General features: G+C 42.3%; 1 protein-coding gene across 1 annotated transcript; it reads right to left on the minus strand.

The window, feature by feature from the left end:
• Positions 1-1,052: 1,052 nt before the first annotated feature.
• On the minus strand, positions 1,053-82,335 carry MAP1B (microtubule associated protein 1B). The gene is made up of 8 exons (XM_075726349.1): positions 82,158-82,335; positions 77,112-77,213; positions 24,687-24,769; positions 20,553-20,693; positions 11,065-16,208; positions 9,554-10,911; positions 1,922-2,160; positions 1,053-1,208 (listed from the first exon to the last, which is right to left on the minus strand). The coding sequence occupies exons 1-8, from the start codon at positions 82,333-82,335 to the stop codon at positions 1,053-1,055; spliced, it is 7,401 nt and encodes a 2,466-aa protein (XP_075582464.1).
• Positions 82,336-144,179: the final 61,844 nt, after the last annotated feature.

A 144,179-nucleotide genomic window follows, 5' to 3' on the forward strand; every position in this document is an offset into this window, starting at 1 on the left:
CAATGAAGCATTCATGTAACTAACATACATAATTCATAGCACCAAGCCGTTTGACCAGTCAGATAGGTTTCTAGTACCACACATGCGTACTCACACTTCTTTACTGGTGTAACTGTGATCCTACACAGATGTTTTATAAATTTGCTGTGTAAAATGCTCTCAACATTAAAAAATAAGTGCATCAAGTTTCTTTGTACATTCAAGTCACTTTCTAAGGCGAATTGTCTACTGTATGTACTCCCGACTGCTTTGGTATTTTGCTTCAGTTAATCGACAGTGGACATGGGTGTTCAAGCATGTGGACTGGTCAGTTCTGGCTGGAGTGAGTGGACTTTCACTGGGAGCATGCCTTAGACCAACAATTCTGCATGTTGAAAGAAAGGTTTTAGACTTCTGGATGGGGTGCAGACTACGTGCATATTTGGCCTGTGATTGTTATGGTATGTCAGGATGCAGAGTTCAAATTAAAGTAGAAAACTGATGATGAGTATTTAGGTTATACATCCCTTCCTAGCCACATTCTGTTTCTTTTTATTTTCCAGCTACCTTAATTCTGTAAAAAAGTATCCCCCTTGCGATAGCTCAGATTGATATAAATTTAAAACTTTCTTTTCATGTGAGAGCATAAACAGACTGCAGTAAGCGATACATCTATTGCCATGAGACTAATGCAGATATAATTATTTATTACTTTCTCCTCCTACCCCTCTCTCTCTTTCTCTCTCTTTGTGTTTCATTAGAGGGCAAATGCCTCTACCTGGCAGAAGTCAGTTGGGGTTGCTAGTGCATGGTTTCCAAACGTTCAGCAGAGATGAAACTGGATCTGTATTTTTGCAGTAATTTGAACCCTACTATGGGAATAGTGTTGTTTCCCTTAGCAATCAGCAAAGACTGAAAAATATTAGTGACTTGCATCACTGTGACACAGTATAGCATTTGGCAGGTATATAGTTCAGCAGTTGAAACAGATGGGTTGAATTTTTAGAAAAGGTGTTTTCAAAATGAAGAATTTCTGGAAACAAAGTTTAATCTTGTGGTGCATGGTCTCGTTCTTACAGTTCAATCTTGCATGCAGGAAAAGATTCATCTTGCATAACAACAGTGCTGCTGCTTGCCAAAACCATGATGTTGAGGTCCTGCTGTTTCTCATGGGTCTCTTGGTACCATTCCCTCATCACTTCTGAGTCATGGGTTGGGATTAAGGTCACCTGCAACACAAAACAGGAGAAATCCTAAGGAATGGACAACAGAAACAGCTGATAAGAAAAACATCTTTGTAAGAAGTCCCAGCCAACAAGTATGTTTCCCTTTTGGAAAGTGTGGGTCTTTAGGCAATAAATACTTGAATAACTGGATAGATAAAAGGAAATAAATAAACACATAGGTAAGGTAAAATGACTGCAAAGATGTAGTTTATCAAAATAAACTTTGTAAGGTGCTGAGATGCAGCTTTCCAGAGAAGTAGCAGTCTGTAGTCTGCACTAATAGCTCTTCATATTATGGCCAAATATTTTGTTTACTTATTGATCATGATGGAAAGGCACATGAAGTTTCCAAGTGTACGTGATTATCATATAAACCATGAAACATACACTTTTCTTTCCTACTTATGAACTGCAACATTACCAAACTTGGGTCATATATGGTATAGTAACAAGATGAAACAGCCCTGTAAACCAGCTCCTGACTGTTTTATTCACCAGGAACAGGTCAGAAGGGCCAGAAATGGGGGAGCGGCTGAGTGCGGTGCTGCTCTGTGCTTCACTCAGGTGTCCTCTCACATCATCAGTGAAATGAGGTGCCCAGCCTGGGAACCCCATTCCCCGTCAGCTGCTGTCCACTCCAGAGGCACTCTAGCTTCCAGTAGTTGTTTCCCAGAGAAGGTTAAATTTCCAGGTAGAGATACTAGTGAAGAGCCTACCTGCATGTTACTCTCCCACTGTGCCTTGCCCTCCAGCAGGGAGTCCAGAACAGCCCTGCTTGGCTCCTCAGCTGCAGAATCGTTCCCGCTCACCACGTAGTAGGATGACCGCACCCTCTTGAAAAACTCAACGTCAACGTTCTTGCTATTGCTGTGGTTGGGAATGTACACCAGATCCAAATACACCGGAGGTCCTGGGGGCACTGCTGTAGATTTTGCCGCCTTAGTATTTGCAGGTCCTTTGGAAATCAAACAACAAAAGAATATATCACAGGCTGGTTAAAAACATGCATTTATTAATTACTGTTATAATTGCTGAGGTGAGATGTGTCCAATTATGGCATTACACTCCTACATCTAATGACATGTTCCAGCTTTGTTGTATCCCAATTACAGTTGTAATGGGAGGAAAAACCTGTATAACTGTAACTATATAATACAATAAAAACTCACTACCATGTAACCAAAAAATTGACTGAACCTTTCCCAGTGATATACTATTATTATCCAACAATTACTACACAGGGCTGTGATTACTGAATTACCATTCAATAAATGGTGGTATTATTTTCCAGGTTAAGAAGTACAGCTTTTTGAAAGTCTCAGGTATGCACAGTTATAAAACCTAGGGTCACGCAGGGAGCCATGCAGATTTGAAGCAGTCCTGAGATTTGGGGAATTAGCACATAGCAAGACATGGCAGCTGTTGATGTGCTCAGACTGCCTTACAGGTGCATCAGGAAGCTACTACATGGGAGCAGAAAGAGGGTCAAAGAGGAACTTGGGAGGACAGAGAAACTTGTAAAGCAATTACTTCAGGGAACTGAGAACAAGTGTTTTTTTGCCTGCTGGTTCTTTATTTGCATACACAAATAAGCCACCATCACAGAAAGTAGGGGGGAGCATGTTTTTGCTGCTGTACATAGTATAGTACTTGTTCTAAGAAGAGCTTCAGTCAAAAGGAAGTTTAAAGTTTAAACACTCACATGAAAAATACTACCCCAAAAAAAGTGGCTTTTGCTATGCACTGGATCATGGTGTGAACTGAAAATCAGGATTCAACCAGTAATTTTATCCAGATGATCAACATATGTATTCTATTAGCCTTCTCATGTTGTTACAGAGGATGAAGTTTGGTAAACAATTATCTGAGCAATAGAGTCTATGTAGGGTCATATACCGTAAGGCCAGCAAAGTCCATTACATGCTAGCTGCCTAGCATGTCCTGCTGTTCATCATAGGGCAATACGCCAAATAAGCATCATGATATGATAAGGTTTCCTGAATTAGAGAGTTTTTACTATTGGTTATGTTACAAAATCTTTTGTTATCTTTTATCATAAAAAATCTGTGATATATCTCTCTGAATTGTGGATACCAACATGGGATAAAGTATCACACGTTACATTTTACACTTAAATGTTATTATCAAGTAGAGCCTTTTCTTCTACTCTAGCATATATTTGAGAAGTATGCTTTAAGGAAGAAGAATCTCATATAGAGCTAAAGTGCTGGAGAAATGTACAGCATAAGGAACTATACTGCTGCTTTGAAATGCATTAACAGAGACATGCAAACAATGGTGTAAGATAGGAACAGTGGACCACTTAAAATGGGAAAGCTGAAGTCAGTTGAATGTTGGTTTGTTTGTACTGAATCCTAGGCCTGATCCTTGTAAAAAAGCTTTTAACGGAACATCAGTCCTGACAACAGCAAAATCAAAGTATCCCCCAAACGCTCTCTAACAAGATCTGCCGGAAACAACAGATTAACACAATGCCTCCTTCAGTAATCTAATTCATATTTTATTACTACTCAGAATACACAACAGTCATTCAAAATGCCATTAACTTTCTGTATGTTTAGTCATCACTGATGGCATAAGCCTTTAACCGGATTATGTGATGTACATGCTTAGTTCACTGAAAGTGCTCTTACTACTGTTACAATTTTTTAAAATACTCCTTTTAAAATGAATCCAGCAAAGTTCAGAAAGTTCAGCTGGTGAGAGGGAGCCCAGGCATGGCCATGGTACCCACCCGGCGGAAGGCTGTATCCTCTGCACTACCCAGAAAGGATGTATCAACCCAGACTGAACTCCCAGGGAAACACACAGCTGTCCAGGTCTCCGGCTGCAGGGAGTGCCACCAGCTTGCACTGGAAACAGATGGCAGTGGAGGGAACAGCTGTGTACAGTGTGCCCAGGTGGACTATCTACTCGGCCTGGTGGCAGAGCTAAGGGAGGAAGTAGACAGGCTATGGAGCATCAGGGAGTCTGAGCAAGAGAGAGACTGGTCGGACCACACTCTGACCTCCCAGAAACCTGAACAGGGACAGCCACCAGAAAACACCCATGATCAAAGGGTTCCAGTATCCTTCCCCCACCAGGATGTAGGCAGGGTCTTAAAGGGAAGCAGCGAGTGGAAACAAGTCCACTATCAGGGCAGCAAGCGGACCTTTTCCTTGCCCACCATGACTCCGCAGGTGCCTCTGTGCAATAGGTATGAGGCTCTGGATATGGAGGACCAGTCAGTGGATGATGTGGGTGTCGATCCATCTACACCAGAGGAGTCGCCAAGACCAGAAAGACCTACCCCCCATATTACTACCACCTCCACAAGGAAGAAAAGACAGGTCATGGTTGTAGGAGACTCCCTCCTGAGGGGAACGGAGGGTCCAATATGCCAGGCAGACCCTCCTCATACGGAAATCTGCTGCCTCCAACACTACTGGACTACTACCCATTACTGCTCTTCCAAGTGGGTGGTGATGAAGTTGCAGTACGTAGCCCAGGGGTGATTAAAAGAGGCTTCAGGGCCTTGGGACAGTTAGTGAGGGAATCTGTGGCACAGGTTATTTTTTCTTCCCTCCTTCCAGTTGTGGGCAATGACATTGGAAGGAACAGGGAGACCCAATGTCTTAACACATGGCTCCATGGCTGGTGCCACCATCACAACTTTGGGATTTTTGACAATGGGACAGCCTACACAGCACCAGGCTTGCTGGCATCAAATGGGAGCCACCTTTCTCAAAGGGGAAAGAAGGTCTTTGCTTAGGAGCTTGCGAGGCTCATTGACAGGGCTTTAAACTAGATGTGAAGGGGGAGGGGGAACATTATCAGGCTTGCCTGTGACAAGCTGTGGGGTGGTACGCAATGGCTAGAGGGACAGGCTGCTGCTATGAGCCCTCAACCAGTTGCCCAGAGGTGTGATGGGGACACTGCAGCACAGTCAAAGTCTTGCAGAGATGAGCTGAGGGCTCCTGAGGCAGTAGGAGCCAACAAGGAAACCTCCATGAAACACCTCGAGGGAAACAAGGGATGTTCCACTAAGAAGGTGACACGGCCAACAGGTGACACTGCCAACAGCCCAGATGAAATGCCTCTACATGAATGCACCCAGCACGAGGAACAAACAGGAGAAGTTGGAAGCTACTGTGCTACTAGAAAGATGTGACCTGATTGCCATTACTGAAACTTGGTGGGACGAATCCCATGACTGGAATGTGGCTATCAATGGCTACAGGCTGTTCAGAAGGGACAGGTGAGGAAGGAGAGGCGGAGGCGTTGCCCTCTACATAAAGAAATCGATACAGTGTGAAGAGCTATCCCTGAAGAACAGCCACGAGCAGGTCGAAAGCTTATGGGTAAGAACAAGAGACAGAGGCAACAAGGGGAACCTTGTGCCTGGTGTCTACTACAGGCCACCTGATCAAGGGGAACCTAATGACAAAGCATTCTTCCTCCAGCTCCAGGAGGCTTTGTGCTCGCAGACTCTCGTCCTACTGGGGAACTTCAACCACCCTGACATTTGCTGGAGAAGTAATACGGTGAGCTGTAGGCAATCCAGGAGATTCCTAGAATGCATTGAGGATAACTTCCTAAGCCAGGTAATAGACACCCCTACCTGAGGGGATGCAATACTGGACCTGAGGGTCACCAGTGCAAGTGAGCTCATTGGTGACGTCAAGATTGGAGGCAGCCTGGGCTGCAGTGATCACGCGTTGGCGGAGTTCACACTCCTGAGGGATATGGGAAAAGCAAGGAGTACAGTCAGGACCCTAAATTTTAGGAGAGCAAACTTGCAGCTCTTCAGGGAGTTAGTCAGAAAGACCCCCTGGGAAATGGTCCTCAGGGACAGGGGAACGGAACAGAGCTGGCAGATCTTTAAGGACACCTTCCATAGAGCACAAGAGCTCTCAGTCCCCAGGTGTAAGAAATCAGGCAAGGAAGGGAAGAGACCAGCATGGCTGAGTTGAGACCTGCTGGTCAAACTAAAGAGTAAGAGGGAACTGCACAGGCAGTGGAAGCAGGGACAGCTGTCCTGCGAAGAGTACAGGGATGCTGCGTGATTGTGCAGGGATGGGGTCAGGAAGGCCAAGACACAGCTGGAGCTGAATTTGGCAAGGAATGCAAAGAATAACAAAAAGGGCTTCTACGGGTATGTCAACCAGAAAAGGAAGGTTAAAGAAAGCACACCCCCCAATGAACAAGAATGGTGACCTAGTATCAAAAGACGAGGGGAAGGCTGAGGTCCTCAACAACTTCTTTGCCTCAGTCTTCACCAGCAACCCTTCTCCTCACCCCTCCCAAATCAATGGACAGCAAGATGGGGACCAGGGGGATAAAGCCCCTCCCACTGTAAGGGAAGATCAGGTTCGAGACCACCTGAGGAACCTGAATGTACATAAGTCTATGGGATCTGACGAGATGCACCCCAGAGTCCTGAGGGAATTGGCTGACGTAGTTGCCAAGCCACTCTCCCTAACATTTGAAAAGTCACGGCAGTCAGGTGAAGTCCCTGCTGACTGGAAGAAGGGGAACGTTGTGCCCACTTTTAAAAAGGGAAGAAAGGAGGACCCTGGGAACTATCGACCTGTCAGCCTCACCTCTGTGCCTGGGAAGATCATGGAACATCTGTACCTCCTAGAAGCTATGCTCAAGCACATGGAGGACAGGGAGGTGGTTCGAGACAGCCAGCATGGCTTCACCAAGGGCAAGTCCTGCCTGACTAACTTAGTGGCTTTCTATGAAGGAGTGACCGCATCAGTGGACAAGGGAAAAGCAACAGATGTCATCTATGTGGACTTCTATGATTGGACTAATGATCTAATTAGTGGCTTCCACTGCAGCACAGTCAAAGTCTTGCGGAGATGAGCAGGGGGCTCCTGAGGCAGTAGGAGGCAACAAGGAAACCTCCATGAAACACCTCGAGGGAAACAAGGGATGTTCCACTAAGAAGGTGACACGGCCAACAGGTGACACTGCCAACAGCCCAGAACAACGTTCCCCTTGTTGCCTCTGTCTCTCATTCCTACCCATAAACTTTCAACCTGCTCGTGGCTGTTCTTCAGGGACAGCTCTTCACACTTTATCGATTTCTTTATGTAGAGGGCAACGCCTCTGCCCCTCTTTCCTCACCTGTCTCTTCTCAACAGTCTGTAGCCATTGATAGCCACTAATGGTTGGACTGGATGACTTCAAGGTCTTTTCCAGCCTAAACAATTCTATGATTCTATGATTCTGTAAAGCCTTTGACACAGTCCCCCAAAACATCCTTCTCTCTAAATTGGGGAGATATGGATTTGATGGGTGGACTGTTCGGTGGATAAGGAATTGGTTGGATGGTAGCATCCAGAGGGCAGTGGTCAACAGCTCGATGTCCACATGGAGACCAGTGAGAAGTGGAGTCCCTCAGGGGTCCGTGCTGGGACCAGTGCTATTTAATGTCTTCATTAATGACAGAGAGAGTGGGATTGAGTGCACCCTCAGCAAGTTTGCAGATGACACCAAGCTGAGTGGTGCGGTTGACACGCCTGAGGGACGAGATGTCATCCAGAGAGACCTGGACAAGCTGGAAAGGTGGGCCTCTGTGAACCTCATGAGGTTCAACAAGGCCACGTACAAGGTCCTGCACCTGGGACAGGGCAACTCCTGCTATCAATACAGGCTGGGGGATGAAGGGATTGAGAGCAGCCCTGCGGTGAAGGACTTCGGGGGAGACTGGTGAATGAAAAGCTGGACATGAGCCAACAATGTGTGCTTGCAGCCCAGAAAATCAACCGTATTCTAGGCTGCATCAAAAGAAGCATGGCCAGCAGGTCAAGGGAGGTGATTCTGCCCCTCTACTCTGCTCTGGTAAGACCCCACCTGGAGCACTGCGTCCAGCTCTGGGGTCCTCAGTACAGGAAAGGCATGGACCTGTTGGAGCAGGTCCAGAGGAGGGCCACCAAAATGATCGGAGGGCTGGAACACCTCTCCTACGAGGACAGGCTGAGGGAGTTGGCGTTGTTCAGCCTGGAGAAGAGAAGGCTGTGGGGAGACCTTATTGCGGCCTTTCAGTACTTAAAGTGGCTGTCCTAGTTTTGGCTGGGATAGAGTTAATTTTCTTCCTAGCAGCAGGCACAGTGCTGTGTTTTGGATTTAGTAGGAGAAGAATGCTGATAACACACTGATGTTTTAGTTGTTGCTGAGTACTGCTTATGCTAGTCAAGGTCTTTTCAGCTTCCCATGCTCTGCCAGGTGCACAAGAAACTGGGAGGGGGCACAGCCAGAATAGTTGATCCAAACTGGCCAAAGGGGTATTCCATACCATATGACGTCATGCTCAGTATATAAACTGGGGGGGGTTGGCCGGGGAGCAGCAATCGCTGCTCGGGAACTGTCTGGGTATCGGTCAGCGGGTGGTGAGCAATTGCACTGTGCATCACTTGCTTTGTATATTATTATTATTATCATCATTATTGTATTGTTATTATTATCGTTACTATTTTACTTTATTTCAATTATTAAACTGTTCTTATCTCATCCCAGGAGTGTTTCTCACTCTTACTCCTCCGATTCTCTCCCCCATCCCATCGGGGTAGGGGGAGTGAGCGAGCAGCTGTGTGGTGCTTAGTTGCTGGCTGGGGCTAAACCACGACAGGGGCCTATAGGAAGGATGGGGACAATCTTTTTAGCAAGGCCTGTTGTGACAGGACAAAGAGTAATGGTTTTAAACTAAAGGAGGATAGATTTAGACTGGGTATAAGGAAGAAATTTTTTACAATGAGGGTGGTGAAGCACTGGAAAAGGTTGCCCAGAGAGGTAGCGGGGGCCCCATCCCCAGAAACATTCAAGGTCAGGTTGGATGGGGCTCCAACCTGCTCTAGTTCAAGCTGTCCCTGCTCACTGCAGGGGGGTTGGGCTAGATGATCTCTAAAGGTCCCTTCCAACCCAAAGCATTTTACAATTCTATGAAAGTAATGAGCATCCAATTGCTGATAGTACCTTTGCCTACCTTTGCTTCCCACAATATTGAATTGCATTAATTTATATTAATAGAATTGTGCATACTTGTTTCTTCAATGAAAAGTGGGTCACTTTGCTACTGATTTCACTTCACCTACAAAAGTGGTACTTTTATTTCTATTAGTTGGTCAAGAGTTTAGACAGCTAGTATTACAGATTACAAAAGTTAAATCAGTGAATTTCATGCATTCAGATGTGGCTTTACATGCTGGATTTGTATTTAAAACCTAGACTTGCTTTGGGGATTTGCTACAAACCACATTCTCAGCTGATATAAAGGGAAACTAACTTCACTGCAACAACTAAGAAAATCTTAACACTAGGGAACTGCTAACTGTCTTTACCTGTGGTTGCAGTCTTTGCTGACTTGGATGTTGTTGTATTTGCTGCATTCTTGGTGTCCTTATCTTTCTCTTCCACTCGAGACTTTACTTCTGGAGTAGAGATATTTTTGGTTGCCTTCTCCACAGACTCCTTCTTTTTTGGAGAAGCTGTTTTGGAACTTTTCTCTAAAGATTCTTTTATAGCTGGCTTTGGTGAAGCCACTGGTTTTGATTTACCATCACTTTTTTTAACAGGAGAAGACGACTTGGTCTTAGTACCCTGCTTTTTTGTCTTTGTCTTTTCTTTGAGGTCCTTCTTCAAAGGTTTACCCAAATTCTGATCAACAGGCAGAGCCTCTGGATCAACCATGGAAACATCAGGGTGCCTAGGGGAAGGGCTGCGATCCTGCAATGGGACAGGAGGTGGGTCAATGTGTTTGTATGTAATTGTCTTGTCGGTCGGAATGGTTTCTGACTCATCTTCCGAGTCAATGTTAGCATCTGCAGTGATGGAAGGACATTCCTCAGTCTCTGGTGGAACATCTGAATCAGTCTGAGATGGGGCAGACTCGCTCACAGATGTGGGAGGGGTTTCATCACATTGACGCCCTTGCTGCTTTCCCCCAGAAGGTGGCTGAGCTCCCCCAGATTGAGTTAATGGCTTCTCTTGATCTTGAGACTGTTCTTCACTTGCAAACCACTCAAGGGGGTTTGGGTTGATAAATGAGGGTGAAAGTTCAGTTTTGGGATGTTTGTATTCACAAGAGGATACAAGGCACAAGTCAACATCCTGACGGGATTCTGCTAATGATTTTCCTGGAGTGAAATGTGCACTTGCTTCATAGGAATAGCTAGTAGCTTCAGGTGACCTGGTGGCTCTCCCAGTTGTCTCAAATGAGTAATCTGTGGCTTCAGGTGAACTAGAGACTTTCCCAGTTGTCTCATAGGAGTAAGCCATGTCCTCTGGTGACCTGGTGGTTCTCCCAGTTGTCTCATAGCAGTAGCTAATGGCTTCTGGTGACTCAGTGGTTTTCCCTGTTGTCTCATAGGGGTAATCCATAGTATCAGGTGACCTGGTAGCTTTCCCAGTTGTCTCATAGGAATAATCTGTGGCCTCAGGTGATCTGGTGGTTTTCCCAGTTGTCTCATAGGAATAATCGGTGGCCTCAGGTGATTTGGTGGTTTTCCCTGTTGTCTCATAGGAATAAGCTGTGTCCCCAGGTGACCTAGTGGTTTTCCCTGTTGTCTCGTAGGAATAATCTGTGTCCCCAGGTGACCTGGTGGTTTTCCCAGTTGTCTCAAAGGAATAATCCATGACCCCTGGTGACCTGGTGGTTTTCCTTGTCATCTCATAAGAATAATCTGTGGCCTCAGGTGACCTCATATTTTTCGCAATTATCTCATAGGAATAATCTGTGGCCTCAGGTGACCTAGTAGTTTTTCCAGTTATCTCATAGGAATAATCCATGGCCTGAGGTGATCCAGTAGATTTTCCAACTGCCTCATAGGAGAAGCTAGTATCCCCTGGCGACCTAGTAGTTTTCTCTGTGGCCTCATAAGAATAACTAAGTTCTTCTGGTGACCTGCTGCTTTTCTCTGAATCATCTTTTTCTGGGCTGAGTAAAGGTTCTGGACTGGGCTTTGTTAGGGGTTCCTGGTAACCAAATGCTTTGACAGAGGACATCTGCAGTGACAATGATGGTGTGTGACTAGCTGACACTGCTTCTGTGATTGCAGGAGGTGAATCTGGGAAACTAGGAGAGTACAGAGGAGAAGATTCCCTTGGAGTTAATGGAGATAGGTCAGACTTCGGTGACAGCTTTTCTCCTAGGCTCTGCACCTTTTCTGAGGTAAAAGAAGAATGTAGTGACATATCTCCGGGTGGAAGAGCACCTGAAAAAGTCTCCTCTGGCAGTGGTGAAGTTACCTGGGAAGGTGTATGAGATGATGAAGTTGAGGATGAAGCTTCAATTTGAGAAACTGAAATAATTTCTGAAATATCTTTCTCCTGAGAGTAAGATGGCTGCTCCACAGGGGAAATCTTCCGTGCAAAAGTAGGTTCCTGTATATCTGAAGGGCTATAATCCACTTCTGTTGGTCCATTTTCAGATATATGGTGTATACTAGTGCCTACAGTAGGATATTCTGGAGATTGCCTACTGAAGTCCATTGCTAAAGACTGCTCAGGGGACTCCTGACCGAATTCTACGGACATAGTTGACTGCTCAGGAGATCTGTGATCATGCACTGGTGTTCTTGATTTTGCGGTTTTAGGTGAGAAATCTGGTGGAGAAATTGACATGGGCCTTGGGCACTCTTCCTTAGACGGAGACATTTCTGTTTCCTGAAAAGTTGTTGGTGTTTGTACAACTGACACTGAAAGGGAATCATCAACTTCAGTAGAGTGGGGAGATCCAACCTCAGCATGCAAAGAAGGAGATACATCATCAGTAGTTGGTTCTGGAAATGAACTAGTAGCAACAGATGCCGTAGAGACAGAAGCTACTCCTTCTATATGGGAATAGGTGTCTTCTGCTACAACCTCATCAACAGGCGTTGCAGACTTGTCAGAAACAGTGCCTTCAGAAATTGACATTTTGGTATCTTCTTTTAAAGAACCGAACTGACTGATATCTATTTGAGTAGGTGAGAGATCACCTCCTAACTTCCGCTCATCCAAGACCAGTGAAGACTGGGAGCTGCTGGGTTCTGTATCCTCTGTTTTCCTTTCTAGGCTGAAGGTTTCCTTAATTACCATAAACTCCATGCTTTTTTCATCTTGTTTTTCTTGGAAAAGGCCCACAGAGCTGGCTTCAGAAGCTGGGCTCATCTGAACAGGTGATTTTTCTTTTTCAGATTTCCCTTCAGAAGGACTTTCATAATCTCTGGTGGGAGACTTTAAATCAGCACTCAAAAATGTATCATAAGTGGTCTCTGAACCTAGCAGTGGTGGACTGCGTAGAGGTGAGAGAACCTTTTCAATAGGAGATTCTGAATCTGGCACAGGCTCATCCATAGGGCTTATTCTGGGTTTTGCAGACTCATCTTTGACTTCACTGAATTCAAAGCTAACAGGAGCTTCTGTTGACTTTTCACTGGTTTCAGAGGGAAGCTGGCTGGACTTTTCATCAGTGGGAGACTGATAATAAGGTGTGTGGCCAGCACTACCAGCAGCAGACTGTGAGGGAGATGCCACTTCTAACGTTTTATCTTCAGGGCTTGCACAGTGCTCTTCAGCAACATCTTGATGTACATCAGGCAATGTAGCAATGGGGACAGGCTCAGGTGAGACCTTGATCTCATTGGGAGTGAGCGAAAAGTTCACACTACGTTCACTCAGTGGTGTTTTGGCAACAGGTGATGGAGGGGACAAACTGTCAGCTGGACTCTTGGCTGGACTACGTTTTCCACCAACATCTTCTTGATAGGGTTCTTTGATTTCTAATTTGGCAGTGGCTTGGATTTCACTTTCTTTTTGCCGGTATATATCTTGGAATGCAGATTTGCAGAATTTGTCTTCCTCTAACGAAGAAGGTGGTGAGATGGTGGAAGCTGAGGCATTATAGTCTTTCCCTTCTGTGGCCTCTGTTTTGGAACCTTCAGATAATCCATTAAAAGCATCCGGAAGTGGAGAAAGTTTAGGTCTGCCAAACTCTTGAGAGTACAGTGATGTCTCATACTTGGTAATGTTCACATACTCCTGAGAGGGTGACTCGCTTTCCTCATTGTTAGTTTCATCACTCATGACATCCCGGGGTGTCGACATTCCATCCATTGGAGTTGGTTCACTGGATATTTCAATGGTAGACTGTGTGTAACCTGAAGTAGCAGTGAATTCCTCAGGTTGATCTTCTCTATTTTCTTCATCAGAAACAGTGGCTTCACTTTCTGAGCCACCGGGTAATGTCTCATCATGGATAGAAGAGGCTGGTTCAACTGCTGGAGACTGAGGCTCTGAGCGTTTTGTTGGTGTAATTATGAGTAGGCCATATTTATCTTCAACTTCACCAGCTTCTGCAGCTTTGTCTACCACAGCCATCACGTAATCTTCTTCAGCTTCTATTTTTTCAGTTTCTTCTTCATCTCTGATGTCTTCTGCTTTGTCTTCCTCATCTTCTTCAGTCTCTTCAGTTTCTGCCTTTTCTATTGCTTCTTCCCTGTCTTCCTCAGCCCGTTCATCTGATGCCTCATAATCTGCCTTTTCAATATACTTTTCATCTTTAATGTTAGCATCTGCTTCAGCCATTATTTCTTCTGCAGTCTCTTCAATTTTTCTGGGTTCCTCTATATATGGTTTTGTGGTATCCAGTGGTGTCTTTTCTTCTTCATCTTCACCTTGTTCTTCAGCTTCTTCTGTCTCTGCCTTTTCCTCATAATCTCCTGCTTCTGATGATTCTTCCAAGCCAGTTCCCTCATCTTCAAACTTTTCATTGTCATCAACCCTGTGCTTTTCCACAGGTTCCAATTCTTCAGGTGTCTGTTCACACTCACCCTCAGCCTCTGTGGTAGTTATGCCTTCATCAGAGGACTCAGCAGGTCCTTCATTGTCTAATTTTTCTTTTTGTACTTCAAAGGCCTCTTTTTGTACTGTGCCAGTGAGTTTCAGTTCACCCTCTATAAGTGGAACTTGAGGTTTTGTTTCTTTTATTGTTTCAACTTCTTCAGCTTTTAATTCCTCAAAATCCTTTGTTAAATCCTCTGGTGAAGACATAAGGGATCTCTCTGCTTCAAGTTCCTTTCCACTGGCTGTAATTTCTGCAGCTGCTGCAGTTGTGGCAGCAGCTCCAACTACTGCAAGAGCAGCTTGTGCTCCACTGACTTTGATCTCCTTCTTCACAGTCTTAACTTTTCCTTTTTCCTTTGGCTTTCCAGCAGGTACTGCTTCTTTTTTAGCAGGTTCCTCCTTCTTTTGTGGTTTAGGCTTTGCTGCTGGCTTTTTGGCTTCAGCTGAAGGAGTAACTGTCTTCTTTGTTTCTTTAGGAACCTTTTTGATGTCCTTTTTGGCTTCTTTTTCTTCCTTCTTAATTTCCTTCTTCTCTTCTTTTTTAGCTTCTTTTTTAGCTTCCTTTGGTGGAGTTTCTTTCTTTACTTCCTTCTTAGTTTCCTTCTTCTCTTCCTTTTTCACCTCTTTTTTAACTTCTTTCTTGATCTCTTCTTTTTTGGGTTTTTCGTCTTTTTTGATGGGTGTTTTTTCTTCTTTTTTAGAAACCTCTTTCTTTGGTTTTTCTTTTTCCTCTTTCTTCTCTTCAGGTTTTGCTTTGACTTCCTTTTTCACTGGCTTCTCCTTTGACACTTTTGGTTTTACATCTGTAGTTTGTTTTTCAGGAGTTTCAGATTTTACTAATTGTTCTTCTTTACTGATTATCTCTTTTTCCACTGCTATAGGTTTGGTCTCCACTTTTGCTGGTTTTTCTTTTTTAACTGGAACTTTTTCTTTGCTTTCCAACTTCTGAGGCTTTTCTGGTGCCAGACTAGGCTTTGCAGGCTCTGGTGTTTCTTCTTTAGATTCTTTTCTGACAGGCTTGCTTGGTGGTGTCTTTGCAGCAGGCTTGAGACTCTCCTTGCTGTCTGTTCGTTGTTTCAACTTTGCTTGTTTCACAGCTGGACTAGCAATGTTCCCAGTTAGGTCTTTTTGTGTAACCATTGGTTGTTTAAGGAAGTCTAAGTGTTTGAGTTTTTCTAGTCCCTCTAGAATATTATATTGTGTGCTGTTTCCAGGAAACAGAACTCGGATTATTTTTTCTGCAGGATTAGCTGGATGCCACACAATCAGGGATGAGACAGAGGTGAAGTAGGATAACGGAATGTCTAGTTCTTGGCCATTTGGTAGCAGTAATTCAGCTTTATCTTTGTTGGTACCACTCCACTGCTGCATAAAATATTGCATCTCTTTGCTATTTTTGACAGGATTAAGCACATACATCTCAAGTTTGCCAACTCCCATTTTCTGAAATAAAATGATAGGGTCAATGGTATTTCCCATATTTCTGAAAAGAGGTTCTGGTTTCATAGACAATCTATTTAAATACTGGAGAGTAAAACAAGCTTCTTCTACACTCCTTTTTACTCTAAAGTTAGGATCCAGGTTCTTCAGGTTCTCAGGTACATTAAGGAATACAACTCCCAAATCAGGTGAGATCAGATTTTTCATCCAGTCACTGTTGGTAGTAGACCCTTGGGACTGTTCCTCTTCTAGTTCGGCTATCTTTCGCTGAAGCATGCTATTGATTCCTGGCAGGTTGTCATCTCCGATGTGAGTGAGCAGAATGGAATCTACCCTGTCCAAGTGCCGGATAAGTTTCCAAAAGCAAGATTTTCTTTCAGATCCTCCATTGATAAGCATGTTGAATCCATTCACTGCAAACAATGCAGAGTCCCCTCTTCCCCCTGGGAAAATGTAACAGCAGGGTTTGGAGAGTTTCAAGAAGCCTCCTGAAGTTGGAGGTTCCAAAATGTCAAAAGGGGATGGCACTTCTACTGATTCTGACAGATACTCTGTGAATTCAGAGAGTCCTTCCATTTCAGGCAATATGGAAGCTGAGTTGAGTTTAATGTTAATAAAATCTTGAAGGTTGTGTCTATCAAGGTTGGAATTCTTCCAGTCCCCTTCCTCAGGGCAGAAAAGAGTTAGGCTGGCTTTGTTGGCAGGGTGTGTGGTGCTCAATAATTCACCAATCTAGGGTTGTAAAACAAAAGCACAAGAAGACACATGTAAATTCATTTTTTAATGACAATTAATGCCAGAACATAATAATTCCAGATCAGATTGATAAAACCTTTTTCATTTGTTTCTGCACTGGTGAGTACCCATCCTAGATCTGTTACCACAATTAGATTACTACCGCATTTTTTAAAATACTAAGAAGGACCTTATTCCTGGTCCCTATTGCCCAAGGAACAGCAGTACCCCGAGGTTCCCCCTTCCCTCCTTCACCCCTTATAGGAGGATGGAGATTTATATTGAAAAGGTATGCGGACTATGAGGCTAATGCTTCCAGAGCTGCCACTATCTCTACAATTGGCTCATGAGTCTCCCTGCTGCCCCAGTCCATCCAGAAGAGCCAGCCAAATATCTAAGTTACAAAGCACATCCTCTTACACGGAGAGAGTAACTGCAACCCAGAAGAGGCCAGCATCCTCCCAGGGGCAGCCACCTTCCTCACCGCTTCTCTCATGGGATATATTCCACCACACCATTGTTACCACAGTTCTTTCTGCAGGCTGGCTCCTGAAAAGACAGCGCTGCTCCCAGATTAGCAGGACTGACTGCAGGAGAATTTTTCAGAACTCTAAGAAATGAGTTATTGCTTCAGAAATGCGAACAGCTACAAGTTTTATATTTCTGAGACTATGAGATACAGGGCTAAAGAAAGAGCCATAACAAAAGTGTTAGGGATAAAAACTCTCTTGTCATTATTTTGATTTTAAACTCATGGACCACAAACATAGAAATCTAGAATAACTCCATTAATTTTGACAGAATTTGATAACATGATAGTACCAAAACCAGCTGCTGAAATAAAGGCACAGAAAACAAGAAGTTCTATGCCATAGTATGAAGAGCTGTTGCTCTGTTCCCGTCTGAACTAAAAGACAATATTTGATGGTCCCAGATTAGTAGACAAACAAACATGAAAACATATGACTTATACCTTCTCCCAGTTCCACAGATACTTTAATTTGAGGTTTTTTTTAACTGACAATTAGGTTAAATGTTTTATTTGCTGTTAACAGAGACCACCAAATTATGTAAAGTTCTTCTTTAAAGAAGTAATTCAGACATAAAATGTCAGTGCAAAATATGCCACCACATCATCATGCACAATACCACAACCTTCTTTGCAGAGACTCAGTTGTCCATTCAAGCTGTAAGAACAGTTTTTGTAAAGATGATATAGATTAAGCTACAGCTGAGTAATTTGAAAGTCTTGGACCACAAGCTGAATCAGCAGAAGAAATGAATATATAAAAAATTAATGATGTTTGACTGCATTAGATCTCTTTGGGCCTCTCTGTGTATGTCTCACTTCCTTTCTTTGCGTTACATAATTTATTTCCAGCATTTACCAAAAATAAAACTCAACAAAGATGCAGTGGCTGTTATCCAAAGAAAAATAATCCAACCAATACCTAAATAAAGCAGAAAATAAGTATTTTCTACATCCCTTTGTTAGCCTAGGATAGTTACTTATTATCCAAACCATTTGACAGGAGTATAAATAAATCTTACCCATATGTCAGACATGGCTTTGTCTGAAAAGAAGCAAAGCAAAAACACAAAGCAAAACAAAAGAAAAGGAGAAAAGGCTGAAAAGGATGAAAGATAAGGAAAACAAGAGAACCATTCCTGTTGTTTATTGCAGAAATAAGAAAAGAGGGGAAGCACAGACCACAGGACTGAAATGGATTTAGGATCTCAAGTGTACTCCTTATGCTGTGTCTCTGATCAGGGTTGAAAACACGTTATTAGGGAGAGACAAAAGCAGTAAAAGATTACTTCCTCTGGATGAATAAATCTAAGTCTGTTGCACACATAAGGAGATAACATGAGTACAGACTGTTTCTCATGTAGGGCCAATTTTCTGGCTAGATAAAAAAATCATATGGTAATACACTGCGTTAATGAACATACTGAGCCAAGGTTTGGGGTTAGTCCTCTCCAGTTTATATTATATCATATCTGAATTTCTGCTTCATACTCCTAAATTATGACTTTCTTTGCTCCTAAAAGTTGGCATGCATAATGCAGACAGCGTTAAGCCACTGGTAGCACAAGCCAATGAGAAACTGGACAAAAATTATTCCAGACATAGATCATATCTGTTAGGAACAGCAAGTTCAGGAATGCCCCAGAAAAGGCCTCAATGGATTTGCATTTCAAATGGTAACTCAAGGATATTGACAGTTCCACTACTTATGTTATCTGATAAGAGAGAGATGTAACCACTCCTCTTCTCTGGATTCAAAGTCACTTCTGTGGATTCAAAGTCACTCTGGGAGCAAAGAAATGTGTCTGTGAACCTGATCATCTTTTCAAGCACTGAGAGACATCTGTTGAGGAATCCTCAAGTTTTAAAGGTGTCACAGCTGGTGAAGGCAAACAGCAAGTTGGCTACTCAGAGAAAACACAAGATTGTTTCATACCCTGGACCACAAAGGTAAAAAGAAAGGTTTTTCCCTGCTAGCTGTTGTTGCAGAGGCAGTGGAATAGGACATGTTCAATCTTCTAGCGTGGGAGAAGTTGAAAACACCACTTTTAGGCTTTGCCTGTGGGGAGTTCTGCAGGCTAGAGATCGATATCTGAGTTAGATTTCGTAAGAGCATCCCCCAAAGGGTATTTACTTCTTTGTAAGCACATTCCTTGACCATAGTTGAAGTTTGGTCCAATGAAGTAAAAATGGGCAGACGCCAGAAACACCAGCTCTACACAGTACTCATCGAACCTTACATGCTTATAGAATCATAGCATCATTTAGGTTGGAAAAGATCCTTAAGATCATTGAATCCAACTGTAAACATAACACTGCCAAGTCCACCAGTGTCAGGACAGCACAGGAATTCTTTCTTCTGATCACCACTTAGAAAACCACTAACCAGTTTTTTCTAGCCCTTTTTTCTAACCTTTTTTCCAATTTGTAGAGCTCTAAAAATTTCATGGTAATGGGACGCTTTAAAAAAACATTGCATACACAGACTGCAGTATGGCAAATGCAATCTTTTTTTGCTTTTTGTGAAATCTTGTAGGAGCAGTGAGAGACCAAGGCTTCAGAAACAATAAGCTGGAAGCAAACACTTTCAAAAAGCCATGCCAGCTGGCGGCTGAGCCTGCTGCCAGCTGCAGACACGAGCCAAGTGAGCCTTACTCACAGCCCACGGGAGTATGCTCTGCACACCCACCACTGCGGCAATCCCTCAGCAGCTGTAACTCACGGCCAATCACCACCCCTCCGCTTTCCAGCCAACAATTTCACTTCCTGATGGTAGTGGTAGGATTTGCCCCTAGTTTTGCATGTAGTCATAAAGTAATTATGTGTTGCTAATTAGCCAGAGATGCAAGGAGCTTGGGTTTGCAATTTCATAGAAAAGTAACTTAGCGAACTGCCAGTGAGTTTTAGGTGTCACTGGTGTTTCAGAGAGCAGGAATCCAGCTCTTTCCCCAACCCCACAACCATATGCTGGACAAAGAGGCTTTGAGAATAGGATCAAATGGATACAATAAGGTCATGCTGGAGCTCATACAAACTTTGCTTTTTCAGTGTTGATCTTTCAAATCTCATTCCACTGACATGCTCCTGTTTAGCTTTGGAAACTAAATTCCTAGGGATGCAGCCATATAGTTTCCTTAAATATATACTTTACACAGCAGCCAAATTAAGTATGACAGCTTGTTTACTGTGGGTTCCTGCCCTATGGGAGCTTTCAGACACAGTACATTAAGCAAGACAGCAAAATAACAAGTCATGAAACAAATGGCATTAAATACTGGTATACTTCATACTTATCTTTTTGGTACATAAAAATCACAAGATTTACAGATTTTGCTGGTCAAACTTTAAACACTACTATAAAGAAGCCAAGCAGGTAGGTGGTGCAAAAAACTACAGCTGTTCCAACAGATAGACTCTGTCTTATTTAATGTCACCTATTACTTAGCTGCCACCAGGCAAGAACCTGATGTCAAGTTCAATTTGACTGCTTTGTATGTGCACCTTAGATAAACAACCTGTGTATTTTAAATACAGCACTATCTCCTTCTACTGTCAAAAGTTCCCTTGATTTTCTGTTTCTGGAAGTTACAATTTAATCCCGCAAATTAAGATGTAATTATTTTGTTAAGCAATTGACATAAAATCTAAAGTAAATTAAATAAATGTTTTGAAAGAAAGCCTATAATGAAGAGTAAAGAGCATCAACATCAGGCTGCTGATGCTAACTCTAACAACACAGAGGGCTGTTTTTAGTCTTCTAGAAACCTCTGCCATCACATGACAAGGTAGGGAAGACACTTTTCTGAACACACCTCTTGATCCGTGAAGATCTCAATGAAGTTCTGGAAGGAGAAGGACCCTGATTGAAGAATGAGTTCTCCTGTGTTTTCAAAACACTGTCCAGTTAGTACAAGGAGCTTGTGTCTTGCAGCATCTGTGATCATTAAGCGCACCTGGAATGAAGGAGAGAAATGTATCAATAATGGGAGTTACCATGTGTTCCTATATTCTGCTGAGAACATACAGGTTATTTCTCCTAATTTAAAACATATTTTGCACCAGAGTCTCCCAGGACTGTCAAAACATTAGTGAGTTGTATTGCTGTCTACAAAAGACAATGAGAAAGGTGCAAAAGGGAAAAAAGGAGGGACAGAAGCAATTAGAAAGAAGGTCTGATGAATAAACCAAACTAATGACATGGAAAAAAAGAGAAAGGAGGAAAACAGAATAAAATATGAATGAAAAAATAATATTTTCAACAAACAAACATATTCCTTGCATAACTCTTGGTAAATTTTAATAGCACTGTATCAGAACAGCCTTGGCCAACTCTGTCTCATGTGCTAATGAGGGACAACTGCATGTGTCAGACTCAGTTTTTGGAAGGCTGCTCTTCTTTTCCCAGAGTACAGCATTATTTGCCATTCAGTTGCAAAAATGTCACTGAAATAACAGCCACAAATCACCCATAAAAGTGTCATGTTTAGACTGTCTTTCAGTTGTAACCTGAATCATCTATAAAGTTAAGGGACAATTCTGCTTCACCATAAACTTGAACTTCAAGCACTCCGATACAGCCACATGCACCATTTACATCTCATGATATCACTGTGAACTATGAACAGTGTAAGTTTTTAAAGTGTGCCAACCCAAGACCTTTTTCAATATACAGTAGTAAATTAAGTGGATGCCTGAAAGCACAAATGAGCTTGCTACTGAGAAATAACTTCTTCTGCATTTTTAAATAACTCTTAACTATTTTAAAGTAGATGCTCATTACTTTACTTGACCCTCACTACAGCAACTAATAATTCCTGTTTCCCCCCAGGGGGAGATTTACTTGCATGCTAAGAGAAATCCATATATTCAGCATACTTCTCTTGGCTGAATTCAACTTAAATTTAAGAACAAAACTAAAAAAAAATCTATGTAAGATTCTGTACTGTTGAGTAAAGTTTTTGCAAATACTTCAAAAGTCTTGTCCAACACTGAAAAAATCAATTCAACCTATGATAATGTATGAATTTCGAGTGCACTAATTCCTCTGTTTAAGGAGGAATTAAGTTAAACCAGAATAGTGATTCTAGAACAAGGCTGTCCACGTATTAAACTAAATGAGCAGAGTCCATCTGGAACAACTCCACATGATATTGCATCCAAGCTCCATCTCCATGGAGATGATATAATCACCTCAGCTCTCCTAGCAAGCTATTCTTTTAAATTTTTATATTGATTGTTAAGCAATCAGTTGTTCTAAATAATTCCTGCTCACGCCAGGGAGGCTGAGCCAGGAAAGCTCAGCACTGAACAACTCATGTTTTCAGTACAAGTAGAAAAGAGGCACTGAAGAGTATGCGTCTGAAAGAAGACCCCAACTCTACCACATTGTCACTGTTATTTTATTAAATAAGTGACCCTGATGCTGAGCAGCAGAAAGTTCCTTTAATTAAATGCAGGACTAATGCTGGTCTGTCACTAATTGCACTAAATAATTATAAATTTAGCAATATCCTTGCTGGATTGAGTGTATCTATTTCTATTTCAGACAAAAATATAGATAAGTGCAGCCAGGTCTCTGATGTGTGTTGCTCAAATCTTGTCTGTTTTAGCTGTATTAAAACCATAAAAGAACTGGCTTCCTCTACTATGTTTTCTTTTGTTGCTGGTAGCAGTGCTGGGCAGTCTGCCAACTTCTGTGTAAACTCACCAGGTTTTCCAACAGCAAAATTATTTCATGACTTGTGAATCACTGATATGTGACTGTCACATAATTCCCCTTCAACCTATTTTATTAATTGATGATGAAATACATTCTGCAGAGCTAGCAAACTATGGCAAGAAAAAAAGTAAATAATGCTTGCAGATTACAGAGCATAATGTATGATACACGTGGAAGACCTTCAAGAGACACATAAATTCTGTGTCTGGATATAACCAAGGCTTCCCAAAGGACTGCCAGAAATTTGTCTCCTGATTTCAGGACCATTCATCTCCATTTCAGAAGAAATACTGCAAGGTGATGATTCTGTTCAGCTTTACCCTTGGTTGAAATCCCGATTTTTTTGAAGGAAGTGAACAGCAAGATGTAGCCTCAGTCAAAATGGAGGTAAAGATGGGGTGCAAACTGAGACAGGAGCATCAGCAGATCAGTGGTCTCCCAGACTTACGGTACAGTCACGGGAGCATTAAAGCAACGGAGTGGGGTCTTCTTAAGAAGGAAGTAACTGTTCATGGGGGTTTCAGAAACCTGTTTTCTTTGGGAAACTAGTCTCTCTCTCTTTGGGCCTCTCCCTTCTGGGAGGTATTTTGGCATTTGACAGAACATGACAGGAGCTTTGGGCAGAACCATGCTCAGACTACGACCGGTATGGCTATTACCAGCCAGATTAGCAGGGATTTCTTTTAACATAATTTTCTTTTGTTTTTCCTGAATGGAAAGATTCAAGTTCCTCTTCTGGTGTAATCAGAGCTCTATGGTATATTACTTTTTCCCCAGAAGCAACCTGGAAATCTCTTGTTATATGAAACTAAGTTTTCTATTCGCCATAATGGGCAGAGTACGTCTATCCGAACCTCTGATTTAATTCTCCCGCCTATTTCTTACTGTCTTTTTCTGGCTTGGGTCCAGTCAGATTCTTGCTTAGCTAGCCAGGGTAAATCTCAGCCTGTAACTTCTGGCTGTGACCAGTTTGGCAGTATGAAAGTGAAGAAAAGATTGCCTCCCACAGTCTAGGGAGAGGAAATTAACAGTAACCTAGCCAAACATCTTCCAGAGCCAAAGGAGCAAAGCCAGGGTTCAGAAGTCATTAACAGGCCTCAGACCATGTTCTTCCATGTGGTCATCCATCAAAGGTATGATGAACAATAGCAACAGAAATGGCATTTCCCTACTTTTGGCAGTTCCTCCGGCTCTTCCCCCCGCTCCACACACACACACACTTTATAGCTTTTTACTCTGAATGTCTGAGTGTATTAAGAGCTGCTATGCAGCTAACCCCCTTGCTCCTTACCAACTGCCTCTAATGCCTTGTAAGGGATTTTCACGCATAGTTTTTTAGTGAATGAGCTGCCATTAACTAAGGTCACTTACTTATTTAAACTTTCATAACTTCAGAAATTTCATTTGTTTTGGAGTCCTTCCTCCTATCTGTGTTTAATGTCACTTAAGGTTCGTAACAAAATAGATTTTTAAGTGACACCCACTTCATTTCCCAACAGAAATGGTACTATGTCAGTGCTTCCCAGCACAGGCTAGCAGTACAATTATCCCTATTTTTTCAACCTTCAGTCTCACTAGCTAAATTTGTCTAGCTAAATCTGTCAATTTTATCTTCGAGCTACACACTCAGTTCTTTGACCCTACTGTAATGAGTTCATGAGGAACTGGCAGTCCTCTTCTGGGGCACTCTCCAGAGTCAATTGATCACGTCACATCCTTCAAGACAGATCTAGAGTCACCACCACATAGCTGGTAATTCTTCTCAAAGACCTAGATTTGTCTCAGGGAACCTTCAGGCACTTTTTTCATGTGTAAAATAGGCATCCAGAGCTACCAAACAATGGAGGAGCAGAAGAAAAGCAGATGCAGTTTCACCACAGCTGCCCCCGCTTCATCAAGAAGGGAATTTGGTGCATTATAAGAAAAGGAGTGCTGGGATCAGAGGTGTGTTTCTGTCCTATGCCTCTGATATTTTACCAGGGAGACTATCAAGGGATGGCTGATGTTTTTCATAATATTTGCTCCTAACATGTCCTTTCATCCACAGTTAGGAGCTGCTTTTAGTCTGCTAATACTCTGAAAGACAGTATTGGGGTTTGTCAGTCACTGTGCTGGAAGGCAGTAACTGATATTGAAGAATCATCTCAACTACATGTGTTTCACTGCTCTCATCCTGTTCACTTAAAGGATCTTTTATGACACATCCAGTGAAGTATTTCTGACTTACCTCAGTACTAACTGCTTCATCTGAGGGATTGATCAGGACTACAGTTTCTAAGACATCACTTCTGTGGTGAAGAATCTTCTGGCCTGCAAGCACAGACAGAAAAAAAAAAAGAAAAGAAATTAAATTCAACCAGCGTGGTTTAAACCGCACTTGCTATGAGCTTGTTGTACATCCTGCTGTGTGACAGCTCTCTGGTCACCCAGAGCAGCACACACTGGCCACAGCAACTGCTGTGCTGCTCATCTCTTCAGAAACACCCACAGCACATGCTCCTGTAGGACAGAAACACCGCCCCAGAAAATTCAATATAATGAAAACAAACTGGCAACAGCACCAGGTCCTGTCCCTTCTCCCTGGCCAGAAGAGTCCCTGTAGCTCACCTCAGTCTCACAGAGCTAGTGTGGATCAGGGACTGCTAACCATCACCAGCTGAGCATCTGGCCCTGTATTTTCATGGATGTATCTGCACCACTGAGATTACACAACTGAGATTACACAGTCCTGTAAGATGCCCAGGTGGTTTTAAATGAGCTTTTCCAGGAACTATTAGCTGCTTAGACACAGCAGCAGGAAAGTCAGCATGGGCTGCAAAGTTCCCCTGCAAGAAGCAAAGTGAATACTTGGACTGTACACCGGCGCTGCCCACCACGGCTAATGAACACAACTTGTGAGACAAGTGAAGGAGCCCAGGGGTGTCCCCATTGCCCACCACCACCAGCACCGTCCTGCATGGCACTCACATGCTCCCTGTCACACACCATGGGAGCACTGCTGAGCCAGGCAGCACCCAATGCAGACCGCAGGTCCCCAGCCACACCAGATGAACCAGGTGGAAGCAGGGACCCACCCTGCCAAAACTCCCCTTTCATGCTTCTGCTAATGTTGATTAACATTGGGACACTGCAAGAAATTCATAGAATCACAGAATCATTTAGGTTGGAAAAGACCTTTAAGATCATCAAGTCAAACAATTAACCCAGCACTGCAGAGTCCACCATTAAACCATGTCCCTAAGGTCCACATCTTTACATCTTTTAAATACCTCCAGGGACACCAAGTTCACAGGTTCAATCCCTGCTTACTGCAGAGGGGTTGGGCTCGATGATCTCTCAAGGTCCCTTCCAACCCAAAGCATTCTATGATTCTATGATTCTATGGGGACTCAACCACTTCCCTGGGCAGCCTGTTCCAATGCTTGACAACTGGGGACAATCACTTCCCTGCTCCTGCTGGCCACACTATTTCTGATACAAGCCAGGATGCTATTGGTCTTCTTGGCCACCTGGGCACACCTCTGGCTCATATTCAGCCAGCTGAATTCCCTATGGGGATGCTCAGACACTTGCCGCGCTGCCCTGCTTCATCTTCCTCCTGCTTACAAAAACCATAGCAATCAATGTTATGCACAAGAGTGAATGGGCATACAAATAACAGCTAGCTCCTGAATTAATAACGTCTGGGCAAGTTTGGAGCAGCCTCGCAGCCCACTGGCTTTCATGCTTAGTAGTTAGTCTGTCTCTGTATTTAATAGTGATATTCATCTGACTGGGAGTGGATGCCAGAAAAACACAACAGGACTCCTGACATTTTTTTTTCTTATGTTAATTGGCAAGCTCTTATCAGGGTCTCTTTCTGTGAGAACTGCAGAGAGATTAATTAGCAGCTGTATTGTCATTCAGAAATCCAGGCTGGTAATTAGTCCAAAAAAACCGGGAGAGCCGTGCCTTCCAAGCGAACCGCTCGGTGCGATATTAATCAATTAAAATAATTGCGCTTAAAAGGAAGTACGAGGGACACAGAACAAGCCACCTATTTGCCAACTTAGAAAAACTCCCCTGTAAAGAGACGTAAAATAAAGAGGCCGAGAAGGGCCAGGCTGAAAGGAGCTCCGCATTCCTGAGAGCCGCCGTCGGGGCGGGGGCAGCCTGGGAGGGTGGGCTGCCAGCCTTTCCCACACCGCCCGCGCCCCGGGGCAGGCTCGCTGCTGCCCTCGCACCTTCCCCGGGCAGGCCCCCGCCCCCCGGCAGCGCGCCCTGCCTGCGCCCCTCCTGCCCTCCTCCTGCCTGCGCCCCTCCTGCCCTCCTCCTGCCTGCGCCCCTCTTCCCCTCCTCCTGCCTGCGCCCCTCCTGCCCTCCTCCTGCCTGCGCCCCTCCTGCCCTCCTCCTGCCTGCGCCCCTCCTGCCCTCCTCCTGCCTGCGCCCCTCCTGCCTTCCTCCTCCCTGCGCCCCTCCTGCCCTCCTCCTGCCTGCGCCCCTCCTGCCTTCCTCCTCCCTGCGCCCCTCCTGCCCTCCTCCTGCCTGCGCCCCTCCTGCCCTCCTCCTGCCTGCGCCCATCCTGCCCTCCTCCTGCCTGCGCCCCTCCTGCCCTCCTCCTGCCTGCGCCCCTCCTGCCCTCCTCCTGCCTGCGCCCCTCCTGCCCTCCTCCTGCCTGCGCCCCTCCTGCCCTCCTCCTGCCTGCGCCCCTCCTGCCCTCCTCCTGCCTGCGCCCCTCTTGCCCTCCTCCTGCCTGCGCCCCTCCTGCCCTCCTCCTGCCTGCGCCCCTCCTGCCCTCCTCCTGCCTGCGCCCCTCCTGCCCTCCTCCTGCCTGCGCCCCTCCTGCCTTCCTCCTGCCTGCGCCCCTCCTGCCCTCCTCCTGCCTGCGCCCCTCCTGCCCTCCTCCTGCCTGCGCCCCTCCTGCCCTCCTGCCTGCGCCCCTCCTGCCCTCCTCCTGCCTGCGCCCCTCCTGCCCTCCTCCTGCCTGCGCCCCTCCTGCCCTCCTCCTGCCTGCGCCCCTCCTGCCCTCCTCCTGCCTGCGCCCCTCCTGCCCTCCTCCTGCCTGCGCCCCTCCTGCCCTCCTCCTGCCTGCGCCCCTCCTGCCTTCCTCCTGCCTGCGCCCCTCCTGCCCTCCTCCTGCCTGCGCCCCTCCTGCCTTCCTCCTGCCTGCGCCCCTCCTGCCCTCCTCCTGCCTGCGCCCCTCCTGCCTTCCTCCTCCCTGCGCCCCTCCTGCCTTCCTCCTCCCTGCGCCCCTCCTGCCCTCCTCCTGCCTGCGCCCCTCCTGCCTTCCTCCTCCCTGCGCCCCTCCTGCCCTCCTCCTGCCTGCGCCCCTCCTGCCCTCCTCCTGCCTGCGCCCCTCTTGCCCTCCTCCTGCCTGCGCCCCTCCTGCCCTCCTCCTGCCTGCGCCCCTCCTGCCCTCCTCCTCCCTGCGCCCCTCCTGCCCTCCTCCTGCCTGCGCCCCTCCTGCCCTCCTCCTGCCTGCGCCCCTCCTGCCCTCCTCCTGCCTGCGCCCCTCCTGCCCTCCTCCTGCCTGCGCCCCTCCTGCCTTCCTCCTCCCTGCGCCCCTCCTGCCCTCCTCCTGCCTGCGCCCCTCCTGCCCTCCTCCTGCCTGCGCCCCTCCTGCCCTCCTCCTGCCTGCGCCCCTCTTGCCCTCCTCCTGCCTGCGCCCCTCCTGCCCGCGCCCCTCCTGCCCTCCTCCGCCACGCCCACCGAGCTCGCAATATTCTTATGCTGCAGCTTTTGCTTTTGCTCTGGGGAAGTCCTGCGTTTATGAGCATAAAAGCTTATAATCAAATGTTAGAAAGTGGCTGAGAAGGAAAAAAAAAAAAAATGGTCCCAGAATGTGAGACAGGGCTGTAGTTTAGTCTCTTGTGCATGACAGCGCCTAGAGACTCGTGGATAATAATCTAATGCGTTTAAATAAACCTAGTTTTCTTAACACACGTTCTTTTTGCTGTATTTCCTTGAAAGAAAGAGACAGACTATATATTACAAAAGGGGAGGAGGGCAGGTGTCCCTCTGCAGCATCCATTTCTGGCATTGCCCTTTGTAATTAAATTTATTTTCCTAGCTCTGCTTCCTTGCCTAACAGGAACGCATATATAAGGCTATGTTCCATAAAACATCCAGTCTGTTACCACAGACTCCTTCAGAAGATGCTCTGTGATCTGATATTGTAGTCATTCTGCAGATTTCCCTCCAATTAAGAGATTAGGCAGTGTTTACTGAATCTAGTCTTTACCATTGGTAAGGAAACAAAAGAAATCATCACCCTTCAGTTGCCATAAAAATTTCTCGCTTAATAGTTGCTGACACAGAGCAAACACTGCTTCAGGCCAGACTAAGCCTCGTACATGGTTAGACATTAACACATTAAGCACAGGTAGAAAAGAAATGCAATTAGCCACATGCGAAGTTAGACAAAGATGCATAGTGTCTACCTGACTCAAAGCACCCACTTTGGATTTCACTGAAGCTGCTCCAAGTCACATATTTGTGTAGCTGGGAGGGATTTGACCTGAGGAGTCACAACTCCTGCTGACAAGCACCAATTACTTACATCCTATGCTCCCGTGGGCCAGACACCCAGCTCCAGTGGTTGCATGGTTTCATGCACCTTGAGACCGATTTCCAGAGGCCAGCGTAGAGTCTGCACCATGTACATGGTGCCTGTTCAGAGCTGCATGTGTGACTGCCTCCCTCTTCAACTCCTTGGCATCAATATATGTTACTGCTTATCATACGGGGCGGGGACCCAGCACTGGTAGGGTGTGAGTCACTACAAGGGCTCCCATCACATGTAAAACTTGGGAAGTTTGCAGCTACTTCCTGATATCAATAACTTGGTCCTGTGTCACTGCTTGAGAAATAAAAAAATACATCTTTTATTGAAACTATTTACAAATTTGTAAGAGCAACACAGGCTTACTGCCCAGGTTGATACCCTGAGATGCTCAGCTTGAATGAAGGAAAGTCTCCCACACGAACAGTTTTGTCAAACTCAAACTGTGAGAGCAGAAGACAGCAACAGCATTTCACAAGCCGGCAAGAGACTGTGACTTACTAAACTACAGCCGGAGTGGGAGAATTGGAGACTTGTGTAGAAGATCTGAGGTTGCTTTAAATTAACTCTACTGGATTTTTGCAACCCATCTCTACACATTTGACAGAACATTTCTGTGATGTGTCAGAGGAAGAAAGGAAGAAACTCCCAGGTTGCACAGAAGTGGCTGGGTGCATAGATTTTACCTGCTTATAATAATAACACTTTCAGAAATAAATATTAATTGTATTTGGAATAAATCTAAGTATCTGCTCATCCTTGATTTTATTAAGTAAAGCTTCAAATCAGGTATGAATATGGCAGCTGTTTGATTTGGAACCAGAACAAAGAAGTAAACAGCATGTGACAATTGCTTAAAGGGTGATTTCCACATATATCATCCCAGTTCCTATGGCCATAGGATCCTATTGCTCCCCTGCTTGGCCAAATATCAATGACTTTTGATGTAGCATTATGGAGATAGCAAAGGTGTCAGTAACATTTCCTAGAGAAGTGACTGAACAGATTTCTAACTTAGACAGTCAATCTTTTCAGGCCAATCAAGCAGCATGATCATGGGGCCCACTTTTAACAGTGATTATGTAAATTTTGTGCAAACATAAATGTAAATGAATGGCAAGGGAAAGAAAGCAAGCCCTTCTTCAAGTCGTATTTAATCAAGGATCACTATTGACACAATTCTTTTTACCAGGCTTGCCTGTGCAACACTAGCCCATGGGGTTGTATGCTGTAGGCAATGAGCTACTCAACAGAAAGGTTTCTATCAGTGCTTCCTGCTACCCCAGATGGACACCAGCACTCACTCGCTCCCCATCAGTGCCATTCCCACACAAAATAAACACAGAGGAAGCAGGCAAATCTTTCCTGTGGTGATTCTTGGCAGAAAGGGTGAAGGGATAATACCTTCTCCCTCAAGATGATGGCTGTTTGACACCTGAGCTGGCATTCAAACACAACCTTTTGGCAACTTTAAACATCTTTTCTTTTTCATTGTAAAGAACTCTGAAGTATCATTTCTCTGTCAGAAGACATGAATGCCATTGTTACACTAGTCATTGTGCCGGCTGGCATTAGCAGATGGCACAGCTTGCTAATGAAACTTCCGACAAGCCATGGCTAAGCAGTGAACTCTATGCAGCTGGAAACCTTCAGTGCTGTACACCTGCAAGTAGCTCCAATGCCCAGCCCTCCCCCCTCCTCCCTCCCAAGCTGCCCCTGTCTTGTATAAGAATTTCTGGACATTGAAGGGAGAAAAATGTTCCAAAATGAACCATAAAACATCTTTCTTCAGTTCTTTCTTCAACTCTGAGAAGATGTCTTTAAAAGAGTAATACAATCACTGAGGAAAAGATATTTTTCCAACGGGGCAACACTGCATTTGAGAAGCAGCAAACTTTTTCCTTGATATTTCTGGGTATAGATGGCAGGAAAGGCTTCGTGTATTTTAATTCCTACTCAGGAAAATACCCTGTTTATTGATATCCACACATAGTAGCATCTTAAAAGCTTTAGTCCTCGCTGCTTTTACATTCATGGTAAGCAAGAGCTGGATGACTGAAAAATATTACCAGCTAAGGATTTAATATATTTGAGTATACAGGGGGCTTGGAGGTGAGGTGGGGGAAGAAAGGAGAGGTTTTACACTCTGTTTCTATGTGTCGAAGCACTAAAGGTCAAGGCATGGGCAAATGACACTCTTTTACATTTAATTAATTTGGTAGAAGAAAATATGCTTTTAGCAAAACCAGAAGTAATAAATAGCCTGAGGAACACAACAAAGGTCTTCACCACTGAACAAGAGGTCAGATGGACCACGGTCTTTGAGCTGCTAAGACTCGGAAAGACAGCATTGGAGTTTGTCAGACACTATGCTGGAAAGCAATAACTGATGTTCAAGAATCGTCTCAGGTACATCTGTTTCAGATTTACCAAGCCTAATGAAGGTTATTGGAAGGTTATCATATCCCTTGGACATGATATATTTAAAACAATAAATTCCTTTGGAAAAAAGGAGCTTTTTGCCTAGCCAACAGTAATGTAATAACCCATACATTTTAAATAACTTCAAACTGCTCATTGTTTCACCTTTTTCTAGTGGGGACTTCAAATTTGTCAATTTTGTGTTCAGCATGGTTGTTCTATGTTATCAACAGAGTATTCAGAGTTCTGGATGACTGGTCATCTGATGGTTGCTATTTCTTATACTAACTGAATAAATCTATTTTTCCTCATTTTCAACACAAAAATCCATTGGCATACATTGCCAAATAATGCTGTAATTGTGACCAGCCCTCAAACCTCCCCACTGTCAACCTGGAGGCACTATCTTGCAACAATGATTCCAGACCAAGGAGAAAGGACCAAAATCCCCCTTTATAGCAGATTATCAATTCTCGGAAGAAATCTTGCAAAAATGTTACAGAGCACTTCATCTTCACCTTCTCCATTGAGACAGGGCCACCAGAGCATGTTAAGTTTCCTGCTGACCTAAATTGCAAGCTGGAGAAATAGGCAAGTGCACAGCATTAATCAAGGCAGTGGGTTTTACAGAGTTGTCAAAGCAAATTCTGATGTTGTAAAAATCCAGAGTTCTGTTTCTGCAAGTAAGAAGAAAATGATTTGCAGACTTGATGGAGAAATGGCTGTATAAGGTCCAGGCACTGGACTATGAGAGCAGAACTTAAGAAAACTCCTTCCAGGCACACTCTGAAAGCCCTGCAGGTGTCGCCAGGGGCTACAGAGGCTAATCAGTCAGTCTTCTAACTAGCTGAGATGATCGGGAGTGCCTAACACAGGCATAACTCCATTTACATCAGAGAAGATAGATTCACTGCCTCCAGGGCTCAATTCAGTCCAATGACTTCTTAAATTTAAGCTGGGTGCAAAGAAGGTATAGTCATTTTTTCCAGCAAGAACTCTTATATATGTACAAATATCCGAGTACTTTACACATTTCTCGGTGAAAATAAAATCCATACCTGCTAGGATGCTGAGTTGGTGTGACAGCTGTGAACAAAAAGTCAGCTCTACTAACATTGCTGAGCCCTCTGATGGTGACAAAGATTTGGAAGAGTGACACTGACTGCAAAATGTGACTGTTTTCCTTGTAGTTATTTAAATCTGCTTGCTCTGAACACAATGGTTATTGCAGATTCATATCTAATGTTATGAGTTTTATAGAGAATTATGCGTTGTCTCTGCAAAGTTAGGTTAATCTTTCTTGCATCTGATCTGCTGCAATACTGAACTGTGTTGTGACTCTGCAGGAAGCATAAATGACTGTTTTATCTTCTTCCTTTCCCTGCATAAATGGAATTCGCATTCAAGTTTCATACGGTTCAGCTGCAACCTGGTGATAGTTAAACATTTTTCCTACTTACACCTGACTTGCAACAATTATAAACTACAAGTCCTGTGAGGCAATGTCCTGCAGCATATTGTATTTTAGGATTTTTAAGCTGACATTTATTTAGTGAAATAAGGCTAGTTGCATTTAATTTCATTTTAGTTCTTGGGTAAGTCCTTATCTGTTAGATCTCATTTGGGTATATACTTCCAGGTAATAACAGAGCCCTGAAAGTAGAAGGCTAGGCAGAAGATGATGATGCAGCCTGAACGGTAACTGCAAGATTCAGCCTCCAGTTACTGTACACGAACCCAGTCCATCAATCCTTGCTCAGGACTCTTGAACAGCAGTTGGGGAAAGCAAGCTGACCTTTTTGCACTAATATTCATAGCTGGATTCATATCTTCTGCCTCAAACTTTAATCTCTAATACTTGCAGACTTATGAACTGAGCTATGTTAGGAGCTGCCGCAAGAACTGTAAGTGATCACAGAGGACTCCATGGCTCTGCGACCTACTCCCACTGAAATCTCCTGAAGTAAATTCAAGGCATTAAACCATTTTTTCACATACCCTGTTGATCAACAGACTAATTGTATCAACTTCTCACACTAAATACTGATTTCTTGCACTATTTGCCAACTTTGTGTGACATCTAATTTGCTGCCAAAATACAGCCATTTGTCAAGTGGAAGCAAACACCTTTCACTCCCATCTGTTACTGTCAGGGGGAAATTATTACCCTCAACTGTCATTCCCCACCTTCAGAAACAGTATTTTTCACATAAATTCTTCATGTTTTACTATTTCAGGGCTCTATGAAGGACTGCTAAAGCATTCAAAATCTCTTCTGAACACAGTGGTACTACAGAAAGTACTCTGAAAAAGAAGTTGAAGCAAATCAGTCTGAAGCACAATAACAATAATAGTTTATATATTATATTTTTAATGCCTACTGAAATAGGTTCATCTCCCAAAAAAGGGGATATGCCACAAAAACTGAACCAAATACCCTAGGGATTTCATTATCAATTTCACTGAGACTCTGGACAGGAGTGAAATTTAAAACAGAGATTGCTGAAGACCTCAATAAAATCAGAGTCAAAGAGAACAAGAATACACCTCCTGTTTATGTACTGAACTTGCAACAGTAGTGGAACCCACTGCTCCTCTTAAATGGGTTCACCCTTGACTTTGCTTAAGGAAGAATATATCCAGCAGTCAGTCAATAACACCAATCTGTTCAATAAGTTCGGCTGCAAGCAATTGCTATCGAGCATTAAAATTTGCTACCAACAGGAAAAAGACAAGCCTCTTCTTGGAGTAAATAACTGTCTTTAATTATTGGAATAATTCTTTGATTAGGAAACCAAACATTCCTTATCCATCCTACAATAAACAATTATTCCCAATACTTAAGGTTTCGTATTTCTGGGGGAACTACCCAATATCCTGACCAGTTGCTGTAGAGACAGTGGGTCCCTGGCAGCAGTCTTTGCTTTCTCATTTGATGCCTAATTGTTGCTGTAGTCAGGTTTGGCTGTCTCTGAACTCTACCATATCTGTTCTTTCATTGACCTGTGTCATCTACAATCCACATGGTGGATAAAGCTCAAATCCCAGACGTCTTGTCCACCACTATTTGGCAGCACTGTAATTTCAGTGAGAGGATGGCAAGCAAAGGACATAAATCTGAACTGGCACAGCTGAAATTATGCTTTGCAGACAGGTGTGTGCATCTTTATGACCCTACTCCAAGAAATGATCTCCTGTAATTATAGAGAGAAGAGAGAGGAAAAAAAAAAAAAAAACCAACAGAGAGAAGAGCAGTTTAATATCTGGGCAAAAACAGAGGGAAGGGTGATGGGTGTTTACCAGAGGGCCATGCAATGTCCCTAAGTTATGAGAAATGCCTTGTTAAATAGCATGGCTGTAGTCAGCATGGCTTTGAGAAGCAAAAACCCCATGCCTTCCCAGGTGTCTGACATGGGCTTTCACCAACAGTTTGTTTACCTGAAGTCACCATCTCCCTCAGGAATCATCCTTCCAACCTTGAAATGAGAGGTTCTGATTCAGAGACAGCTAGCAGACTGCTGCATCCATGCTGCATCAGCATGGAATACTTCATATGTACCTTTATGTCTTATTTTTCAGTTGTTTTGCCCTTAAAGCCTTTTTATATAAATTGTATAGTCTTTTCCATTATTTTCAAAGCAATATGTAGCACTTATTAATGTTCCATATAAGCAAAACTTAGGATCTTACTCCAAAATATTCACAGTTCAGAGTGGCTTCCTGAAATGCGTATTTTAATCTTGTTTAGGGCTATTTCCACATATTGGTTTTGTAGATTAAAACTCTACAGACACTGTAATCTCTGAACAACTACTTTCAAAATGAATTTTATCTTCAGAACACATCCGATCGATAGGTGTGAAAGGTTTTTAACCCCATAGAGACAAGGGAACAATTTCCAAGGTCATACTGAAACAGCAAACCTGAATCTTTAGAAGTCAACCACAGTGCTGCAGCTACACAATCCTTTTGGTTCTGCAAGGTACATCACATGTTGTGCATTAGAAAATATTGAATACTTAAAAAGCTATGCGTGATCTATCTGGACCTCTGTAAGCCCTTTAACACAACATCCTTCTCTCTATATTGGAGAGATATGGGTTTGATGGGTAGACTGTTTTGTGGATGAGGAATTGGTTGGATGGTCACACCCAGAGGGTAGTGGTGAATGGCTCAATGTCCAGATGGAGATCGGTGACAAGTGGTGTCCCTCAGGGGTCTGTATTGGAACCAGTACTATTTAATATCTTCACCAGTGACAGAGAGAGTGTGATTGAGTGCACCCTCAGCAAGTTTGCAGATGACACCAAGCTGAGTGGTGTGGTTGACATGCCTAAGGGACGAGATGTCATCCAGAGGGACTTGGACAAGCTCAAGAAGTGGGCCCATGTGAACCTCATGAGGTTCAACAAGGCCAAGTGCAAGGTCATGCACCTGGGATGGGGCAACCCCCAGTATCAATACAGGATGAAGAGATTGAGAGCAGCCCTGCAGAGAAGGACTTGGGGAGACTGGTGGATGAAAAGCCAGGCATGAGCATTGTGTACAAAGCAATATGCACTTGCAGCCCAGAAAGCCAACTGTATCCTGGGCTGCATCAAAAGAAGCATGGCCAGCAGGTCAAGGGAGGTAATTCTGCCCCTCTACTCTGCTCTGGTGAGACCTCACCTGGAGTACTGCATCCAGCTCTGGGGTCCTCAGTACAGGAAAGGCATGGACCTGTTGGAGCAAGTCCAGAGAAGGGCCACAAAAATGATCGGAGGGATGGAACACCTCTCCTATGAGGAAAGGCTGAGAGAGTTGGGGTTGTCCAGCCTGGAGAAGAGAGGGCTCCAGGAAGACCGTATGCAGTCTTTCAGTACTTAAAGGGCACTTATAAGAAAGATGGGGACAAACATTTTAGCAGGGCCTGTTGCGATAGGACAAAGGGTAATGGTTTTAAACTAGAAGAGGGTACATTTAGACTAGATACAAGGAAGACATTTTTTACCGTGAGGGTGGTGAAGTACTGGAACAGGTTGCCCACAGAGGCTGTAGATGTCCCATCCCTGGAAACATTCAAGGTCAGGTTGGATGGGGCTCTGAGCAACCTGTTCTAGTAAAAGCTGTCTCTGCTTGTTGCAGGGGGGCTGGACTAGATGACCTCTAAGGATCCCTTCCAACCCAAATTATTCTGTGATTCTATGATTCTATAATGGATTATTTTTTTACATGAACCTCCTAAGTTACCTTTAACTACTTCCCAGAGCTGAAATTCTTCCATAAAACATTTGCCTGGCTATTAAGTTATCTGTATTATTTAGCAAATAGTAATGTTATCACTGCAGACCTTGAAACTCTAGCTATGAATGGCAACAGAAAGTAGAAACAAACACCCACTGAAATTTGTAAGAAATTTGTCTGAGACTACCTAGGCAAAAGCAAAGCAATTTAATCTTTTCCTCTCTTAGTTTTTGTATTTCATAAACTTGAGGCAGGCGGGTAGGCAAATGTGAGATTCTGTGTAAGCAGTTGTCTTGAGTTACACATCTCCATTACAAGTAATAATCTTAAAATGTTGTTAACAGCAAGTTAGTAAATTAATGGCATGTATACTACAGTTAGCCCTAGATTTTTAGGCTGTAATCCTTTCACTGTCTTGCATTAATCTCTCTCCTACCCTTAAATCTTAAATGCATACAAAATGGCAAGGGCAACTTTGTGATATGCTGCAGAACTGATCCGTGGATCTGGAGCTTTAGTTTTCAGCTGCACAGCATATTTTGCCCTGGTACTGCATAGGAACTGGCAAACAACACACACCGTGATGGGAGACTGCAGTAATGCAGAGCTGACTCATCCGTCCTGAAGGTCAATGAAAGTCCTCGTCTGAGCCTGCATTTGGGAGTATTACTAACCAGAGAAGAGAAAGACAGCTGCGCAACATCAGACCTCAGAAACAACCTTCCCTGTCTAGAAAGAAGGAAATTTCTTCTTTCACCACTGGAAAATGTCTTGGACCCAGAAACCAAAATAATCTTGAGCAGAGCACACCATTCCCCAGTATAATTTATTTGTAATAGTCCCCACAATGTGACATTTTAACTTTGCTCAGTTACTCAGAAAAGGGATCTCTCTCTCATATCCCAACTCAGTGTTAACTGTCAAATAGCCAAACAAAATCTTCCTTGGAAAAAATACTACTTCTTTCTCAATACCTCTGTGGCTCATTACTTCCCACTCCACTGTTTATTGAACAGCACCATATATCATAATTCACAGGACAGGTTAGAAGCTTAAGTGTTCTTTTGTTATACCAAGTGCCCGGTATATTCACATTACAAACAAAACCAATTACCGGGCTGTTAAAGATGCTAAGCAAATTTGTGCATCAAAGCAAAAGTGCTTGGGACTTTTTCCAAGTGCTGCTTTTTATGGAAAAACAAACACCAGATTTACTTTAATGACATCTTATAAGAAAATACGGTTGTGCCAACCTGCATTAAATAACATAGTGTCTAACCTAAATCCAAGTGCACTCCATAGGAAAATTACCACTGAGCTCAATGAGGAATGGAAAAGATTCTCTGATTATAAATATCTGCTGTTGAAAACAAGATAGGGAACATCAGCATTATGTTTCTCCTTAATGGAATTTAAGCCAGATCCTTCCTGTGTTTTCAAAAAAACCCAACGTCTGCTAAATGTACTTTATTTCCCTTCAAATTTTGCCATTGCTAAAACCTGCTTTTTATATCCTTCCATTTTACCTCCCTGTGCTGCAGTGCCTGCTGTACCATCCTCCCCTCACCATCCTGACTGCCAGGGAAGGGAAGTTTGCTCAGTTTTTTCCTTTTCTCTGCAGCACACTGTGCAGATGCTTTCTTGCACTTCACTGCAACTCCCATCTTCATGTGGAAAATGGAGCACAGCAGCATCAGGGAAAAGCTGATGTAAATGTAAAATATGTAGCAAAGGGATAAATATTGAAATGAATATTTCAGAAAAAAAATAATTTCAGAAGTCTGCCTTTTGTCTTCCCATATTTCTCTACCTGAATACCTTTTTAGTCTTTTACTCCCTCCCTTCAGGGAGAAGTCTCTGAATTTTGATCATTTCAGGAGGTCTCTGTTAATGCTTCCAAATTGCCACAGCCTATTTACTAATGGGTTTTCATCACTATGGCAGCTGAAGCCAAACCCAAAGCTCCAATTAAAATCCTCTGGGGGATATTTCTGGTCTTGGGGTGATTACTGCATATGCAACTTATTTTTAAGTTCATCTGCCAACTCTGTCGAAAGTCAGACAAGTCGATACAACCTATAGGGGTTTCACACATGGGGAATCCATTTTTTCCCTCAAGCACATTTTCTTTGACATGTATTTATTAAGTTTCTCAGTTTATATATAATTTCTATCCTTCCTCCTGGTCCAAATCAGAGAAGGATTTCATTGCCTTGGCAGCCCATGAATAATGAATGACAGATCTGGTTGCAGGCACTAAGGGCTGTTGCAGGGAGCTTTGGACTCCACTTTAGACACTTACCTTTGCCTTATATAAAATTATTTACAGTTGAATCTTCTGACAGTCTGGCAATCAGTAAGTTTTCTTGGGAAAAAAACCCACAGTTTATAACCTACCCTTGATACCTGTACTGCAATGTTTATTATGTACAATAAAAATCCGAGGTCGCTTGCCAAAATACCTCCTTAAGCATAATTTACCTAGTGGTGCTCTTTGAAGAACTGTGAAGATCTTATTTCACAAGTAACATCACAGCTTTATTCCTGTTTCCTGAACAAATCACACAATCATAATAGCTGTACTACAGTGCAAAAGTTACATTTTTTAATTCTTGGGTTTATTTTTGTGTGCTTTAGAAACCTGCCATTCTGTTAAATTTGTTATTACTATCAACTAATTTACCAGCTGTGGAATATCCCTGAGCCTCTGCAACCACTGCAAAACCAAACAAGATGCGCTGTAAGCCTTTAATGAGAACCAGGTTTAAGCTTTTCCCCTGGCAACCGTCCGGCTTCCCAGCTCCATGGGACAACGTGCCCAAAGCTTTTATTTTGCTTTACATATAGTCAGTGAAAAAAGCCATGACGATAAGCAGTGTTGCTAATCAATTTCTGGACATGAATTCACCACCCTATTCTAGCAGCAACCACTTTCCTGGTCTGAAAGAGCAGAGCAACTTTTCTGCCCAAAGGCAGAGATCTTGCTCTGCCAAGAGACAGACTCACTTGAAAGCCTCAAAACATGTTCATCCTCCGATTCTTTACTGGATGTGTGCAATTCTCCATTGTGATGGTTTTATACAAATTGCAAATGTAATATGAAATCAATTGCTTCTGCATACAATACAGGCAGGTACTATTAATTAATTCCAGGTTTTACGAAGAAGAAAATGAGAAGGCACACCTGGCAGCTAGATGTTTCAGCACAAAGGGAACATTCTTTTGGCTTTCAGTTCTGGAATTAAAACAAGCCATAAAGTAGTCCCTCCAGTCTTTGGCCTTAAATTTTCTGATGATGTGCTTAAGTACAACCAGTTGGACTACATTATAAGACTGAAAAAGTCAATGCTATCCTGTAACTAGAACATCAAAAACAGGGAGGGAGGGAAAAAACAGTAAGTTGTGATGCCCAATGCAATTGCTCACCACCCGCTGACCGATACCCAGACAGTTCCCGAGCAGCGATCGCTGCTCCCCGGCCAACCCCCCCCAGTTTCTATACTGAGCATGACATCATATGGTATGGAATAGCCCTTTGGCCAGTTTGGATCAACTATTCTGGCTGTGCCCCCTCCCAGTTTCTTGCGCATCTGGCAGAGCATGGGAAGCTGAAAAGTCCTTGACTAGCATAAGCAGTACTTAGCAACAACTAAAAACATCAGTGTGTTATCAACATTCTTCTCCTCCTAAATCCAAAACACAGCACTGTGCCTGCTACGAGGAAGAAAATTAACTCTATCCCAGCCAAAACCAGGACATATCTTCAGGAAATACAAACCCTTATCCAAATATTATCTTGAAAAGTCAAAGTTTTTTAATACCTAAACTCTAAAATTTAACAAAGCAATTACCCTAATCAGTGGTGGAAACTGTAGTATTGAAAAGAAATGTATGAACAACAAATAGTGACAGCTCATATCCACTGACATGATACAAGAAAAAAAATACCTGCTAACAGATGTCAGAGGGCTTGGAAATCAGAAATCAATGAACCAGCAAGTGTGAAAGCAAAAGCTGGCCCTCTAAATGGCAAAGTGGGCAGACTCCAGAGGACAGTCAAGAGTCTAGCTGGGATTATTTTTTTTCTTTACTAGCCCTGTACACTCTCCCTGCACTAACTTCTGTATGGAAAAATAAGTGAGGAACAGATCTAGTTCTGAAAATACCTATTTTAATCTTCAAATGTTTGAGTTACCATTTCTGATACCCTTTTGTACTCCCAGTATTCTTCCTAGGAAGAAGCGAATGCCCCTAGAAATAGTTCAGGCAGCCTCTGAGCTGAGGAGAAGAGGACAACTCTTGCTGACCCATAACGACAGGATCCTTTTGGCTTACACAGCCACAGCAAGCTTTTACAGGAGGGCACAGAATTCACACCTAGTGAAATAGTTCCTTCTGCATATGCAAGAATGGCTGTGGAGACCTGTCTCATCTCTAACTAGATAAACCAGACTCCCAGGAAGTCCACCGCAATGCTCAGTACGCATCAAAGCTAGTTACTTTAAAATGAAAGAAAGAAAAGCTCATCCTGTCATGGAAAGGAGAATCATTTAATTAAATATGAGCTCTGCCTCAGGTTCTGTCTCTTGCAGCTAAGCCTTCTTACCCTTTCCTAAATCTTCATTGTTATTTTGGAACCTCTAATCACCCTTTATGCCTTAAAAATACAAATCTCTGAAAATACTTAATGTCACCCAGTGGGAATAGTCGTACAATTTTGGCCTGGTCCTTCATGAAATTGTTGGAAACATTTAGCATACCATGATTACTTAAAACTTTAAGGTCTATTCTTCCTTTTATGTGCAAGCTTTACTCCCGTTAATGCCGGTAAGAGTAATGTGCATACAACAATGAAAGATTAAACTCTTCATTGTTTAAGAGATGGTGATCAGCCCTGTGCTGCTTTAGGGAAAAACATCAAGGATATTGCAAGTACTATAGGGAGTTAATCTCATTAGACACTACTAATAGCATTTGTGGCAGTGTTTGCTTCTTAAATCAACCATAGGTGACCACCTGGTGCCCTGTAACTGGAAAGCTCCTTCCACAACACAAGCACGGACCAGTCTCGGCTTAGGAGATTAATCTGTAAACTGCTAAGAATCTATTCTCCTGACACTTTCTCCCCCACTGAGAACAACATGTATTTTTATTTTCAGTTTGAATATTTGTAACTAAACAAGAGAACATTTTTAATTAATTTTTAACTACACAAAGCCTTAAAAAAATTTTTTTTGAAGAATCATGGATTCAAACACAAAGGCGTTTAATTAGGGATTAAATATATTGTAATGCTTTTCAGTGCAAACTTCACACATCTTCTTGAGTTACCATATGATTGGCTTCACCTTGTACTTTCCAAAAGTAAAATTGCTGCAGGGCTGATTTTAAGTACTCTTCAAGACAGCAATCAGACAAAATAAAAACATCTGTAAAAGAGAAACTAGTACACTGAAAACCATATAAGATGTCTCTTTTATTGGTCAGCATTGTCTTGTCTATAGAAGCTATCCATGCTATTCTTAAATACAGAGAGATATCTTTAACTAGGTTGACTTAGTGCATACCAATTAAATCAGCAGTCATGCTGACCTAAACCAGCTAGTGACCTAGCCCACAAATCACTTTTACTGCAGATTTGAACAGAAAGGCCACCAATCACTAAGCAACTGTTTGCAGGCACCAGCTGAGTAATTAAAGCTCGTTTCATCATACAGATTTCATCATGCTGTGAAAAAAAATTTGCCATTGACAACCCCTGTTTCTGTATCTGAAATCTAGAAATTTACAAAAATCAAACTCAAGAAAAAGACTTATTCACACTAGGCTTGGTATTAGAACTAACTTGCATCCAGTTGCGCTGCTTTAGGGTACAAGCAGGAAGAATGGTGATCACCAACTTTTTAAACAAATTTAATCTTTCTAATTACTTCTGGCAATTGACACCAAGTAGCCTCCAGCAATGGATTGTCAAGATGAAACTTCAAAGATAATTAGAGAAGATGCACTTACAAATGTGTCAAAACTGAAATCTAGAGAGGTGTTGGCAGAATATTATTAACAGAGCTGATGTGTTGATATGGATGTAGATTAATGAGGGCTGCAATTAAAATGGAAAGACTGAAGAAAGAAACGTACAGGAATTTTATTTTGTACATTTTAAAAGATGAGTTGTATCCATATTCCATGTGGGGATTTCATAACAATTGACACCTACAATTTATTAAAGTGGTAGCTCTTGAGCAATACTGGGTGGATCCTAGAGATGTAATGTTCTGTTTAAATCAGGGGATCTAGAACAGTTCAAATTTTTAAAGAAAGCCAGTCCACTTTCTCATTTATAAAGATGGCCCCTCCAAGTCTCTGGTCCATCTCCCAGCAGACTCCAGGATTTGCCTTTATCTCTGTGCACTGATTGCCCCTGGAAAAGTGCTCCAGGAGTCCTCAAGTCTGGAGGGTCTTACCTGTAGCCCCAAGGGTCATACTGCTGAAATTATCTTCATGCTGTGTTTCCCCAGATAAAACAGAAGAAGAGCCAGAAAAAAAACAGGTCTTGTGAGTTTCTTAAAAGAAGTTGATATGCAGAAAATCCAGATAACAGGGAAAAAAATCTCAGCTCTCACAAAGATGAGAATGAGGGAGTGTGGTAAATTCTGTAGATAGTGTAAGGACAATTTTGTTGAAAATTTGTGAGTATAAATCATTTGTCAATAACCAACATCTTCATTTTGATCAAGCTAGTCTCAAAAATTCCTGTAGGGTTTCCCCAAAAAAATTCTGCAGAATCTGGAGTGGCAAAAGTGGGAATTTTATAGCATTTGACATATATAGCATTTGGATATTCATAAGCTTTAATAGTGTGCCCTTGGACAGGTACACATAAAAGGAGGCCCATTCCAAAAAGTTTTTCCTGATTCGGGTTAGCTCAGTTGGTTAGAGCATGGTGCTAATAACGCCAAGTTCACAGGTTCAATCCCTGCTTACTGCAGGGGGGGTTGGGCTCGATGATCTCTCACGGTCCCTTTCAACCCAAAGCATTCTATGATTCTATGATTCAGATACAATGGTGTAATGTTTTGTGTTGTCTAAGAACAGATGTCTACAGGGTAAATGAAGAAAGTCAAGTCCAAAAGTAGCATTAGGACAGTCAAGTGCTGTACAAATTCAGACTGAAATGTGCCTCAAGCCACATTTGTCTCATGGTGAACAGTCTGTACACATGGCAGGAAGAAAGGCAACATCACCTTTGCACAAAGGGTGAGATTTCACTGTGTTCTCCCAAGAAAAAGACCATTCTATATTGCCTGCATTTCTTAACTTAAAGGTAGTTTCTGGGGACCTCCTCTTTCCTCCTCAAAGAACAGCCAGTGCGTAGGCTTTTTTTTTTAATTTTCAGGTGATCCATAAAATGCCTCTCTTATTCAACGTGTAGCCCACACAGTGCCACAGGATCCAACACTCCTCATTACTCCACAGTCCTACCTAGCCTGATGAAAACCTCACCCAATCCTGAGAACCGTGTACCTTCCTCATTTGAAACAGAACTGGCACAGCGCAACACTGAAATAGCTGATTTTTAGGCACCTGGAAAAAAAAATACCTAGTGATTATAAAAAGAGCTGTTGGTTATGGTGGCTTTCCCCTTGTAAGGTCAGCAGTGTGGCCTAAATCCCATATGCTGCTACTCAATTTTTAATAGGTCATTACACAAAATTTCATCCATTTTTTATGAATGCTTAAGAAAAAACTGAATATGACTGCTGGTAGGCATGGGGTAAGGGATTGTATCTTTATATAAGTAGGTTGTTTTTTCTTTGCATATAGCTAAAAAAGATAAAAAGAAAAGCATATATGTTTATCCTTACACTGGGACTGCACTGCTGGCAACATTCAGCACTTATCCTAAAGCTGCTTGTATACACCCAGTTAAAGGAGAGAACCAGAAGACCCATTTACTGATCTGCAAGGCATGAGGGTTTCAGAAACCAACCAAGGTCACCCTCGAGGACAGCACGTATCACTGAGACATAAGAAGGCCTTGTCACTACCTCAGGATAGTTCACACCAGGAATCCACAGGGAGATTGCATCCCAGTTTTAGGACCCATCCTCTGCAATGATTGGCACTGGGCTGGCTGAGATCAGAGAGATTTGCCAAGGTGGGTAAATTTGCTTCCTCATCACTTCCAGGAAAAACTTGGTGGCTCAGAGCCACGCTTGCCAGTGCTTTAAGTAATCACTAAGGGGGTAGGAATAAATCAGACTTAGATTTCAAAACAATGCCTCTGGCCCCCTCCCTAGCATCCCTTACTTCCCAGCTTGAAAGGCTCAGCAAGATTCCCAGATTACCAACTGATCTTCCTTGCCCTCTTTTCTGTTTGCCGTTATTTCAATATATATACACAAAATGTCCCATGCTACTCTCCTTTCAATGCTATAAATTGCTTTCATGACCTGCTTAAAATCATAGAATCATAGAATTGTTTAGGTTGGAAAAGACCATTAAGATCATCAACTCCAACTGTTAACCTAACACTGCCAAGTGCACCACTAAACCATGTCCCTAAGCAACACAGCTACACGTTTTTTAAATACCTCCAGGGATGGGGACTCAACCACTTCCCTGGGCAGCCTGTTCCAATGCTTGACAACCCTTTCTGTGAAGAAATTTTTCCTAATATCCAATCTAAACCTCCTCTGGTGCAACTTAAGGCCATTTCCTCTTGTCCTATTGCTTGTTACTTGGGAGAAGAGACCAACACCCACCTTGCTACAACCTTGCTACAACAGATCAACACTCCCACCCAACTTGGTGTCACTTGCAAACTTACTGAGGGTGCACTCGATCCCCTGGTTCAGATCATTGATAAAGATATTAAACAGAACTGGCCCCAGTACTGAGCCCTAGGGAACACCACTTGCGACCGGCCACCCACTGGATTTAAATCCATTCACCACCACTCTCTGGGGCCGGCCATCCAGCCAGTTTTTTTACCTAGTGAAGAATCTGCCCATCCAAGTCATGAGCAGCCACTTTCTCCAGAACAATGCTGTGGGAAATGGTGTCAAAGGCTTTACTACAGTCTGGGCAGACAACATCCACAGCCTTTCCCTCATCTACTAAGCGGGCCATCTTGTCATAGAAGGAGATCAGGTTAGTCAAGCAGGACCTGCCTTTCATAAACCCATGCTGACTGTGCCTGATTGCCTGCTTGTTCTGTATGTGCCACGTGATGGCACTCAGGATGATCTGCTCCATAACCTTTCCTGGCACTGAGGTCAGACTGACAAGCCTGTAGTTCCCCAGATCCTCCTTCCAGCCCTTCTTGTAGATGGGCATCATGTTTGCTAACCTCTAGTCAACTGGGACCTCCCCGGTAAGCCAGGACTGCTGATAAATGATGGAAAAGTGGCTTGGTGAGCACTTCTGGCAGCTCCCTCAGTACCCTTGGGTGGATCCCATCCCGCACCATAGACTTGTGTCTGTCTAAGTGGTGTAGCAGGTTGCTAACCACTTTCCCTTGGATTATGGGGGCTTCATGCTGCTCCTCATCCCTGTCTTCCAGCTCAGGGGGCTGGCTACCCCAAGAACAACTGGTCTGACTATCAAAGACTGAGGCAAAGAAGGCATTAAGTACCTCAGCCTTTTCCTCACCCTCTGTCAATTTTCCCCCCACATCCAATAAAGGATGGAGATTCTCCTTAGCCCTCCTGTTGTTGCTAATGTATTTATTAAAACACTTTTTTGTCTTTTATGGCAGTAGCCAGATTAAGTTCTAGCTGGGCTTTGGCCCTTCTAATTTTCTCCCTGCATAACCTCATGACATCCTTGTAGTCCTCCTGAGTTGCCCGCCCCTTCTTCCAAAGGTCATAAACTCTCCTTTTTTTCCTGAATTCCAGCCAAAGCTCTCTGTTCAGCCAGGCTGGTCTTCTTTCCCACCAGCTTATCTTACAGCACATGGGGATGGCTTGCTCCTGCGCCTTTAAGATTTCCTTCTTGAAGAATGTCCAGCCTTCCTGGATTTCTTTGCCCCTCAGGACTGCCTCCCAATGGACTCTGTCAATCAGACTCCTAAACAGGCCACAGTCTGCTCTCCAGAAGTCCAAGGCAGCAGTTGTGCTGATCCCCCTCCTTACTTCTCCAAGAATCGAAAACTCTATCATTTTGTGATTGCTATGCCCAAGATGGCCTCCAACCATGACATCACCCACAAGTCCTTCTGTGTTCGCAAACAACAGGTCCAGCAGGGTGCCTTCCCTAGTTGTCTCACTCACCAGCTGTGTCAGGAAGTTATCTTCCACACACTCCAGGAACTTCCTAAACTGTCTCCTCTCTGCTGCATTGTATTTCCAGCAGACATCTGGTAAGTTGAATTCCCCGACAAGAACAAGGGCTAGCAATTGTGATACTTCTCCCAGCTGCTTATAGAATATTTTTTCTGCCTCTTCATCCTGGTTGGGTGGTCTCTAACAGACTCCCACCATGATATCTGCCTTGTTGGTCTCTCCCCTGATTCCTACTCATAAACACTCAACGCTATCATCACCCTATCATCGTTAAGCTCTAGACAATTAAAACATTCCCTAACATACAGGGCTACCCCACCACCTTGCCTTCCTTGCCTATCCCTTCTGAAGATTTTATGGCCATCCACTGCAGCAGTCCAGTTGTGCGAGTCATCCCACCATGTTTCCGTGATGGCAACTATGTCATATTTTTCCTGCTGCACAATGGCTTCCACCTCCTCCTGTTTGTTGCCTGTGCTGTGTTCATTGGTGTAGGTGCCCTTCAGTTGGGCTATTGATCCTGCCTGCTTTTTGAGGGGAGAACCCCTAATTCCTATGTGACCATCCTCAGGCACTTCCATGGTTTCTAACACATCCATAACCCTTGCGTCTTTGCTGCTGCATGGATCTCCATCCCCTACCTCCACTGAGACAGCAGACCGAAGGACCTCACTAGCACACCATCCCTCAAACATTGGCATGCTGCCCACAGGCTTATCTCTAGCGAGCCTGGCTTTATCCCCTTCCCCCTTCAAATCTAGTTTAAAGCACTTTCAATGAGCCCTGCTAACTCCTGTGCAAAGATCCTTTTCCACCTTTGAGACATGTACCCGATCTCGCCAGCAGGTCTGGTGTCATGTAAACTGACCCATGATCAAAAAACCCCAGATTCTACTGGTGACACCAGGCTTAGAGCCAGGTATTGATCTGCTGGCTCTTCCTGTGTCTTCCCTTATCATTCCCTACAACTGGAAGGATAGAGGAGAACACTACTTGTGCTCCTGATCCCTTAACCCCAGTCATCCCAAGGCCCTGAAGTCTTTCTTGACTGCCCTCAGACTACTTGTTGCAACTTCATGCTGCCTAACTGAAAAATCAACAATGGATAGTAATCTGAGGGCCGTACCAGGGTGGGATGGTTTCTCTTCACATCTTTAACCCAGGCTTCAGGGAGGCAGCAGAATTCCCTAAGAAGTGGGTCTGGTTGGCATATTGGGCCTTCTCAGGTTCCACTCAGAAGAGAGTCTCCTATGACAATAACCCATCTTTTTGTCTTTATGGAAGCAGTTTTGCTGCAGGGCATAGGCTGACTTAACCTCAGAGACACTCCAAGCTAGAGGAACTGTTGTGCTTGTTATTGTTTGGTTCCACTTGCAGAGCCTCATACCTATTATGCAAGGGCACCTGGGAAGGTGGGGCAGTCAGAGAGGGGACATGTCTACTGCATGGCACACCTCCCACAGGTGTGCTCACTGCTGCTGTCCAGCACTGGTGTAAGAGCAGGGCACAGCCTGACACCTGGGTAGCAGCGTGTTCCCACCAGAGCTCCATCTGGGAAGCTCTGCTGGTCATGCTGGGTGCAGAGCTTAGAGAAGCCATGGCTTTCTGCTGGGTGGATACAATTGCTCCCTGGTCTAGCTAGAAGAGCTTCAGCACCCTTCCTGCACGCCCTCCCATGCAAACTGCTGTGCAAACTGCCGTGCCATGCCCCGTTGGTGGCACCTCTGTCGCTAGTGCTCCCCAAGGGCTTCTTTTATACGTGTCGGGGGCTTGGCTGCCATTGCTCCTGGCCCCAGCCAGGTCTCATTGACTGGTCTTGTGTGACCAGCAGGCTCCCAGCAGCTCTCTTGGCTCCCCCTGAGGCTCCCCCAGTTTGGGACCCCTGCCATGCACCGCACTGGAGCGCCCCACTGGTGATTGTGCCAGCCCTGGAGCTGCTCGCCTTAGGGATACTGAAAATTCAGCTGGTATTGTGATATTTCATTTAATGCGTGAAACTCTCAGAAACACTTTATAACATTCAACTAAGTCAGACCAGACAGTTCTTAAAAATATTAAGGGTTTGTTTATATCTTCAGAGTATGTGTCAGTTTTCAAGCCACGAGTTGTGTATGTAAACCATATTTGGGGGAAAGATATATTCACAAGCATAAAATCAATTAGTAGGTCTGACTTGAAGTTTTGATTATACTGATACAATTTTGTCCTGCCTAAATGACAATTTCTTTTCCCCCACTTGACTTCTATATATTAACAGTCCTATATATTAGCATACCTATGAGGTGGTGCTTCATTCTCATTTCTCTGAAAATTGATCAATGGCAACATTAGTATGCCCACATTTTCCCTATCCACTCCAAATATCTGAGCACTTATCACCCCATCATTGTCAGAATTACTATATATGCCATTCAAATGCACATACCTACTCACAGTTCCTATAGAGCCCTCCTTTCTGGCATTTTAATCTCTAGAGATTAATCGCTCATGTTAGCATCAGATAATATATTAAACAATAGGTTCACTTCAGTTACAGATTGCAGTGCATCTTCACAGCTTGTACAGCAGTAAATTCTAGACCTTTCCAAATCATGAGAGATCTTAATTCTGGCTCTGAACAGCTTAATTAAAGTGTTTACCTATTTCGTGTTCATAAACCCAAGGTCTGAACACCAGTCAGAGGAATTGCCACCATTCAGGTGCAGTCTGGTGGTTTGCAAGGATCCATCTTCACTGGCCAAATCCAGTGCTGGCTACCTGCAGCTTCTGGTGACTCGGAAGAAAATAGGAAAGCTAAGAAACCAGATCCCCTGGGAAGGTTTTGCTCTCTTACCTTACAATAAGGCTGAGCTGCCCCCCCGACACACACACACACACACACACACACTTTACATCGTGGAATTTCATTTCTTTTGCACCACCAGCATCACAAAATGTTGAATATGTTTGTGCTAATTAGTTACAAAACCTTTATCCTTTCTTCACTCATCCCTTTCTCCACTTGTCCCTTGTCTCCTTTCTGTCTTAACTGTAATTCTCAGGGGCAAAAACTCTTGTGAGAAGTACGTGAACTGACACAAACGTGCAATATAAATGACTAACACTGGTGCAGCACACACTGCCTATGAGTCCAGCATGCTAGGTGTGTTGAGGCAATTTAGACATCCAGGACATCCTCTGGCTGCAGGCACCCCAGGGGAGTAGATGTGGGCAGTATCAGCACATCAGGCCACAGCTGTCACTACTACTTATGACCTGAATAAGTGCCCATGCCTCAGCTGGGCAGACCTTCCTTCCTCCTTCACCCAGATCCCTGAATAGACTAGGGGAAAGGAAGTTTTTGTATGAATGTCCCTGATAATGCCAATCTTACACTGTATGGAAAACAATGTTTTTCTGGTAATATTTTTTAAATTGAATAAATTCTTACACCATATTCAATTTGGAAATTGTAGGGTCAGCAAAAGGAAGATAAGATTTGACACATTTCACTTGTATCGGAAAAATTCTTCATCTAAGTAAAAATAAAAAAGGCATTTTAGCAGAACATTAATTTCATTGAAAGGGTATTTTCAATTAAAATATGCTTAGCTAAAATCTTTGACCAGCTTTGCGATCTTTATTTTTAGTGACAGAGGTAAAAATTCTGCTTTTGGTTTCTCTTCAGTGCTCCTTCCAGCTCACTTCCCTAGCTCCTGGGAGCGCTTGCTTGCTTTATTCCGGACAAAACCCCTCCAGGCCACAGGGTAGGGGGTGTGCGGTGGGGGTGGGGTGTTAGTCCCTGTGTGCCACATTTACATTTGGTGTGAGCGCCACGTTTCACAGCTGCAGCTGTCAGCCTACCATTTCTGCCATTATTTGCATTTCACCAGAATCAATGGAACCAATGAACTACAAAATATCTTGAAGCTCTGCATAGAAAACAAATGCATTTTATTAATCTGACTCAGCTGCTGGAGTAATGAAACATGGAAAACTTGGTAAGATTGCACAGTCCCTAATGCTGAGTACCATTTCAAGTGAGATCAACAGTATTTATATGTCAAAAACTGTAATTTAGAACAGAAACTTTTTCTACAGCTGGTGGTAACCTAGTTTTCAGTAGGTAATCACCTCTGTTGCCCAGCTTAAACACATTAAAATATGATTCCAAAAAAAGTGCAATAGAAAAGAAATTGAGGCTTAATAACTCTTCCTCTTCTTTTCTTTCCCCAGGTATCTTATGTTTCCCTACCGAATGTTTCATGTGCTACAGAAGTTTGCATTTCCTAGGTGGAAGTTGGATTTGCAATTCACAGATTGATACCCATCTCAGCCCTCTTCCCATGTCCTTTAGGTCATTTCTCACTTGCAGTGATCCAGAATTTGAAAACTTACTTTGGAGGGTAGTGTCAGATCGAATGAAGTAACTGCAGGCAGTGTTATAAATTGAGATTCTAGGGGGACATTAAAAAGGCAGCAAAGTCAGAGAGAAGCCGCAATATCCCTATGCAAACTCCATGGACATTGTCTATAACAATGGTTGAACCCAAACCAAGTTATATGCTTCATTGTGGCATGGCAGCATGTCTGCAAGGTATTCCTACTGTGCTAGCATGTCTGCAAGCAGGCAGATCTTCTGCAGGGACCAAAATGAAGAGCACTCTCCCATCTTTAACACAACTAAACACTCCAGCCAATGCTGCTGTAAAGGCACCATTCAGTCCTGCTCCTCCTAACAGCCCTGAGTGTCATTTAATCCTGTTCATTCCCCCTGCTTCCAAACAGTACTGTTGTCCATGCTCTGCTGCACCTCCAAACAATACACATCATTGCCTCCAAATACTGAAGAACAGTTCTGGCAAAAAAAACCTATTTCCTGGGGAGCGAGGCAGTGGGAGAGCACTGGGATTTCAAATGGCCACACTGAGCCTGTGGCTATGACATCAGACCTCTTAAGCTGATGGCTGGGACACTAATAGCAAGAGTACTTTGTTTCTTAATGGACCTCTGGGTTCCTCAGTGCACCCTCAGTGTGAATAGTTAGGCATTAGACCTCCCCTCAACCCTCTTTCCCTTTTTTTTCCCTCTTCAGAGACGAGGTAGGCCTAGACAAATCACTATTGTAAAACATGGGCGTAGGTTACTATTCTGCTTTCCAGTCCGTACTAGGAAATGTTCAAAGGATAGCTGGATCCTGCAGGGATTCATGTCATGTCATCTCATCTTATTGTAGATGTCAGGATGCACTTGCAGCTGTGGTGACTCAGCTAGACACAAAACCAAGGTCCTATCCACAAAGTGTTGACATCTTGCAGAATACTTTGTGTGTCACAGCTGAATTCCTACTCAGAAGTAGTTTGTTTTCCACCTGCTTAGTGTCTCCCTGGCTAATATATTTGCTAGTTTTTGTGATAATTTTCTGAGTGCTGTTAATAACGTCATCACACATTTTGCTCCACAGCTGCACTTCAAATAAGGCAACATCTGTTTACTGTTTGCATTTCTGTTTGTGAAGTTGTTTAATGAACATTTTGGAAATACTTGTATTTTATAACTTGCTGTGCACAGGGTCTTAGTTCCAGTTATGGCTATTGTGCATGATTTGTAATAAAAATAACAGAAGCACTACAGAATAGAAGATACTGTTCTGTACAGAGATAATTTGACTGTGTATATTTCTCATGCACCATCTATCACAGAAACAGAATGGAAAATTATGCTAGAAACAGAAGAAACAGAAACATCCTAAGTTACACAAAGTAAGGGCAGATCCAACTGGCCTTCAGACAACAGAATTTTTTCCACTGACTTCAGTGGGAGTTGGACAAACTCACTAGAGAGATAGAGTAATTAAAAACAACAGTCTACAAAATATGTTTTACAAGATGAAAACACAGGGGTTTTCACACTGCTGAAAATATTTTAACTTGCTAATTAGCAATCCCAAGGAAACTTAATGTTGACGGATTTTCAATGAATTAATACATTCACCATACACTACCATGTGAATTTCCCCATGGCTTCAAGAATAAGTTAACTGTGAGTTGGCTCTTGGTCTAATATTGTGAACTCAGACATAAATTATTCATCCTCTCTCATATAGTTCTATACCCCATCTGCAAGTTACATGGAAATTACCCCCCAGCTCAGATTCCACCTAATGTAAATTGGCATAGCAGCGGTGAATTCACAGTTATCCTGTGTTTAGCATGCCCTTAGCAATAGGCCTAAGAAATTCTACATGAGAATGTCTTTAGTAACTAAACAGCTCCTGTGGACTGAGTTTTGCAACATACATGTGCAGCAGTGGTCCCAGCATAAACTCTCTGGTTCATCTATTAGGTGGATTAAAAGCTGTAGTAAATAGTATAAAGAAAAATCAGTATTTCAGTATAATGCTTACAACCAACTTAAAGGCATTGGTCTAATTTTACTAATTTAGGTCCAAGCATCTGCAGATATGTGTGTCCTTTTTTTATCATCTTATTTGAGCTTTTCTCAACAAAATCAGACTAAGGAGACAAATCAGAAGACAAAGGGAAAGTTTAAAAAACGCCACACTTCAAAGAGCTATTTTTTAAATCTCTGTAAAATGAATATGCTAAAACACAAGCAAGTGCTTAAATCTTTGAAGGATACTATCCAGCCAAATCTGTAAGTCCACTGAATGATTCACCTGAGTAAGGAGTTCAGAAGTAGACCCAACCATGTAGTAGTATAGCTATTGTGATACTAAAGTTGTTCTAAAAAATTGCAGAGAAAATCTGTTGCTTTCATATCTATTCATCCCATGTATTAGCTTTTTATTGTGTCTTACAGTAATGTTGGAAATGTATTTTTAAGAAATATATTTGGGAAGGTGCTATTTTAAATCATTACCTTTTAACTCTCACAGGTGCTTATTTATCTAAGTGTATGTGCAAATCACTGCCCAGATTGCCACCCTTCTTTGATCCACAAAGAAACAGTACCTTCTAGTTTATGTTCTCTTCTGCTGTTGAAGACAAGTCCTATCATATCAGATACTTATCCACTGACAACTTAAGGACAACTGAAAGATGAAAAGTTATTTCACTTCCCTCTTTTACCTCCTAGCATGTCTGATTTTATTCATGCCTGTCTTTTGTGATCTCCTGTTGTACAGCACACAGCTTATCAACTGACACAAAAATAAATGCATAATAAGTATTCTACAAGAGCAGAGAAAGGGGTTTGCTAAATATAAACAAACTGCCTGGTCAGACTTCTACCCTCGTCCCTAAGGGTACAAACTGTTGTCTTCTGACATCTCTCAACTTCTTGCAGCACCATCTCAAGTACTCCTAGCAACCAGTAATTAGTCTAGTTCTCAGATGCCTTGAGTGTAGTAGAGAAAAAAGGCAACAGTCCCTACAAAGAGCTATTTTAAAATCAACTGCTTCAGTTCTAATATTTAATAAAATCCTTGTAATGTTTTAATGTACTGCTGTAGTGGCAGCATACCAGAAACATAAGGGTAAGCAGTTGCTCCAGGCATGGAAGAGAGCTGGCTTGGCAGAAACCTCAAGCATCTCATATGCAGTATTAGTTCAAGTAAAAGTCATGAGGCCCAGATGAAAAGAGTGATGTCTGGGAAAGAAGCAGAAGTCATCTGATTCAGTGAAAAAAGAAAAATACACTAAATGGGTAGTAACAGTATTTTTTCCTTATTTGTCCTATCAAAGGGTCAATGAACACTGACTGCAGAGTCAAGAGCTCCCAAATTGACTTTCAAGTGGCTTTTTCTTGCCCTAACAACTGGCAAAGGGCACCTGCCTTTGTCCTAAGGCATGGGGGAAACATCAGAAGGAAAAAGCTTGAGTTCAAGACATTTTTCCATTTAAAATTTTTGTGTTTTCCCATTTCTTGTTGGTTTGTTTTTTTTTTTTTTCCCCAGGTGACCTTAAGAAAGTGAGAATAGGCTCTCTTCTGTCTCACTATTACTAATAGGTGAGATCTGATTTAGAGAAACAGGAACATTTAACATATTTTGCAGAGGGTGGAGATAACAAAAAGAGATCCAGTATCTTCCTGATGGTTAAAGTTTTCTGTTCAGTTTATATACTTGCACCTTGCAATGGAGCACACAATGATTCAAGTCCTAGGATAGTGATAGCTGTTATATTCCTAGACTGGGAACAGCTTGAAGGTAGCATTTTCCAAATAATTTATTGAAATGGAAACATATTTTCACCCATTAGCATATAATTGGCTTATGAGATCAAATATTGACACAAACTTCTTGTTTCTGAAGATAAACAAGCAAGATTTAGATTTCTCTAGATAGAAATCTAAATCTATCTAGGATTAGGAATATATCCATAAGTATTACTATTCATAATTATTATTATGAAGGAGAATAAAATAAGTGGGATGAAATCACTGGAAATGTTACTAATTTTTAAGGAAACAAAACCTCAGTTTTTAATTCTGCTATTTTCCTACATTATGTATCTTTGCTATTACCATTACTGTGAGAAAGTTGTCTGCACCACTGATCTGCCTTCCAAAGAAAGCACTTAAGAAAAGACCTGGAACAACTTTTAAGACTGGAGATAGTTAAAAATACTTCTCACTCTTTTGGCACTTTTCATGTCATTTTGGACAATGAAAATACCTTAATCAGTTTCCTTGTATTTAAGGTCAGTATCTGTTCTCTTATGCACTGAAGCAGGGCTGCAAAGTCCGAAGTATGAACACTGCAAGGGACTTCGGAAATACAAACACATTTTATCTGTAGCATAAATAAAACGTTATTTACCATCAGCAACATTTATTCTAAAAAGTCCGTCTGAGATCAGCCAGAAGAAAAGACCCTCTAGGGCATGAAATACCTCCTTGTAGAGAATAGAGTACTGGTCAGCTATCTCCAGGATACCACCTGCTACTATTTGAGGTCTAGCATATTTCTGGATGGGTTCAGGGATGTGTGAGGACATGCTGCTCCTGGTCCCAACCAGAACCCAGAGACAATCTGTAAAGAAGGGAACAGGCTTTCCAGCTGGAGTGTGAATTTTCCATGCAGTAAAGACATGGACAGCTGTCAGCACAAGATCAAGGATGACCACTCTACTCATGCCACTGCTGCTTGGGAATCTGAAGAGTAGTGGAAAGGACCTTACAGTTAGTAAGACACAACAAGGCCTCCAAAGCCTTGAGCTTCTGATCATGGATCTTTCACTACTTCTGAAAATGACTTTTAAGTTACAAGGGAATAACACTTCAGTATATCAGAGTGCAAGTACTTTGAAAAGGAAAAGAAATCTGAATTCTATCCTGTTTGAAGACACGTAAAACAAAGCCCTCCAAAATTAGGGACTGTGCAAACATCTTGGAATTGGAAAATCTGAAATATGTCATGCTGTATAAGTTTCCCTTTCCGTTAATATAAAAGAGAGTTTTTAATCATCTATTCAAACTAGCAGTGGCATTTGGTTCTTAGGGGCTCTCATCTCACACTCCCTACTTGCACAGCACCAAATCCACATTGATCCCTTCAGCTGAAGATACAGAATTAAGTACTGTCTGTCTAATTTTGCTAGTTCAGCACAGTGATAATGCAGTAGAAAATTAATAAAGTTAACAACGACAGTAGTATGGCTATTAACTTCAGATTGGTTACTTGGCAGAAATGGAGAAAACACTAACATTTCATCCATTAAAGCCTAGGAACTTGATGCGTGGAAAACAGATCTTCTTGTGTATCTTTGTGGTTTTGAACGTTACAGCTTAAGGATTAAAACTAAGGCTTACACTTCAGCACTTCCCTAGTCAAGGGAAGATTTAAGAATTCATTGTGTTCTCTTGAAACAAGGCTTGAGTTTCTTGTACTGTTACCTAGTGTTCACTGTGTATTATATTACTGCATGATTCTTCTAAAAAATCCTGGCTACCTTTAATAATAATACATCAAATAGTTTTAGTAAGACTTGCACGCAGACCTATCATGAGCTATCTCTACTTTCTGTGTGGAGTAGGAACAAGTGTAAAACAATGCCTGGATCCATGGCAATATATGTGAAGTGGTCTAGCACAGGAAGTTGACAGAACGTGATACAACCATAATGTAATTTCCTGACAAAAAATTGTTTTCTTGCATTTCCTCCTGGGATCTGGGTGTATTTCTACTCAGAATTCACATGTCAGTATAAGATCTTTGTGTAGAATACCTGTCAAAGCTAGGTTGTAACCTCATCAGAGGAATGGCCCAGGAGTATAGGTACAAATAAGACATTTTCAGGGTTTTTTTCATAAGCTACTGGTTTTTGAGTGCTTTATAATTTGACTATTCTAATTTGCTTCCCGTAGAAAAAAGCATGGGAAGATAAAAGTCTGTTGTACTATTTTTAAATGAGTAATGAAAGTTCACAAGAACATTGGGTTTGAGTTACATTTCTAGTGCCCAAATTGTTTTTGTTTCTTCTACAAATAAAGAAAAAAACAAACTCTCATTTAAAATGATCTCCCTCAGCTTAATATTTTCCTGTGAATCATCTAGTTGTGGCCTGTATAGTAATCTGGTGGTCTTTTCTTTTATGAAAATTATATATTTCCTGTGCTGACAGGCTTGGAGTCTAACTAGATAGGAAACCTGCAAAGGAAGTGGAGTAACATAAGAAACATATGAGAGAGTCCAAGGAAGTGTTGAGAAAGGGTAACACAGAGAGCACTGCAGACTGGGGATCTTTCTCCATGGAGGAGGAACGGGGTTGGCAGCTGCAAGGAGAAGGATCCGACAGTCTGGGAGTACCAAGGGTTTCCAAGAGGACAAGCACACACTGTAGGCCCCTGGGGTCCCCGGCTCCTGCATCCAGAACAAGGGCACACCTCAATGCCCTACGGGAGGAAGCAACTCCCCTGTATGCCTTCATTTCTGTTAGCGTGCACTACACTGTGGTCCACATAGCCATATGGGCCATATAGCTGATGTGACATCAACAGAGTTATCTGTAGATATAATGGCTTGTAGCAGCACTGACTAGTCATATTGGATAATACATAGATTATACTGAGTTCCTCTGATATTAATGACAGTTTTCTCCACCTTCTTTCTACAGAAATTCAGAATAGAAATCAGTTTAAATGAGGCACAAAGGGAAGGTTTGGTTTCCCATCTCTTATGTTTCATTAAAGAAGAAGGGAAAGAAAAATTAATACTAAAAATCATTTTTCAAAGCATCTTGTGTCAGCTTTGGCTTTTACATTGTTTATGCAAATTATACATACACATATAAACCGCTAACTATTTATACAGAGTAAGCCTTCCTGTGCAAGATTAGTAGTAGCATGTATGGTCTCCCACTTGGGGATTTATTCCCTATTTCTGCATTTTATTACTCTGTTAACAAATGAAGATTTCTTCATAATTAAACCAACCATTTAAAGTTCTGAAGTATGTGACCATGTCAAGATTTGCTGAAATTTATCCCCAGTTATCAGGTTAGTACAGTAGAAGGGAGCTGTTAGCGAATGAATGGGATAACAAAAAACCCCCAACTATAAAGGAACACAGCAGTGAATTATCTCTACCCTCAAATATTATTACACTGACGACTGGTCTGAACAGGTTGTCTGACTAGTGAAGAGCCACTCACTTGGTAAAATTTTAAAGGTTTAAGCTTTATAAGAATTCTGCTTTAGTACTGATTAACATAAAATGATGTTTGGAGAGAACATGTAATATGGAGTATGTACTGCACTGATTTTTTTTCATGGGAACGCAAAAGCAATTTCCAGGTCTGAATTTCAGTATAGGTTATTAATAATTATTGCCTCCAGGGAAAAAGTTATATTACTTTGGAAATAGCAAGATTTCCCTTGGGCTGATATAAGGGAAATAACAGGCTTTCTAAAGGTCTAGATTCAACTTTTTTTTTTTTTTAAATAACTTTTTCAAATAACAGTAACATGAAGACAATACTGGCAATGCTGCAGTTTGATATAACTAACAAAACACTTTCCCTAGTAAGGAATAAAGCCCACTCAGTGAGTCTCTGAGTAATACCCAGGAAAAGAAAGTTACCTCTAGAGTCCCTCATCACCTGCTTCTCCTCTTCTTTTCAGTCAGTATTAGCCCAATTCTCTTCTAGGGCTGGCTGCAGGGTGGATGGACATACCAAGTCTAGCACTTTGGGATGGTCTTGTTTTAAAGGCTATCTCAAAACAAAGCTGGCACAAGAAACAAATCCAAGCCTTTTCTATAACATCTGGAGTGATTCTGCAGCTCTTTTCTTGCAGCCTTACCTGGGCAATGTTCAATCAGAAAATACAGAAAAGTAGTGGGCAAACTTGGCTCTTATTTTAATGCCTACATCAACTTTGGCTTCGGTCATCTGTACTTATCACTGAGAGAGCAAGAAAGCAGCTGGTAGCTGTGAAAACTGAGGGGTCTCTGGCCAACCCCTTCTTACATGGTTGGCCATTCTCATTAAATGCTTGAGCCTATCAGAAGACATGTGCCCAGGTACCGTAAAAGGTCTGAGCAGACCACAGCCGCTGCCCCATGGGGAGGTGACTGGTGGGTGTTTTGCTGGAAAGAGCATGCTAAAGGACAGAAGAGGAAGCAAAAAATCCCTCTGTCTCTCTTCAGGGCTTCTGTTAGCAGCAGCCACCCCCAAAAAAATTCTTGATGGTGTTTTGACATGAAAATATTGGAAAACTAGACATAAGTAAATCTAAAGGAATTGAAAGACATTGTTTCAGCCCATGTATTAGTGAATGATAGAACGACAGTAAATTTCTGCCATTTTATTCTTTTATAGCCATGGGGGACATCCAAAGATTTCATAGAAGGTGATTAAAAGCCATCCGGTCTGTCTGTTTACCACTGATCTTCCCCTTGATATATTCCTTAGCCCTTTATTATTCCTCCCACAAGAGCTGCTGTCACTAACACACCACTCCTTCTCTGCCTTAGAGGACAGTATCTACAACCTCTGAGAGGCTGTGTGAGTGCTGATCTATTCATCATCTGGCAGACAACGCTCTCAGAGGCAATTCCATTAGCAATATCCATCTCAATGACAAAGTATGTCTTTTACGTGTCTGGTTTCCAACCACATAGATGTAAGTGTTGTGCTGGGCCCCTTTTTTTGACAATGGAAATCACTGACCTAGTGCAAGTTGTGTTTATTGCTCATTTGCTTTCAATCAGCTGGGTTGACAGAAGTTTTGCCTTAAAAAATGGCCTGTATCCTTTGGTGACATGCACACTGCTTTGGCTGAACTAAGAGATCCAGTAACAAATATTCAGCTTTCCACATAAAGCTGCTCTCCCCACCCCCACCCCCCACCCCCCAAAAAAAAAATCTTTGAAATCTGAAGCTGTATTTTAAAAGATTAGTCTTTCACAGTTAGGTTGAGAATATTGGGAGAGGACCCTTGCAAGCTATTGGAGCTCTGCACGTAACTTTACGTTATTATTGTTGTTTAAATGAGAAAAGTAATCCAGTGAAAATTAAATGAGCAATTTTCATGTGAATGCCTCCAGGCTTAATTAAGATTCACAGCACAAAGTGTCATGCTGCTTCATAATAAATTGATCTGAACAAGGTAGTAAATACCTACTGCCTTTATAGTGGAGAAAAACATTTTGCATTACTAGTGTTTCTGAAACAGGCTTGCTGAACTGATTTTTTTCCTTAAATACATAGCCACAGGTTAAATGCTCCAGCATTTTCCAATGGCAGCATCCATCCTCCTATATTTTAGCAGCAGGCAGAATAACCCTGATTAAATTAATCAGTGTCTTCAGCTACTGTTGCACTCATTATCAACCCTCTAACATTGTATGTTCCGACAATATATCCTTAAGTGCAATAATTGTAGGCATTGGTTCATTAGCAAGTATGATCATCATGGGTTATCAAAAGCATTTTTCATGCATAACAAGTAGAGCAAATTACTAAAACAATAAAAGAAATATCTAAGATCTACAGCAGGTCTATCTACATGATGTAATATTTCATTAACATAACTAGAAGCAGATTTATAATAACTTAATTTTTCCACCTTCTTTTGTCTAAAGGAGACCAGAGATACTCTGCTACTTCCTGCAGACAGCTTGTGGTCTGGCTGGCAAAATGTCAGGTGAAATTAGACTATGCAATGAAGAAAATGTTATTTTAGATGTGATATGCTCCCTTTAGAAATCTTGCTGATTGCATAGAGGCTGCATAATTACAGACACTCATGAATTGTGCTTCATTAGAATGACAAAGTGTTGGCATTGCTGAGACATTTAACCCACCCAGTGTTAAATGAACACAACTCAAGTAGACTTTCAGGATCATCATCATTTGAAAAAAAACAACGCAGGGGGATGCTTAAGGAACATGATACCAATATAGTTCCTTCCACCCACCCCAAAGATTAAAATAACGGGATTTAATTTATTTTCCCTTTTTTTTGGAAGAGAAATCCTGTGAGTTTTAGTATTTTCTCTTGACAAAGAAATGTAAAGATTGCCATTAGATTTCCGTTGGAAGCTTCCACTGTCTTGCATGATAGACAGAGTTGCATTATTTTTCTTTTTTCCATATGAACTGTGATACATTTTGTCTGACACACTTAATTTTCTAAGGGAGTTAAACTAAAAGGAGAACTCTTACTAGATGTTAATAAATGCACCTATGCCTGCTGATAGTTCTAAGTTGTGCAAGTGCACAAGTATTCTTTCTTAACTTAAGAAAAAAGAACCTACCGATGGAGAACAGGAGTAATAAATAATGTTGGGGTTGATCCTGCCTTCACTGGGATCAAAAGCAAAATTCTGACTGATTTCCAAAAGGAGCAATTTTGGATACAAGACTTTTCTTGCTACAAATTCAGTTCATATTTGAAGACTCCAGCAAAGAAAAGGGAGGTTCATTTATGCTGAACTAGTCAAGTCAGCTGTACTTCCCAGTTTTAGCATAGTTTTTAACTTGGTGATTGTGATCCTCACTGAATTTTTGACACAGCTACACTTCTATAAAGTTACATTACTGTGTAGTTCATAAGACATTAACCTGAAAAATGCAAATTTTAAAATAGGAATATTTATAATATACAGTATTATAAATGTATATTAAATAAAGTAATATTAAAGAATATACACGAGTAGCAAACTCAACTATGTAAATAAATCCAAATTGCACAAAAATTAGAAAGGGAAATGTTTGTTTTCCATACAAATTATATAACTTCTTCTTATTAGTTGACATCACAAAGTCTTTCACCTTGATTTTGATTTATGGCTTCTGTTTCAGGTCCTTTGTGAATCCTCACAAATGAGCAAATTTTGCATATTGTTCCAACATGCTCCCTAAAGGGAAAACGGCTTCCCTTGCACAGAACACTAAAATTAATTTGAAAAAAACCCAAAAAAATCAGGGAAAAAAAGATCAACAGTGACCTGATCATGCAAGCTCTCCTCATGTGGCATTTACGGGACAGCCACTGTAAACCTGGCTACTCACATGAGTGTTTAGAAGACTGCACGGCTTCATACTAGCCTTTCACATCAAATTTGGATAACCAGTATAAATTTTATGGAATTAAGTTATCGACAGTTCTTCTCAGCACAGCAGTTGTATATTCCTCTACAGCTACATATTTCTGTTTGGGCTTGATCATTTTTAGCCAATGCCTTGGCCCATTTTACATCCTCCCTTACGCTCTATACTGCTGCAAGGGATGGGCAGCAGTCCCTGAACCCAACTCCCTCTATCAAACTTATGTATCAGATGAGAATACTAAGGCATAGGAATGCAGCTGAAACTACAGACAATACATGGTCTGTCAGTGTTAATCCTTTTTAATATTCCACTTCACGCCAGAGAGGATTTAATTGTTTCTTAAATGGCTCTAGGGCCTCTGAATGAGCAAACCTGTCTGACAGAACAGACATTTATTTGAAAGAATCTTTGTAATAAATATTGATCTATAGTATCCATAGATCATTCTGGAGACACAGCAATCTCTCCTTGCGTAATTAAACCGTGCTAATATGAAAATGTGGACCAAGCCCATAAGGCACAACAGATCTGCTGGACTGTGGAAATGCCTGGAAGTCGTGAGCTCTGGGAAGAGAGGCAGAGAGGCTCACAAACTCTGCCTGCATGCTAATGAACTCCACCAGATCATAATCCATACAGATGCAATTTAAATTCCCTTCCACAACTTCAGCCTCAAAGTCTTCTAATTAACCCTCAGCTGTGAGATAAGCAGCTGTGCAGAGGCGGAGATGGCACAGCAGAGGTGACAAAAGGCAAAAGACTACTCCTTGCCACTTCTCTTCCCCCAGGATTTGAAGGTTGTGTTAGTCACTAAACCAAACTTGGAGGGGTAATCAAAATGCATTTACTTCATCTCCCCATGGCATTTTAACTTTCACCTTGTAAGCATTCCTGGATTTAGGACTGGCAAGAACGTTTTAGTAATCATAAAGCACACATTTCCAGAGACATGTGGCACTGCTTAAAAGCATTTCACTCCCACTTGACATGGAGTTTTGTTAGAGATGGCAGAGAATATTTCACCACCTTGGCTTATGGTTTGCACAGACAGTCAGCTTCCTACAGAGGTTTAGGTCTAATGGAAGTCAGTCGATTTATTGCCAGGTCCAGCACCGCCCAGACTCACAAGGAAACCATAGGAGAGAATTGCTGGGCTTTATTTCAAGTGGTGTCACAGCAACCCAGCAGTGCTGTATTTCATTTTATGTGGAGCCCAGCTCTCTACAACCATTTCCCTCCAACTGTCTCTAGGCAGGATCTACAAATTGCAAGTCTTCAACAGCACTCCAATGCTGCCCTAACATATAATGGGGTAGATCTGGAGGGACCCTTCTGTTTCAGTAAAATTACTCATAATTTACACTTATTAAAAGCAGAATTTGTCAAAGTGATGTAGTAATCACAATTTAAGAAAAACTGCTGGCTATGTTTTTGGGTGGTTTTTTTGTTAGTTTTTGTTGTTATTGTTGTTTGGTTTGGTTTTTTTTAATAAGTGGTAACAGACAGCTGCTACCAGGAAGCATCCACAGCCCTGCTACTTTGCCCACAATTAAATCAACTGAAAAGTATTTCAATGTCCATTTACCAGTATTTGCTTATATCAAAAGATTTTGCCCATGCAGATGTATGCAGGTGTTCAGTTTCATAAAATGGTCCTCACTTTTTTTTTTTTTTAACACAAATCAGAAATCTGAAGGAGTTACACAAATTGGCAAATGGTTAATCCCAGCTTTTCATCTTTAGTGTTATTTTCAAATCAAGCTGAGTGATCCCTGTAGTGATTACTTTCTAACATCTGGCTGGTAGCTTATTTGAAGAGAGTTGGTGGCCTTATTTTGAATTCTAATGAAGACCACGCTGCATAAATCACTGACATTAGATTCCCTACTGGCACACTTGGCAGAGCAGTCCTCGATGGTAAGCTGAAGCAGGACAAAAAGAATTAAATGTCATTATGTCCCTGCAAGTGAATAATCCAGATCAAGGGTTGTCCACAACATCTGAGCATGACAGCTACAGTCAGTCTTTTTGTAGTTGAGAGGCAAAGTTAAGTACTAAACTTCAGGTCTCTTGATTTAGGATATATCATGTGTTCTACAGTCACTCAGAAAGCCATGATTTTTTTTCCCATCCCCAAGAAAGGCAAAAGGCCACACTGGGATTTAACTTGTATTTTTAGACAGACAATACTGAAATGCTTTGTCAAACTACATGCTACCGAATTCCTATATTTCTAACAGACAGTCATAGCACAGACTGAGACAGGGGGAACAAAAATGATATATGCTAAACTTGACAAGTGATTCAGAGTCTACTTGCTTAGGTCTCAGGTCTTTTATTCCACGCTGTGCTCTAAATTCAACATGGGAGAGGAGGCACTACTGTATGTCTTGGTGTGGTTATATTGCAACTTCAAAACAGGGGAAGCTCAGGTCTGTTAGAGACATCCTGAAAATACAGAGAATACATGATCTATAAGGCTGATTTCCTCAGCTATATCTATAGCATGTGTTAATTTATGCACAAATATAGCTGTATGTATAATGGTCTTGCTTTTCTCCCTACTGGCTCTGCAGACACCAAGTAATGTTAAGCATTTTCATAAATGATCACTATCTGTGGTCTTCAAATTGACAGAGCTCTCACCCTGAATGAGCTATACTCTTGTTTTTCCTCTGTTGACTGAGAGATCTGAAGTTTGCAGAGTTCATTTCACATTGAGGGGATTCATCCTTCACAGTCAACAGAGCTGCATTGTCTGAAATTTAAACTCCAAGAAAGATCTCAGAGCAAAATAGAAATATATGTCTCACATTAAGTACTATGACCTAAAAACAGCACAGAAGTATTCACCCTGACTTTAGCATGTGCTTGTTTACTGCACGGCCGTGAGTATGGGCATTGAGAATGCCATCTACTGGCAAAAAAGCACGGGGGAGCGTAATTCCATGGCAGGCGATTTCCAAAAAAGGGAAAGGTAAGAAAACATGATGGGGGTTGTTAGTTTGTTTGGGGTTTAGGGTTTTTTTAATTGTTCATTTCAAGTTTTTTAAATCAAGCAGTTATAACTGCATGATATGATCCTGAATTTTATGCAGAAACTTTGGTGGGAATGAGTTTTGAACCTGAAGTATATTATTACAACTTATTTTTGTACCAGAAAAGGATAGTGTTTGAAAACAGTAACAATTTAAAAGACATCAGAGATAATGAGAAAATATGAATAGAGCTGCAAGACTGAGATTGCTCGTACTTTCCTATGCTTCCTCTTATTTCACAGGATCTCAGAAATTACTCTCAAGTGTTCTTTAATTATTTGGTGAGAATATTCAGAGTCTAAATCTTTGACACTAAAATCTGAAAAAGCATCAAACTCAGCAGTGAATCTGTTTGTTATTGTGATGTAACTATAGCAACTGTGATTCCGAGCTTTACATGGCCAATTTGTGATTTGATTGCAAATAGTAATTTTGGTGGAGCATATCTGTCCTGTTAACTCCACTTAAAAAGCAGTAACTGTTGACATAGTACTATGGCAAGGCAGATCCACGTAAGCTACATCTCTGCTGGTTTGAGAACCATCTCTGCTGGTTTGAAAACATCTTATCTTTTTTCTTTTTCCCCAATGATTACTGATGAGATTTTTTCCTGTGTCCAGTCCTTACCTAGGCAACAACTAGGTTATCTAGACTATCTAATGAAAAACAGTTGGTCTAATATTGACCTAATATTCTCTAAGAGTGTCCCATCTTTACAAGTAAGTCACAGACATGGAATAGCACAGGGAGTAATATTTGGTGGGGTTCAGCAAGGACTTTGGTCTAAATATAATTTGATCATTGCCTAGATTAAGATAACAATGACTGACAAAGAGATAGCAATCTGCTCAAAAGGAAGACCAACAACAAAGTTGGAAGTGTCAGAAGGAGCCTGCAACATTTTTAATAGCAGAGGGAAGCCAGAAGTAGAAGGAGGAAAAACTACAAAACATAATTTGTGAGCAGAGACATCCCTGACTATAGCTTTTTCTAAACACATCTCTCAAAAAATTAAAGTTTCCTTTGTTGTTAGCTGTGGTATGTCTCCAAGAAAAGCAGCAAACCTGGAAGTGCCAGTACTGACAAGATGCCATTCACATTTTACCGCTAAATTACTGTGACTTACTGTGACATATAGGAAGACTGCATAGGGAAAGGAAGAAAAGTGTCATCTACGATGAACACAAGCTTCTCTGTAGTCTTGAAAACATCTGTTAAAATCAAAACTGAGCATTTCACTCATTTTAGGGAAGCAGAAGCGAATAGGATACAATGTTTAAAATAAGCTGAAGAAATAAAAAAATAAATCAGGAAAATGGGAAAAACAGTTTCGGACATCAGTGCCACAGAATAAAGCCTTTGATCTATGCTTTGTCCATGCAAAAACGGCCCTTGCAGAGACACAAAAGCAGTCTCTGAAACATGGCAGTAGAACCCTGCCAACTCAGAGCTGTGGAAGCTAAATGCTCTTGTGATGAGACCCTCCTGATGATCTTCTGAAAGGCCCAGCACTGATGGATCATTCTGCTCCCAGGGACTGAAGTCTGGGGCTGCACCTGCATGGTGCTGCACTGTCCTGGGTGGAGGTATCAGCTCATCTGGAGCTGGTAGGGTAGTTCTACATAGGGCTGCCTTGCACCACCACTCTTTCACTTCCAATAGTGAAAGAAAGCTTTTAGAGTGGCCCCTTCTTTTAACAGTCATCTCTGCTTTTTTATGATTACAAGTCAAGACAAGAAGGGAGAAAGTGTTACCATGCCAGGACCAGTACATTGCCCCAGGCTGGACATACTACGCTAACTACTACCCCCCTGGAAAACAACAGGCACTGTGTTAAAAACTCATTTAATTCTCAGACCACACTAGGAAGGCCTGAAAAGCACGGGAGGACACAGGTAATTTCATAGATGTCCAGCTGTCTCCAGCATCAGCAAGGAAAAAGACTCAAGGTAGGAATGGACTGAAAGGTAGAGGAGCATCAGCTCCACAAATACATAACATGCTGTGTGAAAGTCAAAAGAGTAGAGACCTGTAAAATAAAGTAAATCTCTAAGTTTCTTCCTGATTCTCTACAAGAAACTGATTCCTTGCCCTGGAATTTGTTTTCTGTTTAAACCAATTGAACTACAAAGGAAGCACACAGGCCATGAAGCAATCCAGAGGTCAAACTATACCTTTTAGGTAAGTAGGACTCTAATATACGATTGTATTATACTATTCAATGGACTGAATAGTAAGTCCATACTGTTTAAGGAAATCTGAATGTTTTGCATGTCCTCTTTCCTGTGATCACTGTCTATATACATGGTTGTGGAGGACCCACATGCTTTAGCACAGCCCAGTAAATGGGTTTCCCCTACTCAACAGCGCCTTCTTACAGATTAATACTATCAGATCCTCTTGTTCAACACAAAATGAGAATGTCAGCAAAGTCTCCTTCCACGTGATAATCCTCTGACGTACAATTACCCCACCAAAGCTGGAGACAAATTGTATTTTTTGTTGTAATTACAGGCTTTAATATGTGTGTGGGGTTGTTAGGTGCAGAGCAACTATTCCCACTATGTATGCAGTTGAGACAGTGCTATGATCAAAGGAGTCCATCCTTACTTTTAAGGAGTCATTTAAATAACACACCATCTCCATTTGGATTTCTTTTTGATGACTTCCATGTCTTCCATGTGTTATGGTGAAAGGTGGTATGGTTTTCATTTGATCCAGCAATTCACATTGTAGGACACAATAAAAAACAAACAGAAGACCATTTCAAGCTTTGTTATACATAGTGGATTGAAATGTAAAAAGAATGGCATTCTGTAATACAATTATTGAAAAAGTGGACAGAAAGATTAAAATTTATGAAGTTGCTAGGAAATGTTAAATGTACAAAAACCTAATTAGTATTGAAAAATATTAAAACCTTTCAAGTCTAATGAACTTTTAGAATCTGAGCTTTGCAGCTAGTAATGATAAGTTTGAAAAATTCAGTAGTGCTAGACACTGATTATGAATAATGCCATTAAATTATTAGCTTGCGACAAGCATTAAATCCTATCCAGAGACACTCTTGAAGGCTTTGCCTTCTATATCTATTTAAAGTACTGGTCACATAGAAAATAATTTTTTTTCATTTTTTTTCAGTTTGTCTAAACTCCATGCAGGTTCCAGAAGACCAAGAAAACTTCAGGACAAAGCCTGAGGATAAGAAAGCATGCTGGATGGCCAAAATACCCATGCCAGGATATGAGCTGGATGTTTCAAAGCCCCAAGATCAGAGGCAAGACCCCTTTAGTTGGGCTTGTCAGACTTCATCCCGTATTTATTTCCCGGAAGTCCAACAACGGTGCCAGCAAAAAAACATGACTTGAACACAAAAAGGTGAAAGCAAGACTTCCCTCTTCCCTGTTTCATTATTTTTTCTAGTCTGTCTTGTCTGTCCCATGTGTCGGGAGCAGTTTTCATGATGCCAATTTCCTTACACAGTGATCCAGGAAACTTCAGTCCTTTCCTGATGGCCTTTTGAAAGGACTCATCCAAGACTGGAGTCGTGCTCTTGTCAATGGCTGCACATATGAATATTAAGAAACAACCCTTTCTAGAAGAGTCTACTGGCTGTGACTGGGATGGACTTAACTTTCTTCACAGCAGCCACTCAGGTGCTGTGTTTTGGATTTGTGTCTAGAACAGTGTTGATAACACACCCATGTTTCCGCTATTGCTAAGAGGTGCTTGCACGGCATCAAGGCTTTCTTTTGCCCCATTCTGCTCACCGGCATGTAGGCTGGGGACAAAAGTCTGCGAGGAGACAAAGCTGGGACAGCTAACACAAGCCGGCCAAAGGGATGTTCCATACCACATAATATCATGCTCAGCAACAAAAGCTGGAGTAGAGGAAGAAGGTGGAGTTTTTAGTTTCCAAGGTGACTGCTGTTGGGAGACTGGCTGGGCATTAGTCTGGCTGTGTGAGGCAGTGAGTGATTTCCTTTGCTTTGCTTGTTGGCTTTTTCTTCTTTCCTTCACCTATTAAATGCTTATCTTGACCCATGAGTTTTCTTGCTTTTGTTCTTTCTAGACTCTCAGGGCAGGGGTGGAACTCAATCCACCATAAAGAGCTTACAAGACCTAGAAAAGCTTACTTGTGACACAGGATATGGGAGACAAATCTGGGATCTATATTTTCTCCAGAAGAGCTACAGAACTGCCATAAAACTGCAACAGCTTCTAAAAGCTGCCTTTGGCAGGAGGGAGTTGACTTCCAGGTGAAAGTCTCCATAGCTCATTAGAATCACTCGGAGATTACACAGCCTAAGAATATGGTTTATCTCATTGGAAGAGTTTTTTGTTGGTTGTTTTTTTTTTTTTGGGGGGGTGGGGGTATTTGCTTATTTTAAATAAAACCCTAAGCTTCCCTGAGTTCTGATGGGCAGAATCTCCCACATACAGCTATGCAGGAGATGGGGACATAGGGACATAGGACAGTAACTCATCTCACCACTATAGACAAGCTCCCAAGTACCAAAATGCATGAAGTTGCAACGTCAAAATAATACTGAAATTCACACAAATTTGTTTCTGAATTAGTTATTATTTGAATACAACTTTTTTTAAACTTATTTTTGTCTGGTATCAGCAACTAGTTTTGAATCATAAACAGACTAATTCCAACTAGTAAAAAATCCAGGAACCAAGAGAGTCATGTCCTTACATTTATGAGTCTATGCTGCACACACAGACAGCATGCAAACCCAGGTCATCAGGAGCACTGGCTTTTCTTCTTGACTCTAGGAACAGATTGCCACCAGTGACTACAAGCCAAAAGTAACCATCATGTCTTTTTGGTGGGACCATCAGGGGTTTGATGCAAAAGCATGGGGCTCTGTTACAGAACTATCCAGCTTTCTATTTGTGACTATTACTGACTAAAGTACGTATCTTCCCTACCTGCTCATAGGGACTGTGAGGTACTATGGGATACATCCAGCAGTCTACAGACAGGAGCACCTGGATCTGCGGCCAGCATTAATGCATCTCTTGCATTTGTTTCTACAAGGTAGATGACAGCTGGAGCTCCTCATGCTGTTGCAAGGCTGATAGCAGCAGTCACAGTGGCAACTCTCATTCTACAGCTGGCAACAGGGATGAACATGTGCTCCCCATTCCACTCAGTCTAGAGACAGTGTCTCAACTCTTCTTCCCTGGGTCTGGCCCTATTACTGAATACAGTGGTAGGCAACTCACTGCAAATAAAGCACCATCCTTATCTGGCAAGAAAGAAATTAAAATGTTCATTTTCGCCCTTGTTATGTAAAAATTTGGTCCTTGTTCTACCTTAAAAATACTAGATAGTATTTTCGCTAATCCAAAGTCCAATCCAATTATTTCAGTGGCCTTTGGATCAAGCCTTTTCTCATTATAAAGTCCAATTACAAATATTTAATATTTGTCTCAAGTGACTGATAAACTGTAGCAGAAAGTAACAGAAAATCCAGGCAATTAAAACAGGTAAGTCTTAACAAAATTAAGAAAAACAGACATTTGAGAAAAATGTTGCCCATGGGTCATCGTTTAACCCCACCAGCAACTAAGCACCACACAGCCGCTCGCTTGCTTCATCCCCGGTGGGATGGGGGAGAGAATTGGAAAAGTAAAAGTGAGAAAACTCGTGGGTTGAGACAGAGACAGTTTAATAGGTAAAGCAAAAGCCACGCACGCAAGCAAAGCAAAACAAGGAATGCATTCACTACTTCCCATCAGCAGGCAGGTGTTCAGCCATCTCGAAGAAAGCAGGGCTCCCATCACACGTAACAGTTACTTGGGAAGAAAAATGCCATCACTCCCCCCCTTCCTTCTTCTTCCCCCAGCTTTATATGCATGGTATCATACGGTATGGAGTATTCCTTTGGCTATTGGGGTCAGCTGTCCCAGCTGTGTCTCCTCCCAGCTTCTTGTGCACCCCCAACCTCTGGTGTGGTGGTGTGAGAAACAGAAAAGGTCTTGACTCTGTGTAAGCACTGCTCAGCAGTAACTAAAACACCCCTGTGTTATCAACACTGGTTCCAGCACAAATACAAAACATAGCCCCATACTAGCTGCTATGAAGAAAGTTACCTCTATCCCAGCCAAAACCAGCACACCATGACAACCAGAAACTAGACAAAAAAAGGTGGAAATGATGTTCTAGTTACACATTTTATTATAAATCCATGATGGAAGAGATGAGAGGTAGGTCATCTGTAAATGATACTGGGCAAGGGTCAAAAATAAAATATTGTTTGTGTCTTCAGTTTCAGACAGCCCCGATAGACTGAGTTGTCTTGTAAGGGACAAATTAAGAATTCTAATTCTGTAAGTTTTTGTTAAATAACCCTTAACAAAATAACCCTTGTGAATATACCATTAGGTATGCTGAATTATCATTCTAATAAAGAGGAATGGGAATTAAAATTTCATAATGGAGTTAAAATTCTATTATTATTCACAACTAACTTAATCCCATGCCTCTGGTAGCTGCCTCACACAGGTCAAAAACCTGTTCTCATAAAATATGGGCTATTCTAAGACCACTGAACTCATTGTATGTACTTGTGATACAGCACATTGAAAAAGAACCTTTCAGTCAGCAAAAGCTGATTCACGCTAACAGCTTAGCATCAGCAGGTACTGGTGTTTTGGCAGCAATGTAAATTCATGCTAATTTTCTTTGAGGTGATTCCAAAAAATGCAGAGGTGGAAGTCAGTGCCAGAATGATTGTCACATAAGTGCAACAATTTATTCACTGAAAAAAAAGATAAAGTCACTTATTAGCCCACCTCTGGAATTTTGACTAGTACTAAGAAAGGAAGGCTTTGACAATCCATGTACCCAAATATATAGGCTGTTACATGGTAATACTCTCCTGAGCCACCAAAATCCTAGCATCCCACACAAAAAAGCCTTGCAAGTGGATGACAGCACTGTGCGTGGCCCCCAGCAAATTGCCCCCACGAGGACACCGGGGTTCCCTAGCCTCGCGCCGCCAGGCAGCCTCACCGCTGCAGCCCAGGACCACTGGTGGGAACACCCTGCAGGGACACCATTCACAGCCACAGAGGCATGAGCTCAATTCCCTATTCAAGTCCTATTCTGCCTCCATTTTCTTTCTTCCAAGGCACAAATACTTCAAGACACAAAACAAGTCTGGTAGCCAACTAAAATTAACCTCTCCAAACATAAAATGAGCTAAAATGACTGCAGTGAATAGTCCAGCTATCACAGTCTCTAATTGCTGAAGAATCATATTTATAGGGTGTCCCTAAATGTGCATACCAGACTACTTGCGATTTTAAGTGAAATTAATTCCTAGGTACTTAGTGATGTGCTCTGATATCAGCTGAGATATCTTGGGCTGAGACTTCTTGGCTCTTCTCTTTCTTTCATTTTAAGTGATGGATTTTACTCAAGTACCTATGTCCTCTTACTTGAAAAATTTTGATGAACTGCTGTTTTCAGTAAGACAGCACTAAAACCATGCCCTTTAGCATTTTATCAGTGACTCCATGAGCTCACATTGCAAGGTACTGGGTGTGATATTAACTGGGTTTAGATCTGCTTTGACAAAGGCAATGGGACTATACACCATTTGGCAAGGTACAGAGCTGTGGGCATTGATGACGAAAATTGCAAGATCAAAAATTCTCCACAGGTTACTTATAGCCCTACACAGTAACTTGTGAAATGGTAACTTTCAGAATGAAAGCTGTTAAGGCTTTTTAGGGTAATGATAGTTTCAGACAACAATGACCTTCAGGAAGCCTAAAGGAGTCAAGCCTACTGCTGCTGCTGATGCAGGTGGCTGCTGAGGGGACACCAAATGTGTCTTGTACTTTGCCAAGGTCCCCCCTGGCCACAGGCAGGCTGGCAAAAATAGTCTTGGGTACAGGTAAGGAAGGATTCACTTAAGCCTGTGCAGTCACCAACTGCTGACTTATGGGCAACAGGAGACCTCCTGGTACGGCTCAGACAGGAAATGCGTCTTCCACAAATACATGTTCCTCATAACAACAGGACAAAGTACAAAGTAGCCACAGTGCATTGCTTGAGTAGTATTTCTTAGGTTATGGGTGACTAGCTGCTGAACAGCTATTTAAATAAAATGGATTTCATCTAGACAAGGGCTTGAATATGCACCAATGCAATAGTCAAGTGTCCCCAGGTGGAAGCTGAGGGACAAAACAGCAGGCGTGGAAGTCTTGCAGAAGGGCCCTCAATGGCTTTACCCTCCTACACCCCCACCACAAAATCCATTTACTTGGTCTTTTGTGAAGCTGCTTTGTGCAGCTGAAGCTTTTTTTTTTTAAATTAAGAAAAGATTGGCAGGTACAGCTGCAATTTCAACCAAGCTCTTTCCCAGACTCTACCCTTGCTCTGCCTCACTACCAGATACACAGTTCCTTTTCCAGCATGTACATGTTACAATTCATTGTTTGATTTTTTTGTCCTTGTGATGTTAACATAAGATGGAAGTTATCAGTACATGACAGAGAAAACAGGCAAGCACTGGAGTACCCATTTTAAGTCATGTTGCCTGTTGTCTTGGCAACCAGTTAATAAGCTCTGTAACTCATTTTTCACCAGCACCTGACAATAACATCTCTGCAAGATTTAGTATTATTAAGGAGTCTGCTAACTCAGCTGCTTTACAAGGTATCAGAAAAGATCTGCTGGCATTTCCATTCTGAATCCTATTTTTCAGGAATCATAAATCATCCATAAATTGCCCAGCATCTGAATATAGGATGCATAAATACCACTGTGACCATCTATTCCCTTGAAAAGAGCACAAATAGAGTGTTGGGATCCAGTCATGCTCCCTGCAGTATAGGTACCTTGCTATTCACTACACAGGGAGAAGGATCAAACCTCCAATTCCTCAAGTGAAAATACACGAATGCTTTGACAGACGTGTTTTCTCACATCTCTCCTTCAACATTGTAGACATATGGCATGGGGAAGGGTTGGCCCCATGTCCTCCAAGCTTCCTTTTGGGGAAGGAGTCCTACCCTTCACATTGGTGCTGTGTGTATCCTTGAGCTGCTTTGAGAAGCATACAAGCATGTACTGAGCCAGCACTGCAATTACCATAATTAAACATTATAATCAAAGAGGCTTCAGTTAGCAGTTAGCCCTGACTACACTAGGAGCTGTGCAGACACACTAGATGACTCTACCCTTCCTCTACAGTAAACTGTCCCTATGTGTGAGTTGCATAAAGAGTTCAGTCTCAAAGAACTGAAAAAAAGGCTGTTTAATTACATCCCACAGACTACCCCATCACCTTGGATGAATACTTTCCTTGGACAAAAGGTCACCTAGTTACCCAAATTCTGCAGAATTTCTGAGTTTAGGACCTTAAGGGAATATGTACTTACAACCATCTCTTAGTATGAATGTTGACCATTTCACTGGTTAAACACTCAAAATTCAATATTTGGGTGTTCTAACAGAAATCGAGCATTCTGAAATTTAATTAACAAATGGCAACAAAAAACCCTTCTCCCTACCAAACAGTAGAGAGGATACAAAGGAGCCTCATGCAGATTCAACATCACAGAACCACAGAAAGAAGCTAAAACAAATGATCCTCTGATCTGTACAGTGTGACTCTGGAGGTGCCAATGGGCTTCCCCACAAAATTTTAGACAAGAAGTTGGTCAAGAGGGCTAGCTTTATTCTTGGATGTTACCTTTATCCAAGTTTCTGGCTCCCTTAATGTTTTTTCAACATAGATTTTGGCAGTTTATTGTTTAAAGATTGAGCAGTGGTGAAAAACACATTCATTACTGCTTGTCATAGAGATGATGATGAATTCCAGTCACATGCAATTAAGCCGTAATTCAACACAATGACAGACTAGACAGGCAAGTCTAGACAAACAAGAAAAAAAAACCCAATCAAAAATACAATTCCTAGAGAAAAATTCCTAGAGGATTCTCTAATCTGTTGAAAAAAAGGGGTGCATATTCTTATTTTATTTATTGTATGAAAGCAGATTATTTGCTTTATTTTAATTCATGCAATGGTATGAGGATGTATCATCTAAACAAGACAGCAAAAAATATTAGACAAGCTGGAATATTTTTGCTAAAGGAGAAGCACAGGATCTTTTTTCTTCCTGAAGTTTTAAAGTAAAACATACACGTATTAAAAATGGGATGCATTGCATCTTGCATTCTTTAAAGATAAATTTTGATCATTTCACTTATCAGAATACCCTCTCTGTAAAACAAAGCAACTAGTGTCATTGAGAAGCTGAGTTGGCTTCATGACATTTAAACTGAAATGAAAGATATGTATTCTAGGCCTGAGTTTACTTCCATGTAAATCAGGAACTACACGCCTTGACTCTAGATCTTCACACTGAGTACTGTTGCATTGGTTCTGTTGGTTTTCAAACCAGGGGAAGAATTATAGAGGTTTTTTTTTTTTTAGTTAACTGTGGCAATGTTTCACTTTCTATAGATATGGGGAGATATGGCAAAATCTGCTATAACTTATGCTGCAAGGAGGAAGAATTAGTTACACAAGACATTTTGGTATATTATTTGAAACCATCAGGTCAATGCTGTCATGCTAGCAACACATCAGGATCTCTTTGTCAACAGTATACAGTAATTGACCCTAGGAATGTGATGTAGAAGCATGATACAACATTTCATAGCCCTTTTTCACCACACAAGAGATGTTCCTTAAGCTGGAATTTGTAACACTCATCAGTACTAGGTTGTACTAGTCAATGGCACATGGCCGCAATGATTTCACCAATGAAAGCAACCTCTACTCCTTTGAGAAGGTTACATATTTTTAAATGAAAACTGTGATTAATTTCACTGATGCTCACTCAGCATTTGTGTTAAAGTAATGAGATGTTAGAAAACTTACCAAACACTTGATTCCCATGCAACCAGAACAAAAATCAAATTTTACACTTCACAAAACTGGATTTTTTGGGGGTGTTTTTGCTTTATTGTATGAATCCTCTAAAGGAAGGACAGGCTTGAAGAAAAGGCAGCAAAAGAGATTTAGTCTTATGAACCCTGTAAATTTTTAATTTCATCATACAAGCCAAAGAAAGTTCCTGTGAGTCAGCATAGACCCTCCACCCCTCAACTTTTCATACGAAGAAAGAGAAAAGGCCAAGCCCTTTGCAAAGAAACACCGGGCTTGAGCTGTGCTTGGGCAACAGCTGTGACACCATTTCTGGCTCTATAAAACTGTAGAACTAACCTTTCAGGTTATTTTTTTGTATGTGCTCTACCTACCACAGTAAGCTTCAGTCTCTGGGACTACTAGATTGATACTGTGTAAACAAACTGTTCAGTCAAAAAGTGAGTTTTACTTAAATTTAACATGGCCCTACAAAGTAATCATGGTGATACATATGAAGCTAACGTAAAAGGCTGATTGTTTTAAAGTTAAGTTGTAAGAAAGTTAAAACAAATTATAATTTACAAGCTATATTTTAAAATAAAGGAAAAAAAATTATTCATTGTAAAGAATCACAAATTAAAGTGGGCCATACAATTCCAGAGTGTATTTATTAATTCTGTTCTTGGAAAACAAACAAACAAACAAAAAAAACCCTTTGTCAAACACTTCCAAAAACTCACCTCGAACTTCAGGAGAGAATCGAGCTGAATGGCGAGACACAAAAAGTTTCAGTTCTTGATCCAAGTTGCATTCAATCAAGTTTGTGTCCCATGATCGGATTCCTAAAATTCAAAATACAAAACACATCTAGCTTGATATATGATCACTGGAAGTTTTAACTGACTATTTCTCTATTTGCATTCATGCTGTTTGCATATTTCTAAATTTGAAGCCCAGCCTCTCTTCCTTTCAAGGCACACAGCTATTTTTTGCAAAAAGCTGAGTGCTCAAAAGGAGCACTCTGGGCAGGGGTCAGTCACAAGCAAGAAGAAATCTGCCTTTCCAAAGGGCCATCCTTTCAGCTTTATGACCACTGGACACACATCCTAGTAGCCACATTATGAGAAGTTACTGATGTCCCTGAATTGACTTTGAAATAGCAATACACTGATTTACAAAACTGAAAGGGTGAATCACTTGGAGAACACTTTAGTCACACTGCAGGACCATTGTACTTGCCCCTCTGAGAAAAAAAAACCAGCATCACCTAGCATTTTGCAAATTAATATTTAAATACAAAGTATTAAATTGCTGACTTCTTTGTTCAAAGCTTTGAAGCATCCCATATTCTAAATTAAAATTTAAGTGATCTTTTATTCATGAGGTATCAAAATTGAAGTTTTGAGGTTTGAAAATGCTATGCTTGATCTTTTTCCTTTTAAAAACTAAACAGCACATCTCTATTCCCTACCAGTTTTCCCCCCAGCTACTTAGAAAGTAGCTTGACACATATGATCAAAAAATGTATTATTCCAAAATATATTTTTAAGGATTGAAATTTGACCAGGGAAAAAAGAAAAAAATTGCAACCAGAAGACAAATTTACAGTTTCCTTGCATAAGATTTTGATGACTAAAGAAAAAAAAAAACAAAAACAAAACAAAACTCAAAACACCCAAACCAAACCCCACAGGAGAACATGCTTAACTTTTTTGTATAATTTTCTTGTTTTGAAATTGTTCTGAAAATTCTTCTAGTTTTGAAAAACAGTGAGCAGGCAGTTGCATTACAGGTTAAGTCCAGGCACTGCTGTGATTTTGAACACCAACATTACAGTGATTGTTTTTTCCTAAAGGAACATCACTAGACTTACACAAATTAGCTGGCAAATGCAGAAGGGACTGCAGGTGAGGAAGTGTCTGGTGGCCCCTCCCCACATGCCTGACCATGCCTTTGAATGAAATTGTTGAGTTAAATCAGTTCGGGGTTTGGCAAAGAGATGCCTGAAGAGGTGTGTGGACAACTCCTCAGCGTGAGACTAGCACTAACACTCCTGCTGGTAACTCTGTCAGGTTTTCAGGCTGTGAACATTACTGTCAACACTACCTCCTATGCTATCTTCCCTTCCAAGGCAGCAGAAATGTCAGGACTTGTGCTGGCGGAAGCCATGTTGTAGGGCTGAAGGATAAGGAGGGGAAAGAGGGGGAAGAGCAGAGAAACCAGATCTGCAGTGCCAGTCTCCCATTGCAGCTCTGGGTAGGTTCTCCATGCAAATATGAATATCTGCATTTCAAGAGCCTGAAGCCTCTCCAGGGAGAACTCATCCAGGGCTTTTCCTTGTCAGCATCCCAGTCCAGGTAGGAGCATGCTTACTACTGGGATATGCTACCAGCTATTAAGTAGCTGCCATTTGAAACTAAATAAATTTGGAAATACAGTATTGCCTGTGTGTTTCATAACCACTCAGGGGAAAAATAACTGAGCTATAACCAGCCACCTCCACTTCCTGACTGATGCATCATTGTTCAGAGGCATAGGCAGTGAGTCTCTTCTGCAAGTCTCTTTATTTTCATTTCTCAAAAATCTCTTGGCCATATGGTGCATTTTTGGGGTGTAGTTTTGGCAGACAAATACAGCTCAGCAGGCTTTAATGTTTTCCAGGTGTTGGAATATTTGAGAGCAAGAAAGTAAAGATAATACCATGCATGTACAGTACATATGAACCCTATGACTAGTAAACTGACATCGATCACAAAGCTGAAGTACATTGAATAAATGAGCACTGAACTTCAAGAAGCTAGAAAATAAACAGCTCACTGGCCTCTGACAGCAAGCTCTTGTGGGAAGACTACAAAGCTTTGTGGACGTCAGTTAAGCAATATGGACTGTGATTCAGCAATTCTGCTGAGAGGGCCTGTCCACCATCCCTAGCTGCTTTTGTCATGAATCCAGATTTGCTGTAGGGATAAGATTCTGATTAGGCATAGTCAAGGCTGCTGACCCAGGCAATGTCCAAAATACAGGACTCAATGCAAAATAAAGGCAGGGTGCGGGGGGGGGGGGGGGGGGGGGTGGGGAGCGGCAGGGAAAGCCTAGACATTCCATGCACACAGTAGTCCTAGAAGCTGAAGCTGGGATTTGGATAGAATATCCCCAATCTGCAGCTGCATGATTCAGCAGTCTGGATGCAAAAATTATGCATGTACATTATAAAGTAGTGTTATGTATTATACACATTATGTAATCAAATCAGGTTTGGGTAGAATGGAGATAAATCTGGAACTAAAATCCAAGGTCAGTCCAATGATGCAGATCATTAACAGCATGGATGTAACTACTGGAAGCATGGCTGAACTGGAGCTATCTCTTTCTCTCTGCAGTCTTAGGTGTGCAGTGCTACTAGACACAGGACTAAACAGACGGCAGGCGAGGCACACCCAATAGCATCTGCCAAATCAGTGGAAAAATCTTGAAGCTTACTCTTCACTGCCCTCTTCTTTTTTGGTGGACAGTGGGTTGGAGGATTGCCCCCTTAGGAAAGTCACATCCCAAATGCAATTACTGAAAATGCATCTCGCCACACCATTCCCTCTTCATGATATATTAAGTGACTCTGCATTCCACCAGGTTGCGTAGCATCACGCCACTGATGTGTTATCAGCAGATGTTTTCTTTGACACGTTGCTCTGCAGTTTGGCGCATGAATCCACAGTTTTCAGTGATGGTACTTAGGAGACGTACCAGAGAAGACAGTGAGGCAGAGTTATCAAGAACCCAAAATGCATTTAAGGCTCTGTTGAGAATAAAGGTTGAAAGAAGTGGGGTTTTCCAGACTACAGCACATTTTCCAAAGAGAAAAAGATTAGTCAAGCCCATATTTGCCTCATGCAGATAAAGCTTCAGACTCCCAGTGTACTCATCCAGAACAATGCACCTCAAAATTTGATCAAGGTTTTTTCCTAGCAGGCAAAATCTCAATCAGATTGTGACACCAGAAGCAGCGAGATGACTTCTAATCCAAAACGATGAATAAAAAGGCCAAAGCATTCCCTCTGCACATCTAAAACTGCAAGTGGGTGTTATGCTTAGTGGCAGGAGGTAGCAGCAACAGAGCTATGCAGCAGCAGCTGTACAATAGAAGCTTCAAGAAGAGGCTGAAGAGCATTTCTTCAGAGGAAGGATGACATCAGCTGTCTTGAGGGCAGAAGTTTTATCCATTTGCTCTATAATTTTTAATAATTTAATTAAAATGCAGCCAATTCACTCCTGACATAACCGAAAATTAGATAGAATTAGTGCAGTGCTGAAGATGCTCTGAATGACAAAGTATCTGCCTCAGTAGTTGTCCCTAGGAGACAATGGTGGCAAAAAAGATGAACAGGTCATGGTGAAGCTGGTTAGCTGTGATGAGGCAGCCCTTTACCACAAAGAATTGTGAAAAAGAATCAAGAGAAACAGCCAACTAAAGCAACAATGCTTGAGAAAGCAACAATAGAAACAAATGAAGTCCTAGCCGGATGGCTGAACCACACCTACATGACAAGGCTGCTACCAATTCCCGGTTCCAGGGTCTCTTCCCCGCCTCTAACAATGGCAGGTTTCTGAAATCTCTCCTTTTACCAGCCCAGAACAAAAATATATGTTACAAAATCAGGTATCAATTGAGTTTAACAAACTACAGGGTCCGGTAACAATTTTCTTTGTGCTTCATACCACTATTACTGCAGCGGGGCGTTTTTCCCCCGCTCTGCACGTACACTGCAATCTATTGTATGAGAAACCACATCGAGAACTCACAAAACTGTCATTTGACTTGCGATACCTGCCTGTGTCGCCGTCTTAAGAAAAGGACAAATGAACAGCGAGTCAAAGCAGCCGGTAGCCGGGCAACAACGAGGCTGAGCGCTCAGGTATTAGCCTTGTTACCCATATGTTTTTTTTTTTTTTTTTCCTTTATTGAAATACGTATATGCGCATATCAGGCTCGGGTCCTGAAGAATTCTGCAGCCAAGAGAAAAGTCTCACCGCCCAAAGTTAGACACAAAGGTAGGGCTGCGCTCCCGCTCGGGCAGTCTTTGCCGCCGAGGAGGAAAACGCCCCGAACCCCGACGGTTCGGTTTGGCGGCGGGGGGACGGGGCTTAGCGGGGAGCAGCCGCCGCGCAGCCCCGTCCCCACCGCCACCCCCTCGCCGTCCCCACCCATCCCCAGCCGCCTCTGCCGCCGGCGCCGCGGCCGCCCTTTGTCCGCTCCGGGCTGCCATAGGGACCGCAGTGCGGACTGCGCCACGCCCACCCGCCGGTGCCTCCGGGCGGACGGGCTCGGCGGCGGGCGCTGGGCTGCCGCCCCGGACCCGGGCCCTCCGCCCCAACAATGGCGGGCCGGGGGCTCGCTGCCGGGCTGGCTGGGGCGGGGGGGGGGCAGCAGCCGGCGGCAGCGGGGCCCAGCCCGCAGCCCTTGCTCCGCAGCGCCCGCACCCCGCCGGGGGGGGAGGAGGAGGAGAGGGGGGGGGGGGGCTGCGGCGGGACCCTCGCGGAATAAAGAGCCGGAGACCGCGGCTTAAGATCATAGAATCGTTTAGGTTGGAAAAGACCTTTAAGATCATCCAGTCCAACCATTAACCTACGCTACCAAGTGTAGGCTTGGCGGCTGCTGCGCCCCTACCCTGCGTGGGGTGGGTGCGCCCCGGCCGCGTCCGAGGAGGGGGAGAGCGCCGGAGGTTGGGGGGGGGGGGGGGGGGGGGGGGGCGCGGCGCTGCCTGTGGCGCGCCCGCTGCCCGCCGCCTCACCTCGCTCGATGTTGGCGATGGCTCGCCGCAGGTGCTCCTCGGTCACCAGCTCGCCGATGACCACCAGCAGGTAAAACTTGCTGTCCAGGAAGCGGTGGGAGAGGCTTGGCGAGGGGGAAGTGGGGTTGGGGATGCTGCAGGACGGCTCCGAGTCCGCTTCCACCACCACGGTGGCCATCGCCACCGCCCCGCTCCGCCCCGCGGCTCCGGGGCGCTGAGGGGAGAAGGGCCGCTCGGCGGCGGCTCCGCAGGCGGCAGGGAGAGAGTGAGGGCGGGCGGGGAGGCGGCGGCGCTTTTATACCGAGACGGTGCAGGGCAGGGACCTGGTGAGAAGGAGGAGGAGGAGGAGGAGGAGGAGGAAGGGGGGGAGCCGGCGCATCCCCGCGCCGCCGCCGCCGCGTTTCCAGCATCCACAGCTGATGTCATCTGCGGCAAATCCTCCCCGCGGCGGCCCCCGGAAGCAGGAAGGACGCGGGGGGCGAACAACGCCCCGATGGGACGCCGAGGGGTGCGCCCCGGGCCCGGATCCCGGCCCCGGCCCCGGCCCCGGCGGTGGAGCCCTGGGCCGGCGCAGGTCCCGCGGCCATCCCGCGGCCCTTGCTCCCGGTGCCCTTCCGGGGCATCGCCCTGCCCGGCTGGCCAGCCCCGGCGTCTGGCTCCGCTGCCTCGACTCCCCGCGGCCCTCCCGGGGTCCCAGCCTCGAAGCACGGCGGTGAGAAGCCTCAGGGGTTGCCCTGGCAGACCGGTGCAACTCATATAGCAAAGCTAGCACCGGCGCTCCAGCAGCACCCCTGATGCCAACAGATGAAAAGGCGATTCCGTGGTCCAAGGCCGAGGGTCCTGTGTCCTGCATCTCACCGTAGCGCTGCAGCAAAATTTGAGTCATACTTGCCACATACACGCACTACAGCCAGCACTCTAAATATTCTTGCTACCTTTTTGCATTTGAAAGCAGTTCACTTAATAAGATACTGCAAACATAGCCTTTCTGCATGTATTCAAGGCCCATAGATATATGACTTACACCAGAAAAGCACTGGTTTTGGACAAGCTGCTGACACCCCTACTCTTAAGGCTCCAGAAGTTCATTTTGACCAGGCTCAGGTAACTCCAGGGAGCAATGGTATTATAAAACATCTGCAATTACAGAAACAAAGGTTTCATTCCTCTCCACATGTAAGTTAGACATCTGCTCCCCAGTACTCACTGAGACCCATTCAAGAAATAAACTTAATCACCTCCTAAAAGTGTTTTATCCTCCCCTATAGATGGGATAGAGCAGTCAGATAAATCAGCCTCTCTTACATGTGTCTCTCACTTTACTGACAGATGCAAGGCACTGGCTTACGCTAAGCCTCTTGTTTATATGGCTGAAGTGATGTGGGAGGAATCACGCTGCAACATAGGAAAGGATAGAAACTTTTATAGCCTGGTTTTTAAGATAACCTCTGGTCCCTGACTGAGAAGACACTTCCTCTGTGTGCAGCTCCTTCCAGTACTGACTGCTCAAATTCCCTGCCTGCTGCTCAGAAACAGAATGCTTGCCTGGATGAACCGATACATCAGTCCTGTTTTCTTAGAAGAAATACTTTGTTCCAGGGTATACTGAACTCATTCTAATTAACAAGCATTTCAGGTTGTCACTAATAAGTTATTTGTCTTACTTGCCTAGAAACACCCGCAAATATAGAAACGACATTGTTGTAGGTGCTGGTCCATAACGTTATATCTGCCTATAGCACCAAGTGTTTTTAATATGAATAGTTCCTCTGCATGAATACAGCATCGAGAGCCTTGGCCAATACAGCATGATGCATTTGGATGTTGCATGCAGAGTACACTATTGTTCTGAGCTGCCGTTAGTCTGAAGGTTGTAGACTGCAGACAAGCATTTTTACAGCCATGTCAGGTGGCTGAGATGACACAGTGGTAAAGAGCAACGGTGCTCATTCTTCACTAGAACTGACACTGCTGATAGAACATATGCAACAGTGTAGATACAGAAGAACTAGCAGCAGTTCTCCTGAAGTTGGTGAGGTATTCATAGGTACAGAGTATTGCTCTTGTGGTACCCCAGTTTGTATGAGCCCAGCTGTGACTTCTGTGTTTCCTTGCTGATCCTGGCAGTTTCCATGTGGTAGTATAGATGCTGACCTAGAAATAACGTCCACTCCTCAGTAGCCATGTCCTATATGACCCCCACCCTAATAATCTATTCTGATTATAGATACCCTCAAGACTTGCCACGTGGTGCCCACTGGAGAAAGCCAGCTTCTGGCTTCTCCCGCTGCAATACGTAGCTTTGGGATATGGTTTGATTTCAATCACCAAGAGCAGCCGGTCTCTGGAGCGTGGAAGGGGCTTGCCAAGGGGACTTGCTAACTGTTTGCAGAATAGACTGGTAGTCATTCCCAGATATAAAGGTAAAATGATTACTTGTTTCACAAGCACAGCAGGTTAAATGCATTACTCTGAGAAATGCACACCAGTACACAAAATGCATTATATGAGCTTTTCAGCACTTTCTTATTTTAAGAGAAAATGAAAATATACATCACTGCCTCACAAGCACAGCAAGTTAAATGCATTACTCTGAGAAATGCACACCAGTACACCAAATGCTTTATATGAACTTTTTAGCACTTTCTTATTTTAAGAAAAAATGAAAACATACATAACTGGAAAAAGGCCTGTGAATTTGAAAAGTAAGAGGTGAAAAGAATGTATTGTATCAAAGAAGAAAATCATTACGTACAGGTAGGTAATATAAATATGTTTGAAATAGCCTGCTGAAGCAGTCCTCTGTTTTATATTGCGTGGTAAAATAATATGCAGCTAGAACATGGTGTGATAAAAGGTGAACTGTCATAGTCTTGTGATGGGAGATGTGTCACACATTGAAACCCTAAGGACAAGAGGCTGCCTTTGGAAGAAAATGGTCTTGCACTAAACTCTTCAAGGGATGCAGACCTCTGCCCTCATCTATTCACAAGCATATGTCGCTTCATCTGGGTTGGAAGTTAGACAAGAAAAGATGCTTTAACGTCCTGGATGTGTCTCTGAGGAAGCTCCTAGCCCCATGGTCAGTGTTAACACTGTGAATTGCCCTGTTGGCATCTCACCTGGATAGTTTTATTTGTCACCATCTTTCCCTATCTGGAAATCCATTTATATTCTGCAATATGGAGCATATCAACAGATCCGCTGCTGGGTGAAATGTGGCGATGTGCTGTACAAAGCTGACTCAGTGTTATGTGACCCTCACTGTTTGAAGGTGATACCAGCTTCCTAGCTGCAGCTAAATCACGTAGATATGCCACTTCAGTAGAAGAAACAGCAAAACTCATGTGGGCTACGGAATACGTCTTGCTGGTTTTTTAAAGAGACAATGATTGATACCTGCTTCTGTCTGGCTTTTGTTTGCTTTGTTTTGGTTTGGCTTTGTTCCTTTAGTATGTTCAATACCAAATTGGTGTCCCCCAGTTGAATATAGTCAAACATTACATGTAAAGCTGTATTTTTCTTGTGGATATCATATTTTTTAAAGTAAACAGGCAGTTTTAAATAAAGCTCTTCAAGTCTAAAACTAGAACATACTTCTTGGTGCTGTGTGCCATTTCTTACCCACTAATATTCAGGTTTCGCTCAAGTCCTGTCTTCAAGTTTTAGATGAGGTTTCAGTGATGCACAAACCCTTAGACTGGCCCTTTGTCCGAGGCCAAATGTCACCCCTAGCATAAAAGAAATACACATCCATGTGCATTACTTCAGACCAATTTAAGAACTCTACTGAAAGAGAAGTGGTTCAGAAGGCTGTCTTCACTGAGAGAAATGTCAGTCTGAGGACAGCACAGTATGTCATGAAGCGGGTTCCCAAAATGGGTAGATTTTCATAAGGAGAGGCAGTAAGGCATAACATATTTTAGAGATGAAGCTTTGCCAGCCTACACCAGAGGTGACAGAATCACAGAATGGCTGAGGTTGGAAGGGACCTCTAGAGGTCATCTGTTCTAATCCCCCTGCTCAAGCAAGGCTACCTACAATAGGTTGCTCAGAGCTGTTTTCAGTCAGGTTTGGGTATCTCCACAGATGAACACTCCACCACCTCTCCAGGCAACCTGTGCCACTGCTCCATCACCCTCACAGTGAAAAAGTGTTTCCTGATGCACAATGAAGTCAAGAATATATCATCAATATTATAGCAGATAATACCCATAACATTTTGTATCTTACCTGATGCCTTCGCAATGTGAGCTACTGTCACTCTCAGCTTTATGTTTAACTACATGCAAAAAAAATATTATTTGTCTGACAATCATTTCAAGTATTTTAAATTATATTACTTAATCTTTAATGATTACTTTTTGAACAGCAAAAGAAAGTAAGTTTTTATTTGCTTGTGGTGAAATATCCATTTCAGACGGTATTTCAGCTGTTTCCCACTCCTCCCACTTTCCCCATAGAAAAGGGGGAGTTAAATATTAAAATAAAAAAAGTGAGGAAAGCAACACTATTGCTTTTAAAAATAACATTTTCTCTCACTTTCAACTTTCTCTCTTGAAGTGAGAGAAAAATAACACCAAGTAACATTTTGCTTTAGTTCCCAGTGGGAAAAGTTGTTTGTTTTTTTTTTTTTAATCAGAGTAATTTCTTTCTTTTTGTTCAGTGGAAAAGAAGTTAGAAGTAAAAAAAAAGGAAAAATATTTAATTTCAGTGAGAATAAAATGGGGGGAAAAAAGAGTTTTCTCTTGACTATTAAAAAAAGACAAATTAGAAATTAATGATTTTGAATAAACTTATCCTGCAATTTGCTATGAAAAAAAACCACATAGTTTTGCATGAAACTAAAGTGATTGCTTTTCCACTGTTGGAGAGAAAATAGCGCCATTTTAAGTAATTAGATCCTGTTTACTAATTACGATAACACTTAAAATTCAGCAATAAATGATAATAAAGACATTGAAAGCGATGATACCCATTGTACCGCAAAGCTGGATGTATAATTAAAACAGCAGCAGAAGCAAAAACAATGGAGAGACAATGTGAATTGGCACCAGGCAGTAGTTTTGAGCTTCCTTCGAGCAGTTTTGAACCCCTCTGAACAAGAGACAGAAGAATGATTTGTTCATATGGAATATAGTTTGGGTTTCAGGGGGTGGGTTCTGCAGAGTCTTAATTCTTGTTGAATGACTGCAAGTTACGGAATTACATTTGGCTTCTAGGGACAAGATACAATTTATCTCGTATGACACCAACCTGAGGAGCCCTGCAGTCCAGGGGCTCAACATGTGCTTCCTTTCAAGCCAGTTTTAGAGCTCCCTCTTGACTTAAAAGGGGGGTGAATCAAGCCACGGGTTTGGAATGACTAGGCGTACACTATCATCTGCTTAATTTGAGGGGCAGCTGGAAGCTGAGAGTTCCCACAAGGTGGTGTTGGCTGCTGTAACACCTATGTTCAGCCCGGCCACAGGCTGCCTGAAACCTGTCTGCCCTGGCAGCACACTCTGCCTGTGGCCCCGCTAGAAGATGATCAGCGATCTTGTATGCCAGGTGTTAGTCTTGTAACACACTGCAAGCAGAGGAGGAAAACATCCATGGACTGTCAGTCACACGCTGCTCTCTCCTAGCTGCTCGGGTGGCAAAAGAGAGAGGGGTTTTTTGTTTTCCCCCGAGGCTCAATCGTCTAAAGCTGCCTCTGGGAAGCCAATAGGAAGTAGATATTTCACATTGTATTCTCATCTAGCTTTAAGACATGCCTTAAAATACTTTGCAGAGGTGTCACGAATGCAGGTTTGTGAATCCTGCTGATTATGTCAATTCACTATGAATGAGTGACTTTACACAGTTTGATTTAGTAACAGTTAGAATTTACTTGTAGCAAATTGCAGAATTTGATTACGGTATTTTTAATAGCACTCAGTCATCAATGATTAATAAAGTGATTAGACAAAATTGATCGAAATAGTGACTTAGTTACAGATTCGAAGATGGCAAGGTTCACTCTATTCCTACATGGAAGAGCATAAAGGAAAACTAAATCACACTGAGTTGGAATGATTCGTAAAGGGATTGCATATATAGGGGAATAAGGGGGACCCTCCCGTTGAGTCACGAGGTTCAGACCAGACCCCCTTGCTTTCTAAACTCCTTCTCAGAGAGGAGCCTAGGTGCGGCTAGGTCTAGTCTTAGTCTCAGACTTGGTCAACGGTTTATATGGATAAGGATAATGTAGATATATGTATATATGTATATCTAGTACATAGGAAAAGTATATAAAGGAAATTGGATTATATGAGAGAGAGAGGGAGAAATTGTATGTAGGGGATACAGAAGCCCTCCCGTTGAGTCACGAGGTTCAGAATGGACCCCCTTGCTTTCTAAACTCCTTCTCAGAGAGGAGCCTAGGTGCGGCTGGGCCCACTCTTAGTCTCAGACTTGGTCAACGGTTTAGGAGAGTAATGCTATAAGAATAATACAGCAATATAAAACTCCCTTTAAAATTAAATCATACATCTACAAACTACTTAAATTGATTCATGCATGCACACTCACAAATACCTGTTAAAAATTCCCCTCGAGTTTAGTGAAATACTCACGTCTAATGCCTTGGCATTTCTCAACGGGCGAGAGCAGAGTCTCGAGGAGTGAAGAGTATCAGCAGCCCAGGCTCCGTTGTCGATCTCCGGCAAGGGACTTCTGGTGGCAGCAGACTTTCGGAATCTGCTAGTTTTCGCTGTCTCTGAGAGACGTTTCGATTAGAGGGAGATGCTGGTGCTGCCCACGGCAGTCCAGGAGAACTCAGAGGGCCTCGCTTAGGACTGCCATTTATAAGATTGTGAGATGATTGGCTTTAATAAACAGGAAATTTCCATTCAAGCCACTATTTGGGTTGGTAGTTGCTGGAATTCCAGTAACAATGATACCACTCTGTTTCAAGGCTGTCAGGGGTAGCTGTTTGTTCTTGCTCCCCTCGTTAGCCATAATATGAAGATTTTGATAAGGACAGCGCCGCTCTGCTTCAGCCATGTAGGAGTTTCTAGTACAATTAAGGGGCGCTTAACTGACTAACTCCCTACACAAAAGCGGCGGCCTGGAATTCCTGAGATCCTAAAGCCGTTGAAGAGAAGGAGGAAGGGGGGGGGCGGGGAGGGATGCACCACCACAAGAGGTTGTCTAGCTCTGTTAGTTCTGTAGGATTTAAAACTGATTATTATTATTTTACAAGTGTCTATCGTCATGTTCTCTTGAGCACACTACAACAGAAATGGCATATTACTACTGCATCGAGAGTAGGAAGCAAGAAATCCAGGCAAGCCTTATTTCATGCTTCTGAACATGGAAACTGAGGAACTGCTGGATCTGCCTATGGCAGAGGTACAGCAGATGATGGTCCTGTGCTGTGAACATCCCGGCTCTTCAAGGCCACAGCGATTTCACATACTTCGTAGCTGCAACCAGGGTACTGCATCATTTTGCACCTTTGCCCAGGATTTTTTGAGCATGTGAACTACATTCCTGCAAGGGTCTTGATGGGGCCTTTCATTCTAGCTGTCTCTCAGAGACTCTGGATTTCACCTAAATACGTGTAGTAAGTTACAATGAAATGTGGCATCTTCCTGTGAGAATAATTTGTGACTCTGGTATTGTCTAAACAGGTTTTAGTCATTTTACTGATGTACCCCTTAGTCACAATAATCCAGTTCTTTAATCATTTCAACTACAACAAAAACTCATACTTCTTGCATGGAACTTGATACTCTTACAGAATAAACAGTAGGAATGGTTAACTTCATTTTACATGTCTCTCAAAACAAATTCCAGAGTTGTTCATTCAGACCACCTACAAGACTGACCATCTGCTTCCTTTCTACCTATTGTGGCTTAATAGCAACATTACTATTGGTACAATTTTGCAGCATTATTTTGGCTTTTTTTTTTTTTTGGCTTCCCTTTGGTTTCTATGTATTATTTATCTGTCTGCACCATGCACTCCAATAGGCTGGTACAAAGTAAACGTGATTTAAGGAGGTTTTTCTGTTCTTTTCTTTCTTTCCACTTTATCTGCTCTTTAACTTAATATATCATTCCTAGTCATCAGTATTTCACACTAGGCTGGGATGGGCTGACTAAGGGTCATACTGCAGAACTTAGTGGAGAGCGTGCAGCAGGGCTGCCCAAAGAGGGCAGCAAGCTGAGCATTTTGCTAAAGGGCCCCTGTTTTGGGAGTGGATTTCCACACAAATCCCACTGTGCATTCTGATATACAAGGGGTCACCATCAGTGTTTGCCTTGTGCCCATGGGGGGCTCTACCCACCACGGCAGTGTCCCAAGAGCCCTTGTGGAGCTGGAACCATGCCATGGGACAGACAAGGGTCTGCCACGATTTCTCCCTAAGAATTGTCCTGATTTTTGTCAGATATCCTATTGGCCAGATGCTGCATGGTAACTTCTTTGGGTAATGCTGGAGTGCTGTTACCATATTTCTGAAATACAGAGAAGTTTTTTTCTTCATTACTTGCAAAGGCAGTAGAGCAACAGTGTTAGAGCTGTTGCTGAAAAGCATGATTTCCAATGCAAAAATATAGATCCACAACCAAGCATATTTCAAAATGAAGGAAAGGAGAGTTATTTTTAATGTTTTTTTTCCAAATATTCCATTCCATTTTACCCAAGATACCTTGAACTTCTTTGATTGTGGTTTTTTTCCAACTTCTCTTTATGCTGGTTCCAACAACTTTTTGAATTCCAAATTTAAAATATCATGGTTTAGTCTTCAAAACTCAAGGCAGGCAAGGTTTGTGTTAGCCAGATCTGATGTATTTTACTGCAGTCACCCTGCATACATGCTTTTGAGATTGCAGCTATTATATTGTCATTATGTGGCACAATAATATGTATTTGTATATATCATGTACATGATATACATAAAGCTCTTTCTCCTCCCAGTAATTCTGCAACTGAAACTTTTTACATACAGGAATAATTTTTTCCAGCACTGAAATGCTGCTATTTCTGGTATAACACACAGTATGCTGCAGTTGCACTCAGTTTTGTGAGAAGATGTGAACAAATATATCCTTTCCAAGCAAAGTCATTGAATTACATTGCACAGACAGAATGTAATCTCAATTTTTGGTAACACAAAAGCTCTGTATTTTAGCAACATGTGGTCAAAGCTGGTTTTTCATGTTTCACTGAGAAAATTGCAGTTCCACAAACCATAATGTGTCAAGCCTGTAATAGGAAATAGGTTTACTAATAAATTGAGGGAACAGTGTTATTTATCTGGACATCCTTACCACAAGCACTGCATGTTTTCTTTGGAGGATTTGCACTGGGTAAGTTCAGTCGCAGTACTTTTTGGTATCATTGAGAAAAAGCACCTGAACAATTCCTTATGACCCACGGGCCATAAAATTGTTCGTTGGTATATTCCTGCATTCACATGTTCTATTATTAACAGCATTAAATTAATTGTAGATTATTCATTCAATAAAAAGTTTTGCTTATCTCCAGAGCAGTCTTTGATTACCTTTTCATTTTCCAACAGCTCAAAGCTGTGGGCTCAGGCTTCCAGTTTGACCACAGCATTTTCCTTTGGTTCAGTTAGTTTCCCAATCTCATTTGGTATTAACAAACCCAGTGGGGAGTATAAAGCAGCTGTCCATAGCCACTTTTATAGAAAACAAAATTAAAATTGTGGTAGAAGGACCAGTAAAACTATATCTAGAAGAAAACTGCTAAAACTGCCTTATGGTGCAAAGTACTGAGAAAAGTCATGAATAGAAGAAGAAAAGATTGGGAGGCAAAGTACAAAAGGTATTGGTGAAGTTATAACAAAATGGACAAAGAGCTATTTTCTCCCTCAGAAATTTTCTCTAAAGTCTAGGTTTTGGTTTTATGCTTTAAGCATGATCAGTGTTGATGATAAGCTTTTTTGCCATTGTCTTTTCAGAAAGTAGAGTTAGGTGGCTAGTGTGCTGGTCTGGCTCTGAAGGGCATTGCTGACTGGCAAAGCCCATGTTCTGCTAGCATCCAGCACAGAAAAGGGGTAAACATCAAGGACTGTGAAATATTTTTAAGAGGAAAAGTTTCTGACTAAGAACAACATGAAATCAAGAAAGATTCATGTTTATTTTGGCTGAGCAACATTCCCCAGATACTGTGCAACTTTCTGTGATAATACCTGTTAGTACCTGCTTTCAGGCTGTGGGCACTGGGAGAAAAGTAGAGTAAGAGCAAAGAGGTGACTAGCAAGAAGGCCATGGTATTATCAATTGAATTTGGAAAGTAATTACATAAATAAAGGATGGGCAGCTGTTGGAAGAGATTGGGACAGATGTAGTAGGAATCTAAACAAAAATTAAAACTGATCGCTTCTCTTCCCATGAGCTCTCCTTGGGAGAATCAATGTCCCAGGTGTGGGATGGGAATTCATCACTTGGGGAAAAAAGGGGGAAAGGGTCGATTCTGGCACTATTCCTTTTCAGCCTCAACCCTGCAAAATCCAAGGCATTGCACAAAGGATAAGTAAAGGTGGGCACTGGCCAAAAGAGTCACTTCATCCCCTCAGATGAGCAGAACGATTTCTTGCAGCAATGGTTGTCTGTGTTCCCCATGGAACAGAGCACCAGCCATGCAGTCAGCACCTCTGGCATCTTCTGACTCTCAGTATCCCTGCAACAGCTCTCATTTTCTCCTCTGGGCACTTATGAAAGGTGACCGATAATGACTGCACTCACCAACTGCCTCCCTGATTTTAAGACTGAGCAAACAACTCCTTATGATTTTAATCTGATTTCAGCCATTATCAAATGTATGGGCTGTCCTGTGGAGGTGCAGATTACCACAGTGAGAATTCAAACCTGTTGACAACAGATTAGATTTTCTGAGTTGCCTTCTACAGCTCCTGCAAGAGCACCTGAACATTTCCATGCACTTACAGACCACACAAAAACCTGTGCTGTAATCAACAGGATTGTTTGTCCAAAGCAGGGGCACAGCATCACATCGCAGGATGGCTATACAGCGTGTTGCTATTCAACTTCTTTTCAAACAGTGCCAAACATGCTGTGGCTCCAAGTCCAAAATTTAATGGGATGCTCTCATGAGTAAGCATTTTCCAGACTGAGTGCACTGTGATCTCTCTGAACTCTGTGTCTTTGGGGAGAAAGTTCTCAAGGTTGCTTGAAGACCCCTGCCTCCCTCTGTCTCTGCATTATGCCACTGGTGGCTCAGTTTGTCCATCCACTATTGCACCAGCAGCAAGTGCACAAGGACTAATCAGGGGCATTTAACCTATCTCCAGCTTGGTGTTGCCTTGCTGCCTGACCATGGGTAGCCACTAAAATTTTCATTCCATGGGAATTGTTTTCCGGTGGCTTCTAGACAAGTTTCCATTTAAAAGCTTATTTAAGGGTTTTGTTTTGGTTTGCTATTTTTTTCCTGAGCATAAGCAGGGAAACTTACACCAGAATCTAATAAACACTGAAAGCCAAGCTGGGTTATTTTGCATTGATGCATCTAGAGTGATATTTTGCACTGAGAATTTAATTAACAGTTCTTTTGATGATAAATAAACCAGAATAAAATCCACTTCATCTTCCAAGAGCTGAATTTGTTCCCTACTGCTAATGGCAGTAAAAGTTAATAAAATCTTATTTTAATGAGGATAGTAAGCTTAGGTAATTCTGAAAGAATGAGAGGAGCCGACCTGCCAACAGAAACAATGTATTTTATATTTGTCACATAGATGTATTTATATTAAATAATGTATTTGACTTTCATTATTCTCCTGTTTTCTCATTTATAAACTGCAGATTTGCTTGGTTTTGGAAAGCTGTTTGAAATACATAGGAGAAAAGGTAGATGTAAGTTCTTAGAGAAAAGCAAAACGAGGTATTTCTTCTCTGGATTTTTGTTTACATTTGTTTCCTTCTGCTCGATTTCCTACCTGTATATTTTGCTTTTAAGGAATTTTCTGCTAATGTTACTCAGTTGTTTGGTGTTTTTTACTTTCAGCATTTTTGCTCTTGATGTCATTGATTCAAAAAGCAGGGAGATGTTGTCACTATGTAAATGAGTGAGGGTAAGATTTCATAACATGAGAGGATGATCATTCTTCTTTTCCTTTCCCTTTTGCTGTCTCCTGGCCTGAGGGGTCTCCTCATCTACTCTCCAGATACATTTTAAGCATGCTGTGATAATATTAACAAAGGCAGTTTATTGTATCAGGGAGTTTATAGATCTCAGAGTATTTAAGATCCAGGCACACTGAAGAAAAGTCTACTGTAAGCTGGGTTTTTTTCCCTAGGAAAAAATATGAGACTAAAAGGTTTACTGTGTTGGGGTAATAGTATATCCAGTACAATGTAGTAGTATAGCTCTCTTTGTACTTATGATACAATGCCTCTGGCTTAGTATAACCTCATTATGCAGTATGCCTAGTTTACTGAAATTCTGGAAGCTGATAACAATGATTAAGCAATAAGATATGACAAGTAGTATTTTATTACGCAATCCCACAATGCCTAGGTGAGTTGTTAGGCACACGGCCAACTGCTTTGAACCACCTGGAAGAATTATTTTTACACATATCATGCATAGTGGTAGGCAACAATCTGATTTGCTTGCAGCTATGCAGTTATCACATCCTAATCACCCTGGTAAGAGCTCTTCTGCTTAGTAACTAGACAGATACTGACTTAAGTAGTAATGATCAGGGGTGAACATTGCTGCTGGTTTAATGGTTGATGGGGATAAACTCATGGCCCAAGGCATAACAATAGTCCCTTAGTTCCCAAGCAGAACCCCAAAATGCAGCTGTGGGTGTTATTATAAGCTGAGACTGATTGCAGGTGTTTCAGGTTTGGAGGAAGGGCCAGAAAAAGGCAGCATCCTCAGGTAGGTGTAGGGTATGCCTAACGCATAAGGTGTGCATAAGCCACATGATTTAAATGTGTGCTCAACATTTCATAGGGTCTGTAACAATGACTTAAATAGCTTCTAGTCTTCTTTTTTGAAATACTTAAGATTTTTGCATTCAGTTGACAACCTGTCCTAAAAGGTTACATTTCCAGAAAACTGGATGTCCTCAATATGGACGCTTCATCCTCTGATGTCCAGTTTAATCAATTATTGCCTTGATTTTCAAATTTGTTTGTGCACCTTTCCAAGCCTTCGCTCACACTGGGTCTAACCTGGGGCATAATGAAGTCACTGCAAAAATGTCAGTTGTTTTAATGGGGTAAGAATTGAGGCCAAATTGTTTTACAGCTTCAGGATACTAGCAGGTTAAAATTTGTAGGATTTGTCTAGTCCAGACCACAATAACTGCATCTCTTGTCTTCATTGCAGCCTTAATAACTTAACGGTCTGTCTTTGTGCATTACTGCTTATGCTGCATACATGTGCATTGGGTAGTGATCATGTCAGGATTTCCCAACAATAACCATTACAGGTTAAGTTTGAAAACTGCACCGTGCATACTGGGAACAGTCATGCTCTCTAAGACAGACACCAAACTTGGGTTTCTAGGTTAGGAAGGAAATCTCTGTCTGCTCCATCTATCACCAGGAAAGGACGAGGTGGTGTTCAGAGCAGGAACATAACCAGGGTGCTGTGAGCAGCACTCTGTGGTAGCACCCCTTTTCCTCCTGTCATTGCAGTGGGGACTGAGGATGCTGAACCTTTCCATTCAGGACAGATGTGTAAAAAAATTAGCTGTGGTAACTTAAGATTACAATGTTAAAATTTTGTATTGTATATGGAAAGCGACCGAGTTACTGATTTTGAATGAAGGCTGAAGTAGTTTTGGGTGCTTAACTGATGACAACTCACTGGTTGCTAGAAGATGCTAAACATCCACCATTGGTGTGTAAAGGAAGCCCAGCTGAAGTGAATGAACACTTTGTCACTTGTTCAGTTGTCTCATTGCTGAGTTTCATCTAAACTTAACTGTCCAAATAAAAAGGTAGTTAATCAGATGACTGGAGATGAACCTCTTGATTTTGCTTCTTGAAATTCATTGACCACCAGGATGCCCTGAGGGAGGAAAAATTGATGTATACTTTAGATGAAAGAAAGCTCATTTACTTTGCCTTTTTTCCTCTGTGTCCATGTCATATTGGTAGATGCTGACCCATAACATCATCCTATAATATTGATTTGGGTTTGTTCTCACTGAATATCACCTGGTTCTCTAGCAACACACACAGGTCACAGCCATTTTTTAATGCAGGTCATTCTATAAACGGTTTGTTTTCTATCAAATAAGTTTCACCAGTACCAAACCTGAAATTTAATGACATAATAGAAAGTACCTCAAATGTGCAAACAATGACTGAGTAATTCATTACTGCATTCATATCTCTTCAATAAAAATTCTTTCCCTCAGACATCCCAGCACTGCAGTTTAGTTTTTCCTGCTTTCAAGGTGGGATCTGCACCACCACTCTGTCATCATTACTGTGCATAGGACAGCCAGAGTAGCAAGAAAGGTTACTTAAGTCTTATCTGCAGTTGGGGAGGTCAGGGAGTTGAACTAAACTCTGCAAGAACTCCCCTGCCCTCCACTGCGTTGACTATACTGGAAGGTGAGAAAAACAAGCCTCTAACTACGGTCTCTGATATAAATGCCTCCAGTGAATATGTACTGAGCAGTATGCAAATTATGCTAGATTTCTAAAAATCTTTGTCTTGGAGCATGAAAGACAAAGTTAGCTCAGTTCCAGAAGAGAAGGAGATTGTGCTATGCATTTTTACTCTCTCAATGAAAAAAGCTTGGTGGGACTTTACTAAGCTTTCAACTCTCTCCAGGTCTGTACAATGAACCAGTGAGTCACAGTACAAAATCATTAATAATACCATTATTTGGATGCTTACAAGTACTGTCCAATAAGGTGTTTGAAGGAAAATTGATTTTCTGTTCTTAATAAGTCAAGGGCCTATAAGTAGTTTTGCCTTGAGTGTTGCCTCTGGAACATAATTTTGTACTACTTTTTCTAGTCTTCAGAATGCAAATTCAGTAAATGCATTAACACAAAATTCTATGCACCAGTTACAAATGAGGTTTATTTTTTAAAAATTATTTCTAACTAAAATTGGAATGGAGATGTTTTATAAATTAACAGTGTTCATGGTTAGGCAAATAGCTGCAGCTCAGCTTCTTCTCCTTTCTACAGTGTTGTCCCTTCAGAAAACCCATCACGCTTTTTTCCCATTTTTATGCTAAGTGCTAAATGAGAGCAGTGATCATCCTTACCCAGGAGGCCTGACTGGGTCCAGTAATGACATTATTCCCTTTGTGAGTCTGTGGCTGATGGTGAATATGGTAGATTCCTTAAAACAATGTATTGATCAACATGAGGACAGGAACAGAGCAGGATATAAAAGAAGAGGAAAGCCTCTAGGCAAGCTGTCTAATACCTCAAAGAACTTCCAAACAACTCTTGCAAATTAGTCACTTTTTATAAAGCAAAGTTTTGTCTTAACAGTTTTCTGCTCCTTACCCTGCAGTTCGTTACTTATTTCCTGAACTTTACAAGACGTTAAGCCAAGGTCTTTGGATCAGCTGTTCAATCAAGTCATCTTTGAACAAATTCCCAAGAGTTTGTGGGAAGTTCCTTCATCCTCATTGCATCATTTTTCTCCATTATTTTTCTCCTGAGAGTCCTGCTGGCTAGTTCTAATATAGTTACATATTCCAACACCACAATACAACATTAACGAATTTCAGACTGTATGTACAAAGTTTAATTCCTATCCAGTCTCAGGCTAATCGGGCTGTATTCAAGCACAGTCACAAACACCCAAGTAGTGCAGTTGTACTTCCTGGGAATATGTCACCTGCTTTATGTAAAGTTTTGAGTTCCAGGCACAGTGTCCCCAGCTCCCTCCAGCCCTGGGACCCCCGTCGCAGATGGGGCCGACCTCACTGATCAGACTGTTGTCCCGTGGGTCTGCGCACACACTCCTCAATGAGGCAGGAGCCAGCAGCTTTGTGAAGAGGTGGTACTTGGCTGCAACCTCAGTTTGACACCTGCTCCCATGCTCTGAGCCTCATGCACAAGACAAGGAAAATAGTGAGCATCTGCAAATGCCAGTATGTATGTGGACACCAATACACATGCGTGCACTGAGAGCATTTACTGTGCTTTCATGTCAGTGTAAAAAGGACGACATTTTCTGAAAATATTGATATAAAGTGATGCAAGTCAGGCCTGTGACAAATTCTGGGATCATGAAAGCAGAGATTTTGAAAGATGTACTCCTGAAGCTAGAGACCCATATCTGTATCTAAAGCATAAACTACTTTTTAAGTGGAGTTTCCCCACTGGCTTCCTATAGGCAAAGAAATCTCATTGGAGACACCTATTTTAAAAAAAAAAAAAAAAAAAAGAAATCCTGGCTGTACATATGCCAACATGTTTTTCAGTCATAGACACTGAAAGCAGAAGACACCACACATCTAACATATCCCACTGCCAACATTGTTGTCTCCCTGCATTATATTCTCTAATCTTTTTTGACCTTGGAGTCTTCTAAGTCTGTTATTCAGGTTTAAAAGAACACAGATTAAGTTACTGATCAATAACAGGTATGCCATAGATCCACAGTGGAATATCAAGATCTTTTCTTGAATGCATTTCCCACAGCATTCTCCTGGAGAAAGTGGCTGCTTATGGCTTGGATGGGCAGATTCTTCACTAGGTAAAAAAACTGGCTGGATGGCCAGGCCCAGAGAGTGGTGGTGAACAGAGTTAAACCCAGTGGGTGGCCACTCACAAGTGGTGTTCCCTGGGGCTCAGTATTGGGGCCAGTTCTGTTTAATGTCTTTATCAATGATCTGAACCAGGGGATCGAGTGCACTCTCCTAAGTTTGCAGGCAACACTGAATTGGGCAGGAGCGTTGATCTGCCTGAGGGTAGGAAGGTTCCACAGAGGGATCTGGACAGGCTGCATCGATGGGTTGGTGCCAGTTGTATGAGATTCAACAAGGTTGAGTGCTGGGTCCTGCACTTGGGTCACAACAACCCCATGCAACACTGCAGGCTTGGGGAGGAGTGGCTGGAAAGCTGGCCAGCAGAAAAGGACCTGGGCATGTTGGTTGACAGCCGGCTGAACATGAGCCAGCAGTGTGCCCAGGTGGCCAAGAAGGCCAACGGCATCCTGGCTTCTATCAGGAATAATGTGGCCAGCAGGACTAGGGAAGCGATCGTCCCCCTGTACTCGGCACTGGTGAGGCCACACCTCAAATACAGTGCTCAGTTTTGGTCCTCTCACTAGAAGAAAGACATTGAGGTGCTGGAGCACATCCAAAGAGGGGTAACAAAGCTGGTGAAGAGTCTAGAGCACAGGTCTTATGGGGAGCAGCTGAGGGAACTGGGGTTGTTTAGCCTGGAGAAAAGGAGGCTCAGGGGAGATGTTATCACTCTCTACAACTACCTGAAAGGAGATTGTAGCGAGGTGGGTGTCAGTCTCTTCTCCCAAGTAACAGGGCAAGAGGAAACGGCCTCAAGTTGCAGCCTGGGAAGTTTAGATTGGATATTAGGAAAAATTTCTTCACAGAAAGGGTTGTCAGGCACTGGAACAGGCTGCCCAGGTGAGTAGTTGGGTCCCTATCCCTGGAGGTATTTAAAAGACATGTAGCTGTGGTACTTAGGGACATGGTTTAGTGGTGCACTTGGCAGCGGTAGGTTTACAGTTGGAGTTGATAATCTTAAAGTCTTTTCCAACCTAAATGATTCTATGAGTCTATGATTCTAAGATAATTCCCAAATAAAATGTAGAGGAATATAAATTCCCACTCACTACACAATTCAATACAACTGCAGTGCAGAACAACTTTTCAACCTTCCTGAGTCCCAATACTGTCCTGGTCACATATTCAACCCAAGCATTGGAGCATCTTTGCAATTGTCCTCCATTTGGTGTACACCCTCCCTGTTGTTTAACCCATAATAAAATAAAATATGAAAGTATTTACTTGCTGACTGAAGCCCTGGTCTTCTAACGTATTCTCTGTGTGCTTAACTGTCTGTATGGTCAGTGAAGCTCAAGGGAGAAAACCGAATGTGCATTATGGACAGTCACTGACAAACCTCTGGATGACCATGGCCATGAAGAGAGCATCACGGAACAGCAAGGGAACAGGTTCATGTCTATGGGGTTTGTGCACCTGCAATGTTTTGAGAATCTGACTCAACCATCTTCAAGATATTAATGAGAACCTCACACTTCAATAAGAATGTTAAAAGTAAACTTTTTTTCACAGATTCTAAACTTATGTACTTTGCTTTTATGGCTTTCTAGTTCTAAGCATACATAAAATCTATAAAAATGACATACACTTTTCAGCACCTTCAGTCTTCAGATAACACACTATGAAAGCTGGAAAGGTTTTTAAAATTTGTAACTTAAAAGCAGCCCACATACAAGAAAAATATTGTTTCCAAACATGAAGTTAAATGACTCTTAAGTATAGTAAAATACTGTTTCTGTCTTTATATAGAAAATTGCTAATCTTTTAGTTCATTATTACATCTATATACAGTATTTGGTAACCATAAGCATTATGCCAGTATTTTATGTATAAGATTTATTGACTTGCTTTCCCACCAACTCATTAAACTGATTTTTGTTGGAGAAACACATTGTTTGAAAAACAAGCTCACTACTTGTTTTAAATTTTCCTTCTCATATGATCATCTCCTTGATTGTCAACTATTCTACTCATAGAGCAGCACACAGTATAGCAGGTTTCCGGTCAAGGGAATAATAGGCAAACAGTTTGATTGTAGATGTGTTACCTTACTCAGCAGAGCTTTAGATAAAGATCTTATGAAATTAAAACAAGCGTATTTACTGCATTAGGAATACACTCTGTCCTCTCACCCCAGATCAAGAGATTTTTTTAAATATTATGAGGTTTTAAAAGACAAACTTTTAAAGTTCATTGGGGTTTTTTGGATTTTTTTTTTTTATTTGCCTTTTGAAACTCATAGGTCTTGTTTCTATTCTTTTCTCAAAAAACAAGTAAGCTAGAAACTGTTGTTAAATGAAAGTAGAGTCTCATGTTCACAGGATTGCAGAAGCAGGCACTTTACGAGATGCTAAGTATTCTAAGAAGGATGATTTCAGCATCTTTTGGTTTGCATCTTTTGCCTCCTTTATTTCAATGCTGCTACAATAAGCCCAGCTTTCCCTCGCTATGTTTGCTGCAGTGCTGCCACCTGAATATGCTTACTGAGTCTAGCCAAGGGTTACACATACAGCTGAGCAGGGTACAGCCACAGACTAGCCACAGATTACTGCCAAAGAATATGTAATAATAAAATTTTACTGCCTTTCTCTGAAACAGGGGCACTAATTTGTCTCTCTCTACCCTGCCACTAATGCTCATAATATGTGCAAGAACTTAATTGTATTTGTGACATCATCCACTCTCTCAAACTTGGTTGAAACCTGTCCATAAGTCAAGAAGTCACAGGGAGGAGGAAGGAGGGAAGCCAACAGACAGACAGACAGACAGTGTGATCACACCAGTCCCACTCTCTTCAAAACCCAGCTGGAAACACAGCTCAAATTCCATGAGTCTCTGCGATTCACTGTAACACAGAAGGGAATTTGGAACATGCAATGGTAATTTTGGTTGCCTGGCTGAGCGGTAGACCAGTTTAGGTGGCTGTCTAACAACAGCTTGCTCTTGCATATGCCTTGGTCAGGTGGATTACAGCAGAGGGACCAGCTGGGGACAGAAGATGCCATTTGATTTCTTACCAGTGACCATATAGTCTGTTGGTTTGCTTCTATTGTACACAATGTAGCACTTAGTAATATAATTGCCTGGCAAAAAAAAATCAGCATAACTGTGATCAATAATTGGGCTGCAGTAAAAACAGGTAAGTGCTGCAGGCAGAGAGTTGTGAGCCCATACGCAGGTTGGGGGAGTACAGTATTAACCTGTCATTTAAATCAATCTTGTGAAAGAAAAAATTCAAGCAGAGCTGACATTCAGCTTTGGGAAATCAGGAACCTGCAAAATTTCTGTGTAACAATTAATAAGGAGAGCGTCTGAGTATATATTTACATGTCATATAAACCTTCCATCCTAGAGAAGACACAGCAGAAATCTTTTGGCAGACTTTATTCATGCAAGCTGCTGACTGCAGTGAAAGGGTGAGTGGCACAGGACATCATCTCTATAGTAACACCATCACCAGAGGCTTGTGAACTGTGTTTCCAAGAGCAGAGCTGCATGAGGTAAGTGGAGCTATCACAGCTCTCCTTTTCGCAGCTTTGGCCCTGCCCTGAATAGCTACGCTGCCTCTTGCTTCCCTGGCAGCTTAGAAGAAACGTAGCCTGTGAGTATACTGCTGCCAGACTAATGTGGCTGCTTCTTCTTGTTATCAAAATGTTTGGCACAGTGTGTAACACTGGAAAGCACAGAGAAATACAGCAAACACCCTGCTTTAAGTTTTAATTTGCTATTGTAAGCCCAAGGGAAAGTAACATTCATGAAGTTTTCCATAAAGCATAACTGGGGAATGGAGTGGAAAAAAAGAAGACAAGTGAAGGGAAGATTTTCCCACTGTGCTACTCTTCTTGGTGGCGTGATGGGCTCAAAAGCTGGTTTAAAACCAGATCTCTGCAGGTGGCTGCAGAAGACAAGCACAGTCTGTACCACCAGGCTCTGAAGAAATTTCCAGTTTGATTGCTCAGAAGCAAGTTGCTCTGAAAGGCACTATACCACCAGCAACTACTGCCAAATGTGCTCCTCTGGAAGTTTCAGGCTTTCAGCTCTAGGACCCCATCCAGCTGGAGGCTCAGCAATGATGATAAAGCAAAGCTTACAATCAGCTAAGCTAGATGAAGAATAGTCCCTTTGATGCAGGCAAGGAAGGTTGCTTGTCTCAAACAACAGCACTTAAGATTTCCTTTGTGTTGTTTGCTTCTCTCACATTTTATCTGGACCAGCGAAACGGGGGACCTTGAGGCTTCTCACGCATACCTTGCTATGAAAATATGTTAGTATTGCATTCCAGCATCAGTCTCGTACAAAACAAGGGACTATAAATGACAATATTTTTGTTCTTTGCCTCCTAAAAACATGTCAATATTTTCACCTTTTTCTGCTGTATCGCTTTCAGTCCTCAGTCCTCATTAGTCCTAACTCCTATCCGAAGGCAATGCTGGAGGATGGCTGAACTCCCTCGCGCAGCACAGGGAGTTGTGCCAGAACAGATTGCAAGGAGAGTGATGCAGCACAACTCATCTCTCTCCTTCTCTTCTCAAGATAGAAACTGCTTTGGAAAAAACAAGCCTGCCCACTAGGCATGCTCACAAGCCACCCACCGTCTGCTGATTACTGTCAGCATCCATTTATGGCCTGAAAGGTGAAACAAGAAGTCAGGCTTTAGCCTTTTACTGAGGTACAATAGAGTGAATCACTGTTTTTGTAGTCTTGAAAAATATAAATAGTTGATGAACTACAGATTACCAGTCTCCCAGCCCCTTTTCCTGCACTATATTTATCATGCAGGGACCAACCTAAAATCCATCTCCATACAAAGATCACATATCCACCCCTGCAAAATGAGCTGTTAAGGTAAAAGCATTTAGATGTATCCTAGATGATAATTAAATTCCCAATATCCTACACATTGAATGAAAAAAGACTTTGCCATGACTTACAGATTTTCTCCTGCAAGAGACAATTTCTTAAGCCCTTTCTCTTGGATTTTTCAAATGTCATGATTTTCAGTGATGTTAGTTTAATTCACCATTGGTAAAAAACTCTGAGAAGTGCTACAACAGTGGTAAATTTTATGACCTCCACCAGAGTGTTGAAGGGATCTGAGATTGGACAAGTAGCCTCCAGGTTACTCCTGAACACAGCAGAGTGTCAAGCTGACAAAACGGAGGTAAGGGTGACATTAAGGATAAGGTCACCAGTAAGTGTGAAAACAGAACTACCACATTCAGAGCAATGCAAAAATCTTAAAGGCCAACTACTTAGATGAAATTTTGAGGAAAGACTGAAGATTACCAAATTAAAACAAACTTTTAAATTTTTTTCCTTCCAATATTTTAACTCAGTGTAGTTTTCTAAAGCAGAACTCAGCCAAAGGCTTTTTGAGAAGGTTTATTCAAGGAGCTTATAACTCCCTCGTAGTCACTAGCAGATAGGAATATTTTCTGTTTATTTCAACACATGAGAAAAATCAAAGCCATCCTGACATCGGTATCACCATAAAAAGAGGCTCATTTGGTAATTCAGACTATGTGGGGTTTGACAAAGAACATTCACCAAGCTTAACAGTAAAGTTTGTTTCTTGTTTGCTCTATAGCTAGAACAATTCTCATAGTTTATTACACTACTTCACCAAAAACAGTTCACTCTCTAATTTTCAAGAGTCCCCAGTTGCATTACAAATTCCAGCTCAACACTGTTATGTTATTCCATGAAACCTGGTATTATGCATCTTCACAGCTCACTCTGAATGTCTTTATTTAGATTATTGCAGCTAGGACAGAAAGAATCATTATAACAACTCCGTGTGAAGCACACAGCCTGTACAATGCACACAACAATATCATTGCTATTGGACTACCTCACATGGAACAGCCATAAGACAGAACGTGAACCTCACTCTATACCTAAGGAGGCACTGCACAGATTTGACATTGCATGGTTTCATATGCTACTAAGTAGCAATAAAGAATATTCCAGATAAGGCTGTAGATTACATGCAACCCTCCAACAGGCTAAAAAGTCTCAAATCTATGCATGCCCAAAACAAATAAGTACATAAAACCCCAAACCCCTTAACTTAGGCATATCCTATCTGTTTGGGGCCAAATATCTCTCTTTGGTAATGCTCCTGCAGCCTCTTGAATTTAGTGGATAACCAATGGCCACATTCTGCCAAAATGAACAGGGGAATGAGAACAGACATAAATTAGGAGCCATACAGCCTCTTTTTTGGTATTGTCATGGACACTTTCATGCCCACAAAAGAATGAATAATGTCGTTAACTCTGACCTCTCATTCTGGATTTTTTCAGTTACTGGGTCTTATTTTTTCCTAATCAAAGCACAGCAACCGCTTTGATGAATCAATTTTTGGCTAGGAATCAACACTAGCCAAATAACAGCTTTGAGTTTCTGAAACAGTTCTTGCAGGCTTGGGTAAGTACAACTATAGAGGAGGACCAGAGCTACCCCGAGGTCCATTAGTGAAAATAAGAGCAAAGCCATGGTGATCAATGGAATTATTTTGCTTCAGATGGAAATAGTTTGTCAGGGACATTGTAAAGGGACATTAAGTGAAATTTTTTTTTATGAGTTCAAATGCCCAGAATGGTTTCTGTATTGTTTTAAATGCACGTTTGTTCACGTCTTCTATTTTCCAGTGTGATGCCCAATGTATACCTTTATAATTACTTGCCCAAGCACAGTATTTGGTAATCAGGATACATGATATCCAGAACAGTGTTCAGTAGTCAACCTCTCACTGCTGGCACCTGAAACTGGAAAATACATAGACTCATAGAATCATTTAGGTTGGAAAAGACTTTAAGATTATCAACTCCAACTGTAAACCTACCGCTGCCAAGTGCACCACTAAACCATGTCCCTAAGTACCACAGCTACATGTCTTTTAAATACCTCCAGGGATAGGGACCCAACTACTCACCTGGGCAGCCTGTTCCAGTGCCTGACAACCCTTTCTGTGAAGAAATTTTTCCTAATATCCAATCTAAACTTCCCAGGCTGCAACTTGAGGCCGTTTCCTCTTGCCCTGTTACTTGGGAGAAGAGACTGACACCCACCTCGCTACAATCTCCTTTCAGGTAGTTGTAGAGAGTGATAACATCTCCCCTGAGCCTCCTTTTCTCCAGGCTAAACAACCCCAGTTCCCTCAGCTGCTCCCCATAAGACCTGTGCTCTAGACTCTTCACCAGCTTTGTTACCCCTCTTTGGATGTGCTCCAGCACCTCAATGTCTTTCTTAGAATCATAGAATCGTCTAGGTTGGAAAAGACCTTTAAGATCATCCAGTCCAACCATTAACCTACACTACCAAGCCCACCTAAACCAATCAAGGGTAGAATAGACTAAACCACATCCCGAAGTGCCACATCTACCCATTTTTTGAACACTTCCAGGGATGGTGACTCCACCACCTCTCTGGGCAGCCTGTTCCAATGCTTGACCACCCTTTCCGTAAAGAAATTTTTCCTAATTTCCAGCCTAAACCTCCCCTGGCACAGCTTGAGCCCATTTCCTCTCGTCCTATCGCTAGCTACATGGGAGAAGAGACCAACACCCACCTCACTACTACTGCCTTTCAGGTAGTTGTAGAGAGCGATAAGGTCTCCCCTCAGCCTCCTCTTCTCTAGGCTAAACAACCCCGGTTCCCTCAGCCGCTCCTCATAAGACTTGTTCTCCAGACCCTTCACCAGCCTTGTTGCCCGTCTCTGAACACGCTCCAGCACCTCAATGTCCTTCTTGTATTGAGGGGCCCAAAACTGAACACAGTATTCCAGGTGCGGCCTCACCAGCACCGAGTACAGGGGGACAATCACCTCCCTGCTGCTGCTGGCCACAGCATTCCTGATACAAGCCAGGATGCTGTTGGCCTTCTTGGCCACCTGGGCACACTGCTGGCTCATGTTCAGCCGGCTATCTACCAACACCCCCAGGTCCTTTTCGGCCAGGCAGCTTTCCAGCCACTCCTCCCCAAGCCTGTAGCGTTGCATGGGGTTGTTGTGACCGAAGTGCGGGACCTGGCACTTGGCCTTGTTGAACCTCATACAGTTGGCCACAGCCCATCGATCCAGCCTGTCCAGGTCCCTCTGCAGGGCCATCCTACCCTCCAGCAGATCGACACTCCCACCCAATTTGGTGTCGTCTGCAAACTTACTGAGGGTGCACTCGATCCCCTCATCCAGATCATTGATAAAGATATTGAACAAGACTGGCCCTAAAACAGAGCCCTGGGGAACACCGCTCGTGACCGGCTGCCAACTGGACTTAACACCATTTACCACAACTCTCTGGGCTCGGCCACCCAACCAGTTCTTTACCCAGCGAAGAGTATGCCTGTCCAAGCCGTAAGCTGCCAGCTTCCCGAGGAGGATATTATGCGAGACAGTGTCAAAAGCTGTGCTAAAGTCCAGGTAGATGACATCCACAGCCTTTCCATCATCTACCAGGCGGGTCACCAGGTCATAAAAGGAGATCAGGTTGGTCAAGCAGGACCTGCCTTTCGTGAACCCATGCTGGCTGGGTCTGATCCCCTGGTTGACCTGTACTTGCCTGTGGAGTTCGCTCAAGATGAACCTCTCCATAATCTTCCCCGGCACCGAGGTCAGGCTGACAGGCCTGTAGTTCCCCGGGTCCTCCTTCCGGCCCTTCTTGTAGATGGGCGTCACATTGGCAAGCCTCCAGTCATCAGGGACCTCCCCTGTTAACCAGGACTGCTGATAGATGATGGAGAGTGGCTTGGCGAGCTCCTCCGCCAGCTCCCTCAGTACTCTCAGGTGGATCCCATCCGGCCCCATAGACTTGTGAGCATCCAGGTGGCGTAGCAGGTCAGTTCTTGTAGTGAGAGGACCAAAACTGAGCACTGTATTTGAGGTGTGGCCTCACCAGTGCCGAGTACAGGGGGACGATCGCTTCCCTAGTCCTGCTGGCCACATTATTCCTGATAGAAGCCAGGATGCCGTTGGCCTTCTTGGCCACCTGGGCACACTGCTGGCTCATGTTCAGGCAGCTGTCAACCAACATGCCCAGGTCCTTTTCTGCTGGCCAGCTTTCCAGCCACTCTTCATAGAATCATAGAATCATAGAATCATAGAATCATTTAGGTTGGAAAAGACCTTTAAGATCATCCAATTCAACCATTAACCTAACACTACCAAGTCCACCACTCAACCAGTTAAGGGTAGAATAGCAATTTCATGTTTCCTGGCTTGGTGGCTGGGTTATTTTAACAAAATTAAAAACTAAGAATCATTAAGATTGGAAAGGATCTCTAAGATCATCAGTCCAACCACCAACCCAACACCCCCATGTCCACTAAACCATGTCCCAAAGTGCCACATCCACCCATTTTTTGAACACTTCCAGGGATGATGACTCCACCACCTCTCTGGGCAGCCTGTTCCAATGTTTGACAACCCTTTCTCTGAAGAAATTTTTCCTAATATCCAAACAGAACTGGCCCCAGTACTGTGCCCTAGGGAACACCACTTGTGACCAGCCACCCACTGGATTTAAATCCATTCACCACAACTCTTTGGGACTGGCCATTTCGCCAGTTTTTTACCCAGCAAAGAGTCCACCTGTATAAGCTGTGATCAGCCAGTCTCTCCAGGAGAATGCTGCGGGAAATGGTGTTAAAGGCATTACTAAAGTCTAGGTAGACAACATCCACAGCCTTTCCCTCATCCACTAAGCAGGTCACCTTCTCATGGATGGAGACCAGCTCAGTAAAGCAGGACCTGCCTTTCATAAACCCATGCTGACTGGGCCTGATCACCTGGTTGTCCTGTACATGCCATGCAATGGCACTCAGGATGATCTGCTCCATGACAAAAAAATAATGGGATATGCTGGTGATGGCTGCATTAAAATATGGTTTAAGGCTGTCTACATGCTTGACATGTGTGTATGACAGTATTCAATGTTTGAAAAAAAATAAAGTGACCTAAAGTTTACTTTGTATAAATGTGGACTTTTAACATAAAACAATGGTACAATATTACATAAGATTGTTTTTGACAGCTCCCCTTTAATTTGCAATCTGGGTGATGCTGGAGCTGTTGGATGCATGTCATCAGTATAAACTCTCAAAATGACTATCCAGACCATTTTGATGTTGTCCTCAATCAGTTTAATGATATCCCAGGAGGGTGATGATGGGATTTCTTATGGTTGTGGCATGTCACTACTTGCAATTTTGATTTTTATACGCTGCAGTCATGAGCTTATGATCTAAGGTCCTGGAAAGTGACACTTCCATACTCCTGCCTTTATAGGTCCCTTTTTTCCTTTCCTTTTAAGATAGAATCTTGGCCTTTGCACTGTAATTTTACTTGCATTTTTGCGTGTCATTTAGCACTTCCTTGCATAGTGTACTGGAATTGGTGTATGTGGTGCTTGTCAATTCACACAACAAATAGCTCACAGATATGGTGATGGCTCACTGTTCATTTTTAATTATAACTTTGAACCACAATGAGACCTTATTATCTGTGCTTTTTCCTAATTTCTTTAATCACTACCTTACCGACTTTGCTTCACTCAGAAGTAGCCCATTAACACCTACTCTTCTGATTCCTTATTCAGTACCAATGTAGCAAAGTCTTTCACTTAATTTGCCAAAACCTAGACATCTTCATTTCACTGGGGTTCACATTTCTGCCTCAGCTGGGAATGCAAGTATAACAAAAGTTAGATGCATACCAAGATCTTCCTATAAATAACAGATATCCTTTTGCTGTCAAAATGGAAAATCATGTTGTGTTTCACTGATAAATGGTGTTTACCTTTCATATTTAATGCATGGGGGATAATAAGTGAAGTGTTTTTTAATCTTACAACTGGCAAAAAGAAAAAAAATACAAAGGAGTGGTGTTTTCTTTCAAAGCACAGCCACATATGCTTCATATAACAGTAGTGACACACTGATTCACAGCAGCTACAGCTTCTGTGCCATGCTTCTGGATTAAAGTAATAGAAAATAAATGAAATGTTGGCATTCCAAAATATTTGCCAGATCTTTTATTTATTCATTTATGCAGAAAAAACTTGCTTTTCAGCAGATGCAGGAGGAGGCTGGCAGACATTTGGATGTACCAGAATGAAACACCAGGAGCAGAATTACAGAGCAGTCTTTCTTCAGTCAGAAAAAACATTGCCACTGTCTTACTGTCCAGAGCCGATCGCATCAGTGTGAGACTGGGTACTGCCTTCAAAAGACATTGTACTGATCTATACTAATTTATTAATCCCATCCCTTGAGCAGGCATTATTTAATTGTGCACACAGATGAAGTTTACCAGCAGTCGGGTCAGAAAATTCATGGAGGAATCATGATGGGGCTGGATTTGATCCAAATATTTACACTGCTTGTCAAATTCTTATTCATGAAATAAGAAACAGTGCAGAGTTTGCCACTTTATGATGCTATTCTACGACTACATTTAGCTGCCAGAAGTGGTTCAGCAAAGTTTAGAGTACAGGGCAGAGAAAACCCATCTGCCAGGATTTTTAAAAAGGGAGTCTCAAGGGCTCTGAAGTGACTTAGAAATTTCTGAAGAGCTGACTGATGCCTGCTTTTCAGAATTTAAGGGCTTCAGTTGAGAATGGCCTTTTGAACCATCAGGCAAGATAACATGCATTTAGCTGTCTGCTATGTTAAAATCTCTCCTTCTTTGGTAAGGAGGCTTTTCTACTCAGTGCCATCTCATCTCTATGCATACCCTCCCCGCAAAAAAGACCCAACAGTTTGAAGGCTGCCTTACAGAAAGTGCCTAGCTCTTGCTCTGATGCTAGTTGCATCACCCAGAGCAGGCAGGGCCAGTGAGCCTGGAGTGGGTAGAGCAGCTCAGCCTGATATGCTACTGAGAACCAGCTCTTGCTGAGAAGCTCACAGCATGGCTCTGTGTAGGCACAGAGGTCCTGTCAGAGGTACTGCTGCATGTACATGACATTGCACACATGCAAAACCTGGGCCCAAGGCCATAGGATTGACTAGAATGGCCCTGCTGCTCTTAAGGTTAAGTGATATTTTAGGAGCATGCAACCAACAATTAATAGGTGACAGCTGGTAAATAAATGAGCACACTGTGCTGTCAGATTCTTATTGCCATGTGTTGACATCAAAGCCAGTGGAGTTATTCTGGATTCGTACTGGTAGAAATGAGATCAGCATCCTGCCTGCTGTAAGTGAAGCTACTGTAAATATAGAATAGGATAACATTAAAATGAAATGTGTGCCAGCCTTTTATATACCATTTGATTAACTTCAAAGTGGCTTCTATAACACAGAAACCATCTCATTTACACAAAAAAAAAAACCCCAAAAAAACCAACCCACCAAAAAAACCCCAGAAGTGAGTTCATTTGCCAGGATCTTCTGTGTAGTATACTAACATTTAATAGTTGCAGTGTGGTTCTAAAGATAAGAAAAATGGCAGTCCTATATGCATTTTTTTCCAACTGCACATTGATCATCTGTATTGGACACATTTTATTCTGTGGCCTTCCAAGGATATCCCTTTTTCCCCACCCTCTGAGTGGTTATGTGCCTGAAGTCAGGCATGTTCTTTGTTCTACAGGTTGAGGAGGGAGAGGTATGGAAACATGCTCTGTGTTACCCCACACCCATGCACACTAACCCCGCCCAAGTCCAGGAGCATGGGAGACACCAGAGGCCATGCAGCCCCCTACCCATCCCCCTTGTATTCATCCCGCAGCTGCAGCCAGGCTGGACAATAGTCTTTCTTCCCCCATATGATCCCTGCTGAAGCTCCACCAATAGTAACAATAGGATATCAGGCATGACTATCAAGTGATGCCTGATGCATGGTATACTGTGGGCTACCTGGATGCACACCCGTGGGGCCAGTGGGAGTTTGGAATTCTGAGTAACACCTCCAGGCAGTGCTTTCCTGGGTTTTTTGGGACACGAGGCTGGACCCTGCCCAGCTCCCAGTCTAGTGTGCATGTATGTGGGGATGCTGCCCACCCAATGGCCTGGGAAAGCTCAGATGCAGAAGAGAATCCATCCCCTAAAACACTGCAAAGGGGCTTGGAATAAAAATTCCCAGTGAAGTCCACCCTACCTTCATAGCCACACTGAAGTCATAAACCTCTTAATTCCCCAGTCTTCAAGAAAGTCTGCCAGGATAAAGAAGATACAGGTTCCTAATGTAAGAAACAAGCACATTGTGCTGTATAGAGCAAAGACACACTCACACAGCGGTCACAAGCCCTTACTTACTCCACCTGCCTAGAAGTATATGTTTTTCTTGGAAAATCTTTCTTTGTTTTGTTTTGTTTTGTTTGAATTATTCAGTTTTGCTTCATCTACACTCAGGAATATTTTAGCATTATTACCATTATTACCATTATTCATTTGTGTTACATATTATCCTCTACCATACCACCCTAGCCCAAATCCAGGGTGAACCTTTTGGGGCTGGGTGCTGCAGAAATCTGAAAGGAAACAACAGTGACTACTTCAGATTGATGAAAATATCCTTCTCTGGCTCAATCCTGGCTGTTCCTATAAAAGCATGAACTATGCAGTATTCAAGGCCAACATTTTTCCACCAATAATAGAATTAAACAATTGCCCCAAATAGATGCATGAGGAGGAAGATAAAGCAGGGATAACCTGAGCAGGTGTTCACATAGATTAGCTGTGCACACAGTTTAACTCACCACCTGCCCCCTTGCTACCTGCATGTTCAAGATAGCACACTGGGTTCCACAAAGGAGTGAGAATTTGCCTGATACTTTTGGCTGAAATGGCTGTTTCCTGTACAATGGTTTGTTAATGGTCCTCCTTCCACCTCGTCATGAAGGCTGCATTTCAGTCACGCTAAAAATATACATTGTACACTTGCATTGTGGTTCTTTAAATATATGCATATAACATATATGCTATGTAGAGAGACTAATATGTTTACCTACATGCGTGTGCTATCTCTGTATGCATGCACAAATATACACGCATAAACATTTCTCTATATACATGCATCTACACATTAGAGTTCTGTAGGATGAACAGTCTTTTAACGGTATATTAAAAGTGTATACCTTTTCATTCATGATGTTCATGAGAGAAAGGCAGCAATTGAAATCCAAATTCAAGCTTCAGCACATTTGTTATTAATTATTATAGTAAACATCTTATCTGTAGGGAAAAATACCTTTTTGCAGAAATAATGGGAAATTAACAAGTCTTGATATGTTTCTTGCATGAGTTGCTTATTCAGCTTTGTATCAGAAGAAAACAAACATAGTGACTAATGCCTCTTAAAATTACATTTGTATGTAACTGTTTAAAATAAAGCAGTGGCTAAAAATGTAAGGCTGATGTCATTTTCACTCTTATGGCTATGGCTCCTGTTTGCAACCTCTGGAAATGGACTCAAAGCACTCGCCCTGGAGGAGCTGAAGCCACAGCTTCTTGGGCTGCTGCCTTCCAGAGGAAAGGGCTTTTCCTACCCTGGAGAGCTAGCTCCCCCGCTCCCACCCACACGTCTCAATCACCCCCGCCAAGCTTTTATAAAGGCTATTCTCTTCCAAGCACAGAGAAGCATGGTCTAAGCTCTGAAATATGAATGAGTGTCCTGGTTTCGGCTGGGATAGAGTTAATTTTCTTCCTCGTAGCTGGCATAGTGCTGTGCTTTGGATTTAATATGAGAATAATGCTGATAACACTTTGATGTTTTAGTTGGTGCTAAGTAGTGCTGACACTAAGTCAAGGACTTTTCACCTTCCCATGCTCTGCCAGGTGCGCAAGAAACTGGGAGGTGGTACAGCCAGGACAGCTGACCCGAACTGGCCAAAGGGCTATTCTATACCATGTGACATCATGCTCAGTATACAAAATGGGAGGAACTGGCTGGGGGGCAAAGATTGCTGCTCAGGGGCTAGCTGGGCATCAGTCAGTGGGTGGTGAGCAATTGCATTGTGCATCACTTGCTTTGTATATTATTACTATTATTATTACTACTACTACTACTATAATTACTATTACTACTACTTTTTTATTTTATTTCAATTATTAAACTGTTTTTATCTCAACCCATGAGTTTTCTCACTTTTACTCTTCCAATTCTCTCCCCCATCCCACCGGGGGGGGAGTGAGCGAGCGGCTGCGTGGTGCCTAGTTGCTGGCTGGGGTTAAACCATGACAATGAGCAGGAAGGGTCATAGGCGTATTAGGGTCTTCCAGCCCTGCAGATGCTAAAGTGGGTAGCCCAGGTTTGCTTCCAATTGCATGGACCAATCAGCAGTGAAAGTGAATTGACTTCAAGAGCGTATGATATCCATTCACACTCTTGTAGCCTTAGGGTTTTTATAAAAGCAAACATGATACTTTGCTATGAGTTTTGAAGGCAAAACATAGAGCTAAACAATTCCATATGTTTATTATTACTTTTCAGAAATGGCCCCATCTATAGTTTTGATGGCTAATTTACACTCCACAGAACCCTTTTGGTTTCACAAGGGTCCAACAAAACATAAAGCCACAAACATACTGCTTGCAGTTTTTCTGTTACAAGCAATCAAGGATGTCCTGCCTCTGACACTATTCTTTCCCCTGTGTATTCCTCCATGCCCCAAAAGATCTCCTTTAAAAGCCAGATTGGGAAAAAATACCAAGATCCAAAAGACTACAGGGGATGCAATACCGGCATAGGCCCATGTGGATTTTGGGTGAGCGTTGGGAGCTGGTCCCCTTGCTCATCACTTAATAACAGGAGAGATGCAGAGTCTATCACTTGCATATAAATACGTAGGTGAGCTCTGTGACAGAGTGCAGGGATGCCCTCCTCTACTCCACCAGCTTCCTAGATAGCCTCTGCCTGCAGAAAAGCCTTGGGTTTGGATTTTGTAAATGCCATGTTCCCTATCTCTGCTGCTTTCTTCTGCCTTGCCGTGTTTATTTTTATTTTGTTCAATCCATCTTTCATATCGTCTCAGTGCTGCTTTCCTCTCTCCCCCCTTTTCTCTTTCCTAACTAGACACTTCCAAGATGCATTTTTTTAGCAGCCTTAGATACTGTTTACACTGTAATTTCCAACCACTATTACTTTATGCTTACTGTAGGGAGAATGTGAGCACAAAAACATTTGTGATGAGTTGGGGACTTTCAAAATTGATCAAAAGTCTTCTCATTTTTTGTGATTATTTTAATATTCCCATTTTGCTAAAGGAGCTTTTAAACTTACTTTTTGCTGTCTATGCTTTCTAATGACTTTCTAATTGCCAAAATTTGTAGAGGAAATTTTGTTTAATAAAGCTGATGTCTGCTTGTTCAACACAAGAGGATGTTTGCTAATAAGAGGGCATTTAAATACCCACCATTTAAATATCCACCAATACAGCCCTCAGGAGCAATGCAAGAAAACAGGAAACTGCAAGTCACAGAGGATCTGTAATGAAACATTACCCTCCACCTAGCATGCTGTGTGAGAGGACCATCTGAGCTCTACAAAATCAGCTAATCAGGGCAATGAAGGCCCTACTTGCATGAAACAAAATCAACAGATAAATAGCATCTCAGGACAAGCTGCAAAAACAAATTAATGAAAAGGGAGGATCTTAAGCCTGTCACTGCAGCCTTTTCCAAGGTAAGGGCATTCATACTGTAGGGCTTCAGAGAACACACTGCCCAGGCAGCTCTCACACACTGCCTGGAGGCAGTGACAAGATGAGTCCTATTGCCTGCTCTGCCCTTTAAAGTTTTCTCAGATAGTCTCCCCCTCTCATTTCAAAAGCATTGTACTTAACTTTCAGTGTTCTGGGCTCTTTTTCCATCAACTTATCTAGTATCATCTACCAGAATCTTTGGAGACTCTCAGGTTTGCTCACTTTCTGTTGTTGGGGAGTCTTAAAACTGAAGATTAAGTACTTCCTAGAGTATCCCTCACAAAGCCCCATCAAAAGATAGTAGCAGGATTTGAATCAAAACAAGCCTAAAGTTTCTTGATAATAAAATTTTCATGTTTTTCCATTTCTAATATTTTTTGGGACACTGCCACCTGCCTCAGAGCCTTTGGCCATTTGCCATCACCCTGAAAGGGAAACTGCCACAAAAGTCAATGGGAGATTAGCATAACACTCAGTGACAGATTTGGCATGTTGCATCTCTAATACTGAATTTGCTTAAAGGGTCATGAGATTTAATCACCGTTCATATCAACCCCCTTGGGCCATGTAATGGTATATTCCATAACTGACACAGCATTAAAAACTTGAAATTCATTACCCAGTGAACCACCCATAGTAATTTTGCTATTGCTCACCCTTATGCAAGTCAAATTTGGTACCATAGATGTTGTTTCATGGCAGCTCTGCAGTTCTTTATAGTCATCACATCAAGTTGTCTCCAGCTTCTTGCCACTTCTGCCTACTCTAAGGTTCTATTTTCAGTACTAATTTTTAAATTCCTGCCTCTAAAATTGTTTGTGAAACATACAGGCATGTATTTTTGCATGCAAGTAGGTATTCATTCATTCAAATTCATACATTCATTGTTAGATACTTCCTAGTTGGCCTTTGCACACATACAGAAATGCTAATTCTGAAAACAGAAATAAAGGAAGGTTCAGCATGAACTCAAATATCAGTCTGAATCTCACTGGCATTTTGACCTTTACCACTTGCCAGCTCAAATTCAGAGGCAAGAATGTGCAAAAATAAGAAGAGGGGGAGGCTCTGTTTTCATCCAAAATATGAGCAATAAGTGAGACTACTGAAACTGGGCAATCATTTAAGAGAGTGAAGTTATTTCAGATGTATTTTGGATGAAAGCACAAAGTGTTACTAATCCCAACTGAAACACAACAGACACAATTACCATTCATTTGGAGAGATAAAACTGAAAGTTTACCAACATTTTTTTACAAACCAAGGACAATTAATAATTCTGCACTAAACTTTTGTGACTGAGTCCAAATACCCACATCATAGTGTCTAACCTTTAATAAGCAGAAAATAACCTCTAGATCAAACATTAAATAAACTTGGCAAGTGAGCATCCCCAATCAAATTGGGGCTGCTAAGCAGGATCTCCACCAGGCACTTTCTGCTGTCGTCTGTGAGCTACTCCTGGGAAAGCTGAATAAGAAAAACAAGGACATAGACACACACACATACACACACATATGTGACATTTCCCTGGGGAAATGCCCCTCCAGCACAAAGGAGCAACAAATGAAAGCAGGTCTGGCTCTGCAGAGAGTAGCCTGCAAGCCCATTTCCAGCTCACTACCTATTATCCTACATCATTTCACCCTTACTTTCGCAAAGGTCCTTGCTACACCTTCCCTTCTGATTTGCTTCACTGTTCAAAGTGGCCATGGAAAAAAATAAGTGTGTGATGCCTTTCACTGTCCCTAGCAGCATGGAGATGAAAGATGTCCTTTCTAAACAAGAACCCCTGCTGCTGCAATTTCAAACCATTGGGGCAAAACAAGCTTAAAACTCTTTGCCATTGTTCCAGCTCTTCTTTCAGGGTTTTGCTAGCTGAAATGCTGCTTTTCTAGCTTTGTTACTGGGCTTGCATCCAATATTTACATTGCATTACCAATATCTGCTCTATATTGTTTCTGTCACAGCATTTCAGATAGCATACGTTTTCATTTTATAGCTCTCCTGCTTCCCTTTAACTTATGACCTTTATTGAAAATGAACACATTTATCTGCAGACTGTCAGGCAAAAGGGTTGAATCACAGGGGCTTGGTATCTGTGAAACGCTCTGCAATCCACTGCAGCTGTATTGGGAAAGCAGTGATGGAAAACCATAAACAGCCTGACACTGGAAGTTTATTCTGGAGGACCCTAACTTTCCTTTGGAAGGCCAAGCACATTTCAAACGCACACTGAAATAAAAACAAAGGTCTGTTGGGAATGGACGTCTTGATGTTTCCCTAACATTTCTTTGATGAATTTTCAGTCTTTTAAAACCATTTCTGTCCTTTTCTTCATATCTTTATTCCTCATGAGACTCACAGTCCTCCTCAGTGGATCCTAGGTGCTTGCACAAAGTGTTTCAGAAGCTGAACAGGGATTGGGTGAGTTCCAGAACTCAGGGGTGTTTGGCAGCAAGGACCTGACTGCAGTGCCGGGACATGACACATTACAAAACAGAGGCAAAAAGCCATTTTGCTTTTATTTCAGCAATTCATTAAACCCCAAATACTCAAGATCTTACTTCTGCAAGTAGTTTCCCAGCAACCTAAAGGATGCTTTTGCTTTAAGAAATGCATGTGTTTTGTGTTCAGAGTGGAGCAGGGTGAGGTCTGCACCAGTGCCCCTGACAAAGGGAAGGGTTTGACATGCTTACCAGGAGGAGGGTGGGATGGGTATGAGACTGCTTGTGTATGTATGCCGTTGCTGCAGACATTTGCCTAACAAAAGCCTCTTCACTCCCAGACTTACAGCTAAGGAAGTTCTACCTGAAAGCACCATTTAGGAGATTGCACAGTTTTCCAGGGGTTTAGATGAAAGCTGACACTGGATTAAGTAATTTGTGGAGGGCAACCACAGGTTAAGCCAATCTTCTGCCTGCTTCCCTCTACCCGGCTGGTAATACTCTGGAAGTGTGTAGTGGCAAGGCCATGTGCAGTTGGCCCCATCACAGGCCACAGATGGGTATCTTTGCTCCTCTGAGTGCAGCAGAACGGAAACATCATGGTGGCTTCCCCTAAAATGGGCACAGACTTCAGAGTGGCAAAGGGCTGAAACACGAAAAATGGGCAATGAGGTCAGTGGCACATGCCTTCTCTTATTTACCTGGCTACTGAGAAGGTGCTTAGGCTCACCTGTTAGCTATATACCAAGTATTGACAACTCATACAAGTTCTAATGACCTTGGCACTGGTGAGAACAACGGCAGCATCTTTACCAAGCCTGAAGGTTTGGAGTAGGAGAGCTTTGAGATTCTGTGATAGGTATGTTTGGAACATGTTTGGGGGGGGTGGGGGGTGGGGTGAGGGGGAGGCACAGAAACAAACAAAAAACCAAGAACCACAGTGAAGATGTTGACAATGGAATTTATGTGTGGTCCATGCAACCGAGAGTTAAGTTTGCATCCTGGTAAAACAAGCAATTCATGCTTACCAGAGTTTGTTGGAGGCTCAGGGCAACACCAGTTCATCAAGGTTAGCTGGGGTGGGGAGAGGGAGGAGTAGCAGGGGGTGTCACTTGGTTCTACACCCTTGATAAGAGATATTCAAAATTTGGATGCCCATCTTTATGGCTATGAAAGGAAGAGGAAAAAAAAGTGAAAATTAAGAGAGAACACTGCTCAACCATTTGTTGATCACATACCATTGTTCAGGTGGCTCCATCTGGTACAAGATACCATGGAGGGTCACCATATGCAATCACTATTCCTATGCTGCAGTATTTCCCATTGCAGTGTATTTATTTTTATGGCTGTAATGTGGAACCCTGTTGAAACAAAATAATTGAACTAAAAAACGTATGGAGCCCTCATGACTCTTCCAGCTGTCATATGAGTCCTCATTTGCCTCAGCAGGTTATATCAGGCAATGGTCTGATCTAAACACCTCCACCCAAAAAAAAAAAAACCCAAAAAAACCAAACCCACCCCAAAACATAATAGACAATTATGATATAACTTGCCTTAAAGGGACATGTATTATTACTTCTCAGATCCTGAGACGCAGCCTCAAGGATGAAGGGAATTCTGGTAGAGACCTAGACAAGTCACTTAGACTGGCACATTGGCAAAGAAGGATTGAGGTCTCAGTAGCAGACAGGATTTCTGAAATGTGTAAACTGCATATTTATGCAGAAAATTCATCTTCAGAAGTCAGCTGTACTATTAGGGTTAATGCTTGTCTTTCCTTAGAAAACTGCACAGGTTGTTTCTAGCACTGCGTGAAAGAGATGAGATTTTTTTTTTTTTTTTTAAAGATGCTATTTCAATGCTGTCCTCACTCAAAATTTTTGTTTGAGTTAAACAAGATTACATGTAGGCTGTGGCACATTTTGTGATCTCTTCTTGGAGTCTCAAACAGCTGGATCACCTCATAGCAAAATTAGGCTTCATCTCCAAAGCTTATTTATTGTTCCTTCCTCTCAAGCTGGAATACCTAACCTTGTCTTCTCTCCCTTTTTTGGTCACTGCGTAAATGATGTGCTTCTGGACAGGTTTGTATTGATCTAAAAAACCATCATAAATTTTCCAGGTTCAAATTCAATTTGCATTAACAGGAAAAGGCAGATTACTATAAAATGCAATATTCTCAAGAATCAATAAATCTTGCTATCAGAATGGAAGAGGGTTTCCATCACTCCACCCCTCTCCCTTCCCACCCCTGTCTTCAGAGGGGAGCAGGATATCTTGCCATGCAGGCGGAACTGTCACAAACCTAGTCCTCACAGCACGCACCAGTGTTGCTTCTTCCCATGGCAGCAGCATCCACACCCTGGCTGCTGGACTCGGCACAGCTGCAGAAGCAAGAGAAGGGCTGGAGGTGGCAAGTTAAATCAAGTAGTGTTGACAGAGCATTTCAGGGTTACCAGTCATCTCACTGCCTTAATAGAATTGAGGTGTGCCAGGTCTGCATCAATCACTTGCCCAGTTTCCTTTAACATTCCCTTTTTTATTAGTGTTGAGTGTTAAAATTTAATGATGCATGTCAGTTTTTTTCTAATTTAGTTCCTACAAAGGATTTTTTTTCTTACAAACATCCTCCAGATATCAGGAACAACAGAGTGCCATTTTGATTTTTGTCCTCTTCCTGCATATTTTTCATTATAAAATCACTATAGTGAACATCCAGTCACAAAAAAATCTCATTGCAAGTCGCGTTGCTGCATTAGACTTCTTGCTGGCTGTTTTGCCATGGACAGCTGGTCATGGAAATTTCACCCCATGCAGCATTTATTCCAGGGCATGGATCTTTTTCCAACACGTGGAGATGAAGTTTCACTACAGTTATTAGAGCTACTACAGTTCTGCAGCTTTTCACCGCACAGAGGATTCATGCAAAGATACTTCTCACGTGGCCACTGCAGCCAAAGTATCCTGGATAACTGAGAAATGATGAAAGAACAGGTGGCCTTACAGAGAGATTGGTCAGGGTGAAATCACCAATTCATGTGTCTGAACCCTACTTTTTTCCTTCAGGATAGGATTTTAATCAAGACTGTCGAGCTACTTGTCTTTTATCCTTAACACAAGGAAAATGACAGATCTCACATTCTACCAGAGCTATGGGCAAGAAGAGTTACATGTTTAACTCCTGTTCCTTTGGTCCCAGTGACTTCAGAAGTGGCTCCATGAGCATTCACCTCTCTAATGATCAGGATAATTGCTTAGAAATATTACTCCATTTATTCCTTTGCAAGTCCTATAATCAGCACCTAGCCGTAAAGAATGGTACGTTTCTTTTGACAACTGAAAATGCTGAATTAAAAGCAATGTCTGATTTTACTCTTTGTTGCCTTTATCACCTGGGTTAATGTCTGGAGTAGTACAATGCCATTTGCTGCTAACTGAGCATTAGCAGCAGCAGAGCAGCGGCAAAATTAACTCACACTGACTGATGGCCTGGTGGGACTCAGTCTCCCTTCCCCCAGCCATCCCACCAATGCCTTTACTGGAGGAAGGATCCCTGCATCCAACAGCAGATTTGCTGCTTCAAGGACCAGTAGGTCAACCTGCCCTGGACCTCCAGCTATGACCTGCCATCAGGGTTTTCTTCCATACGTGGAAGTGACCAGTGTGACAAGCTGATGAAAAAGAATGAACCGGACACCTGGGTCAGTATTTCAAAGCCTGGGATGGAGACAAACAAAGCAGATGGCTTGCAGCACCCTACGGGGGCCCAGTGGGATGCCCTCTGTCTACATGAGAGCACTGCCTTTTTTTAAAAAAAGCTCTGGCCTCAGCTTTACCAACCTGGGCCCATCCTGGGCTGCCTCAGTTTCCCTTGACTTAATATTAGAATAGTCTGATGTGTTTTTCAAGGAATCTCATTTCATAGAATCATAGAATGCTTTGGGTTGGAAGGGACCTTGAGAGATCATCGAGCCCAACCCCCCTGCAGTAAGCAGGGATTCAACCTGTGAACTTGGCGTTATTAGCACCATGTTCTAACCAACTGAGCTAACCTGGCTGGTTTCAGCTTTTTTAGTTTTAATCTACTGTTTTCAGCCTTGGTTTTCTTTCTAGTCCCTATATTTTTAAGTTTAAAATCCTATTTATCCCCCTTTAAATTTTCTATTTAATTGATAACTGCTCACTAAAACCAGATGACAGATGCACCTATCAAATCTGTTTATTTCGGGGTGGGGGGTGTGTGTGGGGATGGGAATCAATAGCAGCTTTAGCATTAGGAAAAAATGAATTACAAAATCATGGGGACTGGCTAGCATGTCTGAAGATCCTCTAGTCCAACACCCTGCTCCAGCAGGGTCAGGGTCAGCAGGTTGCCCTGGAGCATCTCCAGTCAGGTTTTTAATATCTCCAACAATAGAGAACAATATTGTTTCATTGTTAAGAAAGTAAAAGTAGCTACAGAGAGCAATAGTTAGCTATAAAACTTCCTTGCTCATTCAGTGTGTAAACAATTTTTTGAAGTATTATTGGCTGAGACAAATGATGTCTCATTAACAATTTGGGAATTCCCTCTTTAGATACCAGGATATTTCCAGCTACTGCATCTTTCCATCTAATCCAAGACAAATAATTCTGCTTTCTTGTTTGGAACAGAACAGTTTTCCAATGCTGAAAATAATTTGGGTTGTGGACAAGGCATTTTAACCAGTTGCATGATGCAAATGTCATTGCAAGCAGAGTTTCTTATGATACTGGGTATTTCTTTAATACTAGATATATCAGAGTTTCTTATAATATTTCAGGAGAGTTTTGGGACATGACCTTTTTGGGTACCTGTACCTGCTGTCTGGTCCCATATGCTACTTCCTACATTGATGGGCTAGCCGCAACCTTTTGGTTCTGTATTTCCTCTGCACTCACCACCACTTGCATCTCAGACTTTGGTTCAGGCTATTCTCTGCAACAAGTAATGTTTTGTTTTGCTGAGGTGGGAGCTTTCATAGCAGTGAGTGTGCCTCCTGTTCCTTATCAGTTTATCTTTTGATGTCCCTCGGGCTCCAGGCTTCTCATTGTGACATACAACATGGCACAGCAATTACTTCAGAGGGGCCCAAATACTCACCTGCGGCTCAGGCAAGTGCTCTTTTAATGAACCCTCCTCCCCACCCCACCCCTGTCTGTCCCCAACCCCCGCCAGATATACATCAGTCAAGACTGTGTATACAACCTTTTCCTGCCCTTGCCTGAAGCAATCGCTGCCTGTTTTGCATCCCATCTGACCTGCCCGTAAGGTCGCTGCAACCTTATTACTCCCTGTGATGGGATGTGTTTGCACAGGGCAACCTGTAAAGGTGCATTTAGTAAGTTGAAAAATCCTGTTGTCATTTTTATCTCTTCTGATTTCAACTGATGACAAAATCTTGCTAGCAATTCAAAACTCAGTTCTGCAACATGGAAACAAGTGAGCTTTCATTGAAAGCGAGCACTTGTACTTGGAAAACGAAGCATGAAAGATGTGAAAACACAATGGGTGAGGTGTTACTTAGGGTGGAATGAAGCAGACCCTAGACCTAGGGAGATGCAAGAGTTTAAAGTTGCCAACGTTCCTTCCCTACATGTTAGAAATGTGTAGATGCATTTGTCATCAGCCCAGCCAGGGTCAAATAGCAAAAGAGAAACCAGCCCAGACCAGTACTTGCCTGGGCACCTGTTGGTGACAGAGCACTATGTTGTGCGAGAAGGACTACGGCTGAGACCAGGGCGGAAACAAGCTGGAAACCCAACTCCTTACAGGTGAAGAAATTGCTGAAGCAGCAGCTCACTCCCATGTAATGGAGAGTATGGGGTTCAGAGCAGTCAAATGAGTCACGACAGCAAGGTCTGTCGCTGCTCTTGTCTCCTGAGAAGACTGGAAATGAACGTTCTGTTTCACACAAAAGCCTGCTTGTGCATCTTGAAAAAAATGCAAAGTCTCTCCAAGCTTCTCTCCAGCCTGCGTGTAAATCTCACAAATGCATCTGTGCTGAAGTAAAGTCAGCTGAGGTGATAAAGGTTTCAATAAATCACATGGCTGATTTCTTTAGCGTATCCATTTACAATCTGTAAACAAACCCTGGTAGGTAGTAAACCAACAAACTTAGGTATGAAATTATTTATTTATATACTTCAAACACCTTTACAATGACAATATAGAAGTTACAGAAATGATGCAGATGGCATTTTCTGTTGCTGTTGCAAACAAACCAGTTAATGCTAGCAGTAATGTTGAAATGACATTGTAGGGCTAGATTTTCAAAGCCAGCTTGCATTACTTTGATTTTAATCCCACAGAAGAAAATGAGGTCAACTCTGAGAAATACTGAGAATCCCTGCCATGAACACTGTTGTTCATACCCATAAAGTGTATTCCCTTCTGAGAAGGCAATAAGGCATTCCAGTATAAAGCACCTTATGTCAACCTAACTTTGGTCCCTGCCCTACGGGCTCCTACTTCAGTGAGAGTATTGCAGGTCAGACCATGCACCACAGACTGCTTCATGTTGACCAGGCTTCAAGGGTCTGTTCAAGGTCTCAGAGAAAGTCTGTGGCGGAGTCAGATATTAAAATCAGCTTTTCTAATTTCTGGAGCACTGCTGCAACTACCATTTTTACCAGCTTGTCACCCTTTCTTCAGTATTTATGGGTGGACACCATGTTAATTTATGGTGCTTCTTTATGAAAGGTGTCTAGAACAGCTGCATTTGTCACAGATGCAGAAGCAAAATACCACATCAGACTGAAGATGAGTTACTGAGATCTTAATCTTATCCACAACTCAATCTCCTCAGCTTAAAGGCAGTTAAGATCTGCTTTGATAGCACACTTTTTTTTTAATTAAAACATTATCTAAGTGCATTATATGTTAAGAGCAACAACAATTTTTATGATGATTCTCTTGCCAAAACCCCACCCTGCAACATCCCTTTTTCCTTTTCAAAGCTTTTGTCTTACTCTATATTAGAATATTAATACATCAAAACCAGGATTGTCCTTCCAAAGGCACGGCATAATTGTACTCAGTTTCAGCACCGGAACTTCATTCAGCAACAACAAAACTAAGAACACCACAAGAACAGTTCATGGTCAGTGTGCCAATTAATCTTTTAAAGTGCCACTAGCAAAGGTATGCACGTGTTTTTCTCTGACTGTTCCTTGAAATACATTCTTTCCTTTTGTGTTTGTTTCCCATGATTATTGATGCAATTTCACTTTATTCCCATGGTACCTGCAGAGACCAAGTTTTAAATTCACAGATTTGATACCCGAAAGACCCCTCTCTGAACAGAAGTATCTCCCAAGCTTTTGATCACAAGCTATATTCATCCAGAAAAGGCATGAAACCCAAAACACAACAAAGCAATGCCATGTGATTGATGTTCCAGTCAATGTGTGTCCAGTCTTAAGCATTGAATTCTCACAGCAAAATGTTTGCCATAAATCCAGAGTTCAAGAAGAAGGGGGAAATTTTACTCAGAAACTCAAGGATAGAAGATCAGGATTGTCTTACCACCACTCTGTAAGCAGAAGGAGAGCTGAAACAAATCAAATAAATCATGCACACAGATGAATTATTTACTCAGAACTAGCCAGGACAGATTTTGGAGCAGTATTGCTTTAGAGGTGAGGTTAAACTTAGCGTTCCTGCAGCCTGCACTTGTCAGGTAGTCATATTTCTTTGGACACCAAGTGGTTTGGTTTTTTTATCCTGTGACTAACGTGCTTATACCCACTTCTTGTCAGTCAGCCGCAGGGAATTTTCTGGCAGCTCTTGAAGCGCTGAGTGACAACATCAAGGGGGACACTATTAATATAGTAGGAGTGGCCACAAGGGGAAAAAAAAATTAAACTTCTGCTGGGCCCATCTCTGATTCTTCATTCTCTAGGAATTAGTGCTCAACAAGGCATTCATAAAAATCAGCTGAAAACTTACAGCAGGAATCAAGCATGTGATTTCACTCAGTGCTCTGCCATAAAGTGCTGCTCATATCACAAAGCAAAAAAGTGTTGCTATTAAACCCCTATCAAAAAAAAATAGGGCAAAGATGTTGGAAGAGAACAAAGGGCTTAAAGGAAAATAAAGCAGCATTTCTTTTCTTTTTCCTTGAAACTACCAGCATGTATCTCCCTCCCAAGGTCTGTAACTGTGCTCTGTGTCACCCCACAGCACAGCCCAGAGGTTTTCAGGAAGCCCAAGTGTAACACTGTGTTTCTGTTAATATTCTTTATGTTATTCTGCTTGGTGATTTGCCTCCAACAACAGAGAGGCTGAGACGGCTGCAATGCCTCGGAGGCAGGGATGGCATGCCTGGTGGGCAGCAGTCCCACTGAGGGTCCCACTGGAGCCAGCCAAATGCCAGACCACAAGCTAGAAGCCAGTTCAGCTAGTTGACTAATTTTCTGCTCTCCGCACCACTGCTGAGCTCTTTCTGAATCCTCCCCCTCCTTTCTATCGTGCAACAAAGGCTCTTTCATAGGGAGGGGTATTTCCAATTCAAGGGTAGAAAATCTGTGTATTCAGTATTTTGGGGCAGGGGTAGGGGGAAATAATTACACAACACCTCAGCCAGTCACTCTGGTTTTGTCTGGCTGCTTAGCGAGCTTTCAAAGGAAAGTGAGTAGTCACTATAGAAACTGCCACATCATACGGGGTTTTATGCTGCCTCTGAGATATGGAATATCTTTTTAATAAGATATTTGTAATTTTTTTGCTGCCTTTAGGAAACACTCCACATTAAATAGATGAGTTTTGTTCTATGGGTTTGTGCGTTGGGGTTTTTTTTTAATTATTAATATTACTTCTTCAGGTTTGCTTTTTTACCATTGAATGGAGGACAATATACAAGGCTTTATTTGGAAATTCATTTCCACAAATGATAAATGAACAATCATATCAAACGGTTGAAGCTTCATTTTAGCAGCAACATGAGTTCTTATCACTGTGGAAGATCTCAGGTTGCAGGATAGGTATTAAAAAAAGAGAAGACAAAAAGAGTTGTATTTAAGCAGCCAACCCACAGCTCATTGGGAAGGAGAGGTGAAGAGATCACATACACAAAAGTCCAGCAGGTCGCAGTTTGATGACCAGTAATTCGAAACCAAATGTCTACAGAGAAAAAAGCCCTAGCTGTTTGCATTGACTTTATAGATAATTGAGCTGTCACATAAAAGATAAGACCTCACAAAAAGCACTGATATGTGCAAAATACCTAGAGTCAGTGAAGTTCTCAGTAAATGTATTAAGAAAAACACAGTGTATGTAACCTCCCAGTGATCAGTCACCTTTAAACCACAGCAACCTATTTCTATTTTATTATCTTCACCACAATAAAGCTGAGAAGATATAAATCATTTGATGGCACAAACCCATTGAACTTCCCCTTTGTTCAAATGCTCACCTCTCAGTACCCAGGTCTAGTTTTTCTTCTATTTCTTCCCACTGAAAGAATGAAGGACTTTTCACTGAAGTATGTGCTGCCTGGACTCCCTCTTTTCCCACAGTGAATGCCTTTTTTTCTGTCAAGTGTTTCTTGGGACGTTTGCATGAATAAAAGCATTACGTATTCAAAGGTGCAGGGTTATTTCAAGAGATACTCTGGATGTTTTCCACTCCTGCAGCACAGCCTCCAGCTCAAAACAACCTCTTCCACCAACCCCAGCCTGCTCCCTCTGCCCCACATCCTCCTGCTCCATCACACAGGCTCAAGGACCCTTGCTCATCCTCAGAAGCTACTCTCCCCATCCATATTGCTACCTGTTTATCTTTCCCAGCCCCTCTCTATCTTGAAACTCTCCCATGTGCCAGCTGCCTTTCTTGACTCAAAGCAGGCTTTTGCATGCTTAGCTCTGGCAGAACTATCAAGCCTTCACTTTCAGCAAAAGTTGCAGGCTGCCTTCTGTGCTCTCTGTGCCCTCTGTGCCTCATGCAGAAAGCAGCAGGCAGAGGGGGAAGCATGCCTGGGGCCAGGCTGGGTGCTTCATGCCCACGTTGTGGGTCTGGAGGGCAGAGGGGACAAAACTAACTGCCCCTCCTGGCCCCTGCTGCCCTGGGTGGCAGCAGGTCCAGGAGCTGGGCAAGGAGGTCAGATCAGTAGGTGTAAAACCAAACAAACCAAGCAATCCACCCCATACATCTGGCAACAGCTGACCTCATTTGTGTCTCTGTCCTGCAGAGACACAAACCTAGGAAGCTTGCATTTCTATGTTCATCTCTTCCTTAGAGACACCACAGCTCTCACTCTGCTGCTACCAATCCAGGAAGGGCTCTTTTGCGGGGGGTTGTTTCTGAATTTTTGGTTTGTGGTGGGTTTTTTTGGTTTGGGTTTTTCTTTTTTTTTTTTTTTTTTTTAAGCATGCCTTCATAACATACTTCATAGTTTAACTCCTGGAAAATTACTGTTAATCAGTCGCAGGGGATTGGCCATGGTCTGAAGACTGGAATGAATTCTGAAGTACACAGATCCTGGATCTCTACCAAACATTACTTCAGCAGAGTTTTCAGTCCAGTTTTGAGACACTGGATAAACCCTATCTGCAAGAACAAATTTGGCCAGAAGATACCTTTTTGTATTAGCATGGCAGACCCATATTCAGATGTCTGCCTGATGCTAGATCTCAAAGTTACAAAGATAGAGGATACACAGAGATATTTCTGGTGGGCCAAAGCAGTCTGTTCACAGTCCAGTGCTATTTGATGTATTTTCCTGTAGATGATGACAAACATACAGCTAGAAAAGTTGGAGGATGAGGCAGAACTGGTGGAATGGTGAATAGATAAGGTCATGACTACTGTCAGATCTGTATCCCAATGGTAAGACAACTTCATATTAATATGTTGCATTATGTCTATAGATACGCATGTAGCAGTGAAGGCTATAGGACACACAAATACAGTCATAGTTTGGAAAGCCAGGATTCAAAAAGGTTCAGTCAAGCAGGTTAACCCACTGACCCTGCCCTGCCAGCATGCCTAACAAAGTCTGTAATAAGCACAGGACTATGACCAGAAGTAGGGAGGTGTTAGCCTGTAGCTATATGTGGCATTTGTACAGCCACTGTGGAATCCCACACCTCTGCCGGGAGCTCCATGATGGACAGACACATTGCAGCACTGAGAAGAGCTCAGAGGAGAACAAGGAGAATGATTGGAGGCCCAGAAAAAGCTATTTACCAAGGAAGCACAGTCTAGTCAATTTAGTCAAGGAAAGGTTAAGAGGTGACTTGCTCCCTGTGCAGGAGTAGCTGCATGTGAGGACGATTACTACTAGCAGAGAGCTCTTCAGCAGGCAGAGACTTAACAAGATCAAATGGCTAGAAACAGAAGCCAGCTGAATTCATAGTAAAAAAGGCTCCTTTTTAAAAATCAGTAAATGTAATCAACCAATAGAGCAATTTTCTAGTCCAATGCTCGTACCTCAGTGTTTTAAATCAAAACTCCCTGTCTTTCTCTAAAGGTGTGTCAGGAGTTAAACTCTTGAGGTAGGAATAACTCGATTAACTCCTACGGCCTAGTTACAAAACCATGACAGCAGTCGCTACAGGTCTCACTTATAGGTCCATGTAACCCATCTCTCTGCAAGAGAGTCCAGTGCAGGTGCCCAGGGAGGGCTATGAGAGGGGCCAGGTACAGCACAGTTCTTCCACAGGACAGGATCCCTAGTACCCATGGTTGGCAGTGCCAGGAACCAGCCTGAAGAGAGTTGTACATCCCTGGGGCAAGCTGCTAGCCTCTGTTGCACCACAAGAAGAGGTGTGGTGACCAACCCACTGGAAACCAGTGCAGACAGTGAACAGAAATGCCACCAGGTGAAAGGCCAAACCAGCAAGCCTAGGAAAGGCATCCAAAGGCAGTGAGAAGTCTGGGAAAGAACACTCTCCCCGCTGGGCCCTCAGGCCAAGGGCATTGCACAGCTCAGCCACTTTCCTCCTCCCTTGAGGCCACCCGCCCCGCATGGTCAGGAGCTGCTGCCATGGTCCCTTGGGTCCTGTTTGCCCACTGGCAGCACTAGCATCACTCCAGACACCCAGCTGCTGCAAAGATATCAGACCATTTCCAGGTGCTTCTTCATTTCTTACCTCTTCCCTCATTCATGCTCTAACGCTACCAGTCTTTATTCACCTATCAGCTCTGCTTCATCAAGCCTTCACCTGCTCCTTATCACTGTCCTTCTTCATCTTCCTAGTTTTCCTCCTTTTTCCCACACCTCTCAGTGATGTGCAGTGTGATGAAGGCTCCAGTATGCAAATCCTTAAGCACAACTTGTCCCTGTTGAGTGGCCACCAGGAATAGATGGATGCCTGTTGGACAAAGCCATGTTCCTTCAAGGAGCTGGAGTGTCTCCAATGGAGTCTTCTCAGCAGGGACTTCTGGCAAGGTGATAGCTTAGCAAGGAGCTTCCAAAAAAAACTAATTTAACAAATGCCGTGAAAATACATAAAAAGGAAAGTACAGTCAATGCCTGGGATAAGAAACTAGAAATTATCCAGTGCTGTTAAAAAACCCAAAAGCATTGGGCAGGGAGGCGGGGGGAGTTTCAAAGCAAGAGCTGTGTGAGAAAAAATATAAGGTTTAACAAGCAGACAAAGGGGGAAACAGGGATTTAAAATAAAAGCACAAATGTGTGTTGTAGATAACCAGAAGACTGTAGCAGTTACCAGAACTATGGACCTGGACACACAACATACCTGGGAAATGTTGCAGCTGCATGTCCTACTTCACTAGGGAAGCTGAATGTTTCCAGTCCATATGTAAACCCATCAGCTCTTCAGAGCGAAGACTGCTTGCATGTAAACATGAAACACTGTCAGTACTCAGTAATTAACTAGACTAACAAAATGTTCTGCACAGCTCCTGAAAGAACAGGTAACTGCACCAGAGAGTTGTCTAGAAAATCTCTGTTCATGCATCATTATTTCTTCCAAAATGTTATCAGAAGAAAATTCCACCTCCATTAGGAAGGAGGACATTTCACCTTCCTTTTGCAGTTGGAAGCTCTCTGTCTTTGGTTCAGAAGTGCATCATGTAAGACTGTAAATCTCAGTGACCAGACCATAGCCTTGTGCTTCTCTGGATAGCTGGCCACCAGCCCTCGCAGTAGCAGTGCATCCTGCCATCCACCACCAAGATTTTAGTCATCAATCTGCACATTCAAACCTGGATGGCATTTGCAGAAGACTCTTCCACAGACAACCTCACTGCGGTAAATCCCAGGGGGTTTGTTAGTTGAGCTGCTAGGTCATCTCCATGCCTGCTCAAGTGACTTGTGCTACAGTCAGCATGGGACCAACTCCCACCAGAGCCTACCCCACACGGGTGAGCAACAACAGCCTCAACTGCTCGCACCCCTGCAGTTAAAAGTCATGCAGTATCCTTCAGCAATTAAAAGATGGGTGGCCCTGTTTCTTGTGATCTGTGAAAGCAGGATGCTCTTTACAGACAGATGACAGGAGGCAGTTTATAGTGCAATTTCTGTTCCCCATCACCAGTCACAGAGGCTTTTAATTGCAGGCTGTACTCTACAGGGATTGCCTTGCTTGTCCCCTTGGTGAGGCAGGTGCTGTTTACCCTGCTCACCCTCCCTCAGGAGGGTTATTTTCCTAAAGGAAAATAACTCTGTAGCAGCCTCCTTGAACAAGGCCAATAGGCAACGTGTTGATGAGGATATGAGCATGTGATCCTGATTGTGTCTCCTCTCTTATCAGTCTGAGAGATGCTTTAGCTGAGTCTAGCAAGTTACAGTTTATAGGTATCCACAGCTGCTTCCAGCTGGCTTCCCTAACTGCACTTCATGTCAGATCCTGAGCTGTGCCCGTTGCCACAAAGGTACCCTGAAGTGGGTTTATGAGGCTGCACCCTTGATAGCTTCATTAATGTTCTTTACAGTAAACTCTCTTCACTCCAGTGTAACAACAGTTACAGGCTTACCTCCTCTGTGCCTGCTGGGTTTGAGAAGTTTTGATTCCTTGGGAAATACAGGATTCCCCATTTTGGCAGATTTGTATCTTTTCCCTTTTACAATCAATCAGTGCAAAATTCTTGACTGGGTATCCTGTAAGTTCAACTTTTTGAGAAGAATATAAACCTTGTATTCTCCAATTTACACAATTCTTGTTTCAGTGTGTGGTATGTTTTATATTTGTATGTCTGAGAGGCTAATAGCAGTACCTAGTACTATGCACGTAGAAAAAGGTAGGTGCATTGAAAAAGCAGAGCTGTTTAAAGGGAGAATTCTTTATTTCCATTTCCCATTGAAGCAAACTACAGTCCTTTATGCAGAAAACTTTCTTACTAAGAAGTGTTCAAACATTTTTTAATAGACTTTTAAAACATAAGTGTTTAGGAATAGGTGGAGAAACTTCCAACATGCCTCACTGAGCATCTCACACAGCCCTGTTCAGCTGGGTTACTAAGCATCTCCCTGATACTTAGAAAAATGTGCAAAGAGTAATTTCTAAACATTTCATTCAGATATCAGCTATTATTTATTTTTGTCCTTTGAAACTGCCTCATTCTTTGAAAAAATAAAAAAAGTTCTTTCTGGAAAATTTATACTTCTGCTGTGTCAAAAGCATCAAAAAAAGCAGGTAAGGAATTTCAAAAAGTTATTGCACAGGAAGTGCTGTACCAGGTTGGACCAAGTCTTCATTTCACTTTGTGTCCCATCACTGGCATCTGCCAAAAGCCAGTGCTCAGAGGAGGGCAGAGCAAGTGTGTCATGAAGCTGCCCCTGAATGCTGCCCCGGCAGCCCAGGACTTCCTCAGCCAAGGCAGCTGGGTTTGTAATTGGCAGCTCCCAGTGGCTTTTGTTCTGAGAAGCTCAGTGCCTTTTACATCACTGTGGGATTTTAGTACCTAAGGTATCCTGTGCCTGGGAGTTCCCCAGTTCAGCCACAGGTTGCGTGAAGATCCGTGTCCCCGCAGCACAGCACGTGATGGAAAAGATATTGAGCTATTTGTCTGCTCACATGCTCACAGCTCTCAGGTGTCTACAGGGCTTTCTCACCTCTACCCTGTCAGCTCCTCTCCAAGGTAAAACCCTTTCATTCCTTGGGCAGAGTCTGTGCCTTGCCTCTGGTCATCCCCTGCCCATGGTTCGGTTTTTCTGACTTCTGCCATGTCCCCTTTGAGACACAGAAACAGAATTGCACAGACCATCCAGCATGTGGGCAGACCAGGGATTTACATAGCATCACAAGTATATTCTTCCTATCCTCCTTCCTAGTAACTCAATTTGTTTTCTGGACTGCTCCTGTTTTCCTATGCTTTCCCAGATCTAGCATGTCATGATCTCATTTCCAAATGGACATAGCAGTAGTGTCTTCAGTCCAGAAACTAAGGGAAACTGCCTCTTCCCCATGAAAATTTTCAGTTTTGACAATCCATCAGAAGTTCATAAAAAAAGGGAGGCTTTGCTGAAAAAAATTCCCAGCCAGTTCAGGGAAGAAGCCTCTATCTTTCACAGGCATCAGACTAAACTATGAGGCTTTCTGTCATCTGGTCTTTCAGAAGGCTAGTTTCTACCTCGAGAAAAGCTGTGTGAAAGAGCTGTGCTCCTCCCAGCATTGCCAAGCAAAATAGGTTCCCTATGCAGGGGCGCAGCTGCCGTCTCTCCCATCATGCTCCCACTAGCATTGTGCCCATCATGGCGCTAATTAGCCCACAGCATGATTAGCCAGGTCAGACAGCTCAGCATATTGTAAATTGAGTTCTAGAGGCTATTAAACCCTGATAGTTGGGTTAACCTTTAATTAAAATCTTCATAAGCACAAAACATCCTGTCTCAACAAACTGCACCAGAAAAGACACAGAAAACTAATTGGCCTAGTAAAAGTTAAGGATTAAGAAATGCTGATAAACAGAAGTGAGGACAGCAGATGCTGGTTTTGTGGTAGTCCGCCCTTAGTTTACAGTCAGGAGACATCAAGACAAATGCTGCAGTATCTCAAGTCGGTCATTTTTCCTATAAGAGGTGAAAGCAGTAACTACAGTTCAGCCAAAAGGTCAAGTGAAAACAAATATATTTGAATGTGTAAGTGAAAAGAGTAACATGGAGCATTTCTAAAAATACTACCGACGTTAATAGAAAGACATGAGCTAGCAGTTTAACAACAGACAGGGGAGTCAGCAGCTCCTGATTTCCAGCCCCAGCATCCTTTGTAGGCTTCAGCAAGCCAAGCTTGGTATCGATCTGAGGCATTTATAAGACTCTTCCATTTCAGTGCTTTCCACATAAATCCACAAGTTTTAGCAAAGTCCCTCATGCACTTTCAGGAGTTACTGGCACATCTTCATTTTGTGTGAAAATAGCAGACCACTTCGATAGGCATTTTTGGAATTTTGGTTATTTCAGTTTTAGTAATGAGAAGCATTATTTGTTGCTTGGCAACTAATTATTAGTTTTGTTGTTGTTGTTAGAGAAATAAAAAGGAAATGAACATTATTATTTAATAAATAAATAATTCAATAATTATTGAAAGCTGTCATTATTTGGGGACTGTGTCATGCTCAGGAGATAACACTGCTCATTACCTTGCCAGATGCATGCTTATGAAAATTTGTGCATGTTTCCAAACCACGGCAGAGATGACAAATACAGTTCAGGTTGTGACTGGCTGATTTATTTGACCTCTGCCGTAAAGGAAACGTCACATTGCAGGGATCAAGCACTGCCCTTGTGCATCCCCCAGACTTTCTTGTAGTTTTTGCAAGGGGGGGTGGACCACAGTCCTGAACCCGCTTGGCCTGGTGGAGTTAACCCTTACCACCTCACTAGCTGAGCTGACATGACAGATTTCAGTTTGACCCCACCTTCATGCCGTCTTTGACTGGAAGCTGGTAGCTGTATTTTATTCAAAAGACTCAGGCCAGATACCCAGACAAACAATATTGAGCAAAGGGCTGAACACACGGCTCATCAGCAGTTATCCGTTACCCAGCTGCACATTCTTACCTCTTGCTCTAAGTGCAAGGTGGCTTACATCTACCATGGGGCAAGCCATTACATGTGTCTGCAACCGCTAAAATCTCTCTGAGGTTTGTATTCATTTCTCAAAGCATCTATTTATAGCTGAAAAATAATCTCCGTATTTTTAGAGACACATTTGTTGGACCTTTTTAGTGACAGCAGTCACAGCTAAAATAGCCATCCACTTAAAAAGACAGGGAGTTTTTTCCATACCCCACAACTGAGACAGTATTTTTTGCACATATTGAAATTCCATCTTAAGAGCACACACTATGCAGACACTGCAGGTGTCTCATTTCAATCACATCCCTGCCAAGAGTGTGCTAACTCCTGCTCTGAAGGTAGCTGTGGACAAGAATTGTAATCAAAAGCTGGAGAGAAAATTTTCTGATGCGTAAAGAAAAACTTAGGGTAAATACAAGGCTAAAGTTGAGGTGTCCTTATGGTCACATCTGGGATACTTCTTACTTTGCAATGGGATATTGCAGTACATTTTTTAGCAAAAGCCTGATGCTGTGAATCCACATGTGTTAGCTTGCAAAAGCTGATGGGACAATTTTCTCTGATAAAGGTGTGAGTTCTAAGCAGCAGTCTAGAATTTTCTAACACTTTGTGTCAGAGCTAATAACAAGGATGAAAAAGGCAAGAGAAATGGCTGATTATATTAGAAGAGATAAAGTATGGGAAAAGGACGTTTTTTCTTTCTTCTGGAGTTTCCTGCAGAATTGGCTAAAATTTGTGATGATAGGTAGGTGCTTAAATGCAGATGGAGTTGCAAAAGTCCACATGTGTTATGCATAAAAAAATGCATAGATTTCAGTCATGATGGGTTATTGTTGCCCTCCATTGTGAGGTACTGGTAGGTTTTAAGGTTAAGTCCTAGAAAAAAAGTACTGGATTTGGATTTACTCCTACTGGAAAGCATGGAAGTCAATAGGTTATTTGGAACTAATTTGAAATGTGTATGTTTATTAACAATTACCAAGAAAAAAAGATTATGATAAAGAGGATATAGACTGGCAACACTGGCAAACAAGAAGGGAAGCAAACAACCAGATTGATTTAGGAAGTAACTAAAAAGCAGCACCAAAAATAGAAGCTAAGTAAGATGGGAGATTCTTAAGTGATTATAAATTACTTCAGAAGGTTACACAGTGACAATCTTAAAGGTAAGTCAGTCCCAAATACTTGTCTGAAGGGATGCTTTTTACTTTGTGTGTCTTTGCCATAGATTTTTCTCCTCTCTCTCACCACAGCTATGCTAATAAGAGACTACCTCCTGTCACTTTGTTCCTGTCACTGACCCTGAACCCTATTCCTGTATGCTATATATTAAATGTAATTGAATTAATCCCTTTTTACAGTGGGAGCTGAAATATTGCCCATTGGGGATTACTTTCACTTTTCCTCTCTTGTTGTAAGCTTAGTTAACATGTCTTCACAGAGGACTTTCCCATGACAAAAAAAGCCATAAAAATTATGAAAGTAAATGAATGAATGCCTGGATGGAGAGATTAACATGTGGATAACTGCCATGGCTTGTCTTCATTAAGTGGTTCATGCCACTGGCAGTTGCAAAAGCCAATTGATTGAAGTGAGAGAGATTTTAGCAGTCAAGGTGCAGGCACCAGATGGACTGATTTCAGATGTAATTCTGATGTTGCTATGAAAGTATCATTGCTAGATGATTGATAGATAAATAGACAGATATAAATAGGCATATAGATACTCTTTCTGTGCTCATATTTGAGGTATTTCCATCTGTGGGTTGGTGTGATCTTGGTTCATCACTTTCTTTGTAGATTAATTTCTGCATCTCAGAAAACTTGAGCAAATGTGTTTTTGTGAAGTCAAAGAGAGACAGAAAGCCTACTACATGCTTCTCCACTGTTTCCACAATATTGTCTTTCCCTGCTCTCTTGGAGAAATCTTCTTCCCTAGTACACACAAACGATTCAATCCTGCTTGAAAACTCAGGCCCGTTTCCCTTGTCTCACAGCAGCATGAACTCTCAGATCGAAAAAGCAAAAGTAGAACCTTGAATTCTGTACTGAGACATCTAGCTGCTGCAGATATTGCTCTGAAGCAAACATTGCACCTACACTGTATCTGTGATTTGTCTTCAGCTGCATTCAAAGTGTTAAAATCCAGCTCCACAGCTATGAGCTGGCAGATCAAAAAGAGGGTGAGCCTTACACGAACAGCAAACCTCACCCCCAGGAAACCTCTCTGTCAGGGATAGCTATGTGAATGCACACAGTCCTGGGGAGGGGCAGAAGGATCAGTTTGCTGTACACCTCCTGCACTGAGGACTGAGAGCAACAAACAGAAAACATGTGTGAATTTAACTTTTAAATAAGGAAGTGAAATATTTTGTGCATTTAAGGTCTGAAGCACAGTGGCATGGCTCACAGATTCAAGTATCACAGAATCACAGGAGTGTTGGCTGGGATGGGACCCTGGAGATCTCTCCTCTAACTTCCCACTTGAGGCAGGACTTTCTTCAGCTTTCTGACAGGTTGCTTGGGCTTTGCCTAGCCAAGCCTTGAAAGCCTCTAAGGATGGAGACCCCTTTGTGGACCACCTGTGCCAGTGCTGTGCTACCTTGTGGTGAGTCGGGTGTCCGGTCTGAGCTTGCAAGTTGCAATGCTACAGCCTCATCTCACTGGCTGCTGCTACCCAGATGTTCTCAGCCCCACCAGCTTGGTAGTCACCCCTTGTGTAAATGCAGGCAACTCTTAGACTGTTCTTTAGACTCCTCCTTGAAGACCAAGCAAGCCCAGCTCCCTCAGCTTCTCCATGTGCCTTAGGACCTGAAGTCTCAGAGGGTCTCTGCTGGACCCTCACTGGGTTCTTCACATCCTTTTTGAACAGGGGGCTAAACCCCCTGCACAGCACCCCAGGTGCAGCCTCACACGCGGTCATGGAGAGGGAGATCATAACTCCCCATGGTGCACTGGCCATGCTACCCAATACATGGTGCACTTCATCATTTAATGCCCACTGGAAAGTGCAGTAGGAAAAATCTGAGAGAAAGAAGATGTTTAGCAGGATTAAGAGTTATTTTTATGTAAGCAGTATTTACTGACAAGCATGTTTTCTGCTGCTTACCTTCTTCCCAAGGTTCACCAGACACAGGATAAAGACTACAAAGTGCCTTTACAGAAGTGATTAGGAGTGTGGGAAGGTACACAGTCCTCTAAGACTTGTGAGAATCACAGATAAAACCATTCACAGCTATCTTTCTGTTGTATTTATAAATCATTGTGGAGCACGCATTGACATTACTTTGAAAAAACAATATCCTTCAGCCAGGAAGTGCTCAGGGGAGTCCAAATTACAAGGACATGAGAATTACCATCCACAGCTGAAGCAAAAACACCACTTACAATTGCTTTCAAAGATTTGGTATAGAAAAGGTATTTCTACATTTCTTTAGTGAATGATCCCTAACTGGTGAATGACTTCAATTGCAGAGACTGGGAGCTTTGGGGGAGAATAGAGTGAGCTTGGAAAGCACTGTTTGAAATGCTTAGTCCCAGGGTTGCTGGAGGTGCAGGAGGCTGCTGCTCTCAAAGGCAGAGCTAGGCTGTCTCATGCATGTGTTGGCATTGGACATGCTTACAACTTTGCAAAATCCCAGCATCTCTCCAAATAATATGGTGCACATGATAGAAAAACATCATGGTATTTCATTATCTTCAGCAAGAGCTCATGAAGATTCCTATGATAATTGTGTGATTCCTGTGTGTTGCTGATTGACCTTTGTGGTTGCCTGGCAGAAACAGCAGCCCTGATTGAGGTACAGGTGCTATTCAAATGAGATGTAATCACAGTATTTGTGTTTATGGAAGACCTGAGCACCAGCAGCAAGATGGAAACACATTTGACAGCATTTTTCAGGCATGCACTCATGCTAGTTATTATGGACTGTGTGCACAACCTTACTGGAGGAAAGCCTCCTCATCAAAAAGCAATTCATCAAGACAGAAAAAATCAGTTCCTTCGTTCCTCATTCCAGCAGAATATGGATGTGATATCAGCTGCCTGGACCCACATACCAGATGTGAGCATGTCACAATTGCTCTGTATCCAGTCTGATACTACCTGTCAGAAATGAAAAGCTGTTGGGTAATTCTTTGAGAGAGTGTGTGTGTGTGTGTGTGTGGGGGGGGGGGGGGGGGGCGGGGATGGACGGACACGACGTGGAGGGTGCACACATATGCAAACATTCACTAGATGTATGCACATGTCAAGTTTATCAGCCCACCAGAAATGTTTTCAGGGCAGAAAGAAAGATGTTTTAACTTGAAACCCTCATCTACATGTGTTTGCAACTTTCTGAACGAAATGTAATATTCAGGATGAATGTTTCACATTCAGAGTCTCATTTCAGTGGTTTCTTTTTGCCCAGACATGTCAGTAAGATTTCACACAGTTCAGAAAATGAGTTTGCACCATTTAAGCAGGTTCTTCAGACTATTTTTTCCTGTTGACTTGAGCTAAATTTAGATTGTAACTTCCTTTCTAAAAGAGCAATGTACCGTGGTCATTGAGGATGAATTAGGGCTTGTCAATGCTTCTGTAAGTGAGGGCTCCAGCCCCTTTGAAAAGGCTACAACAGATTCCTTAATATCAGTGCTTATTAAAGAAATCCATTTGTTCCTAAAGAAAGGAAACTGAAAAACATGAAAGAAAAGAAAATTGGGGCAGCAGTGAGGAAGGGATACCCACAAGTCACAGCCAGCGCTCAGGGGCTTCCACTGTCACCTGTTACAGGAAATAGGGAAACATCTGACGACAGCATGGGCTTGCCTCGCTGCAGGCACACCAAGAGCTGCTCGCAAAAGGTGGTGACCCCAGCAGGCTGAATCCCCGTTCTCTGCTGCATGGAAGAAAGGGATCATTTGCTTGAATGAAGTGCACATTTAGTACAGAATAAAATATCTTGGGGCTTTTAAAAATAGTTTTAGGCTGGGGTTTTTATGACTCAAGGGAGACACGCAAGTGCATTTCCGAATTTGTGATTCTAGTATGGTGAAAGAAAGTTGTAGCACTTGCCACTTTCTCTAAAAGGGAGTTCCACATTAGCAATATTTTCGTAAAACCTTCATCCTGAATTCACAATATTTTCAAGTTAAAAATGCAGCATGCTAGCGCAAGGGAAGTAGTTACTCAGTCTGTCATCAGCATCATTTATGTATCAGGTGTGGACTCTGTACCATGCTGGTTACCTTCAGAAATCATGGCTTTATCGATCCATATGGATAATCATGGCTTTTTAATTCCTATGAAAGGCATCATGTTGTTGGGCCAGGGAGCAGCTTGGTGATGGACTCATAAAAGAGCAACAGTGCATAGTGCCTCACATAGATACAGCGTCCAGCCCTACCATGCATTGCCAAGCATTAATTAATAGACTGTTAAACACATTTTAAATTTAAGCTAGATTTGTGATTTAAATTTTATTTTACTAGTACTCTTTTGTTGCTGGACTTTCAACCAGAAGATTCCATTTTTGTTTTACCAATGAAAGAACTAGCACTCCCATCTGGGGTTCCTGGAAAAAGGTGTACAAAGGTGCAAGGGGCACACTTAGGATACATTGCCTCCATGAGGACAGTAAAGCCACATGATCCCCAAAATACTTTCAGTGGATAGAAGGGCTGGGGTCTGAGACCTGTTAAGGAGCAAAGGACTGCAGTGGGAATACCTGTAGGTGCTGACTTTCAGGCAGATTTTCCCCCAGGCAAGCATCCACCTTTCTAGAAGCAAATAACCAACAGACACACCATGACTCCAGGGAAGAACTGAAACATCACATCTGGGTGCTGATTTCTCTATAATGAATAAAATATTCTCTCTGGTCTACTCTAAACATGTGCATAAGTATATTGATAAAATGCAGATTGTTAAGGTAGGTGTAATCAACAAAAATGAGATAATGCCCGGCTCTGTGCAAAGCCAAACACTGCTGGTATGCTGCAGCCATGTAGGGTTTACCTCAAGGGGCAGAGAGGGCAAAGGGGAGAGAAAGAGAGAGCATGTGTGAGAGCTACCAGTGGAAAAAAATCAGACATTTTGTCAGAGTCCAAGAAATCGTAGCCCAATTCAATAGAATGAAGTATGCCTAACAAGATATCAGAATACTTCTTAAAAAGCCAGATAAATAGTACCATGTTTCACAACGGTAAAGATTGCATAAACTTCATTTTCTTTTAATAATAAAGCATATATCTGAATAACACCCTTTTAGCTGCCTGATATGCCTACGCACACACAGACTAGTGATCATGAAGCTATTTTCCCAGCAGGTGACTTTTCAGTAAGTCATTCCTGTGTGAAATCTCACTTGTAAATGAGGAAGTAGATCTATACAACCATAAATTTGATGGGAGACAAATTGCTGGTGGTGTTATTCCAGTGGTTGCTCTCTCTAAGTAGCCCCAGTATGAGACAAAGCATGACACATAACTTATAGATTCAGTGCACTAAATGTAAATAATTGAAAGCTTTTTGATACTATCCTGTCTTATTTTAGCATGTCTCTTCAATAATGAATTCATTTGTATCTTAAAAGTGTCTTGCTCCATATGTTCAGACATTTCCACAGTTTTGCTTATTAACCTTGGGATAGCATGATCTGCTTTGTACGTGCCTTTTCCCTGTTGTGTTACTGTATGTATGCTCTTGGAGTTTTCCTCTCTCGTACTCATAATTTTCCAATTCACGTGTGAATCGCCACGTCTACTGCCTCCAGTAACCATCATTAGCAATAATAGGTAACTTGATTATAGTGTTCAGTATTTTAATTAGGATTAGGATTCAAGATCTGCAGTTTCTTCCTTCCTCTTAGTGAGTGCGCATTTGCTGTCCCTGGAAAATTCAGCCTGTCCCTCTGAGTGCCACAGAGCATCACAGCCCTGATGCCCAGGTGACATCTGACATAGGTAATATCTTTCATGAGACCAGACTGGCCTCTGATTCATTAACCTCACTTTACATTCTGTGGCCTATTAAAAACCCCTTTTTAAAAACATTTATTAGTCTGCTTGCAAAATGTTATCAATTTTTAAAATTATAGGTTTTGTTGGAGAGCTTTTCCAGGCTCGAAAATTCATTTCAGGCTAAAAATGTGTCACCTATGAGCTGTACATGTAGATATTTCCTTCATTGACCATCGTGATTTGATTTACTGGGCCTGTTCCTACTCCTATTGCAGTCACAAAAATCTGCTGCCTAAGTGAATAAGGATTGGCTCAATCCCTAAAGGTTCTTTTAAAACTTTTTAAACTTTTAGGCTATTTTTGCCATGCTTTTCATCTCCTATTGATTGATTCAGCTGGGTGTTTCTTTGAGCAGAAATTTTACACTGATATAGTACTTCAGAAATACCCTTTCTCTGAATGGGTTTCTTTTGGTGAAGCTTTTGTAGTTCTTAAAAGGCTGTTTCCAAAAAGCATGAAGGAACAATACTGAAGAGAGTAAATTGTGGAGACAGTGGATAGGAGGCTTAGACTAAAAATGGTTTCAAAATAAATTCTGTTAGGAAATTTATTGTTCCTCACACTTTGTAATTAACACTTTTCTAACCTTTGGGAAAAACAGACCCAGAGCAAGGCAACATTCAGCTTCCAAAGGCAGAAATAGAAGGCATTCATGTTTTTCCTAAAATGCCTCATTTACATTTTTACTTTGTTTCATATTGTGCATTGGATATTTCTGTAGTAGTCTGCTATTGTGGTCATTCTGCCATATCTATCTACCTAGCTCTATGTATGTGTTTATACAGATGTGCATGACTGTGATACAGCCTACACAGGTAGTTTTACATGTCTAAACACATTTCTTAAATATGTCATATCAGATACGAAATATATAATTTATTAAGTAAGTACATATCACACAGGCTGAATATAAACATTCTATCAATTCTTATGAATATACGTTATACATATGTTTCTGACACATATTTTCTCTGATTTGGCACCTTTGTCCAAGCCAATCTACAGGAGCAGACAGCAATATCTTTCTTTCATGATCTTTGTGAGGCCAAACAGATGAATATTTTAATATTTATCCCATAAACTGGAATGTTTAATATATAATTCACTGAAATACACCATTTTTATAGATAGAGCAGGAAGTCTACCCACCCTTACTAAATTTCTTCCAGACTGATGCTTTATTTACCAAATCCACACTGAAATGCAGGATTAGTTTTCAGTTAGATCTTCCTAACTGTTAATTTTATGACTCTTCAAAATGCACACCTTAATAGTGTTAGCTGCAGTGCCTATGCCAATGGGTATATGTTGTTCAGCACACAAGTTTTTACATACTGCTGAACATATTCATGAACTGTGCCAGCTCAAATACTGTATAAATGATCTGCTGAGTGAGGGCATCATTTGCTTGGTGTCATAGACTTGTCTTTCTTCCCTTAACCTGGCAGCTTTTCTTGATCAGAAGTGGCCCCAGCTAGATGTCTGGAAAAGCATACTGTTTCTAGAATACAATTATAAATGAATATTACTAATACCACTAAGTAAAATACATCCTGACATACATCAGTGCAAAAAATCAGGTATGCCAAAGCAGTAATAGTGAAGCAATGAGGGTGCCAAATATCAGTACACATCAACATTGAAATAGGACCTGAGACATAAACACTTTTGTAAAAGTAAACTTCATGCTGGATCCAAAGGAACCTGCTCACACATCATATAATCCTCTACAGAGCCAAGATGAACTGCAACAAGGGCTTTGAAGTGGTCCATTGTTTTTTTGCACTTACTACCTAAAAGATTTGTCTTGGTCTTATAGACATGGTGATCCTGAATCAAAAATGGAAGCAACATCCACACCAGATGGAATAAGATCATTTATCCCCTTTCTTTAAGCAACACATGGTGGAGGGGAGACAAGTTATTAATTCTGTTCCTTCTGTAGACAATTACATTGACTGGTAGCATAATACGACCAAGAAAGATTGCTATGAGCCTCACCTACTGAACATCCAGAAAAAAAGTAGTTAATTTTGAAGAGAAGTCATCAAGAATAGAGAGAGGGAAAGCAGTTGTGCTAGCAACCCACCCCACTCCCCAGAAGACCAAGGTCCTTAGAGGTTACATGGTAGTGTTGGCTTTGAATTTATGCCATTTTGGAA

Source organism: Pelecanus crispus, chromosome Z, assembly GCF_030463565.1.
Source record: "Pelecanus crispus isolate bPelCri1 chromosome Z, bPelCri1.pri, whole genome shotgun sequence".
Taxonomy (NCBI): Eukaryota; Metazoa; Chordata; class Aves; order Pelecaniformes; family Pelecanidae; genus Pelecanus; species Pelecanus crispus.

What these genes read in the sequence shown, in the direction of transcription:
- MAP1B (XM_075726349.1), bottom strand. Translation starts at nt 82,335, where the DNA reads ATGGCCACCGTGGTGGTGGAAGCGGACTCGGAGCCGTCCTGCAGCATC. An exon ending in ATTCTCTCCTGAAGTTCGAG is followed by an intron (nt 24,770 to 77,111) that starts GTGAGTTTTTGG and finishes CTGTGCTTGCAG; the next exon opens with GCCAGAAGATTCTTCACCAC. An exon ending in AGTGGGAGAGTAACATGCAG is followed by an intron (nt 1,209 to 1,921) that starts GTAGGCTCTTCA and finishes TTTGTGTTGCAG; the next exon opens with GTGACCTTAATCCCAACCCA.